The 144,179-nt window shown below is 42.5% G+C and overlaps 3 protein-coding genes and 1 long non-coding RNA gene across 12 annotated transcripts in view; 2 read left to right on the top strand and 2 right to left on the bottom strand.

Moving 5' to 3' along the window:
* The window catches only part of TIAM1 (TIAM Rac1 associated GEF 1), a 213,082-nt gene extending 158,948 nt beyond the window's left edge, over positions 1–54,134 (bottom strand). For 4 of the 6 annotated variants that reach the window (XM_035116721.2, XM_035116728.2, XM_035116729.2 and 1 more), the window contains exons 1-3: positions 53,968–54,134; positions 9,662–9,715; positions 4,590–4,760 (exon numbers count right to left, since the gene is read on the bottom strand). The gene's annotated coding sequence lies outside the window, so the exon portion shown is untranslated. Of the gene's footprint in view, positions 1–4,589; positions 4,761–9,661; positions 9,716–33,927; positions 34,144–46,187; positions 46,519–53,967 lie in introns of those variants that run through there. The other 2 variants (XM_035116723.2, XM_060273619.1) reach the window with 2 other exon arrangements.
* Positions 54,135–67,011: 12,877 nt separating this feature from the next.
* LOC132591999 (uncharacterized) lies at positions 67,012–68,041 on the top strand. Its single transcript, XR_009557480.1, has 3 exons — positions 67,012–67,101; positions 67,311–67,451; positions 67,877–68,041. It is a non-coding gene; the product is annotated as an uncharacterized LOC132591999 (long non-coding RNA).
* Positions 68,042–75,370: 7,329 nt separating this feature from the next.
* SOD1 (superoxide dismutase 1) lies at positions 75,371–82,822 on the top strand. The gene is made up of 5 exons (XM_035114330.2): positions 75,371–75,843; positions 79,022–79,115; positions 79,658–79,727; positions 81,339–81,456; positions 82,232–82,822. The coding sequence occupies exons 1-5, from the start codon at positions 75,769–75,771 to the stop codon at positions 82,340–82,342; spliced, it is 468 nt and encodes a 155-aa protein (XP_034970221.1). The 5' UTR covers positions 75,371–75,768; the 3' UTR covers positions 82,343–82,822.
* A 2,227-nt stretch (positions 82,823–85,049) lies between these two features.
* SCAF4 (SR-related CTD associated factor 4) lies at positions 85,050–127,944 on the bottom strand. Of its 4 annotated transcripts, XM_035114327.2 has the most exons (21): positions 127,733–127,944; positions 123,256–123,418; positions 115,177–115,260; positions 114,738–114,782; positions 112,990–113,151; positions 111,879–112,014; positions 109,930–110,069; positions 108,329–108,505; positions 107,945–108,042; positions 107,398–107,506; positions 107,111–107,281; positions 105,425–105,504; positions 104,772–104,956; positions 103,328–103,428; positions 102,021–102,134; positions 100,839–100,995; positions 99,309–99,466; positions 97,706–97,859; positions 97,158–97,253; positions 96,883–97,071; positions 85,050–85,928 (listed from the first exon to the last, which is right to left on the bottom strand). In XM_035114327.2, exons 2-21 carry the CDS (start codon positions 123,310–123,312, stop codon positions 85,108–85,110), a joined length of 3,234 nt encoding a protein of 1,077 aa, XP_034970218.2. In that variant the 5' UTR covers positions 123,313–123,418; positions 127,733–127,944; the 3' UTR covers positions 85,050–85,107. The 4 variants fall into 4 exon arrangements, with proteins under 4 accessions (XP_034970218.2, XP_034970220.2, XP_034970217.2 ...); XM_035114329.2 differs by lacking the exon at positions 123,256–123,418; XM_035114326.2 differs by lacking the exon at positions 127,733–127,944 and having other exon boundaries at positions 123,256–127,719.
* Positions 127,945–144,179: the final 16,235 nt, after the last annotated feature.

Here is a 144,179-nt window from a genome sequence, read left to right as displayed (position 1 = left end):
TGTCCGACTCTTCGTGACCCCATGGACCAGAGCACGCCAGGCCTCCCGCAGTTTGGTCAGTACAAGCATCCATATTGTGTACAATATGGATGTACAAGCATCCATTTGTGGATATGGGCAAAAGAAGAATTTGAATTGGCATGCAGCTTCTGCCCTGCTCTTAGTCCTGAAGCACAAATTTTGTATTTAATTTGTTATGGCATTTACCATATTTACTCAAGTCTAATGTGCTGTCGGATCTAATGCACACCTCAATTTTCAAAACCTTGAAACCAAAAAAAGTATCTGCTGGCGAATGCAATGCGCATCAGCAAAAAGTTCACTCTTTACAAGAATGAATTTTTATTAGTAGCTAAGTAGCTTCTTCATGGCTTCCTCTCGGCTAGTCAGTGCCCCTTGCAAGAACAGAGAGACTGCATCTTATTTCCTGCTCCGAATAGCTTCCCCCACAAGCAAAACAATAAAAATAAGAGGCTTTTCCTCGCACAAAAAACCATGAAGGAAACACCTGACCCGCCACAAAACCATGGTGGCGGCAGGGTTTTGAAGAAGGGAAAGATCCGCTCAGTTTAAGTTTAAGATTTACCGTATTTACTCGAGTGTAATGCACCATCAAATCTATGGCACACACCATTTTTCACGGTGTGATTTGGTAAAAAAAAGTGTGCATTAGACTTGAGTAAATACGGTATATCCCACCTTTCCTCCACAGAGCTCAAGCTGGCACACACTGTTCTTCCCACAGTATTTATTTGGTTATTTATTTCTATGTCTATCCTGCCTTTTCCCACAGCTCAATGTGATTGATATATAAAAAAAGAGTAAGGTAATCATCATACATATGTACCCATGAAATCAGTGTGAAAAAATCGTCAAAGGTTAAAGTCCTGTTGCTTTCAATGGAAACTAAGTGCAACAAAAAGGAAGCAGCATTCAGCTGTGTTTTACTCTGGATCTAACCCAGATTATCATAACCTGCTTAACCTCAGCTATTAAAACCCAGCCCAACAAGGAAGTCTTGCAACACCTCTGGAAGGGAATGCAGCTGGTTGTTAAAATTTACTGCCCCTAAGAAAAATGTGTTGTCAGTAAGCAGAGAGTTCCATGGCAAAGACCAATTAATTCCATCCACATAAATAGAAATTCACATCTGTAAGACACTCATAAGAAAATACAGACTCCCAGACCCCTGTTAGGGAAACAAGTATGTCCAGCTCAGGGATTCTCACCTCTAACAGCACCGATCTGTCCCTTAGGTTCCACTTCTTGGCCTACTAAGAATTTTTCAGAGTGGTAAGTAGCCTCTTGATGAAACATCCCAGTTAAGTGTAGTTGCTCAACTGTCTGACTAGGAGGATCCTTATTCAAACCCCCATTCACACGAGGCTCAGTGGATGACATTAGAACAGTCACTAGCTATCAGCCCAATCTACACCACAGAGTTGTTGCAAGGGTAAAATTGGGAAGTGGGAAGCATGCTTGGAAGAAAGGTGGGATATTGATGTAATAAAAATGGTTGTAGCACATGTTTCATTAGAAGCAAGTGCCACAATGAGACTTATTACCAAGTAAGTGTGCCTTGCAGCCTAAATTCCCAAATAGGGAACGGGCCTTGAATATGCACATGCATCTCTAAAGGGCATATACACAACACACAGCACTCCTAAATCCAGGCATGATAAATGGTGTTGTGATGTTTTAAATAAACAGATCTTGAAATGCTGATAGATGTCTCAGTCGCCACACTATTATTACCATCAAGGCAATAACATGCTTACTGAGATGCAATAAAATGGGTTGTTACATTAACAATAGCCGCCACGATAAAATAATTTGCCACCTTCTCAATTATCACAAGGAAAACATTGTGCAAGGGAGTCCCGAGCTGCCCTTTAAAATGTGGCGCATAAACTTTGGCTCTGGATACCTGTATATGAGGGCAGAGGAAATGGATAGGAAGAAAAAAACCAAAAAAGATACCCCTTATCTGGCAAAAGGGAAGCACCTGTATTTTCTCCATCAACAGAGGATGGGTTAGATCCAAAGGGGCTTTTGTATGAACTAAGGCACTTCTGCTTGTGCAAAGAGAGTTCACAATTGTACTGAATTACACACCTTAATCTGTGTTACAACACTCCCCCCCCCCCCCAGATCGCTTCTCATGCCATTCCAAAGGGCTTCTCGACCCCCCAGGAGCACCTTTGGGAGGCACAGAAAGCCCAAAGAGATAGATATAGCTAGGAAGAACTGATAAGGAACTCATCTTGTGGTTTAACAGATCAAATCTTACAAAATTTCTCTTAGCAAGAGCTAACAATTGGAATACTGTACAGGCAGAATCACTTTCTTTTATTTAGATGTTCTAATGTAAGGTTGCCAGATTTTTTGGGGGGGACACTTCTCAACTTCAATGGATTTTGTATGGGGACTGATTTGTAAATCCGTGGACTGTCCCTGGGAAACGGGGACGCCTGGTAACCTTATAATCTAATGGTGTCCATATCAGAACAGCCAAATAGCTTCATAAACAAGGCAACTTAATAGTAATTCAGTAATAAATATTACACTATTTAAGGCTAACAGATGTTGCATATTGCTAAACTAAAGAAATTAAGAGCATATGGGGGAGATACGCTTAAAAAAATACAGCTTAATTTTCATTCTTAGCTTTAGACTTAATGTAAATTATACATCTAATCCCAACTATGAATCACTAGACTAGAGTCATAGAACTGTAGAGCTGGAAGGGATCCAGAGGGTCATTTAGCCCAACCCCCTGCCATACAGGAATCTCAAATAGATAATAAATGACAGATGGAGCAGCTTCTCTTGTTTTAGATACCAATACAGTATGGAGATAAACAGTATCACCATGTAGTAAGCATGTCACATGTGACATGGAAGAGATTTCATCTGTGTTGCTGAGAAGAAAATAGCAGAAAGCATTAAATGTTTTCTAACACGTTGGAACAGCTTGCTATAAGATCAATGATCAGAGAAAGGAAATCCCATGTTTCAGGATGTAGTCCTAACATTGGCACATGTCAGGAAGGAAGCTCAACCACATAAAACACTGCTGCTACTCCCCTCCTTCCTCTAAATATAAAAGCAACTGGCCAGCAATGGAACGGTGATACCAGATGTGGAAGGAAACGCTTTGATCAATAACTAGAAAAATGTGTTATAATTAAGATCTACCCCTGAAAATTAAGGCACATAGCTCCTCTTCTTTCATTTGCTTTAATCATGTCAACATGACAAAAAATCTGTCATCTCCTTGCCTGGTCAATAAGGAAACAGTGGTTCAGATCCAGACAAGTTCTTCCCAATAAGGTTTTGGAGAGCAGGTGGGTCACATGCAGCCGTCGACCACTCTATGCAGCCCACCAAGCCCCAGGAAGCCTGTCTGCAGTTCCCAGCTGATCAGTTATATCAGCTCTGCAGCAGTGGAAAGATGGCTGCCCAAATGATGGCTGCTCAACAAAGCAGCAGGGACTTTGCATGGAATGCTAAACCAAACAACGGCACAGCATGAACGTGTAAGCATAAGAGTTCCGGGAGAGACTATCAAGGTCCTCCTCTGGTCCTGCTGCTGCTGAGCTGCAGTAAGGTAAGACATGGTGTGGGCTAAGTGGATACTCCAAACCCAGGATTGTGGCTTATCTCGCTCCAGACAAACCACAAGCTGTAACCAAGGTTACGTGCTGAGTCAAGTTCAGTAGCAGAAGGTCATGAGGAGGCGCAATCTGCTCTCTTGAGAACACCCAGTCTTACTAAGCCATCATTTGCCTCAGTGTGTTTCTGTGCAATGTCATTGAATACCCCCAAGTTCTAGTATAAGGGATAAGGAGAAAGGGGAATATCTGTGCATCTCCAATTCCTCGTTCTAAGTTGTTACTAACATGTCTTTTATAAATATTTCAGCTGGGTATTTCAGAAGGGATTTTGCCCTCAGTCTTCTCAGAAGTTAGTTGGGGGGCAAATGTTCTCTTCACCAAGTGATCTATGTTTGAAGCCACCATTTTTTAGATGCTTGGTTTGTATCCAGCAAATGGTAACTGCAGATCCCAGTTAGGAGAATTGAACTATGTAGTTCTACCTGATCTCCATCACATGGTTACTACAAAGTTTAACTCTTGTTGGTAGTGTGCACAGTGTGGACAATGATAGAGACTTGTAGAAGCTCCTGATGCCAAGTCAGACAATTGGTTGATGAAGCTCAGAACTGTCTACAATGACCACCAGCAGCTCTCTAGAATTTCAATCAGGAGACTTTCCTGGCTGTGTTTTGAAATCTTGGGGATTGAACCTGGAATTTTTTGCATGCAAAGCATGTACTCAACCACTGAGCTAGGGTCCTTTCCCCAAATAGGTGTACCATAGAGTTGCTGTTGTGTGGTTAAAAAAAGATAAAAAGGAAGTGCCGGCCTTGGAGCAGAAGACTGGACATGATAATTGAGCATCTCTTACGGCTTCACGTTCTATGGCTTGAAGTCTCTCACAATGAAAAGGCAGGCTATTCATTATTGAATATTATATATAAATCATAACAGATTGAGAAAACAATACAATAAAATTACAGAACTTACCTCTGCTCCATGGGAAAAGCAGCTATATGCTCTTGGAAGTATTGCAACCCTAAAGCATTGTATTCCAGGGTCCAACAGCAACAATTTGTGCAGTTCACATCAAAGAACAGCGTGGCTTTTCACGGCAATACATGACTCTTAAGAGGATGTGTTCACCAAGCAGATCACAAGCTGGAAATTAAGTCAAATACATATTTACAGATGAGGGATAAAAAATATATACATCCAAAAAAACATATTTTAAGTTCAATTAACATTTTATTTTAATAGGGAAACAGCAAAAGGAATTTCTCTTATGGCTCAAATAACCTTACCTAATTCACAGTGTCAGTCTTACTTACGGTACAATAAGCCTCATTTGATTCAATTACTTGAAGGAGACTGGCGGCATTAAGGGAGACCATAATGCCACATCCTCACATTCAGAGATATTCTGCTACATTTAAGTATTTTTGGTGCTGGGCTTGGGGCTATTATTAGCTATATCTGGTTGCTAGGGAAGGGTTTGGTAATGACATGCACCAGCCAGAAAACAGAATCTGATTTGCAAAAGAAGTTGGGAGTGGAACAGTTTTAAATTATGGTTGAAGGGGAGAAATGTATAGGTCCAGTCATATCCTGTATTTACAAAGTGGCATATCAACAGAACTGGGAAACGCCTGCACCCTGACCTCAGAACTCATATTGTAGCAAGGAGGTGCAGGTAAGCACTATATGCAACTGACCATCTTTTCTGGGACAAAAAAAAAGTCCCTCACCAATCAAGGACTCGTATATGCTTCATTCAGGGAAGGGACCAGCAGGTGTTGAATTTCATTTTATCTCTCACACTGTAAATCTACTTAAAAGCAATCCCCATTGCGTTCAATGGGAATTGATTTCATGTAACTGTGCATGGGACTTACCCAGACATAGGAATAAGCCCTACTGATCTCAGTAGACCTTTATTCTGAGTAAATATGCTCCACAATCCTCCTCATTCAACCATAGCTCCTGTCCAGATTATTCTGGTTATAATTTTTACAGATATAGGAACAAAGCTGAGAGGCAGAACGTCCTGTTAAAAAGGTAACATATTGAATGACTTTGTCTCAGTTCCACTGGAACATTTCACATGTATAGCTAAGTAAAATTAACCAGGTACAAAACTAACACCACTACAACTTCTTTCAGGTCTCATATACAAATTAGGTTACACCTTTAGAAAACAATTTTGAAGTATTTAATCCCCAAAGTGCATATTTTGGAAGGGCCAAAGTTGTTTTGACATAAAAAAAGACAATGAAGATGGGAATAATTTCTCAAAATGTTTTGAAGCATGAAGACCTGTTGAACTTCTTGCTTCTTATGAAGGTTGCACATGGATTTAACATATTATCTCGGGCATTTAATCAGGCCACAGCTGCAGAATCCTGCAAGCATTAAGCTACTTCTCAAACCTATACTTTCTTCACTTTTTGGAAGGTAAAATGAAGGAAGGAAAAAGCAACTTGTCTAAATGTACATATTCAAAACCAAAGAGTGAACTGGGAAATCTACTAAGCTATTTTTTAAAAAACTATCTAACCTTTCCTCTTAGTATCTGGTAGATCAAGTTCGCAGGATCTTAGGAGCTTTAGAAAATGTATTGTTTTAGCCATTTTAAAATTATCATGTTAAGACTACATACAGATGTTATTTGTTACATGACTGCCACAGCAACAACTCTCCTTTGGATATTTTAATTCAAAAACTGTGTGCTATTCCTTCATTACAATTTCTTCATGCACAAAAATAAGCCCAGCCATTTCACATTTGTTCACAGTGAAGCCTATTGATGCTATTATTATGTGTAGTTTAGAAAAGTCACTGCTGTCTGCCAAACCAAGAGGGTAAAGTTCCAATTGCTCCTCAGAAGGCTTCCCTTTGGACAGTGCCGTATCTAAGGGAGGCAGGAAAGAAAGTATGCATATCAAATTTTAGAAAACCGTCAAGCGATTTTTTTTCTTCTGGGTGAATGCCTTTAATGGCCTAAGATACATGCAGTAAATTAAAATAATAGCTCCCTTATGGGCAACAACGAAGAAGATTTAATTATGCATTAAGCTATTGGGGATGAAAGAATCATATACGGTAACACTTTTGTATTTCTCCTTGGTTGCATTATACAACTCATGCCAAGTAGAACTGAGCATGTTTTAAGTATGTTTTGTTAGCAATTCAAACCACAGAAACACAGAAGTCTCTATGGTATGAAGATTGAAGAAGTAGGTGTGGGTGTGTGAAGATGAAACAACTTGTAGCATTTAATATTATCTTGCCTCCAGTTGTATGCTCAGACATTTGCCCATATTTGGAGCTTTAGTATGACTCAACGTGGCCATTTTTATTAAGTTCATAAGCTCTCTTGGTTTTAAAGAGGGGAAATCAGACCATAATAAGTAAGTATCCAAAGATATTGATTAGACCAGGCATCCCCAAACTGCGGCCCTCCAGATGTTTTGGCCTACAACTCCCATGATCCCTAGCTAACAGCACCAGTGGTCGGGGAAGATGGGAATTGTAGTCCAAAACATCTGGAGGGCCAAAGTTTGGGGATGCCTGGATTAGACAGACACAAATAAGAACCACAGGACAGCCCAACTTTTCGTACCTGTGGGCCGCTTGACTGTCTTGTTGCACAGGTGGTGGGAACAAGGTGAAAATTTGACACACACACACACACACACACACACACACACCAGCCCTCCCACTGCCTTCCCAAAGCTGGCTAAGTAAGATGCCATGCATTGGGAAGGAGGCTCTGAGAGGGTCCTAGAGCCTTCCCATCTCCTTCCCAAAGCTGGGAAGGAAGAGGGAGAACGCTGGAGGGCGCTGGAAGGGCGCCAAGTGAGCGCAGGGTTCCGGTGATCTGGCCAGGACTGCGCTCCTTCTCCGAGGACTCCGCGCTGCGCCTCCTTCTCATTTCCCCAGTGCTGGGTTCCGCTCAGTCGAGCTTCGCCACCAGCGCGTGCACAGCGCCCAAGCAGCTCTTGCTGGTCCCGCAGGGCGCGCGCTGGTGGCGAAGCTTGACTGAGCGGAACCCAGCGCTGGGGAAACGAGAAGGAGGCGCAGCGCGGAGTCCTCAGAGGTGGCCTGCTGCTGCTGCCGCGGTCCGCTTGGCACTTCCGGGCCCTTGGAGAGGCTCTGGATGGGGGGTGCTGGAGGGACCTAGCGCCAGGGCGCTGGATGGGCTTAAGACGGCCCTGGATTCCCCTAGTATCTAAATACCAGTTAAAACAAAACAGATCAATCAGTGTCCAAGTATAAGCCTTACTCATAAAAAAATTAATGAATCACCGTTTCTGATCAAGATCTAAGTAATAGGTGAAAGGATCTGAGCAGATTTCAAAGGGTATGTATAATATAATTCTGTGGACTGGTCAAAGACTCAAAGCTTTGAGCACACATCCAATGGCACATGAAAAGAGGAAGAGAAGAAAGAAGCAGCTGCCAGGAAGAAATGCTATACAAAATGTTTTCATGACTAAGTGCTATATCAACATTAGAGTAGATCCATTGAAATTAAAGGACATGACTAAATTAGGTCCATAGATCTACTCTGAATATAACTTGGTTGGTTACAACCCAGTATCTTTTTTGATTAAGTTTACCAGCCCTTATCCCATATGTAGAGTGATGTCATTTGAGGTCTTTATTGTGAACAGAAAATATATATACAGATATGGCACTAGAAAAGGATACTGTAATTATTATCACATTACTTGGACTGCTTGCCATTCTGAAGTGTTCTTTTCTCTCAATTCTCTCAAGTTTATTGTAAGTGTTTAAAACTGCTTATGTTGGAGTGAGCCCTCACTGTTGAGGTGAGGTGGAGACAATAACTGAACTAATCCAATTGTTGTTATCTTAATTTTCAAGTTATATATGCAGTAATGCTTCAACCTTCTGATCAACTAGTCACTAATCTTTATTTGAACACAGGGGGTTAGGAGACCTATTACTACAGATACCAGGGTTTAATAAAATACACAGAATCCAGCCATCAAAGTACTCAGTGCTTCTTTTACTCAATACAATACCAGGCCTTGCACATTTATTGCCCTTACAAGGTCTTACGAGCCCCACAGGCATATGTATGCTTTAAGACAGTACTAAGAGGGCACTTAGCACAATCAAGGAGAAGAGGTCACAACTCTGCTGGTGAATGTGGTCCAACAGATAAAGACCTAGGAACTCCAGTCAGGACATGCAAGTTGTGGGGGCATCTCTTCCATCTATACAGAAGCTAGCTCTACCCTTCTTTGGGACGAAAGGCATGGGGCAGGAGATGTCCTGAAAAATGAAGGACTGAGGAACTCATGGGCATCCCTGGCCTGCAGAAAGATGAAGGTTATTGCAGGAGAAAGAAAAGGAAACAAATGGTGAATGCCCTATCTCCCTTACACAGGGGGCCCCCACTACAAACACATCAGAGGGACATGGCAAGTAGCTAGAACATGTTAGGGTCCCAAGTTTAAAAGAGTGGTTCATTCAATGGGTGACTCTTGAATCATTTCTGTGGGAAAACATCACCCTGGAACTGAAAATGTGCATTTTATTTTAGGGGGAAATTCCAAAATTCCTGATTATGGATCTTCTCGAACAACCTAAGCTTGTTAATTTCAGTCAAGACTGAGCATAACTAAAAAAATTCATGAAATGAAGATTATGTCACATTAGGAGCTCTTAGACTATTTTGGGCAATCAGTTACTAAAACCTAATGTACAATTAATCTAGATGCACCCCAAATTCCATTTCTTTTCTCCAGAGCTAACAGGACCATCATTTCTCATTTTAATATTTGCTCCTTAGTTGGTTGATCCTTTCTTAAGTTCTCATGACTCATATGTGTATACTGCTGAAATATTCATTTTATCTCATTACAGTGTTTTTATTCTTAATCCCATCATGGGCAAGATCACCCAATGGAATGCATCTGTGGACGCAGACAAAGAATTATCCAGTCTTAACAAGCACCTTGAACTTTAAAAGAGCTTTCATTTATCCTGAATCTATGTAAACAATGAAAATAGGGAAGTATTATACGTACAAGCCTGGGAAATAGGAAATGCAGGAATCATTGCTTCACTTCACAGCTTTAACCCTGGAAAACAAAATTACACAAAAGCCATCAATGTGCAGCATGTGCCAACCTGAATATTTAATAAGTTCTGGTCACATAGTAATTAAATCATGAAAACAGTATCCAATCCAAGGAAAGAGACACATACTTAAGACATCTTGTTCCTTGGGAATAATTTCAAAAGAAAACAACAACTCATGTGCTCTAGTATTGTAATGCACACTGGACTTTTCCACTTTCCACTTTTAATGTACACGTTTCAAGAAATTCCTCTTCAACTAGCTTGAAACCTGAACATTCAAAAGAAGGTCTGTCCATTATACAGGTAAAATGGCATTGCAAAAATAGACCAATGTGTGTATTTAACACATAGGTGATATGACCCTCCCCCAGTGCTTTTTTTCTGGGGGTATGCAGGGGGACACATACCCCTCAACATTTTGTGAATCTAAGTTTTGCCTCATTGAGGGGCAGTTTTTCAATATGAGCAGGAAAATGAGAGTACCCCTAAACATTTTTTTAAGAAAAAAGCACTACCCTCCCCTATATAATGCATACAAAACAATTTTTCTAGTTGGTTCTCTCAAAACGTGGCATCTGCAACAATGTGGCATCTGCAACAAGGCCGAATTTACTTATTTAGGACAGATACAAGCATATTCTCAACTGTTTCACCAAAATTGATGGGACTTAATGGAGAAGAGCTAGTCAGTGTTATTGTGCCAAACTGGCTTAAGCACTAGATCCCACAACTACATAGACATGAATTAAGCATAATGCTCCAAAAAGGATATCTTAGGAACTACAGTAATTGTTGTGTATTGAGTCAAAGGATTTTATATCTGTATTATTATTGTCTGTATTTGCATTAGGATAAAGTTACTGCCTTTTGGTTCCAGAGGGTACAGCTACTATTGGTTCATTTAAGCTGCTGTATTTGGATCCTCTGTCTTATTGGTTTCCTCCAAAAGGCAGCACTGTGATTGCTTGATATTGTTCCCTCCAAAATGTATCCCTTCTTAGCTAGTCCCCTGTCCCTATAAATGTAGCTTTCCTCTCCTCAGTCTTCAGTCTTGTTCACTTTAATAAAGAGCTGTTACTAGAGAACTGTCTCCAGCATGTTCTGTCAAGAGAGCTGAAATCACAAACCCCACGTCACAACAACTGGCGACGAAGGTGGGATCCGGAATGCTGAGGAGCGGTTAAACACAACCCTGCCTCAGAGTCCGGATTGCAGCTGAGAACAAGACTCACTGGCCAGCTGAGAAGACGACCCTGCCCGCTAGGACAATGGAGAGTCCAAGGGTATTGGAGCCCTTCCAGCCATCAGAGCCCCACACCTGGGAAGACAACGTCGAACGCTTCGAGTTCTTTGCAGTGGCTCAAGGGATCACCGATGCCAGCAAAAGAAGGGCCACATTCCTGAGCTACTGTGGGCCCGAGACCTTCAAGCTGGCCAAGGCATTACTTGCTCCAGCGAAGCTGAGTGAGACATCTCTCAAAGATATTCTTGCCTGCCTAACAAGCCACTTGGCGCCTACTGAGACCAAGATGGCCCGGCGGATGGAGTTCCATAAGAGGCAGCAGCGTGCTGGGGAGTCTGTATCCACATTTCTGGCTGAACTCCGGAAGCTCGCTCAGCACTGCGGCTTCCAAAATCTGGAAGAGACTCTCCTGGATCGGTTTATTGGTGGTCTGAGCAGCAAGAAAGCCAGAAGACGCATCGTGGCTAAAGAAGAGGTTACCCTTGCTTCAGCCTTGAAAGAGGCCACCGCCACGGAGAATTATGAAAGAGAGGAGCTTGATGCCAGTCGCAAGGCCACTAAGCCACAGATAGAAGTTGCGCATGCCATGGACGAGCTAGAGGCTACTCCGAGCCAGAGCCCAGTCCGTGGGGTCGAGTCGGTGCGTCAGGCCTGCACAGTGCACAGAGATCGCCGAGGCAGTTGCCCAGGTTGTGGCGGAAACCATGAAAGGAAGAGTTGTCGTTTCAGGGATGCTATCTGCCGGACGTGCGGAAAGACGGGTCACATCGCCAGGGTCTGTAGATCGGCGGCGTCGGGAGCGACAGGAGCACCTAGACTGGAGCATCGCAGACCGCCCACAGCAACTCGTTTTCTAAAGGACTGCCACTACGTAACGGAGATCAACGGGAGGGCCGTGCAGTTTCCAGCGCAAGGCAAGGCACACGTCAAGGTGAAGATTGAGGGTCAGCAGTGCGACATGGAGGTGGACTCCGGATCCGCATTCACCATCGTGTCGGACCAGACCGCGAAGACATTCTTCCCCAGGGGTAAGTTGCCCCCTCTGGAGCCCTTTCCGGCAACCTTGCAGTCGTACTCAGCAGGCCGCATCCATGTTATGGGAATGTGTGCCGTGAGAGTACAGTTCCGGGACAAACAGGCTGTACTCAAACTGGTGATTGCGAAGGGCAGTCGCCCCAGTCTCCTGGGCACTGACTGGTTCCCTGCCCTGGGACTGAGTATCTCAGGGCTTAATTCAATCCAAACCTGCCCTGAGATGAGTGAGGTATTATGCAAGGAATTTGCTGGTCTCTTTAATGGAAAACTGGGTTGTTATAAAGGGCCCCCAGTTGACTTCGAGTTGGACCCCGGGGTGGCTCCAATCCGACTCAAACCAAGGCGAGTGCCATTTGCACTGCAACCCAAGATCGAGGCAGAGCTGGATAAATTGGTCAAGCAGGGAGTTCTCTCACCCGTGGACTCTGCTAAGTGGGAGACTCCAATCGTCACACCCCTTAAAGCAAATGGGGAAGTCAGGATATGTGCAGATTACAAATGTACTATCAATAAGGCACTCAGGGGAAACTCATACCCCATTCCAGTCGTATCACATCTGTTGGCTAAACTGGCTGGGGGCAAGGTGTTCGCCAAAATTGACCTGGCACAAGCTTACCAACAGCTGCCAGTAACCCCACAATCAGCGGAAGCACAGACTATTGTCACACATAAAGGGGCGTTCAGAGTTAACAGATTACAGTTCGGAGTTTGTGTGGCCCCAGGGATTTTTCAAGGGCTCATGGAACGCCTGTTAAGAGGTCTGCCGGGGGTCTTGCCATTTTTTGATGATGTTTTGATTGCTGGAAAAGACCCACAGGAACTGGTTGCGCGTGTCCGTGCAGTGTTGCTCAAGTTCAAGGAGGTGGGGTTGCAACTGAAAAAAGAAAAATGCAGTTTTGGGGTGCCAACTGTGGATTTCTTGGGGTTTAAAATTGATGCATCAGGCATCCACCCCACAGATGCTAAGATTAAGGCCATCATCGAGGCACCACGACCACAGAACAAGACGGAGTTGCAGTCATTCCTGGGACTTATTAACTTTTATCATTCGTTCTTACCCCAGAAAGCTTCGGTAGCTGAACCATTACATAGACTATTGCAGAAAAAGAATGTGTGGCGATGGGGGCGGGAGCAGCAGAAGGCTTTTGACTCCTTGCGAGGAATGCTGAGTAGCGGGAGCGTCCTTGCTCATTATGATGAGTCAAAGCCGCTGGTCCTGGCATGTGATGCCTCTCAATACGGTCTGGGGGCTGTGCTGAGTCATAGGGAACCGGATGGGTCGGAAAAGCCCATCTCTTTCTATTCCCGTACGTTGTCGCCCACAGAGCGCAACTATGCTCAAATTGATAAAGAGGCACTGGCTATTGTGTCCGGAATCAAAAGGTTCTATGATTATTTGTACGGTCGCCATTTCTCCATTGAAACGGACCACAAACCACTGTTAGGGTTGTTCAACCCAAACAAACAAACGCCACAAATTCTCTCCCCCAGAATGTTGCGTTGGTCAATATTCCTGAATGGGTTCCAGTACACCTTGACCCATGTGCCGGGGAAACAGTTGTGCCATGCTGATGCGCTGAGTCGATTGCCCCTTCCTGGCGGGAGCAATGAGGATCCTGCTCCGGCGGAGCACATTATGATGCTAGAAACACTTCCGGGGGCTCCTGTAACAGCTACGGATATAGCTGAGAAAACTAGGAAAGATGCTGTTCTCTCCCGTGTGCTCACTTGGGTGGGGAGGGGGTGGCCAGGTGGTCCGCATGAAGAAAAATTCAGGCCTTATGCGACAAGGCAGCACGAATTGTCCATGCATAAGGGTTGTCTCCTATGGGGAGATAGGGTGATAATCCCAGCACCACTGAGAAACAGGGTTCTTGAGACGCTTCACATGGGACACCCGGGAATGGTCAGGATGAAGTCGCTAGCCCGATGTTATGTGTGGTGGCCTGGAATGGACCAGAACATAGAACAATGGGTACGAACATGCAAGGCATGCCAAGAGGTGCGGCCAGAAGTGGCCAGAGCACCAGTCCACTGGTGGGAGCAGTCCAGGACTCCCTGGAGCCGGCTGCACATAGATTTTGCTGGGCCATTCCAAGGGAAGGTCTTTTTGGTTATCGTTGATGCATATTCCAAATGGTTAGAAGTGGCGATGGTCCCTAGCATGGCATCAGCTGCCGTAATCAAGGTGTTGAGGCAGCTGTTTGCTACCCACGGGTTACCTGAGACCATTGTATCAGATAATGGGGCAGCTTTTGTATCCCAAGAATTCAGGGCATTCTTGGCTGATAACTTTATAAGAGGGGTCACATCCGCGCCCTTTCACCCATCCTCCAATGGGCAGGCTGAGCGCATGGTAAGAACAGCCAAAGAATCCATTGCGCGCTTAATGGAGGGTAACTGGTCGGCTCGCATTGCGCGAATGTTATTTTTGCAGCATGCGACGCCGTGTACTGCGACGGGCAAGTCGCCAGCCGAGCTGCTCTTAGGTAGAAGACTGGTAACGGTGCTGGATTATGTCCACCCAGATAAAATGCCAAACCGTAATTCAAGAGCAACCCCCCAGGCTGAGACTGACACAACAAGGTATCTCGCCCCTGAAGATCTGGTCTGGGTGAGGAACTATTCACGAGGTCCGCGGTGGGTGGCCGGTGTGATCACCCGGGCTAGTGGACCTGTGTCCTATTATGTGACCTTGGAAAATGGGCAAGTTTGGAAGAGACATATAGATCAGCTGAGGCGCCGGGCGCTCAGCAGGGAGGAGTCAGATAATTCATCCCTGGCTAATGACGCACAGCTGCAAGACCAGAGTGAAAATGGTCCAGAGGTACAGTCACCAGGGGCTTCAGCAAATGAACCAGGGTCTGCTAGCCCTCATGATGACGAGGTACAGGTCGGGGACCCTGAGATGTCTGGGACTCCATCTGTTCCTGATGAAACCCCTATAGCAGCCCCTCCACCACAGGTAACACCCAATCCAGAACCTGCAACACCTGTTGTCAGGAGATCAGGTAGAAGTTGTAGGACCCCACAGTACCTGAGGGATTACGTCTGCTGTGCTCACTAGGGGGGGAGGGGTGTTGTGTATTGAGTCAAAGGATTTTATATCTGTATTATTATTGTCTGTATTTGCATTAGGATAAAGTTACTGCCTTTTGGTTCCAGAGGGTACAGCTACTATTGGTTCATTTAAGCTGCTGTATTTGGATCCTCTGTCTTATTGGTTTCCTCCAAAAGGCAGCACTGTGATTGCTTGATATTGTTCCCTCCAAAATGTATCCCTTCCTAGCTAGTCCCCTGTCCCTATAAATGTAGCTTTCCTCTCCTCAGTCTTCAGTCTTGTTCACTTTAATAAAGAGCTGTTACTAGAGAACTGTCTCCAGCATGTTCTGTCAAGAGAGCTGAAATCACAAACCCCACGTCACAACAGTAATAATTTTACTTGTGAGATAATGATCAGATGGAACACAAACAACGACAACGCTAACAAAATTTGAACCGGGTATTCTCAAAAGGCAAACTTAAGAGTGCTTTGATCTACGAAAAGCTAATATGAGAAAACAGAGACAGTCCCTGGTAAATAGACACAGCTGAAGTGCATGCCACCTTTTTTGGAATGTTCCTCAAAGGGTTATTGTTTTGTTTATTGTGTTACGTATTTTGTATTTTTATATTGTAAACAGCCCTGTGGTCCTTGGATGAAGTGTACATTTAATATTAAATAAATAAATATACAGTCATACCTTGGTTGTCGGATGCCTTTGTACACATACGTTTTGGCTCCCAAACGCCAAAAACTCAGAAGTGTTCCAGTTTTTAAACGTTCTTTGGAAGCCACACATCTGACGCGGCTTCCAACTGAGTGCAGGAAGCTCCTGCAGCCAATTGGAAGCCGCGCCTTGGTTTTCGAATGGTTTTGGGAGTCAACTCCGGACTCCCAGAATGGAATAAATTCGACAACCAAGATAACACTGTAAAATAAAAATTAAAAGCATGCATGTGTGGCATCAATTGCAAAAGTGTACTTTCTTTGATGTATTATACGTAATGGGAGCATCTCAAAAATTCTTTGGAGGGATGGCCAGGACCAAGAAAGATTTAAACATCTCTGATGGACTTGTAGGATTGTTAAGAAATGCCTAGATTGAAAAGATTGATCCAATTGCAAAACACAAACTATAATTAAAACTCTATGGCTATTCTATTGGGAAAGTTAAGAGAGATTGTACTTGGAAAAGGTAGCAACACACAAACCATCTACTGTACAAAACAATAGAATTAGATTCCAATGTATAAAGCATCACATGATAAGAAATATGGGAAGGAAGTAGGTAAGTGAACAAAGTTATTAAAGCATTGGTATAGGTTTATTTTTCACCAACACAATAAATAAATTGCATTTATTATAGTAATCTCTGGAATGTTTCTTTTTTGTTTTTCTGTACTAACAAACTTTTTTCTGTTCAAACAAAATGATGGAGTTATTTATTACTGCATTTTTATTGCTTTTTTTAAATTGGAGGGTAGGTACAAATACCACCCAATGAAAATGACTTGTCTATTTGGCATGTTCACTACATTATTAGTTCATATAAAGCAAAATATATCTACCGTACTCATTTTCCCCAGTAAAAAGCTGGAAGATATGTTGGGGTATTCATAAAATGTTATGCAAATGATTATGACCTACATTAAACAAAATTCAAAGACTGACTGAGAAGCAAACCTACCTTTGCAAAGTGTTAATGTAACCCAACAAAATGGTCCATTGTGGATACTGACCCATGCCTTGCCCAGGGCCCAAATGATTTTATGACTGCAGTACATCGGCCACCCATTACGCATTTCATATTCCAGAAATAATGACTGACTTGACTCTTTCCACCCAGCCCATAAATTAGTTGGTCTCTTCATTCACCTTCCAGAAATTTTCCAAGGAAACCTGTTATGACTCTACACAGCAGAAAGTAAGGCTTAAAAAATGAATATCTAGCCAGCTATAAAACAGAAAATCTCAGATTGTTCAGATTCACATCAATTTGTACAGATTGCAGATGACAAAACTGTACAAATGGGGTGTAAATGCTACAAGGGAAGAACAGAAGCCTCTATAAATGTCTGTTCCCTGGGTAGTTGGAGCCCCTTAAACTCCTGCATAGAGAAGCCAGAGAGTCAAAGACAACTGCTTTTATGTTAGGCGCAATGAGAGTTCATTAGGAAATTTTACAGAAAACCGCTGAACGGTTGCCTAACAGCATAGAGACTTCTGTGCTGATATGACCTAGATTAAGAGATAAACATCTATACGGGGGGAGGGGGTACATTTGCCCTCCCCCAAACGAATTTTTAGCATACAGTTATATATTTATAGACGGAATCATTTATTCTCTATAAAAGTACAAGTGCATGTGGAGTAGAACTGAAAACAATCTACCAAACCATTTACAGTACTCCACAAATACTGACTACAATGTCTACCTAGTACTGTAGTTGCTCAAGAAGAGAGGTACGAACCTTCACTTTCTAGAGGGGTCACTTGTTCAACTGCACGTGGAAAAATTAGGAATGGGTGATTAATTGCTGCAATATGGAGTTTCTTACTGGCAGCTTTTATTAACAACTTAGTCAGCAGGGCTTGAAAAGTCCACTCAGTCGTAGCAACTCGGAAGCTCTCCCTGGAGAGCAGAGGACCCAAATGCTATCAATCTGACAACACTTTTAGAAAAGAAAAAGTCATGGCTCCAAAGAAAATAGGAGCTTGTTCTAAAGATCCTGCATGTTGCTGCCTGTTTTTTTTTCCTCCTCCTCTTTTTGCATAGGGTTACCTAGCAGCAAATAGTTATTGATATACAAGCCCTAGATCGATTAAGCACTCCTAAGAAGAATGGCAACTTCATGCTGCTCTTATGTATCTGGATGTCAAGAACTGTATTATCCAATTCAGGACAGGCTTTAAGTTGCTTGTGGGGCAAAACAGAATACATTCCACCTGTCCTACCCCAGGCACTGGAGCTGAATCGGCAACAGATATGACGTATTAGGAATTGCCACATGCTAGCCAATTATGAAGCAGCTGGTGTTAAGGAAACCAGCCATTACATTATTGCACCTGCATAGAAGAAAGCAAGGTTCAGGGAGCCTTCTCCTTTCAATTTTACAGCACCCAGGTGGCATAAGCATTCACCCATTAAAAGGGACAGCTGGCATCCGCCGGCCAAAGAATCAGGTTGTTTTGCTCGTCCAAAGCCTTCCGCTAACCTGGCAGCTCCACAAAAATATTTGGTTGGTTGAACATTGATACTGGGTCACAAATTGGTCATTCCTGGTAAAAGATGTTTACCCCTACACCCCATTATAGTCTGGCCATGGCATTTCATGCATTGAGAACCTCAAGAATGGATTGCTGAAATGTGCTATACAGTATGTGGGGCACCCTTGGGTCTAGTCTGGAAGTTCCAGCTGGTGTCAAAGGCTGCTGCTAGACTGTTGGCAGGGACAGACTACCACCAGCATGTAACTCTGTCGTTTAAGAGCTTGCACTCACTGCCCATATGCTAATGGGCCAAGTTCCAGTTTCTTGTATTAATTTACAATGCCCTTAACAACTTGGGTCTAGAAAGCATTAAGGACCACCTGATTCCTTATATACCAATCACCAAGGTCTATGGAACAGTTACTGATAGTGGTCCCCAGGACAAAAAGACCGAGCTTGTATCAAGCAGGAGCTATGTTGCTCAGTATTGTGGGCCCCATTCCAGGGAATTCCCACCCAACTGAGACAGACAGGTTCCCTCCCTGTTGAATTTCCAGCACTTGGTGAATACCTTTTTCTTCCAGCAGGCATTGTAATCACACATTTTTCTGATTTTACAGTTAATTTTAGCCTACTTTATTATATCTTTTGAAACTTTATTTTATACCACTTAAAGACTACAATGTTAAGCGGCATACGACTTGTTGAAATAAATACATAATGAATATGTCCAAATAAAGCATTTGGCTCAGCTGAAGTGCTATTTACATAGGAGAACCTCAGTTGCATTGATCCTGACAGTTCAAAATACAGACTAAGAGATTAAAATGCCAGGCATACCACCTCCCTACTGCAAAACAGGGCCACCCATCCATCAGCTCCCACACATGCACACACACACAAAGATCTGCTTACACAAATAGTTCCATGAGTAGAGAGACAGCTGGAAAGTCTGTATAGCAAGCAGCTCCTGATTATTCCAACCACATAAGAACAGCTCTGCCGGATCAAGCCAGTGGCTCATCTAGTCCAGCATCCTGTTCTCACAGTGGCCAATCAAATGCCCACGGGAAGTTTACAAGTAGGACATGAGCACAACGGCACTCCCCACTCCTGCAGCTTCCAGCAACCAGTACTCAGAAGCATTACTGCCTCCCACTGCAAAGGCAGAGTATAACTAACAGACATTGCAGGGACAGGAAAACACAACACATACACAAACACAAAAAAACCAGGATGACTGGCCAATCTGACTTGAAGGAAAATCTGAAACATGGCATCCAAGCTTTGATCAAAACACATCCAATGAATCTTTCCAATGGGACTTTTTTTCTCAAGGTACATCTTCAAACCATCCAAAGGTACTTTTAAAGCAGATTTCAAAGCAACTCAAACTCAGCACAACCATAGAGTGGAGCTTCACTGCTTCTTCAAACCTTAGAAAGCTTGGATGCTACAGTACTCATTGTTGCAGTTTCTCTTGGCTTCAGGAACGATCAGAAAACAAGAACTCTTGCTGCACTTCAAGTGGCCTCCAAAGCTTAGTAATGTCAGAGACAAGACCTTCACTTCCTACAATATTCAGATGGGAGAGGCATGTCTCGTCCAAAGATACATTTTGGCAGACTACCAAACTTAGGTTAAATTGGTAGATAGCTATACTCTAAGTAACTCTCCCCTCGTGGATATAAAACGGTAACTAATGTTAAGCTTCAGACAGATAGATAAATAAATAAATAAGAAAAGTGTTCTGAAAAACATTTTTTTTAAAAGTATACAGGAAGTATCCTAGTACTGTACTTCCAAATATACTTGGTATCTGCGCTATTTGCTCAACTGACAAATATCTAATCACCAGATATCTGATCTTGGTGGAGGAGCCTTCTCCGCCTTTTTCTTTCATAAGCCAATATTATACAACTCCAAGACTTGCGGAAACCTGTTCTCATACTTTTAATTTTCTTGCAGAAACCTAGGAGGAGCACACAGTCTTCCAAGAACTAATCTATCTTTAGTCAAAATGATTTGGGTGATGGGGAAAGAGATGGGGGAAAGGGAGATAATGAAAAAGCAAATACCAACAGAGTCCATTAAAAAAATGTTTTATTTACAGTGGCCTCAGAACAGTAGGCAATTTTCTCTATGTAGCACTGCTACTAGTCCCAACCTGGAATTGCACAGAGGGAGAAACTATGCTAAGTTTGGTAGGACGCAAACTGTGCAGATCTTGCAGAGGATGACCCATAAAATACTTATGTGTCCTGGTTTTACTGCCTGCCTGGGACTGCAAAAACATATGAATTGTCACACACCTGACAGACCACAAGTGTAGCTGGTATGATTTGTTCAGCTTGATGGGTCACAGGTTGTACAAGTCATTGGGGAATGGGGAGAGAGAAAGAGGAGATAGGCAGGCAGGCAATTTTTCACCCAGCTACTTCCCTGCAGAACTTCTGCTACTCACCTCCAGGCAAGTGACAAATTGGAAGAATAGGCAAGGAAATATCTTTTATTAGTATCTGCTCTGCTGGCATGTCAAGGTACCTGAGTTCTTCACCAGACAGTCAAAAGGGAATTCTCTGCTCTATAATACAGGGGTAGAATATGCTTTGCTCTATATATACTCCTCCAATTTAAACTCCCAACAAATCCTGTTATTTTCTTTCATGCAGATCTACAGCATACCACAGCCCTGACCCCTGCAACGTCCTTGTTCTATAAAGTCGGTTTATTAACCTTAATATAATGGTGAGCCTAATAGCAAGTAGAGTACTAAAAGGAATAGAGATGCTAAGAAAGGTACACAACTAACACGATGTCTTTAATAGCTTGTACATATTTCGATTCCACCAGTGATGTTTGTTGTAAAGATGCTCAAATTACGTATGCTGCTGACAAACGCAGCCTCACTAGGTAAGATCCAGAAATTTGCTTCTTTTATATAACCTCCTGCGTCTGTGACTCAATTATGGGGGAGTGCTTACCATGGAAACTGCAGGGAAGATGCTTTCCTCATGACAGACTGCACACTTTTTTGGAGTGGGGGAAGGAATTGTCAATAGAAGAAGGTGCTTCCAACATTTTGATGCAAAGATTTATCCTCAGTAAAGCAACAAAACAAAAGCTGCATCACGTGGCTTTGCATCTTTCTATTTTCTAAAGCAGCTTTTCATGACTTGCATATCACATGCCTCTACATCAGTTTTCCCCAACCTTGTGCTCCCTGGATGTTTCTAACTACATCCCCCATCTGCCTCAGCCAGCACAGCTGCTCTACATCTTCCCTACCAAACCAACACCCCTCCCCAAACCTCTTCTAAACAGTCTTTGACAATCTGAGTCTCCAATTTAGAGTGGGAGGAGAACAAAGATGTACTTTGCTATTGTATTTTAATATTTTGTTGGAAGCCATTTTTTATTTATTTATATTATTATTATTATTATTATTATTATTATTATTATTATTCCCTGCAGCAACCTGCTGGCCAACCAATGTGCTAGTCCTTTATCTCCTTTCCCACTCCCACCTGAAACAGGGGGAGAAGAGAATATAGTACTTCAACAGTGGGTGCAGTCCAGTTTGTGCAGTCTCCCTCCCACCTGCTTGGGAAGTAAGACCAAGCAAGATCAGGCCATGTCAGTCATAGGGGGATTCTTGCTCTCACCTGCATGGCTTGTTCCTGTTTTTCCTTCTCTACAAGTTGTTTTGAGAAGCCCAGAGTAAGGGAGGAAGGAAGCTGTCAGTGCAGAAGGCTGAGCAGCACCCCATGTGAGCCCAGTGACACATCAGCTGACAATTCCTTCTCCAAGAATAAATCTTTCTAGTGTAAGTAATGTTATTCTGTAGCAGACCTGCATAATCCCAAACATTAGAGCAAGGCAATAAAGATTTCCATCATCAAGGCAACTGGGAAGTAAGGCTTCGACTCTCCAACTATTGTAGTTCAAGGTGATCTCAAAAATGGATAAAAGGGTGGGTTAGGCTGTTCTAAGAGTGCTCAACATTCTGGAGCATTTATATCGCTTCTCAATAGGTAGAAACACCCATTCTAAAAGCCTTGCTCATGTGCCTAATTCCACCTTGAAAATACAAAAGCAAGGTATACAGGAGCACTGCAATTCAAAAGCTGCAAAGCAGCGACCATGTACTTTATCAAGTAACATGTCACAGTGCTATCTTCCAACTCCCTGAAGCCAATCAGAAGAGGAGGCAGCTGCACAACAAAACATACAGTGCAATGCACTTCAGAATCCAGACGTCATAAGCTTCCTGTAGTAAGGGCAAGAAAAGCCATGAATTCACAGCAAATAACCTTCAGAGAGATCTCCAACTGCTCACAGTAAGAGGGAAGATAAAGCAATGTAAAATTAACTAGCAGAGATAATCACAGGTGTTGGTGCAACAGAACAGGGTATTCTGTGTTAACAAAGTACAAAAGTCAAATACCCTGTGTTTATGTCGAGATTTACTTATCATTACACACCAGAGATATTAACAAGTGGGCCTGCATTTATAAGATAACTTAGTGCAGAATGTTTCTGATAGTAATGAATATGTAGTATATTGATGTTTTCCCTTGTCTTTTGGGAGCATCTATCACTTGCTACGGAGCTGGCTATTCTATATTTCTATGGCATATCAGGTTTGAAGAGATTACTACAGTACATTCTTATTGCAGAACTTAATACTATCCCCACCTCTTGCCATGAACGGAAATCATCATCCATCTTGTGTATATCACACTGTCAAATTGCAAAATTATATATATGAATGAAATTTGACTTGGAATCAAAGTCTTTGAATCAATTTCTACTTCAGTTTCACTTAAGCCATATGCTACATATAAAATAAGATCCCTACCTTGAAGAAATAAAACAGAGGAATGTTGCAGAGGAATTCGGAGTTCATTTGGTTAGCACCACCATTCTACGCAAGACATTCTTCTCTTCCTTCCAAGTACCAATTACGTAATATTTGTGTACCACCAATTAATATTTGTAGCTAGATTATTTTGTTAAAAGGCCAAGTGGTTTTCATAGACAGTGATGCAGTGTCATTGACATGCTTCTGCATTAATATGCAAGATCAGATTCTCTGAAGCCTCTTGCACTGGGGTCAGCAACCTTTTTCAGCTGTGGGTCGGTCCACCCCCCCCCAGGCCATGTGGTCGGCCAGACTATATTTGAGGGGTGGTGGTGAACAAATTCCTATGCCCCACAAATAACCCAGAGATGCATTTTAAATAAAAGCACACATTCTACTCATGTAAAAACACTAGACAGACCCCACAAATAACCCAGCGATGCATTTTAAATAAAAGGACACATTCTACTCATGTAAAAACATGCTGATTCCTGGGCCGTCCACAGGCCAGATTGAGAAGGTGATTGGGGCAGCATCCCGCCCCCGGGCCTTAGGTTGCATACCCCTGCTCTTGCCTCTTGCCCACCCAAGAGAATCTTAAAGCCTTTAGTCTGAGAGCAGCACCCCACATTTTCAACAATTTTTTTTCTTCAAATTGCAAAAAAAGCACAGATAGCAATGTTGACTCATAAGAAAAAATCCACATCAGGGCACCAGGGCAATTTAGGCCAACCAAATGTTATAAACTATTGTGCAGGTTTTTGAGTTCATCAGGCTGGGTGGTAAACAAGACTTGGGGGTGTAGGGTAGAAGATGGAGAGATGAACTGGGTGAAGTTTGAGCCATGAATGGAATCTGGATTTAGGTCCCAGTCTGAAGATGGAGTATGGGAAAAGTTAGCAGTCATTCAAATAAGGCTCTGCTAGATGTTTTATAGTTTCAGGTTGTATCCAAGTTTGTTAAGAAGAGGTGGTTGCCGGGGGGGGGGGGGCATATAACAGTCTGTTCAAGTTTTCATATCCAAAATGGCAAGGATGGAAAACCTGTGGCCCTCTAGTGGCTGGGATCCAGGTCCCATCAATTCTGACCTTTCACTGTGCATAGAACAATTGGTAATTTAATTCACAACTAAGTGAACGATTAAGAGTTTCAAAGAGGACCAGATCTACAGAAACGAACATAATTCTGTTTTAGATATTCTTAAACAAGCATACAGATAAAAAATAAGGTGCATTGTATGTTTATGTAAGAACTGCAAGAAGATCAAACCTATCCATTCTGAAGGAAATCAGCCCTGAGTGGAAGGACAGATCCTGAAGCTAAGGCTCCAATACTTTGGCCACCTCATGAGAAGAGAAGACTCCCTGGAAAAGACCCTGATGTTCGGAAAGATGGAGAAGGGGACGACAGAGGACAAGATGGTTGGACAGTGTTCTCAAAGCCACCAACATGAGTCTGACCAAACTGCGGGAGGCAGTGGAAGACAGGAGTGCCTGGCGTGCTCTGGTCCATGGGGTCACGAAGAGTCGGACACCACTAAATGACTAAACAACAACAACATTTATGTACAACTGCCATAAATTCAGTCACCAAAATTTTCAGATATTTTGGTTCTTGGAACATAGAATGTCCTGCATTTATAAATAATGATTGTATGCAATGGCCAATGAAGAATTATATGGCAACTTACTAATTTATTGTAGCATAAGCTCTTGTGGTCCAGAACCCACGTAGCCTGATGCAGCTAATCAGTGACCCATTCACCAACACTTTTAACTGAAGCAGGTTGCTAAGCAACCAGTTTTTACTCCAGATACCTTTGAAAGCTAACATAGCACTGGATAAAAGTAAACAAAACCACTACCCTAAGAACCCATTTTAAAATGTTCCTACACATCTTTGCTTAGGAAAAAAATACCCACTATGTTCAAATATGTTTAATCCTTTAAAGAGTTGGAAGCATAAAAACACAAAAATGCATACCATAGCAACAAACAAAGAAAATACCCCCACACACATACACACACACACACACACACACACACACACACACACACAGTTTAAAAGGCTTTTTTAATTAGCCAAAGGGCCTGGGAGAAGAGGAATGTTTTTGCCTGGTGTCTGAAGACATGTAACGACATGTAACGAAGACATGTAACGAAGGCGACAGGCAAGCCTCCCTGTGGAGAGCCTACCCCAAGTGGGGAGCCACTGCAGAAAAGGTCCTCTCTCATGTTGCCACCCTCATGTTGCTCACTGGGGCAAGATGATTTGAACATATAACACCAATTCTGGCTTGACTGCACTAGCTGCCAATTAGTTTCTGGACCCAATTCAAAGTGCGGGTTTTGACCTATGTAGCCTTAAACGGCTCAGAATCTCAATACCTCCAGGATTGCCTTTCCCCATTCGAACCTACCCAGACCATGCAATCATCATCTGAGGCCCTTGTTCATGTGCTTCCTCCACAAGAGGTCTTGCACAAGCTAAAGTTCCTGAACTGCATTACAGTAATCTAAAAGAAGTTACCAGAGCACAGACAACAGACATTAGGCTATCCCTGTGTAGATAAGGGCAAAGCTGGGCCACCAGTTGAAGCTGATGGTGGGTACTCTGCACCACCGAGGCCTCAAGCTACAACAATAGATCCAGAAGTGGCCCCAAGCTGCATACCAGCTCCTTCAGAAGGGGTAAAACCCATCAACAGCAATCCACCCCTCATCCATCCGGTCTAGGGAACTGCCCATTAACAGTGCCTCAGTCTTATCTGAACTGAGTCTCAGTTTATTGTACAATGCACAAATTTAGGTGAAGTTCAAACAAAATGCAGCTTGACTATGGGTATTCATAGATAAGTCTCTGTTGCAGTTTCATCTCTCTCTTTTTCTTTCTTTCTGTGTTTCTCTTTTAAGACCAATACTGCTATTAAGTATTTTATAAACTTTTATGCCTGTGCAAAGTCTCAGACATGCACAGACATTTCCAGTCTAACTATTGTATTTTAGACAAACTTTTGGACAGTGAAGAGAACACAAGCTTTTTTTAACATCAGGGACTTGTCAAGACTTCATAACCAGCATTTTAAACACACCTTTCCAGTCTCATCAGAATGCAGTGCGCGCAAAAGGGGAGCAGATGGCCTTATAGTAAGCACAAGGCATAATTCACTGGAGGTGCCAAGAGCAGTACTGGAAGCAGGAAAAGGAAGCCACAGCTCAACACCATGACTGATTTTATTCTTGTATTTACACTACCTCTATGTTGCGAGTACTGCTACCACGTGGTTTGGCCAATTTTAACTGGAATACATAGAAGCAAATACAGTACTCCAGAATTACACTTGTCCTCTCCTTAATGAAATTATCTCACTTTTAAAAAGACATTTGCAGTCATTTCCCCAATTACTTTTCAGCATGGCAGCTGCTACTCAAGTTCATTTCCACCACCAGTCGACAGGTGAGTGTTGACTGCAGAACTCTGCACATTATGATCTTTAGAATACCCAGTTCTATCAGACTGCACAGACCTGCTGAAACTCAATGCATTCACAATTCCTATGCATGTCATCCATCACTTTACACCTATTATTATTATTATTATTTGTATACTGCCCTATACCCATAGACTCAGGGTGGTTCACAGTCCTGGAAGCTGGCTGTAAAATGGGCTCTCCCAGTTTGCAGCATTTGCAATTTTCTGTGTGCATGGGGGGGCATGTTCATGTTTTCAACTTTTTGTTTTGAGAATTTGCTGGGTACTGTTCTCCTGCGCTAAATTTCTACAAGACTATAAAAATCCATTATGCTTCTTTTCAGTGGGACGTTGTTTTTCAGTTTGGTTAATTTCAAGGAAGAGATTTGTAGCTCTATCCTGTGGCCTAGTTAGGATGGCTACCACGATGCAAGAGCTGACACAGGCATCAGGTTCACATACCCGCCCAGCAACAGGAACAAAACCACAATACAGTAGTAGCAAAAGGGGGGGGGGGGGAACACTGACTTAACAACCACCAACATTCCCACAGTCCCTCACAACTGCATTGCAACTATTACCGGTAATCGTGATGATGTTTAATTATGACACCCCCACATACACGGAAGGCACCGATCAGCACATCACACACCATGGCAACATCACGGAACATCTACACAGTCCTCCCACACATGATGCATAAGCACATGGCCAATGAATATACACGAGAGTTTCCCATTGCCCAGGGATTAGGAAAGCAGTTTGCAGAAAAACTGTAACAAAGTTATAGTCCTGTGGCAGGATCAAAGCTCCTTGTCTGCCACTCACACAAAGAGCTGCTGACATGAAAGGGAGAAGGAAGGGATCCAGATGCACAAAGAAGAATGCACAATGATCACAGAAAGCAATACCACAAAATGCCTGGTAGCACTGCAGTGTACAATGAGAAGTGTCTTTTTTGTGCAGGCACCTGCAAATCTAGTTCACCCGGGGGAAATGCCCTTGGCCTTCTAGACAGCAGCTCATACTTGCACCACACCTTGGAGAACGTAAGAAACAGCAAAATTATTCTAACATGGCTTCTTATGCTCAACCACCAAAAAGAGGAATTGCTGTCTTCAGGCTCTATGCACAAGCCAGAGAACATGGGGAAGGGAAAGGAAAGGGGTGGGGTGGGGGGATTGGCTGGTAGCAAGAACAAAAAATGTAAGGTTAATCAGTCAAGCTAATTACTGGGGTGCTAAAGTTACACACAAATAAACCAGTACTTCGGAATGCATTTACACATGATGGAGTGATTACATAGGTAAGAGCTTCACCGGTGGCAGCCATCTTGTATAAATGAGGCCTTAGTCCACTTTGGGATCTTATTTTTTTCTCAGACACACACATTCACACACCATACAACACAACCTAACAAGGGAGGACAGAGACTACGGGCAATTTTTTTCAGTCAATACAAAATCAAAATGGTGAGAAACAATTACCATATATATATATATATATATATATATATATATATATATATATATAAAACAGCCATGAATGCTGAGGAATACCACATTTCATGCATTGGTAAAGCCATGGAGTCCAAGAGGCTCTTTGTAACAGTGTAAGAAATGAACTCCCAACACATGGCAAGGAAACATTCTGGAATTACCAATCCCTTGGAAACATTCGAATTATGTGTTATCTTTTCCCTCTATCACAATGTTCCATACACGTTTATAACATGTGGACATTTGTAATCCTTGCAATGCCTTCCATTCTTGCACAAAATATATTCTGGCTGCTGCCAACAACCATGTACTGAGTTCTTTTGAATGCCTTTGTTGTGCCTAATCATCCCATTGATTTAAGTGAAAGCTGCGGAGTCTTATAAGGAGAAATTTCCTGATACAGTACACCTAAGACTGAAAGTTCTGTACAAGTGGACACTCCCACCATAAATGGAGAAATGTCCCTAGTGTCTCAAAGTCACACCAACAACATGATGTCATTTGTGATGTTATATGTGAAAGCTGAATCAATGTTTGATACTGTCTGTGGGAAACTTTCAACTAACATTCAACTAACATATAAGCTGGTCTCTGACCGTAATAATAAATTATTATTATAACATATAAGCAGATACAATTTCTTCCACACCTTGGGATTTTCAAGAGCTGCAGTACATGTACTATATTGTAGGTGCCGTGATAAAGACTTTGTTCTACTTAGCTAGGTAGATGAGGAACAAAACCAACTTTAAAAAAAACACCACCTACAGCAAAAGCTTTAATGTAGTATCATGCTATTGAATATAACATATTAAAGTCGATTTTAAAGTGATGTTTAAAATGTTTATAAATACATCCCACGAAAAAGTTTTAAAATGCCGCCCTAGTAAATATTTTATTACATGTACAGATGCAAGACTTTTTTCCCTAGAAAATAAATCACTGGTGCTTATATCCCTTCCTCCTTGCTGCCAGCCTGCATTTCTGTCAGCACAACCAATTCCAACTTCTTAGACTCTAATCCTGTCAGAACAACTTGTGCAAGGCCAATAAGGGAGGGAAAAGTTCACATTAATCCACTTCTGTCCTTCTTTACACAGATCACCCCTTGGAGCTGTAAGACCCCGAAGTTGGATGTGCGAGCTTGGATTTAGTTTGTAATATAACCATATAAGACTGTACAATCAGCTTGTTCGCTGTCTTCAGGCAATGAGAAATTTCCAGAGAGACTTCTTTTTGAAGAGTCTAGTCAAGCTGAAAGCCCCATCTGTTCACTTTTAAAAACTGGCATTTTATTGCATTTTGCTTTAAAACTTGCTTAAAATTGCACTGAAGTAGAGTTCAAGTATATGCTGAAATGACTTGCCTGAATTTTAGCTAGTTACAAGGATAGTACGGTATTTGTTTAGATTATTTATATATTTCACCTCTCAGTCAAACGATCCTATTAGTGGAGCTGACTGCGTTTCAACAGGATGAAGGGGCAGCAGACTCCCTTCAACCGCTCCTTCCCTGGCCAGTAGATGGAGCCAAGTTGGTCTTCCTCTTGCCAGTACTCGGACACCCAACTTCGTTTTTGCCAAAGGCTTTAATGTATACTGTAGATCAGTACACTATGAAAGTCAGGTTACAGAGCAATCAGATTGCAGGATTCACAGTGGCCTAAGCTCATGGCTAGGCATATGCTAAGACATTGTCCCAACACAGTCCCCGAAGCTCACCTCTGTAAGAGTGGGATAGATAGAATACTGAGTTAGCAGAGTCTGCAGCGCATTGTCCCTAAGACCTTGGTGACAGGGGCGTACAGAGCAGGCTCACTGTCTGATCTATCCCCAGGTACCTCCATGGGGAATGACAACTTTTCACTGGTGAGAGGTGGCACTGGAGTCACATCAATCTGCAGTGACATGTCACCTGATTTATTCACAGGAAAGCTGGGAAGATGCCATCGATTTACTAAGCTTTTATTTCAACTGGGGGGTGGGGTTGGGGGGTTACATGATATTGCATCAAGCATTGTCCTATATGTTCCAGTGCACTTTCCTGCCGTTTTCCTAACTGCAAAAAATGGGAAATGGGTCTGTTGTGCAAGACCTCCAAATAAACTTCAATTGCACAGCCTGGATTTGGCAGTATGTGACTGAGCCTCATTCAAAAATAGGATCGCCCATAGTAAGAAAACACTAAGAAAGTTTACTTAATTCAAAATCCCAATGTGTAGTTTTACAATAGTAGCCACCACCTTTATTATAAAGCTTGTAGATATACAGAACTGTGGTATGCGGTCAGTGGACTAGGGGAACTAGGCTAGTCCCCTAAATGTTCCCGCTAACTTAGAGTATTAAAGTATTAAAGCCTGACGCCTCCTTCCCAAAGCCCAGGAAGCTTCTGCCTGGCATAGGGAAGGGGGTGTGATGCTCCAACAGGGTCCAAGAACCCTTCCGCTTTTGGAAGGAGAAACAGGGCTCCAAGCATCCTGTCAGAGGCCTGCCGTCTCCTTCCCAAAGTCTAGGAAGCTTCTGCCCAGCTTAGGCAGGGAGGCACAACACTCACACACACAACATCAACCCCCCCCCCACTTGCAAGCTGGCACCTCGATCCTAACTGTTCTCCTACAAAAAATTCACTGCACACCACAGATATAAAAGTAGGTTTTTAAAAATATTTTGTGATGACAACAGACATTATATTTCCTTTAATATAGTGTTAAGGAAAGGTATTCATTTAAAGTTAGAAGCCAAAGCAACACTGAATTCGATGCAACCAGGATTTCCTCCTGAGACACAAACAATAAACAGCATACCTTGCTGTTTAGGAAACACAGAAGGCGAATATGAAGGAGGTTTGTTGGTTGCCTGAACACCATCTCCCCTTCACCACATCCCCCCAGAATGACCTTCAGTTTTCATCTGCCTTTCAGAATGATGGGAGGGGGGTCAAATATTCCTGAGGCGACAAGCTAAACTATAGAACTAGACTTTCAGGCTCCAACAGTGACAAGGTTATCACACTGAAAACCAGGGGTGGGGGAGAAAGAGACCATCTGAATACATATCTGATTTGAAAGCTGCTGGTCAAAATCAAGGATATAGTGCAGAGCAATGGAGAGGACATTCTTTCCAAGTTACGACAACCTGGATGCAATTTATCTGTCTCTTTATTTGCAACATTGTATAGCTTTTTTTTTTTATTAAAAAAGCTAAACAGAACCCCGAGCCATTTATTTTGATGGAGAGTCACCACGTTAAGCCCTTGCTCAAGGTACGTCACCTCTGTGAGAGAAAGGAGGTCGCTGAATCTAACAATCCTCAGGATTTTTGCAGTCCAACCTGGTGTGAAAAGGTGAGTACAGCAGTCAGTTTCTTGGCCAACTCATGGCACACCTGGCTCAGAGAGACTGTTATCGTGTAGCAAGGATAGCTAAGTGAACTGGCTTTTCTATTCCTGGGAGGAAGTGGAAAAACATTTCAAGAGGACACTTCTGCAAGTATAGTATTCACTTCTGGTATCTTTGCCACTTGAAGAGAATTAGAAGCAATTTTAGAGACCGTTTCAGAAATTAAAACTACTGGTAGCAAGACATCAACTACCCTAGGGAAACAAAAAGTATACATTTTTTTTAAGAGGAAAGGAACAGATCCCCACCATAAGCAAATCCCATATTATCTGAACCATCTAATGATAAGTCTGCGCCATGCAGTACTAATAGCATAAGAAGAGGAATGGGGAGACCCAAGTTCAGATCCCTACTCAGCCGTGAAGTTCCCTGGGTGGCCTTGAGACAGTTAGCATCTCTTAGACTAACCTACCCACACAGTTACTGCAAGGATAAAATCATAACCATGTATGCAACTCTGAACTCTTTGGAGGAAATGTGGAACATAATAGGGATGCATGTTTCAAACAGTGAAAATCCGGACAGAAAGTTGTTGAGCATACGTCTGGATTTTCCCTGACAGTTTGAAAAGACATTTCACTAAACCCACGAAACCCACAAAAATATTCATTAGAAATACAACGTCCAATGAATTATCCCCTAAATAATAGAATCTGGTTTTCCCAGGGAGAATAACAATTGTTATTTCACACAGAAAGTTGCAAAAGAGCACAAAATTTCCGCCAATGTTTCGGGGGGGGGGGAGAGCAAGAAAAGGAGGAGAGGGAGAAGGAGGCTGAGACTTTCAGTCATCATAAATCATCATTTAATCTGATGAGAAGCTGCAGTGAACCTTGGGGTCACATGCTATCTCCTCCAGTGTCCTTCTCAAATGCAGCTACAAGAAGCAGTTTGGAAGCTTCCAGTTCAGCATAACCACAGCTTGTTGTTTCATCCAAGCAAGCCTGACAAACTGTGATCAATTGAAATTGATGCAAAAGCTTCCAAATGCCTCCTCACAGCCATGCCAAAGAGGAGAAGGGATGGGTAAGCACACAAGGCCAAAGCTTTTAGTGGCTCATTATAATCATGGACTATGGGTGATCTCTCATATTCAGGTTGCTTTCTACTACTAAGAACCACAGCATTCAACTTTACTCTTGGGAGAGTTCCTGTGATATTAACTGCCGTTTTCCCAGGAGGGTGATGTGGTGACAGAGAAAAGGTCGCCTGCTGAAGATATGTAAGGCACACAGATGTTAAAAGCACCTTATAAAGTATAAAAAATGTTTAGAAATGGGTTGCAAAGAAGTTGAATAAATAAATAAATATGACTAAAGTGCAAATATCCTAAAAGTAGTCCATCATTTTATTAGTAGGCCTTTAAGGCTTGTATTTTGTGTTTTTAAAGAGGCAATATTCAAAATTGTCTTTGTTCAATTGCAGGCCAGATGTTATGGCACCTCATAAAAATCAAAGTTCTTCTCCCAGAGAAAAATTAACTTAGATGACAAAGAGAAGATTTGAAGGCAATAAACAAATGAAGGAAGGAAGAATCTTGAACCAATATTCATTGAAAAGAGACTGACAAGCATTTGATAAGTCAATCAAATCCTGTATCTCATGAGAAGCAGATTCAATGATGGTGGATAAGCACAGAAGGTGGCTACCTAGCAAGTCTTTCAGAAACACTGTAAACACTTTATTGCACAAGCTGGTGAGTCCCATCCAAGTCAGCTGACAACACAGCAAATTCACAGATTGGGAAAAAATAAAGGCAGACAGCTTTCATGGAAGCTATATGTTCATCCAATTTCACAGCAGTTGGGATTATCAAGACCAAATTATACTTTACCATCCTGTCAAGGGTTTGGGTAGATGGGCATTTCTACTAACCATAATGATTTACCAGCTAAGGGAGCTCACAAATAATTGCTTCTCCTTCCCTGCAATGTATGATAGCAGGGAGGGAAAGCCTAGAGCTTTCTACCAACAAAAGGATCTTTCGATAGATAAGAAAGGAAGGTAAGATGTCTGCCCTTGAAATATAAACAGGTCCAGACACCTTTTATAGACAGTCATGCTGTCTCGTATAACTATGCCGCCCACAATTTTCAAAGATGGCTTTAATATAACCATGGGAAAGAAAGACGATTTGCAACAGACACTTTGATGGTATAAACAGTTCTGTTGTCCCCAGCTTTACTGCGGCAGTGCTTCTGCTGACCACAAAAGGAAAGAAAATTAAAAAGCCACTAGATACAGCCACTTAAAAAAAAAAGGCAATGCCAGATGTGAAGCCTTGCTTGAGCAAACATCTTCCACTCATATGCTTGCCACCAAGAAAGTGTGGGGAATGTATCAAGGTGGGAAATCTTGCATAGTCTTTGGTTTAGCTAGTGTGTCAAATTAAGTGTGGGGATAGAATAATAGGATGAAGCCATATTCCCTGAGCCATACACCACCTTACCTTTTCCAGTGACAGTGCTCCCCTCTCATACTCTCTCACACAGAGACACGGCTACAGTTCTATTACAGCTCCATTTCTCTCACACACAAGAGTATTTGCTTCTATTTACATAACCTGAAAGAGCAGAGGAGACCTATATTTTATGAGCATACATAAGCAAGGGATTCCACCATAGTGAAGCTCTCCCTCCCCCTCAAGTGTATGCTGCATTGTTCTGCATTATATATGGACAGACTTCAGATTTGCTAACTGTGATGGAAAAATTTCCAGGGCTTTGTTTTTTTCACGGAAAATTTTCAAATTCATCTTAGTAACAATGACTGGATGCCAACTGCAAATAAATATTCAGGAAGCATGGCCGTTTCAGAGATTTTAGCTTTGCTTACTAAAGGCAAGTGAAATAAACATGCGAATTTTGATCACTCTCTCGGGTACCAGGACAAGTTCTAATGCAAACTGAAAATTTTCTAATACAAATTACTGTACTTTGCACATATATTTTAAAATTCAAATCCCCCCCCGAAAGCAGACATCGCCGCTTGTGAGATCTACTTTGTCAGACAGAGCCAGATGCAAAGCAGTGGCTCAAAGGTGGAGCCATTTATCTTTGCACATCATGAGCCCATATAATTGGGATGACCCACAGAAACAAATCTACATTTGAGTTACTACAGATCAGAGATTCATATAGCCCAATTTAAAAGGAGTGGGGAAACCTTGTGGTTGCTGCTGCTGCTGTTAAACAGTTTGGAGTCTTGCTGTTCTACTAGAAGTTATATATCCATTTACCAGTACATACTGATCCATCTCCAGCTCAACCTTGTTCTATATCTCCTCCTCTTCTCCCAGATAAAGGTAACCATGGTGGAGTACTAAGAGGAGCAGCTGATCTCCTCAAGGACTGCCTCTCCCATATGAACTGACCCACATCCTGCAATCATTCATAGACAAATTACTGTACCACGTTTCTTTCTAACAAAACAACAAAGTTGTAATTGTTATTGTTAATTTATTGTTATGGTTCTCAACCAGCACAAAGTTGTAATTGTTATTGTTAATTAATTGTTACGGTTCTCGACCGAAGTTGTAATTATTTTAGTTTATTCTTTCATGATAGCCTCTCAAATGTTTCAGCCAGATTTGTGTGCTAGTAGCCAGCATATTTTATGAGGTTTCCATCCTTGCCAAGAGAAAACAGGCTTTTGTCTAATGAGTGCTCATGAAACTGGAAAGTTTACACAGCATCTTCACTAGATGCTGCCTGGTAAGTGAAGTCGCCTTAGCCTACTTTGTCATGCATTACCCATGAGCACCCACCTTAAATTAGAACATATTTTGCCAATATTTTTATCCAGAATCACACTGTGTTCCTTTTTTTAAATATATATTCCTTGGGCCTGTTGTCTTCTTCCAAGCCGTGTTGATGTCTCTATTAAATATCCCTTCCCTTCTTATTCCTTCGTTTATTTCATTTTCCAGCCTTATCCATTTAATCCCATCTTTATATCCAGAATCACACTGTGTTCCAAGCTAAATTCTGAAAAGTGAGTCAATTTCTCTTCTGCTCATTTGTCATTATACAGTACCTAGGCTTCCATGATTATCTGAGTCAACATAAAAATGCAATATTATTGAGCTGCTTAGGCTTTGATGCATGTTTCTTTCAGCTTTCATGTTATAAATTAGGGAAAAGGTTACCCTATCATCAACCCCTGTATTGTGTTCTGCAATACCCCTCCCAAACCCTTAAATCTTCATTTGATGCTCCAAGGCAGGTTTGGAGGGAGGGAGAACCTTTCCATTTATGGGTCTCCATCTATGGAATGTACTCCCCAGCGAGGTGCCTTCCTAGACATCTTTTTGATGCCAAGTAAATATCCCCCCCCCCCGGCTTTTGATAAACCAAGATGACATTGTTTGCGATGCCAAAGCTTCCTGTGGCTGCTGCTGCTGCTGTTGTTGTTGTTTTATTGATTTCATTTATATGCCGTTTTATATTTTTAAGGGGGAAAGTCTCAAATTGGTTTACAAGCTGTTGTGGGGAAGCAGGTGCTACATTTTATGTTATGCATAATATACTGGTATTTGGTTTATAACAGTGTTGCAAGTCACTTGGAGTTCTTCAGGTAACAACTAACTAACAACAACAACAAGTCATCATATGTGGCTTATCTGGTAGATTAATAATTATCTCCAATGAGTGCAAAAGGAAGTTGTGAAGTTGCCTCTTGGTTTATCCTTTGGCTAGTGAACCAGGATTTATGCTTTGACTAATTGCACCTACCCAAAAAACCCTGTTATATTAAAGCAAAGTTCCGTATTTACCAGAAATTGTTCAAATGTGGTGAAAGGTGTGTTCTGCTTTACATTTGTGTTAAAAGATCCTGTTCCTTAAACCTGCCTCTTTGCTCCAGAAGACCATGTCCAAGAAACCATAAATGGCCAATGCACAAAACTCCCCCCGACTTCTCTAGCCAGTAATAGAAGTTTATTATGGTCAATGTCCATTATGTGAGAAATAAACAATACTGAATTCAGTCATTCACTTATCTGCTGAAGCTAGGAAGAATCCTCCCAGTTGTCAGAGGCAGGGATACGTCAAGTCTAGCTGTCAAATTTCTCAGGCAAAACCAACAAAGGAAGTTGCTAAAACACATTCAGATCCACAATTCCTTGGTAATGCTTGGAAGACTGAATGAAACCATTTAGTAGGTGTGGTAGTTAAGTGGCAGCATTACTCTTTAGACTCACAGTTCTGTGGTTTTAACAGTGTCTGCTTTGTAAACCAGACAGCCTCTATTATAATTTAATATATAGATGGAAACCAAAATACAGCAGTTTTCTTGTAATTCAGATTCTATTTATTTATATTAATGCACACATGACTTCCAAGAAGCCCATCTAAAGCACAAGTCAACTGTTGTGTATTTTTCTCCCATATAGGACTTCCTTTCCGAAAAGGATATTCTAGAGAAGTTGCTCACTTTTCTAAGGTGGACTTTGCCATTAAAAAAATTCCAGAGTCGTTCTGTGTACTTAAATAAAAATTACACCCATGCTACTGGCTACAAGCACAGAGAGATTGACGAAGGGAAAACATATGCTAGGACCTCCTGGCCTGCCCCACAGTGAGTGAAGGGGCTCCACCTCCAAGGAGAATCTTCACCAATCCCAGGAACAAGTGAGCTTAATTAACAGCTGGTTTGTATCCAACGTAATGCTAAGTGAATGTCTCATCAGTGCAAGGCTTTTACTTGGACAACAGCAAGTTCTACCCTCCGCCTACATGCCCCCTAAATCTCTCTGGGTTCCCCCAACCCTCTAGAACAGATTCAGAGAGAGAGAAAACCCATAGCACAAGCAGAAGTCCTTGCACTGACGGAATGTACCAGTCTAGCCCTACTGTATTAACCAGGGCCGTCTTAAACCCATCTTAAGCGCTAGGTCCCTCCAGCGTGCCCCTCCAGAGCCTCTCCAAGGGCCCAGGAGTGCCAAGCGGACTCCGCGCTGCACCTCCTTCTCGTTTCCCCAGCGCTGGGTTCTGCTCAGTCAAGCTTCGCCACCAGCGTGCGCACCGCGGGACCAGCAAGAGCTGCTTGGGCGCTGTGCGCGCACTGGTGGCAAAGCTTGACTGAGTGGAACCCAGCGCTGGGGAAACGAGGAGGCGCAGCGCGGAGTCCTCGGAGAAGGAGCGCAGTCCTGGCCAGATCGCCGGAACCCTGCACTCACTTGGCGCCCTTCTATCTGCCCGGCGCCGTGGTTCTCGGCGCCACTAGCCTCTATGGCTAGGACGGGCCTGGTATTAACATTCCAACCTCTTGTATCAATTTAAAATTATTTTTCTCTCCCCTTTAAGGACTTTTGCTTTGTATAACCTTGAGAGACAAAATAAGTTCAATAAAAAAATAGGATTTTCTAGAAATGATAACATTTGACATCCAATGTGGTCCAAGGAAAAATCTATTGGGACCTGGGATAAAAGAGGTCAAATCACTGCTCCAGTTATAAGATTACCATGAGTACATCTCTGTGTGTATCTGTTTCCCATCTGTACATGGGAATTATGGATGTCTCTCACAAAAAGGAATGGTAAAAGAGGCTGAAAAAGACAGAAAAGCAGTTTGGATAAAACATTAAAGATTGCAATAATATGTGGGGCGTTTGTTAGAGTTGCTAATGCAACCAACATTTTAAAAACAAGACAGAGATCCATAATTTGAATTGAGCAACCATATATTGATGATGGAAGTTAATTCTCTAGAGTAGTCAAGTGTCCAGGATCATCACTTATTTATTATTTATTTATTCACTCATTAGTCAGATGAGCACAGTTGTATTCAAAACTAAAAGTTTTCTCTGTGAGATGTGATAACTGTCTCCAGAGACATCTCTCCATAAAAAAATAATTCTTAGATTTAAAGTAAATAAGAGGCTTTAAAGTTACATTCATCTTATATCAACAGACAAGGTTTCATCAGAGAAGAAAAGATCTAAAGATGGCTCTTGGGGAAATCATTTTATGCTTAATCTACATTTAATTAAACCTATTTTCTGCTAATTAGTTATTGATTGTTAGCAATTTAAAAGACCATATTCTTTCATACATATTCCAGCACATTAATCCTAAAGGAGTTCATCCCAATTAAAGACCAAATAGATTGCAACTCATTTTCAGATTATCTCACACTGAAACAGACAGTGACATTCACAAAAGTGAAATAACTTCCTAATCTGCATATCACTTTTGTGAATGTCTGTTTTAGTGGTTCACCCTATCAACTTTCCATTCCACATCCCTCCACTGACTTCTGAATCCAGCTGCACGTGCTCAATAATACCCTCCCTTTTTATTAGTTCATGTGTTCCCAGACTGAACCTTGATGCTGGAATCAGTTCTGGCAGAAATTAAGTCCCATCCAAGTCACCTTTATGAAGAAAGTTCCCACCTATTGGTCTTCCAGCTGTCTTCTAGAACTTCAAGTACAGTACAGTACTCCTTAATTTGGTCAAGCTATTAAAAAAAATCTAATAAAACATCACTTTCAAATGTTTTTGAAGTTTGGTATTAAGAATTAAATAACACAGCAAGGGCTGAACTATTCTGCTGACTCACATGACAGCCAGATCAAGTACGGTATAATTCCTGCGTATAAGACTACTTTTTAACCCAGGAAAATCTTCTCAAAAGTCGGGGGTCGTCTTATACACCGGGTCATATTTCCTATACGGCGAGTATATCCCAAACTCTATATTTTAACTGGAAAAGTTGGGGGTCGTCTTATACGTCCAGTCGTCTTATATGCCGGAATATACGGTATATTTGTTTCTACCAAGAAAGTGTTAAATATCACATTCTCCCAGTAACCAGGGAACTCAGATGGAGTATCTGCTGTAGGATTTCCTCCGCCCTCAGCCCAAAAGTCTGCTACTCATTATTGCTGTGACTCCTGAGGGCAAAAATACAGATCACACAATTTTAGGAACAGCTTACAATTTACCCATCTTCGTAATAATATAGACAAAGAGTTCAAATACTTTATAAAATCATCTCTTTTTCAGATTAATTTTAGGTGTGCTAGATAAAAAGATTAGATAGATGATAGAGAGATAGAAAGATAGAGAGATAGATGATAGATAGATGATAGATAGATGATAGATAGATACTCTGAATTGGATAGTTGCAATTGGAATGTTTCCCTCAGATAATGCATTTTCTTTATGACCCACATCTACACTCTTGTGTCAGAGTACAGTATCCCTTTAAATTTTCTGCCTCTTTACTGCAGCCAAATCCTCAAGCATCAGAGATCTGCCGCACTCAGTTTTTTTCTGTCTCACAGCAAAACAGGAAAAAGATAAGAACAACCAGAGAGAACACTCAGTTACCAGTTTCTTAACCCATAAGCTTAGCAGGAGACACTAAAATGAATAAGGTGTGGCTAGAGTGAGCTGGAGGAGACGCTTGAGAGTCCCACGGACTGCAAGAAGATCAAACCTATCCATTCTGAAGGAAATCAGCCCTGAGCGCTCACTGGAAGGACAGATTGTGAAGCTGAGGCTCCAATACTTTGGCCACCTCATGAGAAGAGAAGACTCCCTGGAAAAGACCCTGATGTTGGGAAAGATTGAGGGCACTAGGAGAAGGGGACATCAGAGGACAAGATGGTTGGACAGTGTTCTCGAAGCTACGAACATGAGTTTGACCAAACTGTGGGAGGCAGTGGAAGAGAGAGGAGTGCCTGGCGTGCTATGGACCATGGGGTCACGAAGAGTCGGACACGACTAAACAACTAAACAACTACAACAGAGTGAGCAACAACATTCCAGAGAACAGCATTTTAAACAGAAGCAGGGGAGCAAATATACCCAGAGGAAATTCATGTGAGAAGGAAGAAAGATGGAAAGTGTCCCCCACAACCTTGCAGTCTGCCCACAACCGGTCTATGTTGTCCACACTGCGTACACTTGCCATAAAAAATACCAGTTTGTACACACACAAAATGCATTTGTTACATCAAAATGCTGTCCTGAACTGCAGCGTAAGAAACTGGATCCACAAGCACATTTTCCCATCGTTGTCCAAACCTTGATTGACTAGAAACATCATATTATCACTAACTGACCAGAGCACAGCCAAAGCGCAGCTCAATTGGCCAAAGTGCCCAATAATATCATAAAGACTTTCTTCTGTCTTTTAGGCCAATGATTAAAAAGGTGCTGTCTATTTCTGTCCATTGCAAGAGTTTCTATACTTCCCTTGCCAGTTAAAGCAATGTGGCTCCATTTGGCCACAGTGGTGTTATTCTGCTGCACAGGTGGGCATGGATTTTCACAACCTGAAAACAAGTCAATGGGCAAGGAAATTACTTTTGATGGTATGGAAATAAGCATTATTATATTACTGTTTAGTAAATTAAAGTTTCAATCTTAGGGTTGTGCTACTGTTTCATACTGCCTCCGGCTTCTCCCAATCTACCCTCATGGTGCCATATCATAAAACACGCAGCTGCAGGCCTGCTAAATGATGTAATGGCAACATTTAATACACAGGGTAATACAGGGGGGATATTTCCTGGCACGTTAAGCACATACATATGCCAAGTTTTAATCCTTAGATTTCAGAGGATCTCTGCAGGTAAATCTCTGCACTACTGATGGAAGTTCTTCAAAGCTTTATGAGATCATTCTTACATTAAAACACCAGTGTTGCAAACGACTTTTTTCTTTCAATAATAGGATATGATGCACTGAAGAAAATCATGAACAGTCTCTTGCTTGTTCAGTGAAATGCCGATGGAAGACAAACGTCAGAGCAAAGGAAACCAAAATGGTGCCCTCAAGGTGTTGCTGGATTAGCATTTCCATCATCCCTGGTCAATGGTCCAGCTGGCTGGGGTTGATGGGAGCTAGAGTCCCACGATATCTGAAGGCTCCATGTTGGCTCCATGCACTTTAGAATCACTGGTGGATTACGGTAACCTGGATGGTATTCTATTTTCTGACGTCTGATTTTCATCCCAGAAAAGAATGAAAATGAATAAATGTCAAAGGATTTGTTTTATTAAGCGGTTAGACACATAACTGGTGATTCCACAGAACAGGACATGGAGATGTCCTAAGGAGGCCATCTCTTGAGCCATTCAGGGTGTCACAATCAGGCTTTCACTGACATTCAGCACAACTAGCCCGAACACTCCAAAAATGAGCTACTGGGTGTTCTGGAAGGGCCTGAATGCCCCAACATGCAGGTTACTCCGAGGAAAAAAGTGGTACTGTCACACATAGGATTACTGGGAAATAACAAGCTGTTGGATGTTACCAGGAAAGGTACTGAAGCCTTGGCATGGTGGGCTTGTTCCACAATGGCAGCCTGGCGCAGATGTGTTCTGGAGAGGGTTGGGAAAGCTAAACTATGCTTGTGTTTCAGGGGGGTACAAAAGTGAGCCGCACCCCAAGATAATGAAGTCAATTTCTTAAATACTTGTATGATCAACTGATGATTCATATTCAGGTATGGGAATACGGCACAACGGTCAAACCCATCACTTTATTCATTTCACCCTGAGCTTTTCCAGCTCTCATTATGAGCTATGTTCTTTCTATTGACATCTTCTGCACCAACCCACTTATGTAATAAAGGTAATAATCCCTGACTAATCAGTTATGAGTAAAAGCCACCCATGAAGAACCTGTTTCACTAACAACACATGCCAACCAAAAGAGTGTCCCTAAGTGTGGTGTAGCGTGGGAAAATTCAGCTAGCCAGAACCCTCTGTCCACCAAGGAACAGTGGCGGAGAGCAGGCGCGCTGCCCCCAGGGACGTGGGGCGCGTTCTGGGGGCGGGGCGCCACGTGCCAGGGAGAGGCGTGCGTTTTATTTATTTATTTTTTAATATTTTTATTAATTTTCCAATTAAAACCAATTATATCACATTCAATATTTCAAATTATACACATATATATATCAATCAAACCGAATGTTATGCCAAATCATCTAAAGAATTTTTTATTTGGGTTCCCATGCTTCAAGAAATTGGGAATTCCTCGCAACTGTCCACTGCCGTCTTTTTTCTAAAGTTCAAATCGTCCTCCAAGTTCATAATAATCCAGATCTTCCCCTTACAGTCACGTAGATGTTTTCCACTTTCATCCGATTGTTTCCCAGCCGCTGAGATAAATATCAAACAGAGTTTCACAGATGTTCTTTCTCCTGTGTGAGTTAATCAGTCCAGCCTCCCCATAAATCTTCTTAATGGAGCTCCTTGTTGCGTCGAAGCAGCCCGAAGCAGCGCCATGTCAAAAAGCTCAGATCACTTTCGCTTTCTCTCACAGCCATGAAGATTCACGATCATTATAGAATTTACAGCTTTTTCAGGCAGGAGACCCAAACATCAAACCATAAACTCTTGGTAAATTAATGGATCTCCTTGCCCTATAGCTGAACTTAGCTTCAGGTCGCTGCTCCAATTTAAAGTGCATCACAACTCATAAATCCTCCGAGCGCGTCCAGAACTCCTTCCGCCCAACTAGGGGGAGGCTTTTCTCATCGGCAACTCCACATCTTTTAAAAAAAATATGCTCAGTAACAACAGTTATAAAATTCAACTCACACAGTCTTTTGCTTCTCTTTCACTCCAAACAAGCCAGGACATCGCGTCCGGGAAGGTACGAGGCAACAATATGAAGGAAAAAAAAAATAAAAACTTCCCTTATCGCTCCGTCCCCATCAATCCTTCTTCCAGATGCAGTACAGTCTTTGACTCCTCTCCTTTCAGCAGCATAAATTTCTCAGCAGTAAACAGCGCTTCTTCCCCTCCTTCTGAAGTATGTCCATAGATTTAAGCCTAATTATCTTCTTTAACCATGGAAATCCCTGCCATGCAGATTAGCGTCCGGGAGTCCTGGCCCTCGTAAGTGCTCAGCCCAAGCTCCCCCCACTCCAAAAACAGTCGGAGTGGGTCTGGGGGCATCGCGGGCCAGCGGCCCCTCTCCGTAACCCCCGGAGAGGGTAGGGGGTTGCCATTTACTCCCCTAGCAACCGCCAAATTCCTTACGAAGGTCAGAGAGATGGAAAACAGGTCCGCCATTCCTGCAGGCGGAAACCGGAACCGGGAGAGGCGTGCGTTTTAGGGGTGGGTTGGGCAGCCACGATAGCGCCCCTGGGATCGCGCTGCCTGGGGCGCCACACCCCCACCGCCCCTATCTTCCTACACTACTGCCAAGGAAAGACATTGCCAGCACATCTTGCAATCACCAAGTATGCAACCCAGCCAAATTTAAATGCTTTTAGTTTACATTTGATTTCAAATGGGAGGTGTAGTCATGGCCACAGAGGTCCTCCCTGACCTTTTCTAGACCAGTTTTTGCATGTGCATCTTTTGGGCCAAGAACCAAGATGCAAATTTGCTTTAATGGCTTACATCTGATTAGAAACACTATTATAAACTAATCCTTAAAATAGGTATACCACCCTTCAGAAATGCTTTTCAGTGGTTTACATAAAATTAAACATGTGTTACTGTGTATAGAAACAGTTATCCTGAGATAATTGAATGCAAGTATTTGATTTGGGGAGTACTTCAAGTACAATTGGTGTGGAATTAAACACATGAACAACAATTTTAATGTTTCTTTTTCCAAAGTTCCCCATCGTTCTGCCTGGACACTAGGATCCAGTGTTAAGGGCCTTCTGGCGGTTTCCTCGCTGCGAGAAGCCAAGTTACAGGGAACCAGGCAGAGGGCCTTCTCGGTAGTGGCGCCTGCCCTGTGGAATGCCTTCCCACCAGATGTCAAAGAGAAAAACATCTACCAGACTTTTAGAAGACACCTGAAGGCAGCCCTGTTTAGGGAAGCCTTTAATGTTTAACAGACGACTGTATTTTAATATTTTGTTGAAAGCTGCCCAGAGTGGCTGGGGAAACCCAGCCAGATGGGCGAGGTATAAATAATAAATTATTATTATTATTATTATTATTATTATTATTATTATTATTATTAATTGGGCCAGTTGGAAATTATTTCAAAGACTCAACAACTCAACAGCACATCCCTCTTACATATAGATTTTAGGTGGTGGGGAGTAAAGACACAGAACTGTATTATTTTTTATTGTTACTTCGCCCAAAAACCATAAAGGCAAGAGTCAGAAATGTTCTTTCCACTATCTCCCACATTCTCTTTCAACTCTATGTGCGTCACAGGACTCAGAACAACACCTGAGCAGCTGCAGAGAATGTGGGGCAAGAAAGAGGGAAGAAAGGTGGAAAACAGAGTGGCCTGAGAGAGAAAGTGAGTTGCTGTAGGAATCAGGATAAAAAAAATGGAGCACTGGAGAGACAGACAAGTGTGCACACACAAACATACACACACAAGATCAAATAAAATGGATCTTTTTTTTAATCCCCTCAATGCCACTATCAAATCCCAAGTCTTCTGTGTTCAGTGGTGCGTTCTTCAAACTGTTGATAGTTTTGTTGGCATCCTATGTAAAAAAAAAAAATCAAGAGCTTTTGTGTCTTGGTTCAATGTGTTTTGGGATGCTGGCAAGCACCACTTTTGTGATTTTTTTCTATCAGAAGATATGATTTTACAGTAGTTTTCTGGAGAGCATGAAAATTCAAGAAAATCTGTTTTGATTTTACCAGATCTGGATCTAACCTGAACTCTATAAAAAGTAAAGAATATGCATGTCTGTCTCTCTGGGGTGACATGGGGGCGGGGGAAGCAGCCAGGTAGGGATGGTGCCCATAGCACTCTTATCACAATTCCATATGCCCATATTTACCCAAAAGCTCCAAAAGATCGACTACCCCCCAAATCTAAAAGTGACTAAGCTCCTATCTGTATTGTGGAGTGCTATCACAGATTGTTTGTTGGAACTGTTGTTGTTTGGGGGTGGAGAAACCCACACAGTTCTAACAAAGAGCACAGAGGGGCAACAGACACTTGACGTCTAAGTAGCGATTTTCTGGTCCGTGCATCTTGCAGCTGTTCCAAGAGTAGGTGGAAGCACAAAAGGCGTCATGAAGCTGTTCGTGGGATGAACAGGAAAATGGGAAAGGAAAGAAGAGCCGAGAGGAGAGTAGGAGGAATGAAAGCAGGGTGTGGGCAGGAAGGAGGAGTTGACGTGATAAAGCATGAAAGGGTAAGCCTTTTAAAAGGGGGAAATGTTGCATACATCCAAGAGGCTTCAGTAACAGTTGCTATGGAAACCATAACTTTCAATCCTGCAGCTCAAGTTTAGGAGTAGTTCAATATGATTTATGTACGCTTGAGTGCTATCTTGAGTAGAGAAACTCTAAGAAGAGGAGCAGTGTCCCTAAAGGGATGTTTCTGTGGCAAAATACGCAAACTATCACGCAAACCATTATTTCCGTTACCATACAACAAGCAACTAGGCCTCATCTGCACTATACATTTGAAGCAGTATCATGCCACGATAAATAGTCATGGCTCCCTGAACCCCAAAGAATCATTTTGCTTGAGCCAACATCCTTTTCTTTTCTGTTTTTAAAAAACTTGACTCAATTAGACTCTGACCAACAGATTGGGTGACCCTTTCAAATTTCAACAGGGGAGGCCAAAGTGATTGGGGAAAGGGAAAGATTCTCAGCAAGAGAATCTTTTTTTAATATTGAACATATTTTTTTAAAAAAAACCTTTAAGAACCCAGGTCAAACAGAAACAGTCACCCCCTTTAAAAAAAAAACAGCCAAGAAGCAGCAAATGTCCAAATACACTTGTAAGTGGCAAACACATACTTTATTCTGTAGACTCCTGCTCTAGTCCAAAGAGAGAGGCAGTCAGTGGTTCTTAACTCTCACTGGGTTTTAGAGGCAGCAAGCAGTCCTGCCACTTCTGCAGGCCCCTGGCTTAAGTTACCAGCCTTCGCCTTGATCTACTTGTGCTGAGCTTCTGGGTGTTCCTGAAACTTAATGAGAGCACAGGAATGTGGTTCTACTCTTCTGCGCAGGTGAGCAGTGAGCTCTTGTATCTTCAGTCGCACAGAACTTTGGAGGCACTCGGAAGCAGCAGAACCAATGTCAGAGGCAAGGGGAGAAGGAATAGACTCCCCTTGACATCCATGTTCATCAGTTCTCAGAGAAGGCTCATTCAAATGCACTCTGTGCTTGGGGAAAGCTGTCACAGCCACTCCCAGATTCCAGACCCCACAAATGGATCTGCAAGCAAGAAGCTGATGGATATGTGGCCTTGGCATGGACAGGCAACCGATTTAGAGGTGGTTGATCATTGCCATTTTTATTACAGTAGGGGCAAAACATTTTTCCCCTTTAAATTCATAATATCTCCAAAACATTTTTCTATTGTTGTTGTTAAATACATAATATCCACAAGACTATAATCCTATGTACATGTCCTTGTAGGTAAACTGTGGGGGTGGGCATGAATCAGTGCAACCTATTCCCAAATAAACGAAGGTATATTCAGATCACACAAATAGTTTTCAGGAACCCATTTAAACATGATTAACCCAGAACATCTCAAAAGGCATTGTAAAGGGGCAATTGATTATTATAAAACAAAATGCATTGTCAGTCATATCTTATTGTTCAGGGAACTGAAATCCAAAACTCACTACTTGTACAATTTTACAAGTAGGTAACGTAATGTGTGTGTGTGTGCACGCGCACACACGCACTCATTTGGTAAGAAATGAGGGGAAACCTGAGAAGAGGGATAAAAACAAGACGTTTGGGGTTTTATAATTTGTTTTTTCATTGATTTTTAAATTAAAAAAATATAAATATACTTGCTTTGACTTATAAATTAGGTTGCATATGAACATATAACCTATAATAAAATAAAAGTCAAAATAAAGAAGATCTACAATAAATGCAATATATTGTTATAGAGTCCAGAGTCGGTCACGACTGGACCTAATGGTCAGGGGTCCCTTTACCTTTACCTTTATTGTTATAGAAACCAAGGCTACAGTCCTACACAAAAATTAACATGACACTGTACTTAGTGAGGTTGTCATTTGAATAAACAAACATAAAATCATAAGATCACTGTCAGAAACTACAAAGTCCTAACATGAAGCTATACCTTTCAGCTTAACATGCCTCCTGTTCTCCTGACCTTCTAAGTTTCTATAGCCACAGCTGGGTTTCAGAGAGACTTCTTGAAGCCTGCACATGAAGTATCTGTGTGCAAAAGAAATCCCTTATATTCTCTCCCCCCCCCCTCACCAACTGCACTATGCATTGCACATAAAATGCTGGTGAACAAAAATAGCACTTACAAGTAAAAATGTGCAGCCTGTATCCAAGGCTTTCCTTACTCTTCTCCACCCTGCAGCCCTCCAAATCTTCTCCAGAAAACTGGAGGGCCCGTCCAGAACAGATCTTGAAGGCACATGGGGGAGGCAAGGAAAGTGAAGCCTCAAGGTGCACACCCACCTGCACAACCCTGGATTTCACCCACATTTTAAAATAGCATGCCCTACTACATGTCGAGAATGTTAACAGAGCAACACTCTTTCCTCTCTCCAAGGGAGAACAGCAACCAATGTACACGGGATAAGGTTTAAATCAAAGTTAACCATTCCTCCAAATGAGAAAAATCCTCTTTGAGGAGAGAGCAGTGAGTCACTTGTTCCTTAACAAGCTCTGCAGTACCCAATGTTGTTTACCTATGCTCATATGAATATTGCCATAGCAAAAGATAAATCCTTTGCTTGTGAAACAAACAGCTAAAATGGAGCGAAGCAGAGGAAGGATATGCTCAAAATGAGTGATAAATGCAAACACATCCAAGTGCCTTGACTGAGCAGGCCTGGCATTCTCTCATCTGTTCACAGTACAACAGTGGTTGGGGCTCACTGGGACTAGTAAGGCAGAAGGCAGGGAAACGAGTGGTAGGCGGAGCCAGAGCGAATTAATTCAGGTTTTGTCTCCATCTTCCTCCCTGCAGAGTTCTACAAGGACAACACTGAAGCTAAGAAAGAAGAGGAAGCTTACAGGCATTGCCACCTCCTTGGTTGGTTCTCAGTAAGAGGTTAGGCAGCTGGAGGCTGGCTGAGGGCAGAATGAGGTTGGTGGTGGGTGAATATCCCATGTGCCCTAATGGACAAACTGGGGTAACTGTGACACTCACTCATGAAAAAATGTTGGCCTATTGTCAGGGTCAAGTCTTCTCTGAATGCTCAAAGGCAATTACGGAGTTCCTAGGCATTTGTGTGTCTAATTTTAATACAGAAAACTGAACTGCAAGTGTAAACCAATATACAGATTGTCTCCTTTCATTAACATCAATTGAAAAATTATTATTAATCTGGGAGTTGGTGGGGCAGTACCCCATTTGCCGCAACAGACCAGCCTGCATTAGTACAGTGCAAGTTTTACATGGTTATAATCAAGGAGCAGTGTGCAGGAGGGATTTCCCTGAGGATCATTTCAGCTTCGCCCATGCTGGGGTTCTTAACAGTAAAGATGACAGCAAGTGTCTTTCAGCCTTCTTGAATCATTTATCTTAGTGCTGAAGTGTTATTGAAAACGTTTCTGCCAGTTTCAAAAACACGGGAAGAAGAAATCTAATCAGAGACTAGGAAGCAGTAGTATGTACACGCAAACATTAAAGCGGCAAGTGATCCCCTGGCAAAACATCTAAGTGCCAGTCTCCTGTTGGATAGGTTATGCACATTAGAATAAGTACAATGTACCTGTTTTTCAGCTGGGTTTGATTCCATGATGGTCACATACTGTTTTTAATGATATGGTTACTTTTAACATAGAAACTCCAAACTCTTGCAAGTTTGCGTGAATTTATCCCCAGTGTAATCCTCAGACAAGTTAACAGCTGTGGTTTTTACTGTGACCCCAAAGCTCTATAATCTCCAAGCATCCCTTTAATATATCAATGAGAGTAAGAGCAAGTCAATTTTGTTTTAATAATAGAACAAAGAAGGTTCCAGAACTGGGTACCACAGTCTGCTGCCAGCTATACATGGGTTTTATTCCCCACACCCTGTTTAACATAAGCAAGTCTCTTCCTGCATACATGCTAAGCAAAAAGCAAGGCTTAATTTGAGTGACTGTTTTATGCTTGAAATATACTGTATATCAGGTATATCAGTGTATATATATCAGTGTGTGTGTGTGTATACACACAGTGGTGCCTCGCTAGACGAATTTAATTCGTTCCACGGGTCTTTTCTTATAACGAAAAATTCGTCTAGCGAATCCCATAGGAATGCATTGATTTTTTTTGATTTTTTTGCCCATAGGAACGCATTAATTGAATTTCAATGCATTCCTATGGGAAACCGCAATTCGCTAGACGAATTTTTCATAAAACGAATTCGTCTAGCGAGGCAACCTCCACTCGAAAAATCCTTTCGTTAAGTGGAAATTTCGTTAAGCAGGGCATTCGTTAAGCGAGGCATCACTGTATCAGTATATACTGTATATCAGGTATATTTTCAGTCTGAGGGCCATGTTCCCTTGTGAGAAACCTTCTAGGGGCCACATGACAGTGGGGGTAGAAGGGGAAAATAAGACAAAGAGCCCTGGATATGACTCTTTCATTTGTACAGTAGGGTACATTCCAACCAGGCAAAAGTCAAAGATTGGTACACACACACTCATACCCACATCTCTCCATCCAAGCAAGCAAATGGCATTATCACAGTTCATGGATTGATCTCAGCCAAGCAAAAGCACTTAAAGGAGGTCAGTAAGGCGTGTGGCCCGAGATGGTGTGATCTAGGTAGAGTTCTGAGAGCCACATAGGAAGACCTGGAGAGCTGCATTAGCCCCCGGACCTGAAGTTCCCCACCTCTGCTGTATAGTCGAAAGCAAGTCATGCTACGATCAACAGGGCTTCCCTCAAGAAACTACGCATACAGGATTGCACCCTAAGCCACAGAACTAGTTTTAGTGCTATTTCCGCCTAACACATCTAGGTTCATTACAGATTCTGTCAGAGTCAAGCATAGGTCAGCAATAAAAAAAGCGAGGTGTAAGTGCAGTTAATTATTTATTCAAAGAAACCATAATAGTGCATGCCTAGTGATCACAGCAACTCTTCCCAGTAGGTACTGTTCCAATGAGGCAGTTGCAAGGACTAAAGGGCCCCATCTTCCCACCACTCTCTAAGGCAGGCATCCCCAAACTTCGGCCCTCCAGATGTTTTGGACTACAATTCCCATCTTCCCCAACCACTGGTCCTTTTAGCTAGGGATCGTGGGAGTTGTAGGCCAAAACATCTGGAGGGCTGGAGTTTGGGGGTGCCTGCTCTAAGGCCTTTCTCCTCTCGAGGGTATTTCCCACGCAGTCACAAACTATGTCTGTGCACAACCAAAAAGAGCCCTGCTCTCTTCATTTCTCTGCATGTTCTAGGAGACATGGGGGGAAGAGAGCTGGTTGCAGCAGGAGGAGGAGACTCCCTGGATTCTTCAACAGCCTGTCTCAACTCTTGCCTCTTGGCCACCCTCCTCTCCAACCACGAGTCTAAACTGCTCTCTGCCACAGTCTCTTTCTGCTCACTAAACCCTGTTACCTCTTCTGTTTCCAACACCTCCTCCTCCCAGTCTGCTCCTTCTTCTTCCTCTGACCACACATCATTGCCCCACCATCAGTCCCCTGGCTCTGAGCCGCCTTCTCCTGGGAGTTCCCCAGCTGGTGTCTCCCACCATTCATCTGCACCCAGCAAGTCCATGGCAGATTCATGCCTGTGAGCTTTCATATCTCTGGTTATTTAGGTACCTGCTGGTAGCCTCTCTAAACTATGGATTAGTTAGAAGCTACACGTTCATTTTATGAACAAAAGCTCAATTCATGTGTGCACAACATGATGTGTCCAACATTCACCGTTCAACATGGGAATTATTGCCACTGATGAGTATTGTGTTAGATGCAGTGTCAGAGGATATGAAAGCCTTAACTTTGGTTTGATCTACAATGGCTCTCTTATACATGAACGCAGTCAAGGAATCATAGTTGTAGTCACTGAACAAGGGACACATATGTGAGAACTCAATCTCATGTGCTGGAGAAGGGGAACATTCCCCCGTTGACTCTCAGTAAAGGCACACACAATACAGAAAGAGTATTGTGAACAATAGAACACATGAAGCATCTCTCTCCCCAACACTGCAGTCCATCTCTTCAGCCTTCAATTCATACTGATAAAGGAGCACCAGTGAGTTTTCAGACTCAGAGGTGCACCACAAGAAAAGATGGGCTTCCACTTTATCACCAAGAGTGAAGAAAGTCAATCTCAACTTCCGGTTTCCCCATCTGAGTAGAGCACACAATCCTCTAGTATCCAATCAAAAACACACTCATCCATGTTGTTCCTTGCCTTGAGCCTCTTTACATTAGAAGGCGATGGGGAGCAGAGAACTCTGTGTATGGAAACATTACATTCATTCATTTGCATGCTATATCATAGCAGCAAGCTGAAGCTACCAGATAAAGAAACACTAGGATTCCATTCCTACATCTGTTTGAAGGATTGAGGTCTAAAAGATTAGCCTGCCGCTACTCCACAAAGATAGATTTATAGGATACAGATACACAAAGCATCTACTTATGTACTGTAAAAATTTGCAGGACAGGACTACATTGAACATGTATACACATACTTCTGAAACATAATACACTGAAGAGGCTGGTACATTTTTTATTTTCAATAACAATGCTGCAACATATTTTCCCTGAAGCTTTTTCCTTATATATTCATATTTACTAAACACACTATACATATGCATTGCATCATCTGCAACTAATACGTTCCTTAAACAAAGCAAGCTGCACTTGTGGGGGGTGCACAATGCAGAACACAGCATGCAGCAGACTTAGAAAATGTAAATTGCAGCAGAACTAAGTTACCTTCTTAAACTTCATATCCACTTAAAGACAGACATTAAATTCTGACTTGTTTTTCAGTTTGTCAAGTAATTTGGCATGTCTTAACGACACTGAGTATTTCCACAGAGAAGTGTTCTTTCCAAGCAAGAAAAGAGAGAAGTTATGTTAATTTTCAAATCCTATTACTTTCCATGGCATCCATCTACAGCTGTTTAAAATGCATTCACTGACACAATGTAACTGATCTGACAAGAAAGCTGGAGAGAAATTTAAAAGAAAAAGAAAAAAACTCAAGTGAAACTAATTTTCCATGTTGATGGGATTCAGTTGTCACAACAAACAGCTTACAAGTTTTTACATAGCATGCAGCAAGATCCTATACACACTTACTCTGAAGTAATTCCCTCTGAATTAATTGGGACTTATTCGCTGACAAGGATTACAGCCAAAGAACTGAGAACTTTCTAAAAACCATCTGTGCTTCAGGGTCTTTGTGCTGCTCATGAAAGCAGGATGAATTATGCAGAGCACCCCAGATATCTAGTGTTGTCCAATCAAACCATCAAAACTCACTACATCCATATTTACATGTGTCCAATCATTGAACGGGAAGAAATCTCTGGAAATTGACTACATAAGCATTGGTTCCTTGGCAGTATGTCACCTACATCCGCCTCCTGCCTGAGTTATGAGTATTTGAATCTAAACACTACTCACCAAATATGATCAAGGATGCAGTCTATAAACAAAAGCAACCCCCCCCCCCCTTCTCCAACGGGACAGGACATCGCAAGCAGCTTGCAGCAGTGCTAGCAGTGTGGCAATGTCGCAAAACGAGGGGACCATAACACACAAGCACATCAGTGACTTCACCACACGTTTAAGAGGCACACTCCACATTACACTGGCTAGCTCCTATGGACAGTTTATTGGCTTTGATCTCAAGAGCATTTGAGATGCAAATGAGAGGTTGCGGAAAGGATTACTCTGCGTGTGTGTGTGTGTGTGTTGGGGGGGGGGGGGTGTACCAAAATCCCTCTGATCCATCTGTGCCATTATACCCTTTCTGGGAGAACAAACGATTATCTTCCTTTCTTCCTCCTTGCCATTGTGCGAATGTTTTCCTCGCAGCTGCACACACCGGCCGCATCGCGCCAGAGGCACAGCAGCCAGAGGTTATCCCAAAGCTTTATCCAGTTTCCTAATCCCTGGACGGCGAGAATGTAACATCGAGTCTGAGCGCAGAAGATTACACTGAAGCGGAGAGACACACAGAGAGACACCCCCTCCCTCGAAGCTGATGTTAACAGAGCGATGGCCCCTCGAGTAGCAGAGAGTCGGGGGGTGGAAAGGAGCTTCTACTGCTCGTACGCACACGCACTAGCCCGGTGGGCCGTCTCTCTCGCCCGCTCTCTCCTCGCTCCCTTCCCGGCCTCCCTCGCACCAAAGCAGTCCCCATTCCGACGACTGCCCGTCCATTCATTGTGCCTGCGAAATGCGCACAGTGCAGGGCTCCAGCCTCGCTCCTACCGGCTCAAGGCACTGGCGAGAGGAGACGGGGACCCCGGCGGGGAAAGGACAAGGAGGGAGAGAAGGAGGGAGGGGGCGTCTCTCTCCGCATCTCCATTTCTCCCGCTTCCACAGCAGCCAGCCAGTCCTCCATTCATTCCATCAGCCTAATAAGCTAAGCAGGGACGTTACTTACCAGCACTGGGGGCGCCCGGGCCGAGCGCCGCAGCCCACAGCGGCGGCGGAGGCGAGACGAAGGAGCAGCGCGCTCGAGAAGGGCAAGCGCTCAGGATGGCTCCTTTCCCGCTGCAGTGCCAATGCCGCCAGTGCCGCCGCTCTCAAGACGAGCCCATTCTGCCAATAGCGGCCGCTGCCATATTGTTACCGCAAGCGCTGCGGAGGGCGGGGCCTGCCGGTTCCTTGGAAACCGAGCTCCATTGGCTACACCGCCGGCCAATCTAACCGACGCGACCCAATGAGCCGAGCCGGCGGCGAACAGCGGGGCGTTTGGAGTTAGGAGCGCGGCAGGCGTGGACAATAGCAGGCGCACGCGGGGAGCCAAGTGTAGGAAGGGGAAGGTGGCAGGAGAATAGGCGCCTCCGACCACCGGAGCGGTCGCTGAGGGGGCGTTGGGCGAGAAGCGCGTCAGCTACGTTCCAAAGGCGCGCGCCCCTCTCTCTTTCTCGCGCGTGTGTGTGTGTGGGCGGGCGCTACCTGCGGAAGCGGCGCTCTTTCTATCCTTGTGGGCTAGTCACGCTAACCCAGTTGGGCTGCCAATCTGATACGGAGTTGGCCAATCAGGAGAGAGACCTGGATTAAATTAACGCGGGCCGAGGGAGAATGCTACGTGATTGGCTATTGACAGGGGGGGGTTATCCCACCCATTTGGGCAGGGGTACAGATGTTTGGTCTGTAACACGTGGATAAGAGGAATGCTCCCACTTTTTCTTTTTCAAGTGGTGGTTGGGTGGAATATTGTTAGCCCCGTTGAACTGGTAGAGCAATAAGCCGCGCAGTTGCTGGGAACTTTTTTAATGTAGAAAATACTGTCTCGGTAATTGACCACTGTAACTTTTGTTTCCAGGTCCAGTAATTGCTCCCATCTCTTTTTCATTTCTCTCTATACTGACTCTTCTATATCCCACCGCTGTGTGTGTGTGTGTGTTTGCCAATTCAGGAAAGTTTATAAGGCGCTTGCAATGTATTTTAGGTCCCTCGTGTTTGTAACCAGTTTGAGACTCGTTTTTCTTTGAAGGGTGACTAAGGAAAGTACAAAGTTGCCATTCTTGTAAGTAAATATTAGCACCTTCGAAGATTGCAGTCTATGAAAACTTATACTGTACCATAAGAAACATGTTCCAGGCATGCTTACATTCTGGTATGCACAAAGCACTGCAACTTTAATCCATAACATGCTTCAATACACTTTTACCCTAACAGACTTAACAGGGCCTCTGGGCTCTGGAGATTTTTGTAAGTACTTTACTATTTAAGAGTGAAATAAAGAAAGCAAAAACTTGTGTTCAGACGGAATTGAGTAATGTTTATTGAATACTAGTGTAACAAGGCATATTCTTCACAAAACCCAAAATATTTGACATGTTACAATGTATCTGTAATATTCAATTTTGTTTTGTTAACTTTATAGTGTTATGGCACCCACCCTTTGCAATTCCCTCCCCTTATTAAACATTAGACAGGTGACATCCCTGTTGTCTTTTTGGTGCCTACTAAAGACCCTTCTCTTCTAACAAGACTTTTAAGTGGAGATCTTTTCAGGATTTCATCAAGCTTTCTGCACTGTCTCCCAAGATGAGTTGCTGATTGTTCCCTGAATGTAAGGATCATTGTGTGCAAATATAAGTAACCTAACCCAACTGGTCCATTCCTGTATGGAAAAGCAGGTTTGAGAGAGCATGGTGCTTTTCTGTTGCAACAGCCACTCCCCAACACACTATCTACTTCAACAAGATTCCAGGTGACCTGTTTCATCACACAAACACACATTTGCAATCTGCAGGGGAGAATTACAGCATGAGGTATGGGAAGCAAAGGAGAGCAAGATGGGCAGGTGAAGAAGCCACCGCACTTTGCTATTCCAGCTCCTAGGGCGGTGGGCCTAGGCTATCCCTCTCACCCATCTTACATGGCTAATTACCACCTACTTTCCTGTGGAAAGGATCCCAAGAAAGTAAGTGAGACAAGCAAATAAGACAGTAAGAGCAGATTCCTGTTCCACCTGGAATGCCCCCCTCCTCCTCCACCTGGCCAGGATCCTTATGGCTTGCTAGATGTTGATGTTGCTTATTGTTTCTTTTCTCCAAAAAACAAGTACTGTATATCAGTATTAGTTGCAAGCTGCTTAGGAAGGGTTTGTATCCTGAAGTGTGAGATATTAATGATTATAATAAATAATCTTCCCTTGCCACTTCAACAATCTAAATTGCAACCCCCCAAGCTGTTTTTTTTTAGGGAAGAAAGGGCCTTCAGGGGGTAGTTATACATTTCCTTTGTTCTGCATCATAGAGGCCACTTTAAATTATTCCATGTGACAGCTGTCCCTATGTGATGAAACATTTATGTACAACACATTGTTGCATGGTTCTAACTATTTTCTCTGAGCCTTGCAGGCCTTTCCCTTGTTTTCCATTTATATATTTGCAACAACGTGAAGAAAATTCAGACTATGTGAAGAACCACTGCACACAAATGGATTCCTATATGGAGGCAGCAGTAAGGTATATAGATTTCAATGGAACTTCCTTCCATGTAAGAGTGCTTAAAATCACATTGTGAGGCAAAATTTGCTTTCTTTTGCTGTTTTTCATTTCTAAATCACTGAACATGATAGGTGATAGGTGACATTCTTACATTTTGCAATGAACAACAATTAACACTAAATCATGTATTATATGGGGTTATTCCTAAATCATTCCACAATATGGATTCTCCCACTTGTGCTGTTTTATTCAGCTTTGGGAGCAGTAATAAACAATACTATCCTGAAAATTCTTAACTGTGTGGTGTTAATGCTCATTAAATGGATAGTAACACATGTTTAAACTGATCCTATCATGATATGTGGGACCCAGGTGGCGCTGTGGTTAAACCACTGAACCTAGGGCTTGCTGATCAGAAGGTCGGCGGTTCGAATCCCTGTGACGGGGTAAGCTCCCGTTGCTTGGTCCCAGCTCCTGCCAACCTAGCAGTTCGAAAGCACGTCAAAATGCAAGTAGATAAATAGGAACCGCTACAGTGGGAAGGTAAACGGCGTTTCCATGTGCTGCTCTGGTTTGCCAGAAGCGGCTTTGTCATGCTGGCCACATGACCTGGAAGCTATACGCCGGCTCCCTCGGCCAATAATGCGAGATGAGCGCGCAACCCCAGAGTCGGTCATGACTGGACCTAATGGTCAGGGGTCCCTTTACCTTTAACTTATCATGATATGTAGCAAACTTGCATATCCATAACAGTTATGGCACAAAAATATTCTTGCCTTCTCCCCCACCACAACAAAATTGGTTTTTATTCTATTCCAAGAAATCTGACATGAGAAGTGTGATGATCTTGGTGTGACTGACATGGCTGTTGGCATTTTACAGTGTTCAAATTCCATTTTGTGAGCCTACAAAGCTGTCAGTTCCAATTGGAATATGTGTATATTTAGTTTGTTGTGGCTAAACCCTGTCTGTCACCCACAGAGAGCATACACATATATTCTGCTTTTTACAATTTAAATCTGCCATGTTACCTAGCTGAGGTGCAGTTACTTTGCTCTTATGCATGATATAACTGAATACTTGGCCAGCTCTGGTTGACCCAGGACCTTTGAGGCATAGTCCTGAACTTACTGCCACATTGAGTTGCCTAAGGTTTAAAAAGAGGGCAAGGTAGCTCCTTTTTTGGTAGTGAAGGAGAGATTGGCCATCAATTTATGTTTACAGACTGTAGCTGCCTTTGCTGAGAATCTTATACAGTACAGTATACGTTTAGTAATATTACCCTTTTGCAGTCCATATGTCTAAACTCCACATTGTCTGACTTTCAGAAATCTCCAAGCTTGAAAACCTGGCTCCCTTTAGATTTTCACCCAGTAAGACTATTCTTCTAATGCTGGTTCTTCTGTTAGATGATTATTGTAATTGAGTTCTGAGAAGGATATATAGTTAAAAGCAGGCATCCCCAAACTGCGGCCCTCCAGATGTTTTGGCCTACAACTCCCATGATCCTAGCTAACAGGACCAATGGTCGGGGAAGATGGGAATTGTAGTCCAAAACATCTGGAGGGCCGAAGTTTGGGGATGCCTGGTTAAAAGCAATGGTGCTTTGCAAGCATGTGCATATAATACTATATACAAACACAAAATAAGGAGGACAGAGAAGGGATGAAAAAAGCATTTTGCAAATCTGTTTTAAAAATTGTAGTGGCAAGGATATATTTGTAATTTACCTAATTACCTAATTAGCAACGGGACATTAGAAAGAGGAACATGCTGACCTCTTCTCTATTTTGCCTTTGATGGAAGGAAGTTGAGTAAATCTTTAGGATAAATCCAAGCTTTCCCCTTCAAATTCAAGTGGATTAGGAACTTCCTTGGTTGCCAGGAGGAGGTTGTAGCTTAGTTCTCAAAAATAAAAACCACTCTCTTTTATTGTGCCTAGAACAAGGGTTGCTAACCTGTTGCCCTCCAGATGTAGAATTACAATTTGCATCATCTCTGAGCATTGGCTGTGCCATCTGACAACATCTGGAGAGTGACAGGTTTGCTATCCTTGGCTCAGGGTAAAATCCCTCATGCTAGGGAAGCTGAAGCTGACATCAGGAGAGGTGACAACATACTTGCTACATCACCGTCATTCAGTCAACTGTGTGTATGCCAGGAATAGGATAACTGCCCTTATCGTGTGACTGTGGTACTAAATTGACTTATAACTGTTAAAACCTATCAAAGCAAGAAAGGAAAGCCCTCTTTTATAAATGGAGGCAAGGCAACACTAGTTAGGCACGTGACTCCTTTATATTATAGTCAGTAGTTTAGACCAGAGGATGTTTTGATAATAGTCCAAAAGGAATGTAGAAAACTGTAATAAATAGTATTACAGCAGCATGGATTGGTCTGTTAAAAAAGTTTTTAATGACATGCAACTAAATTCTAGGCATGTTTACTCAAGAGTCCTACTCTGTTGAATAGGACTTTCCTCTAGAAGGAGTGCAGCCTTAATCCTGGAATGGTGGGCAGCTGTCCTTTATAATATTTATTTTGCTGTTATAGTGGTTTGCATGTGTTCATCCACTCAATGACCAATACAGAATAGCTACTAACTAGTAATATCCTGATAATGGAAAGCTGTAATTAGCACATAGCACTTTCTAGATTTCTCTGAAGAGTTGGAACAAGTGTGTGAAATGTTGGTTTTTGTATTCTCACTGTGGAAGTGAAAAATCTTTATATTGTAAAGGTCTGTACTTTTACCCCATGCATCCTTTAAATCTATATTTACAGCAAAGATGGGGAACCTGTATATATACCGTAGTTGAACTCAGTCTCCCATCAGCCCCAGCCAGCATGGCCATTGATGATAGGAATTGTAATCCAACAATATCTCTAGATGCTGATACATGAAGGATGCATTCCAGAACTATCTCTCTCTCTCTCTCTCTCTCTCTCTCTCTCTCTCTCTCTCTCTCTCTCTCTCTGTGTGTGTGTGTGTGTGTGTGTGTGTGTACACACACACACCAAAATTTACTCACCCTCACCCATTGATTCAAGGCTCAGCAAAGAAAGGATAGAAGTTCATAAATCTGTCAGACATTTTCAGTGCTAGAGTGCCTTCAGACCTTCCTTTATTCTGCTGCCCCACATGGCAAGCCAACAAGACTGTATGGGAGGCTGTGCTTTTAGATTCTATAGCCACTCCGCACACCCAGGCAGGCAGCCTGCTGACTCTTCGTGACCTTGCTTTGTGCTGTCGCCTAAGGAAAAGCACTGACTAAATCATGGGATAACTTAAATTATTCAATTTGTCAACCTACATTCTCTTATATAATACTTTCTAAGTGCTATGATATATTTGTATACTTTTATGTGTTTCAGTCTCTTCACTATTCACAAGTTACCCTTGATTCGTGACAAGTTAAGATTATTATTTTTAAGAGGGTGTCTTTTCCCCAAGCCAAAGACATAAAGTATGTGAGACTAACACATCTTCATTTACAATATTTCATCCTTCTGCCCTGCCTCTCAATATATAGTGTAAGCAAACACACACACACACACACACAAACACACACACACAAAATCTGGAGCAAAGTTTGTGCATGGACATGTGGCAGTTATCCCTTCAACTCAGTTGCTCCTTCTGCTAAGCTACCACAGTCCGCCACTCCCCACCCTTGAGCTCAAAGAATGATTTGGGTTTTAGCTGGCAGAGGGCAGGTAGGAGGAGGCAGCTGTGATGAACAAGAAAATCATGAAAGTGCAAACTCAAAGACTTCACTGGGCTGCAGTTATAATTGTGATGGCTTATATGGGCTCATCAAGCAGAATGATGCAATATTATTTGCAAGTATAACTAGTCATTTCTATCAGTGAAGAAATGAAGAGCTAAGAGTAAGATATGCAATCATTTCATTTGACTAATTTAATATATATGTATTACTGATTCAGGAACTCATTGACTCTGTTTAATAACCCTGGAAGATACCAAGTTTCTTTGGAAACCCAAGTCACTGTTACTTCACTGGTGTTTGATTGGAGTTGGAGCTTGGTTTTGGCTGCTGTTTCTCTTTCTCTGTGGTTTCACTGTTAAGCAATTGGTTCTGTGGTTTTTCTGTCTTGTAACATCAAGGGGGAAGCCCCTGCTCATACAGAAGTGTTAGAGCTTCAGATTGCAGCGTAGTTTATTAGAAGATTGCTTGAGGAACATGAACCACAATCCAGTAAATACATTGAATACACAGAAGATACACACACACACCTTTTTTCACTGGTTTTTGCCACATCTGCTTTTAACACTGAACTCCAACAATTTTACACTACTTTTATTTCTCTCTTGTTTTTTTTTTAAAAAAGAGTTTTAGTTCTTAGTGCTGCCAAGGCAGTAGAATTAAGAACCAGGGTGGTGATGGAAGGACAACTATGACCAGGATCCAATCAGGCCATTTCACATGTGCCAAGTCATATCTGCCAACTTGAATGCCACTCTAGAGGGTCCCCTGACCGTCACCTTTTAGAGGAAAATCAGAGGCCACAATGAGAAGTAGAATCTGAGCAACGTGTGTGTGTGTGTGTGTGTGTGTGTGTGTGTGTGTGTGTGTGTGTAGAATGCACTGTGTTTGATCCTGACCTGCAATTGAGGAAGGCAGTAGGCAATTTTTTGTCAAGTCCTCCTTACCTTTGCAATGCTAGTAAGCCCCTGGAGCTACAGCAGGAACCTGCAAAATAGCCTCATGGAGAGTGAGGATCCTACTGGCTCTCAGTCCCTTCCATGAATAGAAAAGAGTTATCTCATTCATGGAAGGCACACTCATGCATGTAAATCTTTAGATCCTTGCCCCTCTGTATGTGCACATCTGTGGACTGGGATACTTAGACTAGCATCAATCACATCTCTGGATACTTCCTGTATTACTTTCTACTCTCTCCAAATTCTGTCAAATAGGAGGACGTATTTCCATCCTAGAGTTTGTGCTGATCTTCTGCCTTTCAAGCACACCACTCAGGCACCTTTGGGAGCTTTCACCTGGTGAATGGGCCTGTTGTTCCATGAACCATGTTGGAGGTGGTCTGAAATGTACTGGTAAATATATTTACATTTATTCTCCAATCTCAAACACTGAGATTGCTCTTGTTAGTTTGGGATTTATTAGACTCTTTTTTGCCTCTCGGATATAATCCAGTGGGATGGGTGGTATATTTGTAGGGCAATGACCTAAAGGCAGGTACTGCAAAGAATGAAAAACAGAATTTGGCACTAAGAGAGGCAAAGAGTGCCACCTGCTGGGATTTCCCAGGTTTCATTTTCTTTCTTTCTTTCTTTCTTTCTTTCTTTCTTTCTTTCTTTCTTTCTTTCTTTCTTTCTTTCTTTCTCTCTCAATAATGGAAATTGCACATATTTCAGTACTAATGTAAAGTAGATGAATTTCAGTGGGATTGCCACTTTACAACAAAAAACTAACAATGAGTGTGGAACAAGCTTTTGTGGACTGATGAAGTGGGAAGACCATGAATACTCAAGCCATAATAATTGCTGTTAGTCTTTTTAAGATGCATGCTTACTGAAATTAATCAATTTGCAGTTGAAAGTCAAGAGTTAGGTTTATCAAGCCAGTCTTATTGATAGTTATTCAAAGGGCAGTTCTACTTATATCCAAGTAACGTATTTAATTTCAAATGTATTGATATCCAGTATGCTGAAGGGGGGTATGAAGGTTGGTTTTGGTCAAATTGGATTGGAGACCATTCATCTACTAACAAGGAATGGCATAGCTGTATGACAAATCATGTAATTTCATGCAGTAGGTCTTGAGTTCAGTTTCGGGCATCTCCAGGTAAGACTTTGAAAAAAGTATGGCTGAAACTCTGGAGGGCCACTGCCAATCAGTGGAGACAATAATGAGCTAGACAGACCAATGGCAGAAGACATTTTACCCTGTCCTTAGCAGTCTGATCTGCGGCTTTTCACTCTACCTGTATAAATGGGATCATAACCATCAAAAAATATCCTTGTATATTTAAAAGAATACAAATAAAATGTTATTAAAGATTTCTTTTTTAAAAAAACCCACATATTGAGGCAGGCAAGAGGGAGTGGAACAGAGGCATAATAATAAAAATCCTTGGAGCCTAGGCAAAGTAACTGGACTTCATTGTTGAAGAGGAAATCGCCAAGGGCTAAAGATAAAGTATATCAGGTATCACAGAATGCAGGGTCTTAATTGGGAGACCTGTCCACATTTGGCAAACAGTCATGAAAGTGTTGCTGCAAGGCATGTTAGTTGGATCATCACTTACGTCTCCCTCTTTTCTGTCCCCCCCCCCTTCCCTCACATTTGGTCGGCCACACTGTCCGTCCAGCTTTTATTTCCTTGTCTTCCTTTTCCAACTTCCGGTGCTGCAATATCACTCTCTTTTCCAAGTCCTAGTGTTTGCACACATGCCTATGCACTGTGCATGGGGGTAGCTGTTGCTGAGGCTGTAAGAAGATGGGCATGCAAGCAAAGAGGGACTACGGCTGACTCCCACTGTTGTTTCCTGGCCATAGATTGAGAAACACTGGTCTAGAAGGGTAGAACACTGTTTTAATGGAAGCAGCCAGAGAAAAATAGAGATAGCCACTTGATGGCAGCAGTGTAGCGGAGGACTTGTCTTGGCTGGCTAGCTTGTCTTCCCTCTCACTTTGCAGTCTACAATATAGCCCTGCATTGTTGCACAAGGAAACTAATTTCACAGTCTTTCTCTCTATATTTGTTATGCTTGAAACTTGTGAGTGGGGAGCAACAATTCTGGAAATTTCTACAATAGGTAGCAGGAGAAAGTATGCTTTCCTCTAAGGTTTCTGGGGAGAAGTGGAGGCTATTGTAGATTTCAAGGAAATCAGATATTCCTCCTGTCTAAGCAAATTATCAAAATAAGTAGTGTGGACTGAATCCAGGTAGTAGCAGTGGCCATGGCTTGGTAGCTGTCAAGTATTTCTCCATGAAAATCTCTACTTTGTTCTTGTCTATGTTTCGCCTGTGATGGACTTTGTACTTACAGCAAAGTAGAGCGGTGTCAGCTGACTTGAAAAGATAACTGAGTAACATACAAAAATCGTAAGGTAGGGGTGTTGGTCCAATGGGGGGAGGGCGCTCAAAAAGCCACAATAGGGGGATAATCTCTATTGGGACCACCTACATTTCACAAAGTACTCCGCAAGCTTTTGAATTCTCCAGAAATCATCTTCACACTGGATGTTGAGCAAAACAACAAGGAGAGAAAAGATCGTGCTGTTTGATCCTAACAGTCTGGGCTTGTGCAGGGCATGTTAGGCAGATGAAGTTTGTAATCCTAACCACTGCTTTTCCCCCAAGGGGTACTCAGGGGTACACAGTGGTGGCACCTCTTTTGGTTGTTGTTTAAAAGTGTAGCACTCCTGTAACAACTTCATGGTGAGTACTGGCACCTATTTTTCTAGAAAAAAAGGACTGATACTAACTACACTTTGCTGGATAGTAAGCCTCATTAAGCACAATGAGACTTACTTCTGAGTAAGCAGGCACCGAAAGACTCAAATCCTATGCTCACTTGCTTCCTAGTAAATCAGTACAGTAAGCCCACAAATTACATCGGGGTGAGGGTTACATTCTGGGGATCGCACCTAAAGCCAAAATTGCATATGGTCAAAACCCACTGGGTTCAATGGTGGGTGGGATTGCCAGTCATTTTTTCCTGGAACAACCACACCTTTTATATTTTATTTTTTTGCAATGTGTGTAAAGTTGAATGTGCACAAGTTAAATGCACTAAGTTGCGGACTGACAGTATATAGGATTGCAGCCCTAGGCAGCAAAAGCAAACAGTATCTCATGCACTGTAGATTTTGGGGGGTGGGGATATTTACAGAAACCTTTTGTAGGTGCCATAGGAGGTATTGGTGGGGACACTGGTGCCCACAAGTGCCATGTTGGTGAAACCTGTTCTAAGAGCCCGAGGCAGGAACTGAGTCACAAAATATACTCTGCTAGATCTTTTATGCTTTCTTTCACGATTTTGCAGTTTTCAATCTGTGACTTTTGCCATCAATGCATGTTGAGATACAGACAAGGGCTGGATTATGCCTCTGTCATGGTCATTTCATGATTTTCAGCAGGAATTCCTTTGTGATACTTATGACTAGTAGGCACTTTGCTTCATACTGGAAACACAGTTTGTATTCATGCAACTACCAGCTTCTCAATAGCCTTCGGCTGAATTTTCTGTTCCAGGTCTCTTTTACTCAGTTATTCTACTATAAGAGCAGGACTTTTTTTTTCAGCCGGGACTCACCCAAACTGAGTTCCGGCACCTCTTTGATGTGTTCCGGCACCTCTTTGTAGCATACAGCAGCTGTTCAGTGGCACGGCACCCAGAGCTGCATGATGGAGGCTTTGGGCTGCATGCCGCTCGTAATACGGTCGCAGTGATGCTGGCGGTGGGACAATCAGGCAAAGAACTGTTCCCCCGCAAAAAAGTGCCCCCCCTAAAATAAGCTCAACAATTTATTTGTTTTCCATCAAAAAATGTGGGAGTTCCTACACCTTTTTCTGGTAAAAAAACCACTGTATAATATACAATTGTGCATGGGATGTTAGGGGAGCGGCAGTACCGATGGTGGGGGGGGCAGATTTTGCTCCTTTTGGGGTAGTTCATCCACTTTCAGTTCCCACTCTGCCAGTGGCATAGCAACCCCTGCTGGTGCCTGGGGCGGAACTTTGGCGGAGAGTTGTTGAGCTTTCTTTAGGGGATCTGCAAAAGTTTTTGAGCTTTTCTTTGGGAAACATCACCAAGACTTCCATAGCTGGTGCTTTGAGGGACGCCACCTGCCCTGCAGCGTCCAGCAAATCCCCATGCCACCCTGTAGCTCCCCTGCTGCTCTGCAGCCTCCAGTGACACCCAGCACCCCCCGTGATGCCCTACAGCCCCCCCTCACACACCCCATGAAATGTCTTTGAGTTGCCAGCTAAACTAGGTAAGGATAGCCAAAGGGGCTTAAACCCTCGGTAAAGGCAGGCTCCAGCAGATTGAGCGGATGGGACCAAGACAGGGTCCAACAGTCAATAAGGTGGTTTATTAAACCTGTGCTGCCTTGTTGCTATATTCATTCATGAGAAACATTTTGGGAATAAATTCTGAAAAATGAACTCCACCCGCTGCCTTGTAGGACATTTTTGGGAGAAGAAAAGGCCAAGGAGTAAACCCTACACAAATCCAGCATAGAGATCCTAAGGTGGTTGGGTGGCATGTTCTTCTCTACCAAGGCAAAATGGTGAGTATCCTGGAGACAGCCAAGGTCAGGTCACTGGCACCAGCTGGGCTTCATTGTCACCAGGTGATCGGCACTGAACTGTGTTTGTGTTACACAGAGCTATCACAGTGCCCACTGTGACAAAGATCAGTCCTTGGCAGATACGGTAGCAAGATCCGTCTCCAGCCAAAGAGGACCTATAGCACAAAACAGAAAATGTGGTCTCAAATTAACACTGCCACAAGAGTCATACCTGAACTTTGTGGATGCTTTTCTGATCCTGTTGAACAAGCGTTACTGATGGTTGAGCACTAGAGACAGGTTGAATAAACCACATCAAAGAGGCAACCTACAACATAGCTATGCCTTCTTTTGGCAAAAAGAGAGCGGCAGAGCCCCAACTGGTTTGAGGCTGGCATAAAGGACACCGAGCCTGTTATCGCTGCAAAGTGGTGAGGCTCTTGTGAACTACAAGCATACAACCTGCAAGAAGACATATACTTGTATTCAAGTAGCGACAGGGATCTGTTCACCTGGCACATCTCCATGCCAAGACAAGAGCGTGGTGGGTTCATATCTGAGAGATACTGTTTGCAGATGATGCAGCCTTGACAGCACACTCTGAGGAAGCTCCACAGAGAGACTCATCAACCTTTTTGCCCAAGCCCACAGGGAGTTCAGCCTCAGTGTCAGCCTGATGAAGACCAACTTCCTTCTCTTGAAAGGAAGTTGAGTTGAACACCCCTAATTCTGTCCATACCTGGAGCTGGCCCTTCATTCAGTCTCCTTTTATAAAATACTTTCCCTATTTCTGCCTCCATAGTAGTTACTTCAAAAGTTTTCTTGCTGTTAGCTACTGAGCTGAAAGCAGAACATATACACACACAGTGTGTGAGAGAATAATTGCCACTATATTTTTTTCATTCTACCATCACATTTTGTGTACACTTAATCACAAAGAAACCAGTATCAGATGTTATCAACCATTTGTGAGAGAGTCACATTTTATGGCTGTCAAGTAGGGAATGCTCCCTCATGAATTTTTTCCAACTGAATAAAAGTCTCACATGCATTGTAATCCTGTGTGATTACTGGGAAGTCTCATTAATTTCAATGAGATTGATTGATTCTGCACAGGACTGCAGAACTACAAGGTGATTTTATCTTTCAGACAGTGCTGTTGCCTGGATGAGGACAAGATTGTTACAGGAGCAAACACCAGCCATTCTTTCCATTGCTACTGCTGACCAAACAGCCATGGCTCCTTCTGCCTTGGTGCTGGGTAAGAGAGCATGACCATATAGAGCAGCACAAACAGAAAGAACAGACAAGAGTTCCAACACAGGTCATTATACGTTACTGGAAAGTATTATCTCTATATATTTATAACAAGCAGAGCTCTGAATAGTGGCATTGAGGAATACCACCCAAGAAGTAGGGAGGCAAGGGAAGAGCACTTGGGTGGCAGCATTATCTCAGTTACTTGCTCATTGACGCCTACAAATCCTAAGCATGCTGAGGTTGTTGACTAACTTTTACTCCTTACTGTCCCAGTGTCTCATCTCTTCCCAGGCAACCTTCCAACAAGGACAAGAGCAAGGATGTTTTCCACTCCCAGTGCAATTCAGAAGACTGCAGACTGACAACTAGACTAACAACAGCAATGGCCAGTGTGACTCCAGCACTTCCTTTGGGGTAAAGCAACCTTAATTCTGTAGGCTCCTGTAACTTTGTGAACAGTTTAACAAACACGTAAATATCTTAGCCTGAGAATGCCAGGATGCAGAATGCAGGCAGTGTTCCTCTGCTGCCACATAGTTTTCACAGGCACAAGAGCCCTGGTGCAACATAGAGTTTGGCAACCCTATTCCTATTTTTAGTTTTCAAAACAACATCATTGAGGCTATTCAATAAGAACATTTGCTTGTTTTACAAATCAGAAGTTGAGAGTGCACTGCTGCAATCAGTTCCTTCTTACAGGCTATACCTTAGGCACCTGGTTGGCCATGGTGACAGCAGGATGCTGGAGTGATGGGTGGGATTCATCCCCTGCCTGCCATTTTACTTTGTGTTCTTCACAGTCTTGCTTCCTGTAACCTTGCATTGCCTCCTTCCTACAGGGTTGTGGAACTGGATTACTTATGACTGGAACAACATTCCTTCCAACCCTGTTCAACCAAGAAAAAAGGGCTTACCTGCCAGTCAGGGGATCCAAGCCTGAGGAAGGAGTCCTGGAGCTTGTTGCTGCTAGCATATATACTTCCTGCCTAAGCCAGTGAGCTGTGGTATTAATAAATAATAATAATAATAAATTTTTATTTATACCCCGCCCTCCCCAGTCAAAAACCGGGCTCAGGGCGGCTGACACCAACAGAACCACAATAAAACATAAAAACAATTAATTAAAATACAGATTAAAATACAGTATTAAAATTTAAAGTGCAGCCTCATTTCAAGTAGGCCATAAGTGGCTGACACCAACAGAACCACAATAAAACATAAAAACAATTAGTTAAAATACAGATTAAAATACAGTATTAAAATTTAAAGTGCAGCCTCATTTCAAGTAGGCCATAAATCCAAGCCATGAGGGAGAAAAACACAGGGGTCAGGCTGAGTCTAACCCAAAGGCCAGGCGGAACAGCTCTGTCTTGCAGGCCCTGCGGAAAGATGACAAATCCCGCAGGGCCCTGGTCTCCTGGGAAAGAGCGTTCCACCAGGTTGGGGCCAATACTGAAAAGGCCCTGGCTCTAGTAGAGGCCAATCTAGCCATCTTATGACTTGGGATCTCCAGAATATTATTATTTGTGGACCTTAAGGTCCTCCGCGGGGCATACCAGGAGAGGCGGTCCCGTAGGTACGAGGGTCCCAAGTCGCATAGGGCTTTAAAGGTCAAAACCAGCACCTTAAACCTGATCCTGTACTCCACCGGGAGCCAGTGCAGCTGGTAAAGCACTGGATGAATGTGATCCCGCGGCCGGGACCCTGTAAGGAGCCTCGCCGCGGCATTCTGCACCCGCTGGAGTTTCTGGGTCAGCTTTAAGGGCAACCCTGCGTAGAGCGAGTTACAATAGTCAAGCCTGGAGGTGATCGTCGCATGGATCACTGTGGCCAGATCGGGGCGAGAGAGGTAAGGGACCAACTGCTTGATGCGGCGGAGATGGAAAAATGCCACCTTTGCTGTGGATGCAACCTGCGCCTCCATGGAAAGGGAGGCGTCAAAGGTTACACCCAAACTCTTGACAGAAGGCGCTGGTACCAATTGAGCCCCTGCAAAAGATGGGAGTTGGCCCCCCAACCCCATGTCACCCCGACCTAGCCAGAGGATCTCTGTCTTCGAAGGATTTAACTTCAGTCGGCTCCCACGTAGCCATCCAGCCACAGCTTCCAAGCACCTGGTGAGTGTGTCCGGGGCCGAGGCAGGGCAGCCGTCCATCAACAGATAGATCTGGGTGTCATCAGCATATTGATGACAACCCAGGCCAAAACTCCGGACAATCTGGGCAAGGGGGCGCATAAAGATATTAAAAAGCATTGGGGAAAGGATTGCGCCTTGCGGGACTCCACACACCAAGGGGTGCCGCGGCGACAACTCCCTCCCTAGCGCCACTCTCTGTCCCCAACCTGAGATGAAGGAGCACAGCCATTGTTGGACTGTGCCCTGAATCCCCACGTCGGCAAGGCGGTGGTCTAAAAGGTCATGATCGACCATATCGAAGGCTGCTGACAGGTCTAAAAGAATCAGCAGTCCCGACCCACCTCGATCCAGCTGTCTACGGAGATCATCTGTTAAGGCTACCAGAGCTGTCTCGGTCCCATGACCAGGGCGAAAGCCGGACTGAAATGGATCTAAAGCCGATGTTTCATCCAGAAACCTACCAAGCTGTTTGGCAACCACTCTCTCAATTATCTTACCCAGGTACGGAAGATTCGAAACCGGGCGATAATTGGATAGATCTAAAGGATCTAGAGATGTTTTCTCTAAGAGTGGACGCACCACTGCCTCCTTCAACTCCTCTGGGAAAGTCCCTGTGCCCAGGGACAAGTTGATGATCTCACCCAGGGGGGCCCGTACCTCATCTGGACACGCTCTAATCAGCCAAGACGGGCACGGGTCCAGGGGGCAAGTGGTGGGCCTTCCAGCCCGGAGGAATCTGTCTACATCGGCAGGGAGTATCTGATCGAATTGGTCCAATACTGAACTCGAAGACAGTCGAGGGGCCTCCAGTTCCGTTATTGTATCCAAATTGGCAGGGAGGTCACGGCGGAGTGTCAAGACTTTCTCCGCAAAAAAGCTCGCAAATGCCTCACAGCTATGGGTCAAATTCGTATTTAAATTTGGCTGTTCCTCTAGGGTTGTTAAAGACCTGATTATTCTAAAAAGTTGTGCTGGGCGAGAGCTAGCGGATGCAATGGAAGCTGAGAAGTAGGACTTTTTTGCAGCTTTCACCGCCATCTCATAGGCTTTCATAAGTTTCCTGTAAGATGTTCTTGAGGCTCCGTCGTGAGCACGCCGCCATACTCGCTCTAGCCGTCTAAGGTCCCGCTTCATTTTCCGAAGCTCCTCGGTAAACCAAGGGGCCCGGTTTCGGCGGGGTCGCAGAGGGCGCTTAGGTGCGATCTCATCGATGGCCGCCAAGAGCCGGTTGTTCCAGTTCTCGACCAGCTCTTCTAATGAGCCGCCAGGGGGAGCAGGGTCCCGCAAGGCCTGACGGAATCCGTCAGGATCCATCAGCCTATGCGGGCGAGCCCAAATAGGCTCGCCACCCAAGCAGGGGAGGGGCGGGAAGTCAATCCTGGCTTTCAGAGCGTAGTGATCAGACCATGGCACTTCCACAGTTGGGGACATGATCACGTCTATACCCGCACCAAAGATCAAATCCAGCGTGTGGCCTGCTTGATGTGTGGGACCCAAAACAAACTGGGAGAGCCCTAGTGTCGCCATGGAAGACACCAGATTAGATGAATGGGAGGATGCACTGTGAACGCCTTCTGGATGCATACTTGTGGAATGGTTTCCTGCCATCAGTGGTTGGTACCTTCCATATGTGGGTTGTTTAATACATTGGTTTCCACTTCTCAACCCCCACCTCCAAAAGAAAGCACTCTGTTGAGAAACAATCTGTATCTAGTACAATGTACTGTATATTTTTACCTGTTTTATGGCTTTGCTTGCCTGGAGGATATTAGGTCATAAATGTATAGGGGACCAAAGGTTATAGGCTCAGGATAAGGCTTTTCTTTCTTCTGCTTATTTTATTTCACAACAGATCTAGTTGTTCACTTTCACCAGTCATTCAAAAAGACCGTAGTCTACAGTGTGTCCCCAACTCCCCACAAGTAAGACTATCAAGTCCAGAAATTAAAATTACCCAGCTGTGCCACTTATTTTCCATACAGGGTTAGGGAATGACAGCTTTTCCTAATTGATTAAGGCTCTTGTATACAGTATGTGGTGTCAAGCATGAGCAAATCATTTGCTTTGATAGATAAAAGGTAAAGGTAAAGGGGCCCCTGACCATCAGGTCCAGTCGTGTCCGACTCTGGGGTTGCAGCACTCATCTCGCTCTATAGGCCGAGGGAGCCAGCGTTTGTCCGCAGACAGTTTCCGGGTCATGTGGCCAGCATGACAAAGCTGCTTCTGGCGAACCAGAGCAGCACACGGAAACGCCGTTTACCTTCCCGCCGGAGCGGTCCCTATTTATCTACTTGCACTTTGATGTGCTTTCGAACTGCTAGGTGGGCAGGAGCTGGGACCGAGCAACGGGAGCTCACCCCATTGCAGGGATTTGAACCGCCGACCTTCTGATCAGCAAGCCCTAGACTCTGTGATTTAACCCACAGCCTACAGTATATGGGAAGAGATTTATAAAAGAGTGTGTGAACAGATATTGATAGGATAATCTGCTTAGTCAGACTGTTTTGCGAATGCGTCAAGAATGTTTCTGCAGGAAAAACTCAGACTTCAGCTAGTTTCATAGAGAGTGGGCACCCTGTATATGTAGCTGAACTTAGCATACAGCTCTGATGAGAACGGTACTTAATTCCTACGCATGTGCAAAGCTAAGGCATAAGAATGCAGCTATATAAGATAGGTATACTGTAATTTCAGAGGCACACCTAGGGTCCTTTGTGCCCATTGCTGCCTTAGCAAGGAGCCTTAGAGTATCCCTTTCCCCCATTTTTTTCTGGTTTGGCAAATGTTTGTTTGCTGAGACATATCAGGAATGTAGAATAAGTTATAAAGCATGGAATCATGAGGCAGGAGTGGGGGAGGGGAGAGGTTAATTCTGTGCTTCACTTCACTTGAAATAATACACACAGCCATGACGGTGGTGAGGGCATTAAGACCATTAAGTCCACGTTCTAGAATCACTTAGCTGCACCACTGACACATTCAACAGAAAGATTCACTTCTAAATAAAAGTAAAAATAAAGGAGCATCAAGTGGTTCCTCCGGTCCATAAAAGCTTTTGCCCCTGCTCCCTTTGCCAGATACCCTTCTTCTGTTTCTTTGCTTTTTGTTTTTTGCACACATCTTTTTGTTGCTGGTTCTCCCTTTCTCTTTCATTCCTCTATCCTCTTCTCTTCTCCCCCCACCCCACTCTTTATTTCCTTCTTTTTATTTATCCCCCTCTTTCTTCTCCTTCTCTTACCCCTCCTATTTTAGTAAAAATTGTCACTGCCCTGCCTCACCTGCTGTAGCACTGTCACCTGCAGTGGCACCCCCCTGCCTGCTCACCACCCCACACAGGCCCCACAGCAGCTGCCCCCCCCCCAACTCCAGTGCAGCGGGAGGCGGAGTTCTCTCCTTGACCCTCGGTATACCCCTGTGAACTCCATTTTTGTGGGTTCCCCAGCAGCTGCTGTTATGACTAAGTAAAGTTGCCTTAAACATCACAACGGTGTGGTTATTGAACAAATCCACCACACTACTCTGAGCTTCTTTGAGAAAGAGTGACAACATATAATAAATTCAGAAATACTGAATCAGGAATAATTTCCAACCAAGTTAGAAGATACAGTGTAGGGTTACATGAATTCAGCATCTAGCAAAACAGTTGTGTCACTATAAAGGTTCAAAATAGCTTTGTGATTTTTTTATTTTTAGTTGCACATGGGAAATTAACTGAGGGAAATGTTGGTTTAAAAACAACAACTGGTGGAGAGGTGTGCATAGACCTATGTGGAGAGGGGTGTCCTATTTGCTATCCTTAGAACTCTTGAGAAACTCACCAAACCTGCTGCATCTGAAACTGGGTGTGAGGAGTGAAGCTGGTTGCTAAATGGAACACTGCTGTGGGCAGCCAGAGGACGCTCCATCCACCTTGGTGCCTGCCTATAAAAAGCAAGCCTAGAGAGAGTAGTGTGATGTCAGCAGCAACCCTTCTATTTGTGAGACATTTAAAGTTTGTTTGGGCCTTGGGTAAGAGGCATAAGAACATCAGAATGGCCCATCTAGTCCAGCATCCTGTTCTCATGGTGACCAGCCAGATGCTCGTGGGAAGCCTCCAAGCAGGACGCAAGCATAAAAGCTCCCGTGGCTTCCAGCAACTGGTATTGAGAAGCATTGCTGCCTCTGACCATCAGTAGTCTTATCCTCCATTAATTTGCCCAATTCTCTTTTAATGGCAACCATGTTCATGGGCAGCACTGTCTTCTGTCGGAGCAAGTTCCATAAGTCACCATTAAGTGCTGTGTGAAGAAGCACTTTCTTTTATCTGAGAGCTAGGGTGGATGGGTGGTGCCCTGGACGAGAGTCAGGAGGATAAGAGGGGAGGGCGTGTCTATATTTTTTAGTCATTTATATTAACATTTGTCTACAGTAAGCTTGCAACTGATGCACATTTAACTTATGTGCATTCAGGTTTATGCACTTGGCAAAAAAAAGGGGGGGGCATCTGGGAAAAAGTCCTTTGGCAATCCCACCTGCCATTGCATCCAGTGTGTTTTGACTACATGTGATTTTTGGCTTTAGGCATGATCTCCGGAGCATAACCTCCACGTATGTTGAGGACTTACTGTATTGTTATAGCATTTTTGTTGCTTTAGTTTTCTGTAAACCACTTAGTGATACTTTTGTATATCAACTGGCATAGAAATGGTCTAAATAAATAAATAATGTTTGGCTGAGTTGTGAGCTGGGTTTGTGGTGCGGTATGTAGAGAAGCAGTCACATAACTGCATTGCCAAATGCTGATTTCTGCATGGCTTATTCTCTTTCCTTAGCATGCAAAATTGTTTGCATAAATTGGCCCTCACCCAGGAACAATGAGATGACAGAACTGTTAATGAATGTTTCTCTCAGTGAATGCTAGTGCAGTCAGCTGAATACATTATGTTGCCAATAAAACTAGTGCCTAAGGTATGGGCACAGCACACGTTTGCTCCAATGTTCTCAACCTTCAATTGCTGCAAATGTGTCTCTCACACCCTGAGAAACCATAAAGTTGATGGGTAAGTGGGTACAGCTATGTGTTGCACATGGTGTTTTATTTTCAGAGGGCACTCAAGGGTATGCAGTACTGGCACCTCTCTCTCTTTTGGTAAAAAAGTGTGGCACTTACTGTAACAACTTCATGGTGAGTACTGGCACCTATTTTTCTAGAAAAATAACACTGGTTGCACATAATGATTATGGTATCTCCTCATCATGAAACGTCCTTTGTATCAGCAAATAGTATGCAGGAGACCCTGACTTCAGTCTTCTCTGAGCCACTTGGTCAAATAATTATCCTGCATGGTTGCTTTGCAATTTTTAAAATTCATATACAAATTCATGTGCAAACCACACATACATGAGGAACAAAGGAAGCTTCCTTATACCAAGTCAGGCTGGTGGTCCATCTAGTATTATCTCTACACTAACTGGCGACAGCTCTCCATGTTCCAGGTAGGGGACATTCCTAGTCCTACCTGGTGATGCCAGGGAATTGGACCTGGGCCTTCTGTTTGCAAAGCAAATGTTTGATCACTGAGCTACATCCCTTCCCCTATTCTAGCATATGCTACAAAACACAACCAATTAAGTCTTCTCAGCTCATATACGACTAATGAATACATGCATATGTAGCTGTCACAGATCAGCCTGTACATTCGGGCTATTTATTCCCAGAAAATAGGAAACTGCCTTTTACCAAATCAGACCGTTAAGTTTATGTATACAGTAGTATATTTCCAGCCTGCTGTAGACATGTGGAGGGTTGAACCTGGAACCTTCTTTAGCACTGAGCTATGGCGCCTGCAAAACGATTTTATTTATTTTTGGTAATATTTGAAGCTGCACTGTATTGGGATGCAGATGCTCATGAACCGCGCAGCTACCCTTTCCAGATGAAAAGGGGCAAACCAGTGAAGTTCTCAAAGTGATACGCTAAGCCAGGGCCGCCAGCCCCACGCTTTCGGAAACAAGAGTCATTTGCGAAGGCGGCATTACCCAAATGGGTCAAGCTCCGAAACACGCCTTGACTTGCTCCTAGGTCTCTGAGCACCAGTCATATTGAATGCCTGAGGCGAAAAAGGGAGCAGCCCGAACTCGTGATCCTCCCTCGTTCGGCACATTCGCTTCGGCTGCCACTCGTGAGCACAGGTTCTACTTGTCTCCAAGGGAATTGCTGCCAAGAGGGTAAAACAAGGCGTCTCTCTCCGCGCCCACCGCACACAGGGCGGGCGAAAAAAGACTCGCTAAGGCCGCTTCGCACTGCCGAGGCCCTGACTAAGAAAAGGCGGTCGAGCAGCCATTGGCTTGGATAAAGGGGCTGTGGCTTTTCTCCCCCCTTCTGGTTGGAGAAGGTGGGAGAGCGTCGGCCGGGCGATTGGCCGCCTCGTCTCGTGAAGGCGGGCGTAGAATCCGATCCGAGCGCCGCGATTGGGAGGGAGGAACGCTAACCGGAGGGTATAAGAAAGCGACGTACGAGGGGGCTGCGGCTGAGGTCGCGCAAGCGCGCCGAGTGTGAGGTTTAAGGTTGGTGCGCGCTGCGGCGGCAGAGGTAATTCCGAGGCGAGAAGGAACATGGCGGTGCAGAAGGCTGTTTGCGTCATGGCCGGCGACTCCCCCGTCAAAGGCGTCATTTTCTTCGAGCAGAAGGTGAGTGCCGGGCTTGAGCGGGGAGCGGCTCCCCGTCCTTCGGGGTGTGGCGCTGTGAGGGGAGGGGCTGCTCGGCCGCCTGGTCCCGCTCCAGGCTGCGCGCCGCCGCCGCCTGGGTTGGGAGAGGAGGGTGCTGCGCCCACTCAGGTATTAGCTGCGCGCTGAAGGTCGCTGGCCGCCCTCCCCTCCAGAGTCGGGGCCGCTCCTGTCAGCGGGGTTCGCCGTCGGGTAACGGCGCCGCCTCTGGGGCTGCAGCCTTGGGGCGAGCGGTGGGAGCTAGAGCAGGCGCCGTGGCTCTGTGGCATCAGGCCAGGCCTCTTGCCTGCGCCGCCCTCTCGTGCGGCCTTTGCCTAGCATGACCTGGCTCCCATAGATGCGGCGGGCAGGGGTCAGATTAGATAAGATGGAGCTGGGCGAGTTACAACGAACTTTAGCCCATTTACAAAACAAAAAAAACGTAAGAGCTAACGTGGGCTTTTTAGGGGATTGAAGTCGTGGGGAAGGGGAAACGGTTCGTTCCAGTTCTGCATAAAATCTAAATCCGCAGGTATTTTGAGGTGCAATAACTCGCTTCCTCCATCAGGACCAGCAGAATGAGTACCGTATCTCAGCTATTTCAGGTTGCCGGTTTCCCTTCCCCTTGGCGCCACCGTTGGGTAAACGTTGTCCATAGCTGCTCTGGGGCACCTGTTTCTTTCCCTTCTCTTTATTATATATAGCCAAAGATAGGGGAATGTGCTGCAAATCAGGTTCTGTCCTCCCTGCCCAAAAGAAAGGGGACAATATGCTGAGTCATGGCTGCTGGAAAGCGTAACTTAAGCCAACTTGCTCTTGAGGGAGAAAAAAAGAAGAGTGAGAGTTGTGAGCTCTAATCTCGTGGGCAAACAGGTTTTGCAGCCTCTGCCTGAATTTAGTTAGAAGTTTACACACATAAGCTAGGGGAAAATGTAATGTATCGTTGAAATAATGTGAATAGCAGGACAGAAGCATAGCTATGAAGTATTCAATAGTGAATGAGGATCTTTGTGCTAGATCTTTGAAAGTATGTGTATATGTATTTTATGTGTTGTAGGTTTTAATAAATGTATAATTATCTTTTTTAAAGCTGTTATAGATGTTAGTATGAATGCATTTAGAAAGATCTGTTACTCTAGTTACCTCTAACTATGATGAAAGCATGGCTGGTTCAAAGAGGTTTAATAGACTGTATTAGCAGGACTGTAAATTAGACTGTATTAGGAGGACTGTACAGAGCAATACATTATGGCATGTGGGTAGCCAGTGTGGTGCCCTCCGGTCGTCATTCCTGACCCAGGAATGGGGACAACAGGACAGTACCATGTCAACTATTCCTGCCTTATTGACACCATGACTATTTCTAGTTTCAAATGTATTAAGTGAGAGAGCACCTGGGAATTTGATAGAAGAGAATTATTTATATATGGTTGCATTTGGCAGTATATTTCAGAACTAGTATGGAATTAATTGAACCTTAACCTTTAGTGTCACGGTATAGGCTCCAAAAGTTCTGATGGTGCTTGACTATTTGAGGGACTTTGGAAATACTTCCACAGTTATAGGCATTTTTATGGAGACTTCACTGACAACAGTGCAGTGCATTGCAAGCAGGATGAAAATGATTTCAAACTTTTGTGCTTTTTGATCATTTGATCCTCGATCGATTACAACAGCTTGCAAACTACAACACAGCCTTTATTACAAACAACTATATCCCTGTAAAATACTCTTAAATTTTCATGTAATGTATACTGGTGTACTGATTTTGTCAGATTCCATATACTGTACGGTAATATTTTTTATGTAGCAGTGTGGAAGTCAGGAAACTATTTGTTACAGTTCAAGCTACATCTTGTCTTCTTCAGGTTTGCATCCTATGCAATTTCTAATTTAATGTAATTTAATCCTGCTGCTGTGAACAAATCGTCTCTGAAGTGAGTGAATAACTACAGTCAACACTAATAGGCTCTGGCATAAATACTTGTCTAAGTGGAGTGTAAGCACAGACTTGCATATCATTCATAGCTAAGTTTGTGAAATACTTTGCCCAAGGCTATTTAATGTGCATGTTTATCTAGTTAAAACAGCTAACCAGAAAATTAAAAAAAACACCAATGTGCACCTTTGACATGTTGTCTAGATTTCACTGTTTATATTACTGTACTACTAACATAGGAGGCCCTGGTTGAAATTGGGCATATTACTTTCTGCCTACCCTAAATAATACTGCTGTTGGACTAAACAGCTATGCCAGAAGACACTACAGATCTACAGAGGGTTTTGTGGATCTACTCTTTCACTGTTGGCCAACATCTGAAATACATTTGCAGCTTTTTCTGCCCCCTCCCTCTGGAAGAAAGAGCCTGGAACCTGAACGGTCATTGGCTGCCAGGGAGCAAGAGACTCCATCGTATGCATGCCCTCAGGTTCATTCTTATAATTGTGAATTGCAGGGAATAAATATAATTAACTGTCAGCCGTAATGAAAAGTCAGTTTTAACCATTTTATCAGGGAAATGCTTCATTTCTGAATGGATTTATTAAAATGAGATTGTGTGAATCCAATAAGATAAAATGCTACTCAAAGCAGCATTTTAACAAATATAGTTTAATCAGAACAAAATGTTGATTTGTATCTTCAGTTTGAAGTTTATAATGCATTCTAGGGAGTAGTTTACGAAATGTACACTTACTAAGCAACTTGAATTGCTGTTGGTTATGGGCGTTACTTTAGGAGCAGCTTTAAATGTCAGGCATCCCATCAAGGTCACTAAAAAGCATTTAACATGTTGGCTCTCCATATAGCAAGTGTAAACCTTGCATTCTTGGTTTTGGCATAAGTGCATGCATCATACCCTTGTCTGCCACTGGAGAGACACTTTTTTGGACCAAGGTGTGCATAAGAAGTTTCCAAACATACACCTGTTTGAAACACCACCAAAATCCAGTTGTGGGACTGTAGGCACCATGATGAAGACAGTAAGATTTTCTAGGTTCATGGTGAATACTATGCCAACATTCTACTGTAGGATCATACTTAAGCGTGTATTGCTTGAAGAATCAGTTCTCTCCTCTGTACAGTGTCATTTTCCTTGGAGATGTTAGGACTTTAAAATGGATGGTTTGTTTGAATCTTTCTATTCATGCTAATCTGTTTCAGGGTAGTGGACCTGTAACTCTTTCAGGAAGTATTAGTGGGTTGACTCCAGGAAAACATGGGTTCCACGTCCATGAATTTGGAGACAACACAAACGGTAACATTGCTTTTGTTCTTACAATCTACAAAATGTTTTCTAACAACAGAAACATATATGGCCAATAGTGTCTTAAGAATGCAAATATTAGATTGCTAAGCAATAAATACACTTCCACTCTTGAGGAAGCAGTTCATTTTGTATTTAGCTTGTGATGTGCATGATATTGGCCTAGGCATTAAACACAGGGACTCTTCAAAACTCTAAGGCAAGTCTAGGCAACCTTGGCTCTCCAGATGTTTTGGAACTACAACTCCCATGATCCCTAGCTAACGGGTCCAGTGGTCAGGGATCATGGGAGTTGTAGTTCCAAAACATCTGGAGAGCCAAGGTTGCCTATGCCTGCTCTAAGGGGAGGGAGACAGAAGGTTACTTCTCCCTCACACTTTTAAGTTGTTAGATTATGTTCATAAGCGTCCTGATAAAATATCTTGTTTTTAAAAGATAAAGAGTTTGAGGCTAAGACCTGAGAGCCGTCATATATGGATTTGCATAATGTGACACATGTGGGGAAAAGACTGACTTCGGGTAACTTCTTATAGGATGTACCAGTGCAGGCCCTCACTTCAATCCTGAGGGGAAAACTCATGGTGGACCAGAAGATGAAGAAAGGTTTAGTATAAAACAGTTTCCTATTTTTGTATCTTGAAGTACCTTCTAGCATAATGGCTTGCATCCCATCAAGTAACAGTGCATTGCATTATCTCCCAACACAGTGAAGAACCAGGATAGGGTCCTGTGCAGCAGACAAATGTAAAACTGTAGATGGGACCTAAAATTCTGTGTATTTCAATTTTGGGGCATCCCTTTTTATCTATTTACTGTAATACTTCTAGGATAACTATCTATAGAAACAACTGGACTGGAAATTAGCAGTAAGAGAACTGTCCCTTATTTATTAGTCTAAAAGGACTCCTAGCTGAGTATGTACTGGCACTGGAGAAATTAAGGACTAATGCTCATTTTTCTTAACCTTTTCTTATTTGTTGCTCTCTTCAGTGGCACAGTCTGCCAGTTGTGTCTGGGTATTACTGTTCTACTGCTGGTCCACACCTCTTTGTTTGTAGACACTGTGCAAGGCTTCCTGTCTCCCTGTGTTGTCACCTGCTATTCATCCCTCAGAGCCTACTTCATAGGATCTGATGCCTGTTTGGCTTTCATAATTTGTGGGCACCCAGCTCACTTGGTTCCTCAGTTCATTCCTGAAGCATACTTCTGTCCATAGACCTTAAGAATATAAGTCAAACTTGCCTGGTTATGCAATTGCTGTGCTGGTCAATCATTTAGTGAACATTCAGTTATTTTTTTGCTGCAACACAGTCAGTTAGAGTGGTCTGATAGGGGTGGAGGGCTTGAAGGCAACAGCTAATTTTTAGCCTCCTGAATTGGTAAAAAGGCAATGAATAGATATGCTGAGTACTGCTCCTTATTCAAAAGGGTTATTGATGTGTTCTCAAATTAAAGAATTTAAAATAAAGCACAGAAAACATTAAGGACCCTGTCCCCTGTGTTAAATTTCTAAATTTAGGGTGCTACGGTCTGTGTCACATTAGTTCGAAGACAGAAAGATTTGTCCTGCATATATTTTATTCAGCATTGCATAAAATAAAAATGTTAATACAGGCACTACTAGAACAAGCAAAATACAGAAATACAATTAGAGGCATCAATAGTTGTGTACATTTGAATTACAATTAAGTTTCATTTTTTTAAAAATGTCCACTCTAAATTACATTTAGGACCTCAGCTGAACTCTTCAGAATTTCCTGGAATTTTGTACACTTCTAAATCCCTCTCCTTGTGTTGCCATTACACCTGAAGCTATTGGAAGCACATGGGTCAAAAATTCCAGTATTTAGACCATGATAAAAACTCAGCAAAACAATGGCTTTAACAGGAAAAATTAAACTGTCCAGTATTAACAATCACTTTATATAATATTTTTTTACTAGTGATGGCTTGTTTCAGGTAGGAATAATGTGGTTTTAGGCTTAACTGCATGTTACACTGGTGAAAGTTTTTACAATTAGGGTAGACAGCTTGAGCTGGCTATAATATCCTCTTAACACTTGTCTGTATATTTCAAGTACCTGTTATTGAAGCGGAAAAGCACCAGCTTTGTATGTTTGAGCAGTAGTGTGTCACAGTAGCACCTCAGTCAACTGCATTTAGCAATTATTACAGGTCATATTTCTGCTTATAAAATCAAATCAACTATTCCAGGCATGTTGGTGATCTTGGAAATGTGACTGCAGATGGTTCAGGTGTAGCAACAATATCAATACAGGACCAAATTATTTCTCTCTCGGGGCCACATTGCATTATCGGACGTACTATGGTGGTAAGTATTTCTTTGAGCAACTTCCCTCCAAATTCTGGAAAAATACATCAATATAATTTACCTGTGGAAGGTTTGCTTCAGTACTTAGACCTAGAGGTCTTGGCACAGAGTTGCTGCTTCTGATTCTCCTTAGACCTGCTTGCTTACATAATGTAGGTGCGTTGGGCATCACCAGCACCAGAAATGGGCCAAAGCATATTGGAAGCCTGGATTTCTTCTGAGCATTACTGCACATGATCAGTCTTGCTGTAAATTCTGAGGTGAAGAAATATCCCAGGTATTTTAAGGAGCTCCTCACTTTGCTCCAAAGCTTCATTCTCAGCCTAGCTTGAGAAGCAGTTCGTTATAATATTGCATGTACTTGGGCAGAGATGCAGATGTTTCTGCTGTAAAATTATATCACTTAAAATATTTTTCTATACACTACTCAGTACAGGCTTTTGGTGAGGTGCTGGCTCTTTTCAACTGCAAGTGCAAATTCGGAAGCATTCTGTCAACCTAATGGAGAAGCTAGCCAGATCTGGTTGACTATATGTAGTATGTAGAGTACCCATAACAGAGTGGCAGCAAGTCTTGTGGGGAATACACAGCCACTACCCTAAACAACTATAATTTCCTAATTTAGTTATTTCTGTTTGTGGATTACTAATTATTTGATGTATAGTATTTATCCTGCCTTGGACCATTTGCACCATGTGGCTGAAATTGACTTTCCTTCAAATTATTTACTAATGTAATAACCTCCACCTTATTATATTTATCTATCACTTTTTAGGTTCATGAAAAAGTTGATGATCTGGGCAGAGGAGGAAATGAAGAGAGCAAGAAAACTGGAAATGCTGGTGCTCGTCTAGCTTGTGGTGTGATTGGACTGGCCAAGGCTTAAGATCTTTGACAGTGGCACTGTATACCAAAACCTACGTGCAGAATGTAAATGTACCTATAGAACTAGCAATTATTTGGCTTTGTTTAGGATAAAAAGCAACTGTTTAATCTTACGGCTCTGTTAATTGGGGTTTAAACCAATAAGTTGTCTTATTTTGTATACCTTGTAATTAAAGTGGCAGTAGAATATTAGTTCAAGAATTTTTGCTGTGATGGAGACCAGGCACCACCAGTTCACTTTGACAGAGGTGGTAAAGTCCTCTGCTGATTTCATCATCTAATCGCATCTGGACAACTGAAATTACCTGATGGTGGGGTAAACAAGCTAGCTTGAGAGAACTCTAGTCCTGAATGCTTTACTCTAAATATGGTATAAATCTAGTGAGTTCTCGCATCAGCGTTTCCAATGGGGAGGGATGACTTCTCATTGATTTCAGTACATCAGATAAGCTCCGTCATTAAATGAAAAATTGCTTCTGAATTCTACTGTTACTGACTCCAATCAAACCTAATCTGTGACAAACTAATTGCTGCAAGTGGGATGGCTGAAACTGCCTTTCTTGTGAGCTGTTGGAGAGGACATAAGAGAATGCCGTGGCTTATTTAAAAGATCTGCATCTTGGGACTGCGATTTATAGCTACAGAGAGGACGTTCCTACTTCCTGTAGAAGCCAGGTTCTAAATCTTTATATTCTCCCTTATTTAGGCAATAAAGAATAGCTTGGGTTTCATAGAAAACATATAGGGAGACTGATAGCGTATGACCATATAGGAGCAGTCTTGTCTCAGCAACAACCACCTTGAACTATCTGGAATAGCTAAACAGAGCTTTGTATAGTGAGCTACTCAGCTGCATAGCTGTAGAGGGCTACTGTGAATACAGAAAACCTGTTTCCACCATATTGCTATACATATTTGCCATTTTCTATTTGCCATTTTAACAATTGCTTAACCTTAGTAAAAAATTCATACCAACATCACTACACAAAGTGAGAGCGGTAGATATTGCAGATGAACATGCTTAATAAATGGTAAATGCTATGTGCCTAACATGTCAATATTAATGTGATTGCCTGCTTAGGAGAAGGATGTTGGCTAAAACCCTTTAATGCAAGAGGCACACAGAAAGCATTTTTTTCTATATAGCTCTCTTGAAGGTTTGGCAATTGTTTACATGCTTGAGCAGGTTAGACCTTGCTCACCAAGACTTACAATCTTACCTGAAGCCCTTCATGTTGCAGTGTTGCCTTGAAATGAGCTTGGCTATATTCTACTTATTTTCAAATAAAACCTTGACAATAGCTTTGTCAACTTGTGTTAAAAACAAGGCAGATGACATACTAGCTTTCAAAGCAACTGTGACAACTACTGTCAATAAAAATGGGCAGTAAATTATATAATCTTACTCACTTGGGCTTTACATTCTAACACAGTCTAAATTAGCTCTCCATAGAATTTGGGGGAAGATATTCTCTACCTAACCTGCATAATTTAATTGTAAAAAGATCATGTTCAAGCATAGCCATAGGTGTTAAGTTACTGGTGTCAAATTTCAAAAAGCAGTTGCAGTTTCATGCCTGTTCATTTTCCTAGTTTTTAAAATTGAGTTTTGGTGCATCTCCTAAGCTGCTACTAGCATAGAAACAAAGGTCAACGCATGGAAATCGATGTCACACATATATGAAGTTTCTCTTTATTCTACCATTGCAAGATAACTTACCTACCTCACATTCCACTTCCCAAAAAATTAAAGGGGAAAACGTTATCTGAATGGGAACAGTAACTGAACTGAGCATGTCAAACCACGGGGGGGGGGGGGTGTAATTTTTCAATTTGCCAAGTACTGCCTGCATTTCAGAATGCAGCAGAGGGGCTAATAAGTCAATACTTGCTCCTCTAGCTTGTTACAAGCAATTTGACAGTAGTTACGTAGACTACAAAACAGGAGGGAACATTCAAAAACAGATTGGAATATAGTGGTAATTTGGTGCCTTACCTCCCTCAAAAACACAATGAATTAAATTACAAAAAATAAGGTGTGCTTTCCACAGGACCCTATGTTAATCTTTTTTAAACAGGGAACTTTTTTTAGGGCAACATTTACCACAAAATCTAATGGATGGTCAGGAAAAACAAAAACAAACAAATGTGATTTCACTGCAAACACTAGGTTTCCTCTTGAAACATTTAAGAGCTATTTTTCCCCCATCTAGAATAGTCATGTTAATTAAAATTCAGAAATCTAAGAACATAACTACCACATATACTTCATTTTTGTGAACTGTTACACAAACATGTTTTAACAGCTTTAAACAAAGTCTAATTTAGACTCCAGTACAGCATTAACAGTTCAAACTTTAAGATGTTGAACAATCCTTTACCACTTCAGTGCAGTGTAGGAAGAATAGCACACATTAAAGTTTGTTATGAAAATAGAGTTTATTAAAAACACATCCCTATTTGTTTTTAGGAGCTTTTACCGTTACCTTCACTTAAATTAAAAAAAATAGCACTTCTAATTCTGACTTGTAAACTTTTTAAAGTCAAAACTTTTAAAAAGTTACAGCAAAAAAAGAGTAATGGTTTATTCATTTCTTTTGTGTTATTTTTGTAGCTATTTAAATAGAAGGGAAGCAATCAAATTGCTTACATATCCCATAAACTATGGAGGAGTTGTGAAATAGCAAAAGCAAATATACAGCATACTGTACAACTCTAAAGCTCTATACTCCAATGTCACTTTTTTTTTTTGACAAGTATTCCAGTCTAGCGAGGAGCCTCTGTGAGTGAGCCAGTAGACTCTTCAGGATGTTCAAGAGATGAGGTAGTCTCGGATGTTAACTCTTCAGCAGGTTTTGCACCTGTGGGTTCAGCCTCCCCCCTTTTAAGTTCTGGAACAGAGTCTGTATTTTCCACTTTGCTGATCTGGGGTTCATGGTTTTTAACACCATCTACCCTGTCTGTCAACTCTGGTTTCTCCTTTCCTCGATTTTCGTCCTTTTCTCTGCGAGATTCTCTATCTCTAGAATCTCTCTCTCTCTGTCCACTGAAACGCCTATTTCTTTCCTCCAAGTCTCTGTGTCTATCACGTTCAGGGCTTCTTCTTCCCCATTCTCTCCTTTCACGATTACCAAGGCGTTCATGATCTCTGTCATCATTGCGGTTACCATAGCGGTCTCGTTCATTTTCTATCCGATTTCCAAAAGACCTCCTTCCAAACCTTTCCTGGTCTCTATTTGGAGTAAACGGCTGCCTATCATTCCTGAACTGTCTTCCATCTCGATCATCGGGTCCACTAGGCCCCCCTCCAGGCATTCCACCAGGCCTTGCAAAGTGGCCAGGTGGGGGGAAAGGGCCCTTCATCCCATGAGGCGGAGGCATCCCAAAACCTCCTGGGCCTGGAGGTGGACCTCTGTGCATCATATGGGGAGGCATATGCCGAGGTGGCATCATTGGAAACCGTTGCAGATGAGGTGGTGGCATTCCTGGGGGTCGCTGGAGTGGTATCAAACCAGGCCGTGCACCCAAGAGGCCCGTGGAAGGTGTCTGTAGCCCAATCACAGGGCTGGGTGTAGCTCCTTGAGTACCTGACAAACCAAAAGAAATAAAGTTGTAAATGGATGCAAGATACATTCAAAAATATATACAAGTCAATGTGCCAGAACCCCTATTTTTCTGCTGCTCTAGAAAGCTGCAGCCTGCAATCCCCCAACCAATTCATACACCGCAAGACTTATTCCTGACTTCCTCAACCAACCTTTGCTCCAACACAACTGCCTTCACCCACTTAGTACCAGCATCTTCACTCAACATTAAGCTTGTTTAAGTCCCATTTATTTTAAGACAATATTTTAAAAAAGCAGGTAAAATTTAACTTTCCAATTGCATTTGGTAGGATTAAAGAGTGCTCCAGTTTAGATGAATCATACCCTAATATAGTTAAAAGAAATGCAACAGGAGGAGGCTTTTGTTATAAATGTAATACTTTATCACAAATAAAATTAACTCCCCTGTTTGTGTACACAGTCCAAAGTAGCTTTCTTCAGCATCTTCCCCCCAAAACTTTTTATACTGTAGTCCTACAAAGTCAATTCTGCATGTCATCTATATGGAACACAGCTATATGGCATAGCTCAAGGTCAGATAAAAAAATTAGACACACGTACAAATACCAAACACATGTACAAAGATGAGAATTAGTCTATTCAGCTCAAAGTTGCCAATATGGTGGGCATAAACACCAGTGTGCTCACCATTACTGCCTATTTTAATAATAATAATGTGTGACAGGCTGTTCTGTTTTTCCTGCTGAGCTCCTGTTTGCACTGTCTTAGCCCCCTCAAAATGTCCATATTTCATTGGATTGGGTATGTACCCTCCTATTAGTTCTGAACAGAGGTACAAGATAGCACAACAGTGGCTGACATCAGTTCCTGTTTCCTCCTTGATGGGTGGAGGGGGGCATGCCTACACCATTTTGTGGTCCTATTTTCAGATATTCTGGATATAGCATTTTAATATGTATTCTTAATTGCTGGCATAAACCAGGTGGAATAGAAAAAAAATCCTTATTTGCAAAGCTTGAAACAGAAGGTGCCTGCTGAATCTATTCCACAGGACTGGGCTGATGACAGTAAAGGCTCACTTTTGTGTTGATGTCAAATGAGCCTTGCCAACCCGGGAGAAAACCAATGGCAGAGGATCTGAGTGACTGCACTGGGTTATAAGCCATTGGGCAACCCACAACATGCCCTAGACATACAGTAAATGCAAGGACCCTGAACCTGGCGGGCAGCCAATGCAATGGGCAGAGAAAAAGGCAAATAAATTTGTATGTCTTCAGCAATTCCGAGAGAGAGCGTGCGCACATGAAAATGAGAGTCCCACTCCCTCCCCAGACTAGCAACTAGCTGTATTTTATCCTTTTTTAACATAGCAAAATCAGAGTTGTACTAAAGGAAACAAACTTTGATTAGAATGGTCTCTCTTCCCCAGGCCTTACGTTTCATCTGACATGTATGCTCAAAAGCATAGTAGTCTTTTAGTCCTGCAAATTTTAAACCCTTTTCCAGGATCAAGAACCATCTGCTAATACTATCATGAGACTACATAGAAATAGCAACTTTTTGACAATCTATTCATATTACTAAGGGAGTCTAAGGGGTTGACAGTAAGCTTCTAAAGAATTAAGAATTGGCAACTGTTCAGCTTCCTGTCACCTTTAAGCAGGAACAAGCTTGATAAGTATTTTTCAGAACCATGGGGATTTCATAACTTCATCATTATCATTATCTTTAACTGCAAAGTCAAGTGGTCAAATGCCTAGGGAAATGGTAAATGACCCCTGGATGGTTAAGTCCAGCCAAAGGCGACTATGGGGTGTGGCACTTATCTCACTTCAAGCCGAGGGAGCCAGTGTTTGTCCTGAGACATCTTTCTGAGTCATGAGGCCAGCATGACTAAACTGATTCTGGCACAATGGGACACGGTGATGGAAACCAGAGTACATGGAAACGCTGTTTACCTTCCTGCCACCTATTTATCTACTTGCACTAGTATGCTTCCAAACTGCTAGGTTGGCAGAAGCTGGGAGCAATGGGAGTTCACCCGGTCTCATGGATTCGAACTGCCAACCTTCCAATCAGCAAGCCCAAGAGGTTCAGAGGTTTAGACCACAGTGCCACATGCGCCCCTTTGGTCAAATGCTTATCGGTATGGAGGCCAAAGGGACCCACTAAAAATAAGGAAGTAGCTTCTATATATATTCTATCTAGGTTTAAATAGTATTCAAGATTCTAAACATTTTTGAAAAATGTGCCTGAAAGAACTTGTGAGTTTCTAAGTTTTATGGAATGTTAATGACCATTAAGCCTGCAGAAACAATACTAAAAACTAGGCCACCCATTTCTAGGGATGGTATTTCCAGTTTCACATGGAATACCCACAACAGTAACTTTTCTTGCTTGCTATGGATACTTTTTTGGGGGGTGGGGGTGCAGGAAGCCAAGCTACTGCTCAATCAGCTACGATAAAAATCTGAAATTTTCCACTCTGGAGAAGGGGAGGGTGTTTAAATCAGATGAGGCCAGTGTGTGGAGCTCCAGATATTGCTAGATTCCAGCTTCCATGATCCTTAATGGCCATGCTAAGCTGACACTGATGAAAACTGGAATCCAACAACAGATGAGCCAAAGTCAGGGAAACTATGCAAGTCATCTATTAATTCTGTGGTTCACGGTAACTATGACAAGAGGAAACCAGAGAGGAGATTAAGTGGGCTGCACAAGTCACCAAGAGCTTGTAAATAGTATTCTAAAGGGATGGAATAGGGTTGGAGATTCATGCTACTTACTTTTGGTGTGTGGATGTGTTACATTTCCCCTTGCACTATCCAGGGATATTTTATTAAGAAGAAAGGGGGGGGAGACATCTTTTTTCCATTTTCTGCTGTCAAAAACCATCCAACTCCTCCCACATTTGAGCCCTCTAGGACCATACAGAACTGCTGGGAAAGGCTAGGGTATGCATCATTTTTCCACCCCCTCCTTACCTTATAACCACCCCCTCACACATGGACCCAGAGAGTCTGAACAGGACTGCAAAGTGCCTATTCCAGGCTGGCTGAAGCAAAGAACACTCCTTTGAAGGGATGGCAATACGCTGCAGATTACCTTATAAGTTCCTCTTGCACTTGTCATATTAAGATTTGTTCCATGAAGCAGAAGCTTATTTTCCCATGTAGCAATATATACTATTTACTCAGAGTTCACTAGTAAACTTCCCTTAAGAGTCATCTTCAGGTTATGATAGGAAAAGTGACAGCTAAATGGCATTTACAACATAAAGAGTTCAGCACGTTTTCATGCTCTATCCTAAAGATATTGAAAATACCTGTAGGCTTAATGAAACTAAGAGATGAAATATGCACCAACTGTTGTAATACCACCAAATATCTGAAATGCAACAATTTAGTGAATTCAAACAGTTCTTGAAATATCAAGAGCAATGCAGAAAAGATTACAAACTAGGCCATATTTATCCTAGCACAAACCTAGTTCTAATTTCTCTGTCCTTGGATTAAAAGTTCATTTATTTGAAAGCCATGCCAAGAAATTAAAGTTCACATACTTGCTAAATAGAAAAGGTAAGCGATCCCAACCCATTGCTTGTTGATGTTTCACAGAGCAGATGTTTTGTAATTATTTGCTTGAACTGATTATATCTGGCACAAGCTAGCTTAGCCTTTTCTCTAGCTGAATTTTAGCTTGGTTTCAACTTGGCTGACTTGGCAAGGAAGTTACAACTTGAAAGCTCGCACACCATTCTTACCTATTTTAACATTCCTGTGCACTGGCCATTACAGCAGAAACCATGCTTTATACAGTGCTAATACACTCATCTGGACCAAGTTATTGTTTTTACTAAATGTGGTTAGATTTGTGTATGGTTTTTTAAATTGTTAACTGATGGATGACTATTCAAAATGCTTTAGACACATGAAAGATATAGCGGTGGTGACAATCTGCTTTGGGAGAAATACTACATTCACACCTGTTCTCTATTCCAGAGTTTCCTGTTAATTATAAGACTTGTGGCCAGTTCTCATAATCATTGTTTTGAGAAGTCATGGTGCATTTGTTTCACATTGGAGTAAGTGCACAGCCCACATGCATTTTACACAAGCAGGCTTTCTTGCAGTATCCAATACAATAGTATTTCCCAGCTACACTTTCCAAGAACTTTGTAATCTTGCTGTGATTTGGCTGGACAAGTACTGAACATTTTTCTGTAGCAGACTGAATCCCCTGTCACATTGCTACAAGTTTTTTTGGGTTGGGATTTTTTGGGGTCTCCTACAGCTAAACTTACAAATGTGTTTATATAAAATTTCCAACTCTTCAGGGATCAGCAATCTTATATTCCTAAAGTGTAGATGTGCATTTTCAATTCCCCAAGCTCAATTCCACATTTCTTTAAGAATTCTGTGCTACACAGCAATACACAGAAACCTAGACACATGAACTCATTTCAGTGTTCACCTATCTCATGAGATGGGGGTGAAAAATAGCAGCAACTGAACATTGTACTGAACATGGAACACAGGGGTGTGATAATTGCAGAACACATAATATGTGGTTGGGGAACCCTTGGCAATTAAGTCATGGAAGAATAAGGCAAAGAATCAGTTCTCTAAACAACAATTGGGGTATGAAAAGTGGGGATGTATATAAAATACAGCAAGGCAGAGGTGAGCAGACATCAGGTTTGCAGGACTGACTTTGTTTTGTACTAGGGCCTCAAGTTCCACCAACTGTACCTGCCACAAAAGACACACTTAGAATTAAATCATTTGGAGCCCAGGAATTTGTTTTGAGTATCAGAACTGAACAGAGCTCATAGTCCTTCCACACAAACATCCACTCATTACCTCAAGCTATCCTCATTTCAGCAATATACTATGGGGTGAGGAGAGCCATTTTTCAGAGAATGTTATGAGAGACAGAAATCTTAGCCAATCTACTGCAGTTCACATAGAGATCTACCTGTGGATCCTAACCTATTTCTTCCCAATCCTGGACTAAGATACTCAGATAATAATAGGATCAACATAGTCTTCTGAAATCTACCTCCCTGTTACTCATTTAATAAACTTTTAGTTTTTTTAAAAAGTCAACAAAATTTAATTACTTTTAGTGATGGCTTAGAACAAAAACTTTTTCATTTCATTGTAAATCATTAAGTAATAAGCAGAACATAAATGAAACACATTTTACAAGTAACAGAAAAGATGACGAGCTAAAAAGAAAAATTGTGGAAATTCACAGAATAGAATGCAACCGGAAGAACAGTGTTTTTCCTCTCTCCCATGAATTGCCTGGTGTGAAGCTTGGTGTTTACTTTGACTAAAGTTCTTTCCAAACTCCAGACCCTTAACTTTTCTCTCTCCTGCGTGGATTATCTGATGAGAGCTGAGGATTGCTCTACGACTGAAGCGATTACCACAGGCCAGTGGTTTCTCCTCTATGTGTGCTCTTTGGCCAGATATTTCACAGATGTCTATAACTGTGTGTTATATCATTTGATATGGAATCTTCAGATAGCAGACTGATAGCTTCACAATTATGGGATGTCTTTGACAAGCTGAACAAAATAATTCTTGTGTATCAATGAGTAACTGAAATAATTGCCCCCTTCCAGAGTGCCTCATCATTTATCTTAAGTGTCTGAATGTTTTTAAAAAGAAATACCTGACCAACAAATTAATTAACATAGGCTGCTCAAATGAGAAAACATTAATAAAAACTCAGATATTAACCCAGAAACAATTTGCAAAAACCTAATAGTGTAATGACGAAATGTTATCAGTCACTTTGAGTTGTAAATTGTACTGTAATTGAATTCCTATCCCTTTGAACAATCACAGAACTTTGAGTGTCTGAAAAGCAACAGGAATCTTAGAAGAAACACTTAAAATCTATAGAGGATTGTGTGCATGCTGCGACTCCATTCGAGTGCAGGGGGGAAACCAGAATGTGATTGTAGGCACAGAATTCAAGCTTCCCAAGATTATCAGTTTTCATTTAAAACTGAGGGGCGGAGGAACCTAGGCCTTATGCTTCCCCTTTCAGATCATGAACAAAATAAATTATACAAAATTGGTTTAGCTGCATAACTCATGCAGGTTGCAGAGTTCATATTTTCTTAGTGCAGAATTTCAGTTACTTCCTGTCAACATTTAAAGAAACAATGTAGTGTTGTGAACCAATGTTTATGTATATTTCAATTCAAAGTTACATCACACTCTTGTTTAATCATTTAAACTCATAAAACTGTGGACTATTTGCGATTCAACTTTTTAAAGCTATCAAATCCGCATTCCCATTTGGAAACATTACTTGGGGGATCAGCCACCCCCAACTTTTCTGGAACTGTATCTGTAAAAATGGCAGCAATCTAGGACCCTTTTTCCTGACACATCTGGAAAGCATTATAGTCTGTATGTCACATTTCTACATGGCAGAGCCGGCATGTCACTTGAAAATGCTTAGAATTTTGCCAGAAATGTGTCTACATAAGATACTCCAAACCAAAAGCAACTCTGGGTAGTCTCCTCAGAAGAATCTTCCTGTTTTCCATTCATGTGTGATGCATTCTTCCATGTTGTTCTCTGTACAGAAGATTCGCTCCCTCCCCCAGGACAGTTTAGGCAGCTTTCAGATTAAGTTATGTGCCTCAAAATTTCCTCAAGCTATGATTTCATAGCCTTTAAAACATGAACTTTTATGCTATTTAAAATCACAGGAACTTTAAAAATCTGAGAAAGCTTTTCATTAAAATTACTGCATAGAACTAGTTTAGCTTTCACAGGCCTTGAATGAAAGACTTAGCAGAAGCCGCTTCCACACACCTTTAAGTATTATGAACCTCTGTTGTTGGTGGCATCCAGAAATAACTACACAATATACATAGGGTTATAGAATCCAGTTGCTCTTAAAGAGGATTCAAGTATTATAAATGTGAGGATACTGCTGCTACAAAACAACTTTTGAACTGGGCTATCTCTAAACCACAGGCTCATTTTCAAGAGAAGATATGTAGATCCAGCAGACTGTATACAGGTTCCTATGCCAGTAAAAGTGGCAAGCTTCCAGGCGTACTTTGCTAGCACAAGGACCACATAATATGCCTCAACCACATCAGTACTTTTCAACACTGGCGCAGCATGCGGCTCCAACCATAGAGCAGCAGCTGTTCAGCCATGCCTCACTTTGTAAAATCTGGATTAAGTCTGAGTTAACTTATTCAGTATGTATATGCAACTTCATTAAATGGTAGCCATTTGTCAACAGTGAATATTGCAAAAGGAATGGGATTTGCTTTCTGAAACATCAAGACATTCTACACCTCGTCAGACTGAGAACAGAAATTAAGACCGACACATTTGAAAATGTACAATATCCTCTCATGCTCTGCTTTACCCAAACTGTATGTGGAAGGCTCAGGTCAATCCTGTTTAAATACATCCGTTTCATTTAGTATGACCACCAGAAAGGATACCTGGAAGAACTCATGCAAGCATTTGTGCACAGGAGTCAAGACTCATATTGACAGATGAAAACCAGTAATTAAGAAGTTAAAGAAGGTGGATTCTCTGCATTTTTATTTTTCACTTAAGCAAATTCCATCTCCCTTCCAGGAGACTGCCAGCTGGTTGTGCCTTTGCAATTCATATACTCTTGCACTTCATCCAACTTCTGAGCAGAACTTGATATGACACTGAGATTGTGCCCTGAGCCACCATTCATGTTAAGGAATCAAAAGATTTGTTTTTTAAAAAAATTCTACTTCAAAGACCACTGATATGACGATCAAGTGAATACAAGCTGTCATGAGCATGAGCCTGCTCTGAAGTATTAATCACTGCTTTTTACAAAAGACTTCTGAGAGGCCCAAATAATGTACTTTTCGTTGGTATCACTACTGCAGTATGTCATATGACCTCCATTATGTTCAATGTGTGTAAGATGCCAAAGCATTAGATAGGTGTCAATTTTGAAGAGTGGTACCTCCAGTATATTGATGACACCCAGTTTTATCCCTTCTTTCCTTCAAAGCCTGCCATGCAATTTCAGAATTTATATAATGTTTGCAGGAAGTAAGCAAGAAAGCTGATAGAAACAGTCTGGAGAAAAATGAATTGTGGATAGTTGGCAGTCCTTATGTCTTGATGACATCTATTGCTGATAGCCTTCCTGCAGTTCTTTAGGCTCAAGATGTTCGGGTATTCTGAATTCATTGTTATATGTCCGATTCCATGCAGAAGTTAGGAATATTTATCTTACCAATTTCCACCTGCAATGCCTCAGAACTGTGATCTGTCAAGCAGGTACTCATACCATTCCCCATAAAACTGAACGCTACTTTAAATAAACTTAGATATGTTGATCAAGCTTGTGTAGAATGTAGTCACCTCAACTAGAGAAATAAAAGTTTCTTAAAACACTTGAGGTCCCATATCTCAGCCGGATAGTTATACAGTGGTACCTCGGGTTACAGACACTTCAGGGTTACAGACTCCGCTAACCCAGAAATAGTACCTCGGATTAGGAACTTTGCTTCAGGATGAGAACAGAAATTGTGTGGCGGCAGCATGGCGGCAGTGGGAGGCCCCATTAGCTAAAGTGGTACCTCAGGATAAGAACAGTTTCAGGTTAAGAACAGACCTCCAGAACGAATTAAGTTCTTAACCCGAGGTACCACTGCATAGCTTTCCAGGCATAACTGCACAGATGTTTTTTACATCAGTCCCTTAAATGCTTTTCTCCAGTACAGCTTAAAAGGAAACATTTCAGTTCCCTCCAGATTTTCATTAGGCACAACAGTACCAGGGATTATAGAATTTGTCTTCCTAGAATATTTCCTAAGACCAGGCGTTGTGACATTTGGGTAATCGTCTCCCCCCCCCTCTCTCTCTCACTCACACACACACACACAGAGAGAGAGAGAGAGAGAGAGAGAGAGAATATGAATCACTGATGACAACAATTATGCTTGTACAATTATATGTGATTTCCGACTGACTTGGCTATGAGTCCTGGAAGACCTGCTCCCTGCCTTGCAGGCCTTTTCCCACCTGGGAGGGCAGAGCCTTGACTGACTCTAGCTACAAAAGCTGAGGCTGCTGAACAGAATCTCAGGCAGTGGTACTGTTTAAGGAGTTTTATTGGAGGCAGGGTTGATACTGTTGTTGCTCTTTATTCTTTGTATTTCTATTTTGGAGCTTGATTTACATGGAAATTATTCAATCTGTTTGTCTACCTTTTGATGTTTTGTTTATTGCTTATGGCTACTTTTGTTATGTTTGTAGTTATGTAATTTTGTATATGTTGCAAGCCATCTTCAGCATGCTTTTGACTTTGAAAAGGCGGCATACAAATAAAATTATTGATTGATTACCCATATGTATATGGCATATTAAGACAATATTGTGCTTGGAATGCTGTATATACAACCAAAGCTGTGGAAAATATTCACAAAGGGTTGCCAACAGCTTGCATATTCCAAAGTGGAAATAAGGAAGTTTCAAACCAAGGAAGTGCAATTTTAGCAAAGCTTTCCCAAAAAAAGTTGTGGAAGCAGTAATTCAGGTGATTTGACAACTGATTGTGATACATTTAAGAGTTGTGTGATAAATGAGGTCTTCTAGAAAGGCAGCCTGGGTCAAAAAGAACCCCACTCTCAATGCATTATCCCCTTTCCTGGAAATGTGTAAGTGTATGGAATGCAAGTCTGCAGTGGTGAGAAATTCAGGTGACAAAATGGTAGACAATTCATAAGGAAACAGATGAGAAGAAATGGCATTAGATCAGGCATCCCCAAACTGTGGCCCTCCAGATGTTTTGGCCTACAACTCCCATGATCCCTAGCTAACAGCACCAGTGGTCAGGGATGATGGGAATTGTAGTCCAAAACATCTGGAGGGCCGAAGTTTGGGGATGGTTACATCTTTCTTGTATGCTCGGGTTCAGACCTCTATATTAGGATGTGTACAGACATACCTAATTGTAGTTGTAAGCACATTTACTGCATTTGGGCAAACGTACAAGCTACTGTTTGGAATTGAGCTCAGGAGAAACCTGTTCTGGGTTTCAGGAGAAGATGTTTTGCACACCACTGATTGCCTGGCTCTTTGTGTCAACCATAAAAGCTACTTCCAGTCTGAGGGCTGAATTACTTCACGGGCAACATTCTGGAAGCTGCATGTGAGTGGTTGGGGCAAAAGTTGGTGAAATAACAGATGTGACTCTTACCTTCATATAGTAAACCTCATTCCAGCTATACAGAAGTGAGAGGTTTCTGTGTGCATGCACACATACTTCCCTATCCAAAAAGTGTCATTACCATAGTTTAAGGACAGATTCCAGCAAGCAAAAAACACTGAAGGAGGGCATAAAGAATGGCCAGAGAGGTGTGTGGCCCGAGGAGAGAGAGAGAGTAGCCTGAGTGGGAGTGTGGCCTATGGAGAGGCCTGAGGGCTAGAAAGAGAGCCCTGAGACATGCATTTAGCCCCCAGTCCTGAGGTTATCCCAGAAGCTAAGGGGACAGCACAATGTGGGAATGAATATTTTAAGGAATAAAGGCAGGGAGAAAACAGTTCATCTTCAGGATCATCTACATACCTACACCGACTCCTGGTTTCAGACATTACTATACACAGCCATAGGTGACCAGGAAAAAAAATATCTCTGGCAAAAGTAAACCCAGAACCCTGAATCGGCTTATATACTTCCTGAGTCTCCTGGATTTGTTTTACTAAAACGTACCTAACATAATCATTTCTCAATACTGAATTACTGCTTCAATCTTTCATTATTTACAGTGGGTACTTGCACCGTTAAATGCTTTACTCCCCACCAAATTACAAAGGAAAACACTTTGTTTTCTAAAATTTTGACTTCCTAACTATTGACAAAGTAGAATGAGTACTTTTGACAGAAAGAAAAAGCACACATATATCCAGCAACTGAAAAGTGAACTTACCAAGGAGTGGAACTGGTTGGGTGACAGAAGCTGAGATACTTGTAGAAGTTACGGGTGGCAGAGCATTTGGATATCCTTTGGAGCCATCTGCATTTTCAGCATTTCCTCTAGCTGCAGAAACTACTGTTGGAATGGGGTTTCCCACAGAAGAGTCTTTTGTAGTGTCTTCATTTATATTGGCCACAGTAGCTAGAACAGTGATATTAACAGAGATATTTTAAATGGCATGCATTTACATTACCATCAACTTTAATAACATAACAAATTAGACTTACAGTTTGGGATGTTTACTCCTGGAGAAGGAGGAACAGAGACCGGAGGAACTGAAACTGGGGGGTTAATAGGTGGCGGTGGTCCAGGAGGAAGGAAACCTATGAAGACAGAAATAACAAAGCATCACTACAACAGAAATCCTTTATGTTGTTGTTGTTTAGTTGTGTCCAATTCTTCGTGACCCCACAGACCAGAGCACACCAAGCACTCCTGTCTTCCTCTGCCTCCTGCAGTTTGCTCAAACTCATGTTGGTAGCTTTGAGAACACTGTCCAACCATCTCGTCCTCTATCGTCCCCTTCTCCTTCTGCCCTCAGTCATTCCCAACATCAGGGTCTTTTCCAGGAGTTTTCTCTTCTCCTTAAAAGGAAAGGAGCACCTTTCCACAACTTGATGCCCTACATATGTTTTGAACTACATCTCCCATCCACCCCAAGCAGCATGGCAATGGTCACAAATAATGGGAGTTGGAGTCCAAAATATCTGGGTGTCACTAGGCTGTAGTAGATTCACAATTCATATGTATGAAAATTATGAGAATGTTTAATTACCTGGAGGCAAATGCATTGGGTTGAAGCCAGGCCTCAAAAAAGGCGGAGGTGGAACTCCAGGACCAAATCCTGGAGGTGGCATTCCCATGGGAGGGGTAAATGTAGGTGGCTGAAGTGTACCAACCATTGGAGGTCCTGGCTGATGTGGTGGAACCTACAGTGGAATGAAAAGATTTACTCACCAATTAATTCTACAGCTTTTTACCCATAGATATTGACTTACAGAGCACAAAGATTTCGTGTGACATTTAATAAAGCCAATTATTAGAATTCTCTCTCTCTCCAAATAATGTGTAGACGCTTTATCTAACTAAAACTGTTTTTGAGTGGAATCACAAGGAGCTTTCTTTGTAGTTGTCATTTCGGAATCTGCCATCAACTAATGAGAAACGTTGCTTTTAAAAATGAAGAACGCATTTGCTTTGTTGTGTGCTGAATAAAAAGCAATACAGAAAGCTCCAGCAGCATTTAAATCAGCCTTTCTCACCCCGATGCCCTGAAAACAATTTGGGCCACAACTCCATCAGCTGTGGCCGATGGGGAAAATAGTCTAAAACATCTAGAGGATAAAAGGTTGGTGAAAGCTGATTAAAAGATTCCCTTCCTTTTAAGTGGTATCTTTAGATTGTACAGTTAAACTTCACCTCTTGGCAAAGGATCTTCAATAAAAGACCTATAATTGGACTGTTCATAGGTAAGAGAAAGACAATTTCACTTGCATAAAATCTTAGAGCTGTTAATTTATCAGATATTATGCACATATTATAAGACGAAGTTTGCTTTTCAACTAATGCAATTAACACATAAATCAAGTTTCAGTGCTGATGGCCCCGCATGTTTTGCCATCATTTAACTAATTTGTCGGGACACGAGTGGCGCTGTGGGTTAAACCACTGAGCCTAGGGCTTGCCGATCAGAAGGTCAGCGGTTCGAATCCCTGCAGCGGGGTGAGCTCCCGTTCCTCGGTCCCAGCTCCTGCCCACCTAACAGTTTGAAAGCACATCAAAGTGCAAGTAGGGACCGCTCCAGCAGGAAGGTAAACGGCGTTTCTGTGTGCTACTCTGATTCGCCAGAAGCAGCTTAGTCATGCTGGCCACATGACCCGGAAGCTGTACGCCGGCTCCCTCGGCCAATAATGCGAGATGAGCACTGCAACCCCAGAGTCGTCCATGACTGGACCTAATGGTCAGGGGTCCCTTTACCTTTAACCAATTTGTCAACAAGTTATTAGGTTAAGTTAAACCTATAGTCCTTATGTAATCAATCTAAGGCTAAATTATCACATTGCTTTTTGACACAACAAAGATACTATAACAGGTTGTACCACGTGATTTGTCCATTTGAATGCTCCTTCAAAGCAACAAATTCTGATACTGTATTACTTCTGTATCAGGTACACTTTTAGTTAGTACTAAATCTTGCTGTGTTTCAAATGTGAATTTTCATCCTGCAAAAGCTGTACTGTAATACCATCATATGGTATGTGTGTCAGCATGTCAAAACAGTGCATGAAATTGCATCTTACTTCTCAATAACAAGATGAACCAAGCTTTAAAATTGTCATGTGCAGAAATGAGAAATCAAAAAGAGAAAAACAACTTACCTGTGGTGGAGGCACTGTTATTGGTGTGGGCATGGGAACAGGCATTTGAATGGACATATTTTTAGCAACCGGAGAAGTTTGTTCATTATGTGCAGCGTCTCCCGCGCCTCCATTCTGGGCTACTTGGTTTTCTGATTTTTTGGGAATTCCTTTCCATTCTACAGGAACGATATAAACATCAATTATAAGAATGCAAAATATTTAATCTCAATTTCTGCCTTAAAATGCAAGTGTAAAGTCTGCATTAATTTAATTAATGCATTAACTGATGATATGTATACATCATGGCTAGCCCACTTATCTGCCCCAATGGCAATCAGAAATACTATCGGAATCTGTTTAAGGTGACAAAAGAAATTTTTTGGAATGTGCACATATAGTTTGTTCAGCAAAAGCACAGATTTGTTTGAAATGTTTATCCTGCAGCCCCATTATCTATCTTCATAACAGGCACATAGGGTAGAATCCAACACTGCACACACAGACTTCCATTCCCACAACCAAAATTCACCTTCCTCTTTCTCCTGCAGCCCCTCATAGGTCCCATTCAGCTCAATTTATGTGATTCTTTTTAAAGAGCGCACACAAAAATCTGCATTTAAATTTTATACACTTTGTACATAACATATTTTATGTAAAATATGGATTTCCTCATAAAGCAGGCATTTTATCAAATTCTTTTAAATATAACTATTTTTGTCCACATTGAAACTGTACTGCATTATCTGCATATGTGTGTAATCAGACCAGGAGCTGCATTCCATACCACAAGGAGGTATATAAGCATCAAATCAGGTAAAAATTGACTGAACAAATATCTCTGCTATTCCCTAATTATCAGCCCTCTATCACACTACCAAGTAAGTATTAGAATTTATGTTTGAATTAGATTTCACGCTCCAAGGTGATTCACGTTCAAGTGAAGTTCTACTTACAAGCATCTCCTAAAGTTCTGCCCCAAAGCAAGCAGAGTAAAACAAGTGACTTTTTTTTAACAGATTCAAATTATTTCACTTGTAAGACCTTTCCTTAAATAAATGTTGGGATTCTGGAAAGCAAGGAGTTAAAAACACTCTCAGATGTTCTTATTCATGCTGTAAAGAGAATGTACTTTGAGTTGAGTGAAATGTGTTAGTTGGAGAGAGTTTGAGCATGAGATGAGAGAGCTAGGAGAGAGGAGATCTGTGGAGGAGTGTTTAGAGATAAGAGCGCTGCTAACATGCAGCTTAGTTCTGTTGGTTTAGATGTATTATGTTAAGTATCTGTAAATAAGTTTGTTAGTTTAGAAGCTACGGTGTGCTTGATTTCTTGAAGACAACGACTGCTATCCGATTTCCAGTTGTGCAGTAACACTGCTGGGTCCGAGAAGAAGAAGAATTTTAACAGAGACAGCTGGGAGCGTGCTGGGTGCCATTAAAGGTTGGTGGCGTGGGTCCGTGAGTGTTTTACGACCCACTAACAAATTTTATAGCACCACGATCATAAATACTTCAACAATAAATATTTGTTTTCCATATATTTATCTCTTACCAGGACTAAGTGTTTCATTGTCCAGCATTCCTCCTTCACAGAAGCTTTCCAGATCTTCAGGCTTAACTTTACCCCATGGTATGTAGGTAACGCCTAATTCTACATCCCAATACTGCTTATAGTCTGGTTTAATTCCTTTATTTAAAGCCCACGCAATCTAAAGGAAAACAGCAACATACTAGTGATTTCCTTCCTACAGTGAACCTGTACTTGTTCAGCACAACTAAAGTCAGAAAGCAAAACGTTTTACCCAAGAGTAGACCCATTGAAATGAATAGACCTAAGTTTGTCATGTCCATTTATTTCAGCGGGTCTACTCTGAGCGTGACTCACATTCAACACAGCCCACATACAATGGGAAATCTGCAAAGAATAACATATCATAGCCCTGTGAAAAATTCTTGCAACGAGATGACCAAAGACAGTGTCACATAATTAAGCAGTCCTATGCAAGCCCCGCAGGTGGCTCTGTGGTCTAAACCAAGCAGGGCTTGCCGATCAGAAGGTCGGCAGTTCGAATCCCCACAACGGGGTGAGCTCCTGTTGCTCGGTCCCTGCTCCTGCCCACCTAGCAGGTTGAAAGCACGTCAAAGTGCAAGTAGATAAATAGGTACCACTCAGGCGGGAAGATAAATGGCATTTCTGTTCGCTGCTCTGGTTTGCCAGAAGCGGCTTAGTCATGCCGGCCACATGATCCAGAAGCTGTCTGCGGACAAATGCCGGCCGGCTCCCTCGGCCAGTAAACTGAGATGAGAGCAGCAACTCCAGAGTCGTCCACAACTGAACTTAATGGCCAGGGGTCCCTTTAACTTTACGCAAGCCACATAAACTGCCTCCAAATAACATGGTGATCCATTCTGTTTGTAGGAGCTTACCACGTGGCTCATCCATCACATAGTGTTATCATTAAATAAACATTCCCTTCCCCCCCCCCGAGCTGCATGGGGTTTTTCTTACTGCTACCATTTCCCCCCCCCCAAAAAACCCTCTGGATTAATTGATTACTATGGATGACAATGGTGTCTGCAGCAAACCAATTTCTGTTTGCACAATGAAAGTGCTCCTTCCTCTCTTCCCTCTTGAAAACATTATCCCATAGAAATATTCTTTAGGGAGGGGATTGAGGGACAATGTGCATTTCATCCTATAAGTTAACTTTTTATTGAAAAATATATCCAATACCTTTATAAATTTCTGATTCACTTTAAAGTTCCCACGACTCAGTTTCTGAAGAGCACGGTATGCATCTTGTCTTTCCACCATTACAATATAGGCACATCCCCTTGGTGGTATCATCTGTTTTAAGCATAAAAACATTGCACTACTATTAAACAGGAATTTCCTTAAATTTTGCAGGGAAAAGGTGCAAAGTAACAAGAAATCTGTTTGAATGTGCGCCTTATTTCCTTTTAAGGCGTAAATCAGTGGAGAGAAACCTCTAGCCCTTAACGCTAATTGCCAAAGGTCTCAGTTTGGTCTGCAAGGTCATTTGCCACAAACCATGTCCACTCGACAAAGACATGTCATTATATGTGAGTTCCCTGTTAATACTGATCAGAACTGACAGGGAACCCCAATGATCCCAGGATGCTCAGGAGAGTTTTTCCACTAGAAACTTCCTCATGGTGCAGCTCCCTCTTCACTTGCAGGAAAAGGTTTGACTTCAACTCACTACCTCCAAACAGAGCAATTTTCCTCTGCAACAAGCACCTTTGTGAATCCAAAGCGCTTTCTGAAAATGGAGAAAGCAACCCCCCCACCCCCAATACTCTACTCTCAGCTGCTCTAGGCAGTTTCTAACAGGGAACTCACCAGTGCAGCCAATACCAGACATCTGCAGAGGAAAAATTCTCCATTTACGGTTTCAATCCAAACCACTTCCTCCAAATATACTTCAAGGGAGCTGATTGGCGATTACAGCAAACTCCTTTGAAGGCATGCTCCCAGCACCAATTAGCACACCTACAAAGTAGGTTGCTGTAACCACTAATCAGCGATTATATAGACTTCAACTTTAATAACTGTCCATCACCTGATGTCCTGCACATCTGTCAAAGTTGGCCCATGGGGGTAGGGAAGTTAAGGATCCTCCCCACTGGCCAGATCCAGTTCACTACTCCTCACATAAACCAAGATACAATGTATGTACAGCAATAGAAGAACTGGGACTTGCGTGTTTTTAATATTTCTAAGTTCTTAGAAGTTTCCAAGGAAATGTAGCAAACAAAGAAAGTCCATAATTAACATTCTGTATCTATTACTAGTATCCAGCACTGTTTACAGCAATTTCTCACATCAGAACATTGAAAATGTTCGTTTTTAAAAAATCATAGCCCTCAAAAATTTTGGATACAAGTTTTCAGTTTGTTTTTAAACAATTATACAAATTTGCTAGCACGTGTTGCAAAAGAATACTACATGAATCACTTTAAATGGTTTCAGCTGGATGATTTTATTTTCTCGTAACTTGTATTTTATTTCATACTCACATTTATAGATTCAATTGGTCCAAACTCTTCTAGGAGACCTCCAACATCCTGCTGTGATGTTCGTTTATCCAACTGGCCTACCCATAGTGTTGTACTGCAAACTAAAAATGTGACAAGTCAAAGTTGATTGGCAACTTGCATCAGGAGCTAGCAATAATTTGAAAAGTATACAACAATCTGAATGGGTGGGATCTAGACTCCCTTGAGCAAATGGAAAGCTCTGGCAAGATACGGCGGACAGCAGGTATGGCGGGCGGAGGGAGGCAGGGCGTTTCCTGGGAGGTGGCGACGGCGCTTAGGGGACCGACCCAGGCCGCTAGAGGGCGAGCGCCGCGCGCTTTTTCCCGCTCGCCGCGGCACTAAAGCAGCTGATCCGGGCCGGCCAGAGGGCAAGCGCCGTGCACTTTCTCCCGCTCGCCTCGACGGTGCTGAGGCGACCGATCTTGGGTAAGCCCTCGGGCGAGCGCAACGCGCGGGGCGAACAGGCCGGATCAGCCCCCTCAGCCGCCACGCGCTTTCTCTTGCTCGCCCCCGTGCGCTGCGCTCGCCCTCGGGCCAGCCCGGGATCGGCTGCCTCAGTGCCACTGTCGCTGAGGCGAGCGGTAGAAAGTGGGGCTGCTGCCGCCTGTCTTCCCCGAGCCAAGGGGAAGGCAGGTGGCGACAGCCTCTGCACCGCCATGCTTCGGCACCGGGAGGGGGGGCAGAGCAAAGCGCTGCAGTGCAGAGGCTGTTGTCGCCTGCCTTCCCCTTGGCTCGGGGAAGGCAGGCGGCGAAAAGACCCGGCAAGCAGCACCCGCCACACTTCGGCTCCGTCCCCCGGTGCCGAAGCGCGGCAGGCGCTGCTTGCCGGGGCTTGCCAAGGCAGGCGGTGACAAGCCCCGACAAGCAGCACCCGCTGCACTTCGGCTCCAGGGAACGGGCGCTGCTTGCCGGGGCTTGTTGCCGCCTGCTTGGCAAGCCCCGGGGAACCAGCTGTAGCGTGGAAAGAAGGCAAAGGAAGATCAGCTGTCAGCTTCCCGCGCTGACAGGTGATCTTCCTTTGCTGCCTTACCACGCTACATTCTATGGCCGCACTTTGCAAGACAAAGCGGCGGAAATAGAAAACCTCGTCGTCTTGAGAGTCCCTCGCGCAACGCAAAACGCTTTCATCTTGCAAGTTTTCCGTTGCGCGAGGCATTCGTCTTGTGAGGTACCACTGTATATACCGGTACTTAGTTTTACTACACTGGTGGCTCTCAAACTTTCAGAGGACTCCAGCTCAGTAATAAAATGGCACTGAAAAATTGGATTTAACACAGTGATGCAGAGTATCAGTTTGCCATTCTGACTTTGCCTACTGTTCCGAAGTGCTGTCTTACCGGAAAAAGAAAGCAAGGACAAAAACACATTTGACAGCATGTATTAATACTGTTCCATCTTGCTAAGAAAGAGAAAAAATACTCACCACTAACAGTTTCGGTTTTGATTGGAGGAAGGCCTTTTGCTCTGCGCTCTTTCTCTCTCTCCCTTTCACGCCTTTCTTGGGATCGGGATCGAGGGGAATGGCGGCGTCTGTCCCGGGAACGGGAACGGCGATGGCGTGATCTTCTTGTCCGAGAACCAGACCGTGATCTTCTCCTTTTGGGTGATCTAGTATTTAAAGGACATATTAAAAATACAGAGTAAGTTTTACATTCATAGGTAACTTGCTGGCTGCTACTGAATTCTGCCCATCCCCAAATCTGAGAATTGTTATTGTATAAGTAAGGCTTGTCCTTTAAGATCTTTAAGTGAAAACTTACCCTTTTAAGATCTGTATTTCTGGTTATCACTGCCCCAAAATGCAAACAAAACACCCCTAAGAAACTGAACCTGCCTTAGAAAAACCACACCCCATTTGTCCCTACGTATGCCTTGTATGAAATCACAGAATGCAAATGATCTATTATTGAATGTAGCAGTTACTGAATAGCAAAGTATAAAACCATAAATAACAACACTGTAGGATAAGAGATTAAAACCTTGCTGCTTTTGAGATTTTCACATTATTCCTGTATCTGGATACACTCTAGTACTTATTAGTGGATTATAAATGTACATGTAATTGCTACTTCTTACCTTGATGCAGATCTAGATCTTGACTTTCTGCTCTCATGCCTCTTTCCTTCGTGAACAGGAGGCTGATCTACTTCCATTTCCTGGGGGTGGGGAGGAAAGGATTTATTACCACAGCTGTTCGTCAATTTCACTTTTTGATCAGTTTCGAATTTAAAATTAGATAGCATTTGAAATGTAAAGATTTTCATTTGGTTCAAATTACAATTCATATTCACTTATATGTACATAAATGTACAGATTTTAAAAACACGATTCCTTAAGGAAATGCTGTTCAAGTGGTTTAATTAACATAGTTAGGGATGTATCTTACTAAATAATATTTGGAGCAAACCTACTGGAATCAGTGGACAACGGGTGTTATGATTAACTTAATTTCACTGATTTGACTGGGTCTACTCAAAGTATAAATTTAGTTGGATACAAACTCTTGTAGCAAATGAAAACAAGTAAGTGGTTACAATAAATCAATCATTTTGCTTCAGCAAAATGATAAACCAATCACATTCTATCTAAAGTATTAGTTGTTAAATAAAGCATGTAAGCTTGACAGGAATATCCAACACCCTTGCTAAATCCATATATAATTTGAGCTGAAAACAGGGGTATTATATTATCTGACGTAACTAAGGTATTTATATTTCTAATGAGCAAGTTTAACTTCTTTAAGTGAGAATTTACTGCCTGACGATTTTGTCCAATAAAGAATTATACAAACTGAAAACTTCTACTCAGTGCAGTGTAAAGGATACCTGGGTTCAATTAAGAGATTTCTGCTCTGTTACAGTTACTGGACAGTGAAATCCTGGCATAGATGTAATCTATTTACAGTAGCCTCGCAACTTGTGCGGGGATTATGTTCGGGAGGGTTGCGCAAGCACCACTACCTGTCCGATGCTGGTACGCTGAGCAGACATTGCTCCACACATACAGAAGCTCTCCGTCTTGCTTATGGGGTTCTGGGAGGGTCTCATGGGAGCTTAAAAGCAGGGCAGAGAGCTTAAAAGCTCTTTCCAGTGTGGGAAAACATGGTACCGAAATAACTTATCTGGCTTGTGTGTGTTTCATTTGTGTGCTTGCAGCGAACTGGCCACCAAATACATAAAGCTGTGATTGTGCAAGTTAAAGGTGTGCAAATTTTGTTGCTAAACCATTGTTCCCTGGGTTGAACGAAACAGGAGATCATAGTCAACAGAATACTTTCTAGTTTGGCTTGTTCATATGAAGGAAATGCATAGAGAGTCTGTGTGCACAGCCAAATGTTTGTTCATGTGTCATCTTATTCAGCCAAAGTATGATTGTCTGAATATTGCCTATATTGCCTTTTTGATCAAGGACTAAAATTGGAGATACAATAACTGTAGATTCCTTCACAAAGCACATATTAAAGTATACAGATTCTAGTGCACATTAGAATTTTTTGAGAAGATTAAGGAATTAATCTACCATAACATAATAATGTTCTGCCACCACCACTTTGGGTGACTAAACATACTAAAACTCAGTAGTCTAAAGGAGTCTAACATGTACTGGAAATCTAATGTGACAAACACATCCAGATAAATTAAAATAGGGTAAGAAACAGTGACTGAAGCATACGCTATGGAACTCTTCTGAACGGTCCTGAGATTTCTTTCTGGGTGCAATTTATGGCATTAGAGCTGGGGGGAAAGATAGCAAGTTATTTACCTGCTGGTGTGAATGTTTCTGTGTATGTGGTTCACTTTGTGCTGGAAAAGAAGGCTGGAAAGGTTGTTGCACCTGGGGTGAGGGTTGCATCCCAGGCTGAGTCATGGGAGGAAATTGTGTTGCAGGTAGAAGTCCATAACTTGGCATTTGTCCATTTGGAGGAAGTGGGACCTTGAAGAAAAAAGAATATATAGGTATTTTCCATTAATTTAAAATCAAGAACAAGCTTTCAAAGTACTGCATGTCTACTTATTAAGTACTGAGCATAAGGGAAATGTTTCAAATACCTGGTGAAGCATAGGTTCCTGCTGCATTCCAAGCACTCGTTGCTGATATTGGTCTATATTCGGGAGCTGGGCATAAACTGGTTGTTGCATACCTTCACCCGGAAAACCACTGAGCAATAAATGAGATTTTAAAGCAGCGTTTTAAGGACATAAAATTTAGTACAGTAACCCAGACTGCCATCAGTGCTCCCCTCCCCATGCATTGTCCCCCAACTGAATACAAACTTCCCCTCTTTGCTCCACTCCTTCTGTTGCTTATCTTTGTCAAGACTCTAGACTGCAAGCTCATTAGGGATGGAAACAGTATTCTAGCTGTTATAATGATGGCACTATTTAAGTATTTTTGAAGCTGAGGTGATAATATTCAACTGTAACTGCAGGATATGGGCATTTTGCGTTCCTTAGTGAACTGATAAATATCAAATATTGCATAATAAAAGAGTTCAAAACAATGAAGTCTAATGAAGAGAACCTATATATGCAACATTAGGCTTCTACAATGTCACCTTAAATTTTAACATGTACTGGTCTGACTCATAAATCTTACAATGTTGGTTGAGAGATTACAGGAGGTGTTGGTTCCTCTTTCTTGGTGTCTTCTACTGCTTCTGGTTCGTCATCATAGTCAAATCGATCCAACAGCTTCTGAAACATATTACATTGAGCCAACTCTATTTTCTTCAGTAAGTAATGAAAGACAAGTAAACAATATTAATACCACTGACAATGTAAGATCATTTTAAGTTTTGCATACCAAAGTATGGTTCACCAGAAACCAGAAAAGGGGGAAGGAAATGTCACATGCAGTGGAGGTGGGATCAAAACTCCTTGAATACTTGTTCTCATAGCATGAAAGAATAATTTGGCATGGCATTCCACAGACACAAAAAAAAATTGAGTAAATTCCTTTTCAGTACAAGAAAAGTATTACCTTATCAAAAGATGTCTTTTGCTCAGATGCTGAGAAATCGTGTTTTTGTTCTGATGGTTGTGTTGCTGTAGTCTGCAGCTGGGCAGTAATAGCATGGACCTGAGCCATTACATTGTTATCTATCACAGGAGATTGAGGTTTCGGAGGCTGCTGAAAAGTCTGAAGAATCTGTTGGAGCTAAAATAATGAAACTGCAACTATTAATATTCTCTTAGGAATGACCGTGAAAACATCAGAGGCATAATAAATGTACAAGATTTGATGCCTTCCAATGGGTGGATGTCTGCTCTCCCCACCCTCCAATCAGGCAGTAGTTACTGTTATGCCTGGTGGGCATTATGGTACAAGGCAGCTGCTCTTGTGGCTCCTCCTCTACTCTGTGTTCTTAAAGCTATAAGGGAGCATAGAGGTAGCCACAATAGACATCCACAAATGAGCGTTGCATGGAAACCTAGTAAAGCACTGATTATCATATTTGCATATTCACACACTCTCTTCTGCACTTAAAAGTCTACTAGTCCTCAAGTGAAGTGCTAGTGCTATGCAGATGAGTAGACAGCTGCCAAGAGAATAGAAAGGACATTTCTTACTCAAGCAGACAAAGGTCAGAAATGTTATACATATGCATGATTTTCAGACAAGATGTGATCAGTAAGCATCAGAAATATTGATTTCACTATTCACTAATGCAATTCACCAACAAATTTCCACTAATGGTTTAAAAATAGAATAGTTATATATTCTGCATTAGATACCATATTTTTCCGTCTATAAGACGCCCCCTATTTTTGGGGCCTCAACAATTAGAAAACAGGGGCCGGTTGGGCTGCCAGCCGTAGGAAGCTGGCACAGCCCCTTTGCAGACATGCTCCGCTAGAGCGGCCTCGCGCTCTGCCCTGGCGGGCTGCTGGTTTCCATCAGGAGCACCACCCACAGGGAAGCGGCTACCCACGGCTGGCAGCCCAACCGGCCGATGGATCCCGGAGAAGGGAGGCGGCTGCAAAACAGCCAGCCATCACCTTGCCAGGCACCCTCCTTCTTAAAGGGACAGCACCCCACCTGTCCTGGGTAGGGCAAAGCAGCCTGCTTACAGCCGCCGTACAGTTCAGGCTTGTGCCTTCCTCCCAAACTCTTGCCTCTCCACAGGGAGCACTTGCAAATCACCAGGGGTCTCTGTTGGGGAACCAGTCAATCAATCTCTCCCCACCACAACCTTTTGGTTCCACTTCTGTAGCAGAAACCACCTATCAGCTCCCCAATCGCCGCCAGCTTGATTAATGGCGGCGATCAGGCAGCTGCAGCACAAACGACTGTGTGCTACGTGATTTTCAGGATCCCTCCCCCCAAAAAATCAAGCGGCCAATGCTGAAAATCGCTCACCCACCAGAATGAAGTCTGAGGCTGAGTTTTTAAGTGGTGAATGGCCGCTTGATTGTTGGGGGGGGGAATGCCCCCCTCAGCACTACCTGTGTATAAGACGAGCCTAAAATTTGAACCTCATTTTTGGGTCAAAAAACTTGTCTTATACACGGAAAAATACAGGAACCATCTTATTAGCTTAATTTGAATTCTGTATTTTTGAACAAAAAGTCTCTGCTTGCCTGTTGTCCTTGTGTTGTCTGAAATAACTGGGCTACAGCTGCAAAGGCATCAGAACTGGGCAATTGCGGCACAGCAGGTACTGAATTAGAAGCAACTTGAAGAGGCTCAGATGGAATTGCTGTGGCAGGAGGTGGTGAACCTATAAAATAAATTTAAATGCAACGTTAAGATTTTAACAATTCCCACTTATAGCATTTCACTTTTACACTATAATGTAAGTTTTTAAACATCAAAACTTGGATGGTCAGTTTGTAGACCATTCTCAAATATGGCCAGCAAGTTCTGTTTTTAATTCCACAGGCAGGATTCTCAAAATTAGACATCATATGGCCAGCTTCAATGCGTCATTGCCAAACACCCTCATGCCCTGCATGCGACAACACAAAGTATGTATTTTATTGTATTTTTAATATTTTGTTGGAAGCCACCCAGAGTAGCTAAGGAAACCCAACCAGATGAGTGGGGTATAAATAATAAATTTTGCTTATTATTATTATTATTATTATTATTATTATTATTATTTTAGGGCTGGGTGAATATACCATATCCCTGTAAGTATATGTTAAATATTCTTAGGGCCAAACTAAACATGACAATAATCATGCAAGTGGTAGTTACATAATTGTGTTCTGTACAGTAAACAGCAGCCACAGGTGAGTGGGGGCAATGATTAGGACTACAGCAGAGGCAAAGGGTTAAACTTGCCCACCAAAGCCTCGGTTTAATTCTGAGCCCTCATGGCTATATTTTGTGGTGCTGTTTCTTAAATCACACAACTTCTTTTTGCATGATTATTGTCATGTCTAGTTTCATCCACAGTCCCATATAAACTCCTATCTTTTTCTCTGTATTTCAGTAAACATACATCTTGGTCATACTTCTGTATAGAAAACCATGATGACAGTTGATTGATGACAAAGTTCAGCTTAACGAGCCTACAGACTACAAATTTTGAAAAAAAAACAAAAAACAAAACCTTTATAAAGAATATTGATGATTGAATGGATATATGGAGAGCTGCTAGACTGTTTAAGGTTAATATACTATTACTTACACACACACACACACACACACACACACACACACACAACCAGTATTATTAATGTATTTGCAGCAATTTGTATACCACAACATCTCTAAGTGGTATACAAAAATATGAAAATAAAACAGTAGCAAAGCAGTATTAAAACAAACCCAAGCAACAGGAAAAAATAAAAAAGAATTTCAGAAATAACAGGATTCAATCTTATGGACCAGGGAAAGCCTGGGCAAAAAGGTATATCAACACAAGATGCCAGAAACATGTAACAGATTATGCTTCACATATGGCAGAGGGAAGGACATTTCACAGTGGTAGAAAATACTACTGGAGGACCAATAATTTTCCTGTGATATTCTGTAGTGTGTTGTGCCATGAGAGAAAATTTCCCTGTGATCCTAAATGTGTTATTGTGATACTGCAGGAGCAGTAATATTGCTTAACTACTGAGCAATCGAAGGGGTGCCCCACTTATACATCGATGCCTAAATGTCAAGGCAAAATGACAAACCATTTCTGGTAACAAAATATGCTGTATATTATCCAATCATTGTGTATTTTATTTGTTAGGCCATCTTAATATTTTCAGCCAGACTCATCAATAACATAGCAATGGGTAGAAATAATTCTATTCAAAACATGTTTTCACAGTACAATCCTAGACATACACATGAATAAGACAGTCAACCAAAAGGCTCTTCACAGCGCTCTTGTTCTATAATACAATCACTTAGCCAAAACACGAACGTTATCATATTTTTAACACCAAGAGTTACTGCGAAAAAAATCTATCTCCAACTTTTGCTTGCAATTAATTCAGCCCATTCTATGCAGATTAAAGCAAATAAAGTCTGAGTTTGACAATATAGGCCCATATCAGAAAAGAATGCTTTAACTAAGATTCCCTACCTTCATTATTAGTAGTATCTTCTGTCATTGAAGCAGTACTGCTAGCTCCTGCTGCCATGTCGAGGAGAGGTTGAATTATTTCTATTTTAAACACTCCATTTTTCTGCCACAAGTTGAGGACACGAACTATCTTACTCTGTTCAAAGAAGAGATGTGTAAGTACACTTTAAAAAAATCTTCATTTGCTTAATCAAAGTCTAGGCAGTGTTCAGACAATACTGTCCCCCGCTTCAGTTTTATACATCATGAAATCAGGTAATGGACACATGCACTTTGTTTCCTATCACCTAAACAAATGTGAGACATCCGAGTTCAGATATATTCTATTCAGAGGGGAGGCAAAACAAGGTGCAAGTGCATGAAACCAATCAGTCTCACAATGCACAAAGATGAGAGCACAAAAATGCCATCTGAACAAGGTCCTAGTCCTTGCATGCACACACAAAAAGAGAGAGATTAGTACAGTACAAAACTTTTATACTTTGTTTACTATGCTTTGTAGCATTTTGTGACTTCTCTAGGAAATGACTTGTGGACATGAGCAACAGTGAGCAGGAATGGAGGGATCAAATCCCATACAATATTTTTCATGACACACTTTATGGACCTCCGAACTTAATAAATGATGGCTACTTTATTCTATTCTAGATGTGGGAATCAGTTTTGTCAGCATAATACATACAAGCAGCAGGAACCCAAGCCTGTTCTAAGTCACCAGCCACATCTATTTTGTGTTGCAGCTTTACTATCAAATAGAATAAAATCAAGCTCACATGGCTTTCTACACAGAAGAGAAAAGTTCCTCCATAAGAGCTTTTAGTCATGAAGTGGTGAGGAAGAAGGGCCTCAAAAATTTAAAAGCCAACTAGAAAAGAAACATTCAACATCAAGGCCTCATTCAGAAATAGTATCCAACAATCAACAACGTGTGTTTGTACAGGGTAGACCAAATATAGCAGGATCAGAAGATATCCATATTTCTCTCTCTCTCTCTCTCTCTCTCTCTCTCTCTCTCTCTCTCTCTCTCTCTCTCTCTCTCTCTCACACACACACACACACACACACACACACACACACAAAAGTCAAAATGCTACAAGAAATTGAGTTATACCTTGTCTTCTGTTGGACAGAGATATAAATACTGGAATGTGGCAGTTATATTTTTACAGAATCTTGGCCCGAAAACATCCTTGTCTGTTCCAAATTGATGACGAGACTGACGAACAATAGAGTCAATAACATACAATCCAGGAACTTTGTATTCTGGTTTACACTAAAGAGACAGAGAGAGACAGAAAGTCATATAAGTAATATACATTTTATAAATCCTAACAGTAAGCTCTGTACAGTATAATCATAAAACAGGCCTATCATATTAACATGAAGTTAAAAGTCCAGAAAGGGGGAGAAAGGAAAACAAACTAGCAGGTACCAAACAACACTACAGACATTCCAATATATTTTCCTGGAATTTGAACGTAAGTGCTATTCTCTTTTTAAACACTGATCTCAGAAATCCAGTCACATATCAGGCAAGATATGCACTTTAAAAATATGCCTATGAATATACATTAATTTGACTCAGTGATGGTTATTTCTCATAATGATGTCATAACTATGATGTTTTAAAAATTTAATGAAAATTTGATGTTTTAATGTACATCACCAAATGTTTTTGAATGACTTGGCAGTTCAAAAAGACTCACAAAATTAAATAATCAATGTACAATAGGACAAGCAGACTAAGCCTGCCCCAACATGCCCTGCCTCCATATTAGTTACATGTTACCTAGATCACAGGCAGAAATGACATAGCTAATGTCAAGAATGGGACCCAGGTGGCGCTGTGGTTAAACCACTGAGCCTAGGGCTTGCTGATCAGAAGGTCGGCGGTTCGAATCCCTGTGACGGGGTGAGCTCCCGTTGCTTGGTCCCAGCTCCTGCCAACCTAGCAGTTCGAAAGCACGTCAAAATGCAAGTAGATAAATAGGAACCGCTACAGCGGGAAGGTAAACGGCGTTTCCATGTGCTGCTCTGGTTCGCCAGAAGTGGCTTTGTCATGCTGGCCACATGACCTGGAAGCTATACGCCGGCTCCCTCGGCCAATAATGCGAGATGAGCGCGCAACCCCAGAGTCGGTCACGACTGGACCTAATGGTCAGGGGTACCTTTACCTTTACCTTTAATGTCAAGAATGTAGGCCCTATATCCCAAAAACTCAGTAACATCAAAGTTTTCTTGCATCCAGAATTGCAAGAAGGGGAGATCCATACACAAGCTTTGCAATTCGCTTTCCAGCTCCCAATGTAGGCAGGCTAAACTTCCTCATCTCCTCTTCTTGCAGGTGTGTTGTGTATTAGTTTAGTGGTGGTTAGAATTAGCTAATTCTCCCAAACAAACAAACCCAAACAGCAAAGTCGCAACCTGTGCACATTTAACTTGCATGATCAAAACTTTACGTGCTTGGCAGCCAACCAGCTGGTATCACACAGAGAGTCTTGCTTACCAGGCTCTGGGAAGATGTCGCTCTTGGAAGCTCCTGCAAGATCTTGCCGGGGGGGGGGGGGGGAGGCCCATGCTTCCAAAAAGTACGAATGGTCACATGGGAGTGGTTTTGTGATTTTTCCAACTACACAATTTTGGCTTTGCATACAACACCCCCAGAACAAATCTTTCTGCACAGTTATGGAGCTATTACCCTTGCCATAGTTAATATATGCAGTTGCTGAATGATTTCCCATAGAACTGCTAGATGCACATATTTTGATTGTGTGTGCTCTTAAAAAACAAACTATTTTGGAGGGAGAATGTAAATTGCTGAATCATCAGTATATACAACTTAATAAATATTTCATTTACCTTTTTTATAAACTTCTCTACAATCTGGACTACGTGTTTGTAAAGCTGAAAGAGAATCAAAGAACATTTGAAAAGTTTAACTCCATAATATGTTTAAGAAATGTGAATTTGTTTACCTTAAACATTACCATATAAACTCATATAAAAGTAAGCAGAAGGAAATATATCATAGGTCAATTTATTAAACTAGTCCCAAACTGCATTTATAACTACTGTATCTCAAAATCATTTCAAAGGGGTGTTTGAAATGGAGTTATTTTTAAAAATTCCTTTGACTGCGATAAAAGTATACATTAAAAGCATTATAATTAAAATTATTCAGTATCTGTGAGAATGACTCTCAGTCCATGTGATCTTTGAAAAAACACAAAACATGCTACAAATGTTCAAACCTTTTAAAACTCTGTACAAAATAAATAAATACTCTTTACCATCTCACCTTAATAGCTTTGATGGCAGCTTTAGTAATAAGAATCATCTTTGCACGAGAAATAGGAGGTTTCATCTCCATCAATGAGAAGAGCTAACATGGTGGGGTGGAGAGAAGAGAGAAACCAAAAATAGTAAAACACAAGTAACTGAAATGCAACTTTGTCACTTTACACAACCTTTTGTTGAACTCTTTCCATCCTAGTTAAATGCTAAATAGCTCCAGAACTAAAAACTAATTAGTTCAAATAACAGTGCAAGTTGTAAAGCTATTTCTGCAATTATGTCACACTTGTAAAGTGACATACGTTCCAAACTGCACCCATAAAATGTTATAAAAATGGCTGATCAGACTATTCTGTGCTCTTCATATGAAGCTGAAACCTGTATCTCAGGCAATTCTCCAGATTTTTGTAGTCAAAATGCACTCTAGTCTCTGCTACTACTCAGGGAACTGCAGGTGAACACCCGTTGTCCATCGTATTCCTCATCCATCTGCCTGCGAAGAAGCAATGACAGGGAGCATGTTTCCCCTACCCTGCCAAAAAGGACACTCCGCCCCAACTCCCTGTTTACCTAGGATTGCAGAGCTGAAAAGAAGCACCTTCTGGCATTTACCAGCAGGCAAGGGACAAAGGGCTGATGGGTTGTAAAGGGTTTTTATGTATATGTGTGCATGTTTTATTTTAATATACTACAAGCTGCTTTGAGGATCATTCAATTGAAAGGCAGGATAGAAATCTTATAAATAATGAATTAATAAAACAACAGGAACTCACATCAGAGGGTGCACAAGTCCCAAAATATATTGGGGGGGATTAAGGAGCCAATTTCCACCCTCACCCCACCCAAAAAAGGAAACACAGCTCAATGAGGACTGAAGATGCTCAGTTGCCACAGAATGCTGAAGGGGAGTAGCTGGAAGTCTGAACAAAAACACTCAGCACTGCAATGTTTTGTCCCACAGGTTCCCTCAAATAATCAATACTGTAATTAGTTTGGAGGTGAAATGGGACCAACCAAAAGCAAGGTAGAGGTTTCTACATATTCTGGGGACTCCCTAGGAACACAGAAGTATTTAGGTTTGTAAACTAAAATAACAATAAAAACAATTCAAAACCCACAAAACAGGCTCCCAATGGTTTCTGAGCTTCCAAGATGTCCAGAATGCCAAGGTGGCAGGTGAGAAAGAGAGAAAGGAAAGGGGTGACAGATCAGAAGAAGCATCAATTGGCCAGCTCAAGTTCCTAAGAGCTTTGTCTTCTGGGAGTGGTGAAGACTAGGGTTGCAGAGCTTGTGTGCCATGAGGTTTTTTTAAAAAAAACTCCCTTCTCTCCACTATGTAGGGATCTTTTGTAACTTTCGTAATATATAATGCCGCACTATATAATGGAAGCAGGCATTTAGAAAAAAATGAAGACAGTAATGATGCTAGTTTCCAGACATGCTGCTGTATATCCTCTTGGGGAAAAGAGGCCAGCTAACAAGAAAACAATCTCAGAAAGCTTGCCAGTCTAAATCCATAATAAATATTGATACGAGATCCTCATACACTGTAAATACCGTGTTTCTCATATTATAAGACATGTCTTATATTTATTTTTTCCTCAAAAAAACACACTATGGCTTATTTTCAAGGGATGTCTTATTTTTTTCCTCCTCCTCCTGCTGCGGCCGGCATTGCTGCTGTGCCTATCACTATGTCTTATTTTCGGGGTATGGCTTATATTTCTTGAATGCTTAAAAATCCTGCTATGGGTTATTTTATGGGTATGTCTTAAAATATGAGAAACAGGGTAATTAAAAAGCTACCACACATTGTTGGACAAAAGTTTACTTTAATAGCTTTTTATTCATTCACAGAACACACTAGAATCAAAATAGCCTCAATAAATTGTATCCTTAAATTTATCCTCTAAAACTGCCTAAGGATTAAATCAACCAAAGCTTTCATTAATACATTTACTTGTTAAGGTTTGCAGCTCTCCCCCCCCCGCCCTTTCTGTAATATCCTGTTGGTATTTAGGGGCTAGAACAGTATTCAATGGGTTTACATTAATATACAAATGCCAAAGGGAAAAAAACCATCCACCTTCAGCTAAGTAAGCGATTAGTAAAGGCAACTCTCATTTTGTGTGCATCTCTGCAAACCCAGAAGTAGCAGGAAAAGGGGGCATAATGGGGCAGGTTTATGTGTCCTCCGCCAATGTGCATAATGACTTGGAACTGAACTCCAGTGCAAAACAGGTATTGCCTGTGATACCTATGTTTGTGTCCAAAACCAGTCCACCATCACATAACAGCTGTCAGTACTTCACTCCTAAACCAAGTTTAAAAATCAACATTCCTAACAGCAAACTCAGGTTGATTATTACCAACAAAACAGGGGCCAAAACAGGACCACTGAGAAACTAGAGGGAGATTATCAGCAAACTGAGGTAAACCCAATGATCACAGAAGTACTGTACATTTTGTGCAACAGGGGAAGGGCCCAGCAGCAATCTCATATTGTGTGCCGTATTTGGGGGGGGGGGGAGAGAACAAGAGAACTGGGCAGCAGGAGTGAATTAGCCTACATTTATGGTATCCTGACGAAGAACATGGTTGGCCAGCCCCTGAACAGGGACACTCTTCCTAAGGGCTTAAGACAAAACAAAACATTTGTATGTCTCACTTGCTATGCGCAAAATCAAACAAAAAGAAAGGGTATATCCTTGGCTTTCTAGATTATCGAACCACTGCTGAAAGAATAAAGCCAGGATAAGATCACATACTTGTATAAAAATTAAGAACCTTACCATTTTAGGATCAGATTAAACATTAAAAGAGCCACATGGCTGCTTGTTGAGAGCTAAATCCCCACTTCTCCCCAGTAACATCCTGTAGATGAAGATGCATGGCATCATCATGCTCACATTTCCTGCCCCACTCCACTAGAAGTCACACATCTTCAGCAGTATACAGCCAACCAGTACAATTCTGTAAAACCAGTGTTATACAGTTACAATGGTTATACTGCTCAGCACTCTGAAGACTGAATTCTGCAAAGTTGCAGCTTCTTCAAAAATAGCAGCAGATACAGACCATAATACAAACAAAAGATTAATAATGCATAGGTTAACATAAGAACACAAGAGCCTGCAGAATCAGGCCAATGCCCATGTAGTCCAGCATCCTGTTCTCACAGCGACCACCCAGATGCCTATGGGAAGCCAAAAAGCAGAACCTGAATGCAGCAGTGATCTCTTCACTTACGATTCCCAGCAACTGGCATTCAAGGTCATACTGCCTTCAACAGTGTATGTAAATTACTGTGGCCAGGCTAGCTCAGTCCATAAACAGCAGGACCTGACAAAGCAGCTGGAAAAAGGCACCACGTGCTGCCAATGCCACCCGGCATCAAGTGCCAATGCTGGAACTAGGAGTACCTCAAACTATGAACCTACTCCTTCAAAGTGATTACAATCCAATCTGTAATCCAATCCCAAGGGGGAGGCAAACGACAGAGACCAGCAGAACACAAAGGGGAACGAACTGCAGCGCCGAAAGAAGGCAAAGGAAGATCAGCTGATAGGCGGTGACAGCTGCCAGCCCTTCTCAGCTGATCTTCCTTTGCCTTCTTCCTGTACTGCAGCTCCTTCCCCTTTGCTAGACGAATGCCCCTTTCACTAGGTTTTGCAATTGGAGGTTTTTATGGCTACAGTTCGCGAAGCGGTGGCCATAAAAAAACTCATCGTCTTGCGAGGCAACCTCCGATCGCAAAACCTATTCGTATAGCGGAAAATTCGTCTTACAGGGCATTCGTCTAGCGAGGCACCACTGTATATTGCTCAAGTAGTATGTACTATGTCAGTTCTATAAAATATTTTTGTTATTACATGTAATTGGTAATTACTTTTTGTACTTTTTGCACTACTATAGTGATGGATGTATGCATACAATGGTACAATACTGAAGTTCTTAAAACTGTGGGGTTACTTAGTTCCAACAAACTGTCAGGTTTTGTATCTTAAGTTATAGGGTATTCTTCACCTTGATGACTTATATGCAAAGTTTTTTACTTGAAAATGGTGCCGGGTTTATTTGCATCACTTCCTAGATGTACATTTAATACCAAACCTAGATTGAAAGTCAGTCTTTCTATCAATTGAGGGTTAATATTCTGCATTCCCCACTAAAATTAATCAAGATAAAAACCATACTGCCAGTACATATTCAAATGCAACAGCAATACTGAGTTAGTTTTCACTGCCCTGACTTCCACACATTTTTAGAAAATACTCTTAGTCAAAGCTAAACTGACTACCGGTAACAACATTCCCCAAGTGTCTGTTATGGTATCAAATATATGTTCCTACAGGTACTGCTAGTGAGACTAATACTTTTAAGATAGACTTCCATTTTCTCCTGCTGTTGCTCTACTGGCAGTGAAGTCTTGCATTGTAATAGAAAGCTTTCAAGAGTAGAAAATTGCTATATTCAGAAGAATGGAAGATGAGCTAAATGGAAGAAGTCTCCTCTCTCCTACACAATGCTAAGGGGGCATGAAGGAAATCTATTTCTCCTCCCTCCCTATACCACTAGGAACGAGAAGGAATGAGTCACTGAGGAACAAAGTATGAGATGCAGAATATGGGGTCATCCAATGAAGCTGAGAGATTCATAACAGACAAAAGGAAGTATTTCTTTGTACGGTGGATATATAATTTGTGGAATTCACTACCAGAAGGTGTAGTGATAGCCACCAACTTGGATAGCTTTAAAATGAAATTAGATAAATTCATGGAGGATAAGGCTACGAATGGCTACTTGTAGCGATAACTATTACCTCCAGTCTGGAAGGTAGCATTTATATTAATATCAGTTGCTGGGGAACACGAGTGGAAGAATTATGCCCTAATTGTTGGCTTTCCATAGGATTCTGATTGTCCATTGTAGAAGTAGAATGCTGGTTTAGACTGATACAACAGAGCTCTTGCGTTTTTTCAAGGGCAAGCATCTGAGTCAGGGATTGTTTGATCTGAGTGGAAGAAGCAGCTGCAGAAAAAGAATTGTCTGGAGAGTACATTTAGGATCTATTCAAACTTCCTTGTTGTAGAAGGAAGCCCTCTGGGTCTGTGAGCTGAGGAAATGTGATCACAGCTCGGGAAGCTTGCCTCTCAACTGTAGGAAAAAGGATATGATGTGAGGATTGAAGCTCCTTCCACTTCCTGGTTCAGCCCTGGGTGTCCTATCTTCACAAATCCAAAGAGATACAAGGCGGAGTAATGTTTCTAAGGTAATGATATTATTTTTAAGGCAATATAGATTTGCAAGAAATCCCTGCTCTTTTAATACTAAATATCAAAGGACAGCTGCAGTAGTTCAGTTTGGGGCATGCATGAAATAGATTTAGTAAAGGAGTATCTGGCAATCTTGAGTTTTCAGCTATATGATCATGAACAGCATACTGGTAGTATTGGCAGGGCTTGCACTGTCCAACAGGGATTTACAGAAAAAATAATTCCCACTTCTGGTGGCAATACTTTCTTTTTGAAGAAGAGACTTGGAAGTTTATATCCAGCCAAGTAAATTCCACTGGTACACACCACTCCAGCTTCATAGCCAAAGTAGAATAAAACTTTTCATTTTTAGAACTTTTAGGTATGTGGTGTTTTTTTTACAGTGTAGCAACAACCAGATTAGACTGGCATCATGGACATCAAAGAAGACACGTGTGTTAAGTTGACTGTGAAGGCAATTAAACAACACACATTTTAGCACCAATTTTCCGTCTTTGCTAGCTCCTTCTGCCTTAATCCATGTTTTGTATCTTTTAGCACACTTATGTTTACTTCATTAGGACCTTTTTGATGTGCTCATACACAGCAGAACTACAAGTCATTTATTTGTTCCATTCCATGTAAGAAACACACAAGATAGTTTACAGCAGGGGTGGACAACTTCCAAGAGACTGTGATCTACTCACAGAATTAAAAACTGGCAGTGATCTACCCATTTTATTGGGGTTCAGGTCAAAATTGTTGAGCTTTTTGGGGGGTTCAGGATGCATAAGTTGCTTAGCTCTGGGACGGAGGGGGTGCAACATTTTTACATTATTTTGGGGTCAAAGAGAAACAGCAACTCACCAAAGGATCGCTGTGAGGAAAACAGCCTCGGTTTGTAAACTCCGTCTTCCGTTCTCCAACAATGGAGTGCGGGCCGGGGCGAGGCTGGAAGGGGGCCAAAACCTTGCAGGGATCGACCTGTTGGACATCCCTGATTTATAGTATTTCAATTAAAACTGCAAAAATTGTACTCAAAAAATCAGACCTCCTCTTCAGTATATTAATGAGGGAAGCAAGACTCCAAACACCCTACAGAACCTTTAAATACCATAATGCACTCTATGTGGAGCTACCTTTTAAGAGTTTGGAAACTGCAACTGGTGCATGGGTACTGACAATGACAGTGTCCCTGGATCATTTAGCACCTCTCTTGAAATAATTGCACTGGCTACCTATTTCTGTTCTTCCAAACCTTTCAACAACAGCAGTGAGCTTTTGTTTTTGTTTTCAGATAAGAGAAATACTGTGGTTTTTGTTGTTGTTTTGTACTATTTATGCTTAAAGGTTTTTTTATTCATTTACTGTTGTGGTTATCTACTGATTTTTTCCCACAGGGTACATATTCTGTAACATTAGGGTAAGGGATTAGATATAGGTTTTATATCTATCTTTCTATAAAAATAACAATCTAGGACTGTTGGCATAATCAGAGCTAAGCTATGTTCGGAAGTCCTTTGTTAAAATGTCACCCGCCCTGTGCCATAATATTCCCATTCACCATTCCCATTCATTTAAAGGATTACATAAAGTAAGACATATGTAGTATTTTGAACAGTCAAAATTAGTATACTAAGAGAAGACCCACACTATATTTTAAAGTCCATGCGACACACATGACTTCCTCCAAAGAATTTTGTGAATTGTAGTTTTGCCCTACAAAACTAGCTAGAATTTCTATCACCCTTAAGAAGCTACAGCTCCCAGCATCCCGCGGGGAGTCATGTGCTTTAAATGTGCATTGGATGTGCTTTAAATGTATTGTACAGATCTGTCCGAACACGTAAGTATTAATATTGGTTCAGCAAGTATTCAAGCAGAAACAACCAGATACTTCTAAACTATACAGCAGGGCTTAAAAGCTACAGCCTTACCCCACTGCTCACCTCCCTAGAAACTGGTATTGAAAACTACACTGCCCATAAATGTGGAAATGTAATTTATTTATTATATCCAATATTGTTGACAGACCAGTCCTCCATAAATTTCTCCAATGCCCTTTTAAACCATCCAAGTTGCTGGCCATTTCAACTTTTGATAGCAAATTTAATACATTAATAAAATGTTGTGTGAAAATGCACTTCCTTTTGTCTGTTCAAAATCTACTGTCAATCACTTTTGCAGCTCAAACTCTAGTTCTATTATTATGAGGGGGTAAAGTTTCTATCTGTTCTCACCAAAGCATTACTGATGTTTCAGAAAACAAACCACCTGACATAGGTGGCGCTGTGAGTTAAACCACAGAGCCGAGGGCTTGCCGATCAGAAGGTCGGCGGTTCGAATCCCCGCGACGGGGTGAGCTCCTGTTACTCGGTCCCAGCTCCTGCCAACCTAGCAGTTCGAAAGCACATCAAAGTGCAAGTAGATAAATAGGTACCGCTACAGCAGGAAGGTAAACGGTGTTTCCGTGTGCTGCTCTGGTTCGCCAAAAGCAGCTTTGTCATGCTGGCCACATGACATGGAAGCTGTACGCCGGCTCCCTCGGCCAATAACGCAAGATGAGCGCCGCAACTCCAGAGTCGGTCATGACTGGACCTAATGGTCAGGGGCGCCTTTACCTTTAAGAGCTTACTATTCAACAAAGGTTTTCACTTCCTACAGAACACAGGGTACAGTTCTGAAAACAGAAGACCGTTGAAGAAACGTGACACGTTGACAAGCTGGAGGACATTTAGGTATGAAAATGGTTGAAGTTTTTATTATAACAAGTTCCCTGGTCAGATCACATTAAAACACAGTATTAAAAACAGCTTAAAACAACTTACAATAACAATGATAAAGTGTGTCCTAAGATAGCCATGGTAGAGGTGGCTCTTTAGCATTCTCCAGAAGCTGTATAATGAAGGTGACAGACACACCTCTGTGGGGAGAGTTCCACAGCTTCCAGGCCACCACCATCACCCTGCTGATCTCAGCACCTAAGAGGGTCTGTAAGGAAGGAGGAAATCTTTCAGGTATTTGGGGCCTGAGTCATTTAGTGCTTTCAACACTAATGTGAGTGCCTTGAATTAGGCCCAGAAATGAACTGGCAACAAGAGCAGCTGGCTTAAAACAGGGGTTATATGAGATCTAAATGGACCCCAACCAGTAATCTGGCTGTTGCATTTTGGACCAACTGAAGCTTTGTGGTCAGCTTCAAGAGCAGTCCCATGCAGAGCTCATTGCAAGAATCCAATCAGGAAGTTAGGAGAGCATGAAGTACAGTGGCCAATCTCTGTCCAAAAAGGATTGTAGCTGGCAAACCAGCTGGAGTTGAAAACAGGCATTCCTAGTCTCCAGTGTTCCCCGAGTCTCCAATGTTGAATCCAGGAGCACTCCAGAACTGTTAATCTGTTCCTTCCAAGGGAATCCACTTCCCCACCTCTTAGACAAAAAAACCTGGGGCACATAACACCTTACTGTTTTCAGGATTCAGTCTCAGTTTAATAGCCCATGTCCAACCCATTACTGCCTCCAAGCACTGGTCTAACACCTCAGCCACCTCTCCTGATTCAGATGGAACAGAGAGCTAGCATTAGATAGAGCTAAAAGAACAAATCCCAACAGAATGATGGATCTTCATTCTAGGGAAAAGAAGATGGAAGGCAAGTGTAAATAGGCTACTATCAGCTTCCAAATATTAAAAATTATAAAACTGTTGTTTTTTAATTGCACAAGGAAAGAAACAGAAAATGTTTTAAATATTTATTTGTATTTTATTTGTTAAATGTGTATACCACCCTTCATCTGAAGATCTTAGGACAGTTCACAGAATAAAGCCACAAAGTATATAATGAAAACAAGAACAAAGCAAACTAGTACCCCCACAAACACAATATAGCAAATATAGGAAGAGGTTGCAATTAGGAAATAGGTTTTGCCTTCCCCACCTTGCAATACCACAAGTGCTAAACCATTTGTGTTAATTTATCTAACAACTAATTGCCAACCATATCCTAACTATATTTATCCCCAGCACAAAAATGTTACTATGGTATTAACGAAAAGCACTATATATAACACCGGTACTACAGATATTACAAGCACCTTATATTGACTGCTGTCAACAGGAAGTATCCAAAACCACCATTGGAATACCCACTGTTCTGTTACTATTGTGTGTTAGATACAAGCATCCCCAGAAGCATCCAGATTTCAAGTAAACTATCACCTGATTCTATTTCTGTTGAATATAGGGTCTAGATGTCAAAAGCTGAATACACTGTATTGGAGGGGATACTATCAATGAAGATTTCTGGTGTCCTCCAAATGTTTTAGACTACAGCTCTAATCAAGCCCAGCCATCAGTCCCCCAACTATGTTCAGGAATGATGGGACTTGTAGGACAGCAACATCTAGAAAAGGATAGGAGTTCAAGCACTTGAATCACTGGGTGTCCTCCAACTTTAGAATCCTACAATATGTAAATAAATTTCACTTTATGGAAAAGAACACAAATCCACAACAGATGCTAGAACATGTATGTACTCTGAATTATTTGAAATGTTAAGCCCATTACTGCTCCATTTTATTTTCAATTTATATCTTATTTCTCAGGGTAGAGCCCTTTATGAGCACAACACAAAATATGTGTTACAGGTAGGTAGCCATGTTGGTCTGACGTAGTCGAAACAAAAAAAAAATCCTTCCAGTAGCACCTTAGAGACCAACTAAGTTTGTCATAAGTATGAGCTTTCGTGTGCATGCACACTTCTAGGTGCTACTGGAAGGATTTTTGTTTGTTTGTTTCGACAAAATATGTGATTAAGGCATCTGGCCCACAGTCAGACCTAAAATGTAAACAATCTATAAAAATATTCAAAAAGTGAAAATCTGCACAGTAAAGTTGAGCTTTTCCTTTTTCTAGTTTTGCCCCCCAAAATTAGACATTTTTGAGCTTTCCTGAGGAAACTCGGCAAAAACGACACTGCCGACACCGGCTGCCATACGTCCAGATTTTCCTGGACATTTAGCCAATTTCCACCCAGACATTGCTTACAGCTCCAATATTCTGGATATGGCAACCCTTGACAGATAGGAGTTTTCCATAAAGTTTCTACGGTTGTAATCCAAGGCACAATTAGAATTACACTCTACTCAAACCAGTAGGATTTAGGTCTAAAAAATAAGTTACCAAGCATCACTATTTATTCTGGACTTAAGAAACTTTTCTTCAGTGCATTTGTACTACAATGATGCTGCACAGGTCTCATTCTTCCATTTATATCTAAACACAGAATTATCAGAGCAGTAAAGAGAACTCTGAAGATAGCAGTCACACACATGTACTATGATCTCTACCAAGGTGGAGCAAAGAGGTCAGCATAGCCACTTCCTGGCTTTCTGCCATAACACAATGCATGAAGATGCAGTAGCCATTCTAACACTTAGCTGAACATTTTGAGTACTTCATCTCAGAAGTTCACACACAGTAATCTTAGAAAACACTCTGAAATAATATTTACTAACCCCAAGCAATTAGGCAACTGGTCATTCTCTTTATGGAAATCTTACACAAACTATGATGCTTTTTCTAAAGTTGATGATATAACTTTTTAACTTTACTGTATGAAGTTTTACATACAAATACTGAAAAGAACCCATTTGATAAATGAACACATCCCATACACACCCAACCCAAAATACTTTTCATGCAACTGACCATTTATAGATCCGTGTTAAGACAAATTAGTAGTACTGGACAAGCCCCAAGTGGCAAACTGAAACTGCCACTTATGCATAGCTGTTTTCATATTTCATACAGGGTTGTGTAGGACCCAAAGAAAGACAACCAGAGGTGTGTGTGGCTGTCATAATGCTGTGCTTAAATGAAGGGCAATATTCTGAAGCTTAATGTACTCTTTCAGTTCTGAACATCAAGTTTCATAACTGGATGTTTAACTGGTAGGCCATTGATATCCCTAAATATAAAATCATTTACAGTGAGCAAACTTTACAGAGTTTTCTGTTCAAAAAGCATATAGTGATTTAAACATCAAAGTCTACTTTATGTCCATGTAAACCTACATTTATGCACACTCTGATTTATCTGGTTATCTGCAGCAGAAATCATATTAAGTTGTAAATCTGCTGCAATCTTTATGTAGTTTAATAACACTTGCATCCATTTTCCATAATACCGTAGTACACAGAAACCTTTTAGAGAGGTAGCAATGTTAGTCCATTGAAACAGACTTTTATGAATGTCAACTGTTAATACACTGAAACACTAGCAGCAGCCATTCAGTTTCAATGTGATTCACCAGACACTTCAGCTTGGAATTCTTCTGGCATTCTGTTGTGAGAATATGCCCAATGTTAACTTTAAAAAGCAAGTTTCTGATGTTGGTTAGGAAGTCTCTGCTCCTTGAGATCAATTCCCATTACTTTTCCTGCCCACCACAACCAGTCCTGAAAAGAAGGGGAAATCTTCCGGATTTTCTATTCACACTCGCTTGTGAAATTTGAAAACTGCGTACATTATCTAAAATATAATCAGTGGGATAGCTTTTATTCATCGTTAGATTCTGCAACGCAAGGGGTTCGCACAGTATCACAGAAACAGTTGGGATGGTAACTTTAAATACAAAACTTTTTAATGGGTCGCGCAATAGGGCTGGAAATAACATGCCCTCGAGACGCCTAATCTCTTCGCACGTCCTGGATATTCATCATCAAATGGTTGCAAAAAAAAAAAAAAAAAAAGGCCAGAAACTTCCTCTTCACTCCGCCGCCACCCCGCACCGCGATCTCCTCGAAGTGCTCACTCGCCCACAGACACACACACTATATACACAGGCCCTCCTCCACGACCCGGCACGCGCGCATTACTTCCATTCCCGGCCTCTCCCTTGGCCTACAGGGCTGACCTTAAGCAGCCCGGCCGGGTCTCCCCAGCAGCCGGGCCCGGGATAGAGGACCTCGGAAGTGTGGCGAAAGTTCTTAGGCCCCCTTCGAGCTTGAGGGAAGTCGCGTGTGCCACGGAGGGCAAAGGGCCTGAGGGAAAAGCGGCCCCTGAAGCCCCGCGTCACCCGACGCAGCGCCGCCGCCCACACGCCGGGCCCAGGAGAGGCCGCTGCACACCGAAGGGCGCTGGCAACTCTTTCCCGTCGGCTGCTCCGCCTCAGACCAGGCCTACGAACTCCGGCCTCCACAGTCCCAGGCTCCAGAGCGGTATCAGCGGTCGCCAGCCGCTCCCAACCCCCCACCACCAACAGCCGGGGCCTACCCGTCCCGCGCTCCCTTGCCGGGCCCCGTCCCCACCTCTTGGTTGAAAGCGTTCACAGCCTCCATGGCTGTAGCTCGGCGGCCTCTTGCTACCGCGCGCGGAGGAGCCCCGAAGGAAGCGGCGGGACGTCGTTCTCGTCGGCCTCCCGCCTTCAGGGCCTCGGCGCTAACATGTCCGTTTGGCGGCAGCCCGCAGCGCGTCTCGTTGGCGAAGTAGCCGCGCAGACTGTCTCCCCCTCAGCGGGACGGCGGCGCCCACGCCGCGAATAGCACCCTGGGATAGCGCAGGCCTCCGGGCTGCGCGCCACCCATTGGAAGAAAGGAGAGCAGCGGACCAAACCCCAGCCCCGCCCCCAGAGACGGGCATATCAACGAACAAGCGCGTGCGCTTCAGCATGATCACGTGACAGCTCCCCCTATTGCCTCGCGCCCAACGCTTTCGTCGCCTGTTTACAGACACCCCCCCCCAAGACGTCGACCTCGCTATAAGTCTTGGGAAAGGCAGCGAGTGAATCCTACGCACTTTAATCCTACTGAAAAGGGTCTGAACAAAATAAAAAAATTCCTTCCAGTAGCATCTTAGAGACCAACTAAGTTTGTCATTGGTATGAGCTTTCGTGTGCATGCACACTTCTTCAGATACACTAAAACAGAAGTCACCAGATCCCCACATAAGCGCATATAGTGAGAGGGTGGGGAGGGCCCGGACTGTTTATGGCTGCATTTGGTCTTACAGGAAGAATTTACAACTGTTTACGATTGGTCCCACAGGAAAAGCAAGGGATGAGATGGTTAAAGATACCTTTATCATGTATAATGAGATAAGAATCCAATGTCTTTATTTAGACCTGGTTTCTCCATCGTTTTAAGTTTGGTGATAAATTGCAGTTCAGCAACTTCTTCCAGTCTATTTCTGAAATTCTTTTGTAATAAGACAGCTACTTGGAGATCTTGTATAGAATGTCCTGGGAGATTGAAGTGTTCGCCTACTGGTTTCTCTGTCTTGTGATTCCTGATGTCAGATTTATGTCCATTTATCCTTTGGCGTAGGGTTTGGCCTGTTTGTCCGATATAGAGAGCTGAAGGGCACTATTGTCATTTGATGGCATACACAATGAAAAGGGTCTGGCCATCGTGCCAAGGGAAACGTGAATGCAGCCTCAGTGTTGCCCATTTCATACCGCCTGTGCCATAAGAAGCCAATATTGGCTAGGAAGAAGAGTTTGGATTTGATATCCTGCTTTATCACTACCCAAAGGAGTCTCAAAGCGGCTAACATTCTCCTTTCCCCTCCTCCCCTACAACAAACACCCTGTGAGGTGGGTGGGGCTGAGAGACTTCAGAAAAGTGTGACTAGCCCAAGGTCACCCAGCAGCTGCATGTGGAGGAGCGGAGACGCGAACCCAGTTCCCCGGATTAGGAGTCTACCGCTCTTAACCACTACACCACACTGGCTAGGGTGGGTTTTAGAAGCAAGCAGCAACTGTGGTTTCCCAGGTATCCTTGCAAGCATAACAAGGCAATGTGAGGGACTCCACGTCAAGGGACCCCATCCCCACATCACCCGTTGAAGACAATCAACCAAGTAGGATTGGAACCACAGCAAAGCAGTTCCTCCCACCCACAACTCAGATAGGCTTTCCAGGAGGAAGCCATGGTAGATAGTATCAAAAGCCACTGATAATGTGAGAAAGATTAACAGAGATACAGTACAGTACCTGTACAGAGGTAATAAAATAATAATAATAATTAGTGTAGTTGTATTTATACCCCGCCCAACTGGCTGGGTTTCCCTAGCCACTCTGGGTGGCTCCCAACAGAATTAAAAGCATAATAAAGGTAAAGGTAAAGGGACCCCTGACCATTAGGTCCAGTCGTGTCCGACTCTGGGGTTGCAGTGCTCATCTCGCGTTATTGGCCGAGGGAGCCGGCGTGCAGCTTCCAGGTCATGTGGCCAGCATGACAAAGCTGCTTCTGGCAAACCAGAGCAGCACATGGAAACGCCGTTTACCTTCCCGCTGTAGTGGTTCCTATTTATCTACTTGCATTTTGACGTGCTTTCAAACTGCTAGGTTGGCAGGAGCTGGGACCAAGCAATGGGAGCTCACCCTGTCACAGGGATTCGAACCGCCAACCTTCTGATTAGCAAGTCCTAGGCTCAGTGGTTTAACCACAGTGCCACCTGGGTCCCTAAAAGCACAATAAAACACCATTAAAAACCTCCCTAAACAGGGCTGCCTTCAGATGTCTTCTAAAAGTCAGATAGTTGTTAATTTCCTTGACATCTGTTGGGAGGGCGTTCCACAGGGTGGGTGCCACTACTGAAAAGGGAACCAGGGCAATTTATGTGCCAAAAGCAGGCCCACATTAGTCTCCTCCACAAGTGTCAGGGGTGGAATCTAGACACATATAAAAAACGCTGTGAAAATGTTTTTTTGTTTTTTTTAGTATTTTGAAAAATATATTGAATTTCCCATAAGCTCACCATCGCCATCTAGGGTCACATTTGTATAATGCACTTAAAACGCACTTTAAATGTTATATTTGCTGCTGTATAGCTGAGTCACTATCTGATCAGCAAGCACCTGCTCAAGAATCTTGCTCAAGAAGGGGACATTAGTAACTGCCAGTAGTTGCTTAGGTTCTCAAAATGTAGGGATTGTTTCTTAAATGCTTAGTGCTTTGGCAATTGATGTGTGTAATTTATTCCCATTATCTTTTAGTTTTCCTCAGGTAACTTTAGTTTACTTTCCTTTTGTGCCTGGGTCCATGTCTGTAATCCTGTTACCTCCAAAAGGCAGTTTATAAAGCTAAAGAAGCAGGCTTGACTACAGTTCTGCAAGCACCTAGAGTAGAAGATTTATATTACTGAATACACTTTATTCAGGCTGCAGATTCAAGCCTGGGAGAAGTAATTCCCCTGCTAATCTGCTAATTTTGAAATTTGCAAGCTATCAAAATAGAGGCTGGAATAATTCTATAGAGATTTGCTACCTTTTGAAGTGATATTGTGAGTGAGATGAATCGGACAAAAAACCTGAGGGACAACTAGCTGTGGTTCACTATGGTTGTCTCGGGATGAAATGATGTGGATAACCTATTAAACTGAGTTATTCCCATGAATTCATACTGTTGCACGCCCCCCCCCCAATCTCCCAAGCACTGTGAGATTCCAGGGGGCCCAGTCACTTACCCAGGGTTCATGTTTCCCTCAGAATGTGGGACAGCGGAGACTGTGGTGTCTTTAGGATATATGGTCTACTTACAAACACACATATATAACCTGAGCCTACAATAGAGGGGTTCACAGCATTAACACCCCAAGAGGGTCTTACTTCTCTGATAGAATCCAGTCTTGGATTCCAACAGAAATTAGGTATAACCCTGTATCTTAGCTGCCCAGCAGGGCCGGCTTTAGGTAGACCCCCGGTGGCGCGGTGCATTAGGGCGCCGGGCCGGTAGGCAGGGTGCCGCGCAGAAACCATGCTGCACCCTGCGAGGGCGGGGGCACCGGAGCGATCTCCGCCCCTCAGCGCCAGGACATGCGACCTGCTCGAGACTGCCCTGCTGCCCAGCCTACAGCTTGTCGGCTTCTAGCTTTTCTGCCACACATACACCTCAACCCTGACCTTTGTCTCTCTAACTACCGGTACCAGAGAGTTGAAGGGGGAGGTGTTTGTCATCTGCTTAGATATTAACACTTGCTGGATCAAGAAGACATCTGAAGGCAGCCCTGTTTAGTGAAGCTTTTAATGTTTAATAGATTGTTGTATTTTACTGTCTGTTGGAAGCTGCCCAGAGTGGCTGGGAAAACCCAGCCAGATGGGTGGGGTATAAATAATAAATTTATTATTATTATTATTATTATTATTATTATTATTATTATTATTATTAGGGGGCTTAAGCATACAGCCTAACTCCCCCCCCCAACTCGTAACAAAACACTAACATGTAACAGTAAGTATATGAGGCGAAATGTTGTTTTAGAAATCAGCTCAGAATTGTTGTCGGCAGGTATAATCCTGTATACCCAAAATCTGTATTTGAAAACAGGAAGTTTACATTTGATAAACAGGCTCAGACTCGACTGCTGTGAAACATTTTGTTATGAAGACTGTGATACACACACAGGAATAATACTGCTACATATTAACTCATAGATTTAAAGAAGTGGATACAAGAGGAAGAAGATGAACAAAGAGGATAGGACATCTGAACATATTTGAAGACAACATACATTTATATATATTTGATATGTAGATCATTCTGTTAACAGTGCACTCCTATATGTGTCTACCCATAAGGAAGTTTAACTGAATTCAGTTGAGACATTGTTGTTGTTGTTTAGTCGTTTAGTCGTGTCCGACTCTTCGTGACCCCATGGACCAGAGCACGCCAGGCACTCCTGTCTTGCACTGCCTCCCGCAGTTTGGTCAAACTCATGTCCGTAGCTTCGAGAACACTGTCCAACCATCTCGTCCTCTGTCGTCCCCTTCTGCTAGTGCCCTCAATCTTTCCCAACATCAGGGTCTTTTCCAAGGATTCTTCTCTTCTCATGAGGTGGCCAAAGTATTGGAGCCTCAGCTTCACAATCTGTCCTTCCAGGGAGCACTCAGGGCTGGTTTCCTTCAGAATTGATAGGTTTGATCTTCTTGCAGTCCATGGGACTCTCAAGAGTCTCCTCCAGCACCAGAATTCAAAAGCATCAATTCTTCGGCGATCAGCCTTCTTTATGGTCCAGCTCTCACTTCCATACATCACTACTGGGAAAACCATAGCTTTAACTATACGGACCTTTGTCGGCAAGGTAATGTCTCTGCTTTTTAAGATGCTGTCTAGGTTTGTCATTGCTTTTCTCCCAAGAAGCAGGCGTCTTTTAATTTCGGGAATGCTGTCACCATCTGCAGTGATCAAGGAGCCCAAGAAAGTAAAATCTCTCACTGCCTCCATTTCTTCCCCTTCTATTTGCCAGGAGGTGATGGGACCAGTGGCCATAATCTTGGTTTTTTTGATGTTGAGCTTCAGACCATATTTTGCGCTCTCCTCTTTCACCCTCATTAAAAGGTTCTTCTACCCATAAGGTAGTTTCACTGAATTCAGTTGAGACATATTTCCATGCAAATGCAGAAAAGATTGCAATCATAATCCCTTATAACATCTTTTCTTTCCTTAACCACTTTTTTATATTTCATGTTATTAATCACATTACAGATAATATTTTGGAAAATTTTGCATACAACTTATGCAATACTGATGTGCTTTATATTGTTGTTTGTACAAAAGAATAGCAATGGCCAGCTTGCTAAATCAAATTAATGTACAGAAAATACATATTGAAGCAATATTAATGAACACCACCAGATGGCGCTTATGTACACACTAACTAAATCCTCACCAAAGATATTAACTTATTTGTACAATGATCCTCCTAGTGGACACCCACACCATAAAACATGTATCTACTGGTATGCATGCTTGGAGGTGCAATCTAGATCTGAAATATTTGGTTGGCGCTTGCTGTTTTTGTGCAAGTATGATGTAGTTTGTGATCTTTGCAATTCCAACCCGACACACACACACACACACACACACACAGTTTCAAAAGTCACATAAGAATTGCAGTCTAAAACATCACAGGTTTCATGTTTGTAAAATAATTATTTATTCATACTTATAATCTGCCTTTCACCAAATGGTTACCGCATGGGTTATAAAAATAGTACTGCAGTATGTACATTACAATCATAAAATAAACAACAAAAAAAGTGCTTATCCCTACTCATACGGTATACTCAGTACAAGCAAATCATGATGTGGAATTCAGTATGGTTGCTTTGAGCAAAATAAATACTTGTCCCCCCCTTTTGGTGGGGGATGGGTTAGGAATCCAAGGATATTTCTCAAGCTGGAATGGGAACCATTTACGGTATGTTCCTTTGTCCTCTATTCATGAGAACTGTTCGTGGCCATCAAATGTCCAGTCTCCTCTTCCAGGGGCAGGGCCGTCCCTAGGCCCGGGCTGGGTGGCACAAGGCGCCAGGGCACCTGGCCATCAGGGGCTCAGAAGGGGCGCCGAACGCTGGTGTCTGCCTCCGCGCACCTCTGCTGTCGAGTGGCTTCAGGCAGCTCTCCGGAGGTGTGTGGGGAGCGCTGGCCTGGGGCCGCCTGAACAGCTGAGAGGTGCAGCGCGGCAGCCCCAGGCTCGCGCTCCCTGCGCGCCTCCGGAGCTTCGCGCGGGGAGCGGGAGCCTGGGGCTGCCTCCTCCACGCCTCTCAGTTTTTGAGCGGCTTTAGGCCTCTCTCCAGAGGCTCAGGCGTGCAGGGAGCGTGAGCCTGGGGCTGCCTCCTCCGTGCCTCTCAGCTCCCCGCGCGCCCCTTCTGCCCGCCTCACTCATGGGGGGTGCCGGAGGGATCTTGGCACCAGGGCGCTAGATATGGTTAAGATGGCCCTGTCTAGGGGCAACCCAAGATTCATTAAACTGAAGGAGCTGTTGCTTGCCTAGCAAACCAAAATCAGTCTTCAGTCGAAATCAGATTCCTGTTGGATTGAATTAAGCCCTGAGATACTCAGTCCCAGGGCGGGGAACCAGTCAGTGCCCAGGAGACTGGGGCAACTGCCCTTCGCAATCACCAGTTTGAGTACAGCCTGTTTGTCCCGGAACTGTACTCTCACGGCACACATTCCCATAACATGGATGCGGCCTGCTGAGTATGACTGCAAGGTTGCCGGGAAGGGCTCCAGAGGGGTCAACTTACCCCTGAGGAAGAATGTCTTCGCGGTCTGGTCCGACACGATGGTGAATGCAGATCCGGAGTCCACCTCCATGTCGCACTGCTGACCCTCAATCTTCACCTTGACGTGTGCCTTGCCTTGCGCTGGAAACTGCACGGCCCTCCCGTTGATCTCCATTACGTAGTGGCAGTCCTTTAGAAAACGAGTTGCTGTGGGCGGTCTGCGATGCTCCAGTCTAGGTGCTCCTGTCGCTCCCGACACCGCCGATCTACAGACCCTGGCGATGTGACCCGTCTTTCCGCACGTCCGGCACATAGCATCCCTGAAACGACAACTCTTCCGCCCATGGTTTCCGCCACAACCTGGGCAACTGCCTCGGTGATCTTTGTGCACTGTGAATGTTAGGCCCTCCTGGTGTTGCTGAACTACCATTCCCATCAGAAACCAGCAAGCAAGACTTTGGGAGCTGTAGTTTAGCAACATCTGGAGAACCAAAGGTTCACCACACCTCCCCTAGAGAATATAAACTAGGGTCTATAAACTCCTATATGTATTTTCTAGGAAGTGATCTTGTAAAACAGCTAGCAAAAATGATTTATGCCAGGGTGATATTTGCAGATTTTTAGACAAAATATATTAAGTCAAGTGGAGGAATATCAGCAACTTGCTTGAGAAAAAAAATCAGTCTTAGCATCTTAATTTCAGCAGTCCTGTGCAAGCAAGTAAGAGGTCTCTTCATACTTCAGTCAGCCTGTGCTTTTGGGAAACTGCACAGAAATCTCTCTCTTCCATAAATATACTTTGGTATATTTCATCCCCATAGTTACAGCAACACTTAGGTGATGAATGGGTGCCAGCACATTGTGCTCTTCCTTCTTCTGAAAGCTGAAGCAAATGCATCAAGCAGACAAATATAATTCTGACTGTAACCAGGTACTGTACTGTGCCTTCATTTCCTAAATGAGCCTTGTCAAGCTGTGTTAATAAGGTGACCTTGCATCCAGTTCTGCAGGCTTTGTCTCTTTTCCATCACTAGAGAGCTACATTTAGGCCTACTGTTTCTTGGAGGCTTGTATAAAGTGCAGAGGGGCAGAAACAAGCAAGGCTTCCTGCCAGATTCCTGTCCAAAGTAATTGGCTTGACAAGACAGCTGCCAGAATCTGTCCTGGAGGTCAAGGGGGAAAGAGAAACAGGGTGCAGTCAACTGCATTGGCTGCTGCAAGAAAAGACAAGTGATGCAATGGTGGCTCAAAGCTGATGGTATAGAGCAGGAGTGTGGTGCCTGAAGACCTCCAGATGTTGCTGGATTCCAACTCCCATCAGCACCAGCCAGCATTTTCAATGTGGTCCAAAAACCTCTGGATGCCACAAGATTCTATTCCTACCTCCAGCCATCATATGCCTTCCTTCTGAGTATTTGTATAGAAGGACATTTCCAGACAACCTACCTATTGTACATTCATCCTTGCACTAAAAAATAAAAATGGCGCAGTGGTTCTAGAACATTGCCTTCATGCAGTAGTTATCCCACATTGCCTTTTCCGCATCACTTTCCTTAGTGCAAAAAAGTGTGATTTGGGCAGGAAGTGAATTTGTTACACCAGAGCCTTGCAGTACCATTTCTCTTTATCACAGCGGTGGCTGAACCTCTCAATTTTGGTTTCTCTTTGATTCAGTTCAGTTCAGTTCAGTTCTCCACATTTCTACATCAGGATGTGAATGTTTTTTTAAGTTCTTGTGAAAAATTGTCAATGTTTTTAGTGTCAATTTTTCCTACCATATAGATTTTTTTATAAGCAACTTATATTAACACAATGCAAGTTTTCCCTAATATGCATTTTTAGGAACACCTTCCCCTAATATGCACATTTTTATCCACATTTATCAGTTGGTGAACTACATCGTAAAATTCAGACAACTGTGAAACTCAAAGGAGATCTGCATTTCAGTTTGCATATGGTTTCTAGAAGTGCAAATTAGGTTGGGTCAGTGGGTCACGTTAAAATGTGAACCACACTGAAGTTCTCCTTAATCCCTAATTTATCACAACATACCTGCTTTCTTGGGGGTGGATTATGAAAGCGTCCTTTCTTGTGCAAAGGACATATTCCAGCATCTCCCCAAATGGGTGAGAGATTCATGCAAGAGTCTGGAAGTGACCTAAGTCTGTGTTGCTGTTTTAATGTGCATATGCTAAAGCTCTAATCACATACGTACAGGATCACTGTGGTTTGTCCGATCCTCCCCCTGCCATTGCCTCCCTATGAGCATGAAGAACAACAAAATTCAACATGCATATACAAGGCTCCATGTTTACACCTGCACCTGCACAAAAAGCCAGAGACATAACAGGAGTAAACAATAGGTGCACAGCCATAGCAATATTGCTTGCTTTCTGCCTGTAGACAGGGGCATCATGGATGGGAGATGGGAGCTATAGCCCTAAATCTTTCTCATATTACAATTTCCAAAGAAGTACTAGCCTTTTGCAGGGGAAAAAAAACAACCAAACAAAAAAAGAGTCTTGTGGCACCTTCAAGATAAACACATTTGGGAGAGCATAAATTCTTACAGTATTTGTCATGGCATTACTTATGAGCCCATTTCCTTGAGGAAAATTTGTAAAATCAAGAGAGTCTCAAAATATATTTTTATTTTTTTTGGTCAACCCTTTTAAATATTTCAGATTTATAGAGTTTCACAAGTCATACTATAGGCTTTGTTTCAAGCTCAGCATGGTAGTGTAGTATGACAGTACTTTGTTTTCAGAACTCACTGTAAGTTGCTAGGCAACTAACCAGTGGCAGCAATTTGCATGGCTCTTTGTTTGGATTTTAATATGCAGGCATCAGAGCAATATGATGCTGGCAATATAACCAGTGACAAATAAGTTCCTCCTGCATGTCAACGTCTTCTTCCATGGTGTATGTGTGTATGTTTTTGTTTTAATTTGTTTGTGTGCAAGTTGCGCTGTGGGTTAAACCACTGAGCCTAGGGCTTGCTGATCAGAAGGTCGGCGGTTCGAATCCCTGCGACGGGGTGAGCTCCCGTTGCTTGGTCCCAGCTCCTGCCAACCTAGCAGTTCGAAAGCACGTCAAAATGCAAGTAGATAAATAGGAACCACTACAGCAGGAAGGTAAACGGCGTTTCCATGTGCTGCTCTGGTTTGCCAGAAGCGGCTTTGTCATGCTGGCCACATGACCTGGAAGCTATACGCCGGCTCCCTCGGCCAATAATGCGAGATGAGCGCGCAACCCCAGAGTCGGTCACGACTGGACCTAAAGGTACCTTTACCTTTAGTGTATTTTGTGTTATAGCTCATTTGTTCGGGGTTATATATATATATATATATTTATAAAGGTATGACATAAGGATCTGTCACTAAATTTATATTTAAAACATAAAGGAAAATGATATGATAGGCAAGACATATTTAAAACATCTGCAAACCTTGTTTGTAATTCAAGTAAATTACAGGAACTCGTTTGTTCATAGATATAGAATAAGGAGAAATTAGTAGTTCAGAGAGAAAGAAATTGAATTGCAAGCTGCAATTATCATGTAAGGAAATCAAGTTTCTCACTGATATGTAAAAATCATCCTATTATAATAATGAAATCTGTTTCCACTTCAGAGAAATATCCCTGTCGGTCTGAAAATCAAGGAGTCAGTAAAGAGCCAAGAGTGTAGACAAGGAGTAAACATTTTGTTGAAGTGGCAGCAGTCAGTGATGAATTAGCATCACTTTTGGCAATGCTTTGCTTTGCTTCAGACACGTTTGCAGACTCGTTGCTCCATAAACCACAGTGTGGCAGTCTTGGTAACTTGTGCTAAAAAGTTGAAGTGAAGGTGAATTGAGGGCTGTGATTAAAATAGATCTCTCATGAAAGTGTGCATGCAGACCAAAATGGAAATTCAGAAGATTAGGATGAGTCTCTCGGCATGTGAAATGTCAACTGGCACTTCTGATTGTCGTAAATAAAGGCACAAATACCTGAATAACGGGGGGGTTTTCCTACCCTAGAAAATGTTCAGCTATAATAATCAGCATGCGATGGGAAAATTCCAGAAGGGTAGCCATGTTGCAGCCATGTTGCTGTTGCAACAAAACCAACAAAAAGTATTAGGACATCTTCAAGACAGATTTATGGTGGCACTAGCTTTTGCAGACTGGAGCCCACTTCATCAGATGCACAAAATATTTGGGGCATCTGTAATCGCCCCAAACCCAATATCCAATCATAGGCACCCATTGAAGTTCATACTGTCCCTATTCTCAGAGGGGATGGGTCTAAGTCAGTCACATCCTATTTCCAGGTCTATTTTAAAGGGGGAAACCTTAAAAATCCACCCAGGAACACATATTGTAAATATACTGTATATTTAAAACCATTGAAAATATATTCAAACAACTCACAAGGTGGTCCAAGGGTTGTGCTCTGCCTCTGTTCCACCCACCCAGGGATGCCAACTTGAATAAAATATTGGGGGAGGGCAAGTAAGCCCTGCCCTGCATAACTGAACCGCATCCTCCACATTCCACCCTCAACATCCCAATCTCTTGTTCATCTCCCTCTCCAAAATGGCTGCCTCATACACCCTTATACACTGAGAGGTCTGCCCCCTCACTGTGCTGTGAACCTGAGGAAGCAGGCAATGGAGGGGCCATTGGTCCAGAGCCCATCAAACTCATGCAGGGTCCCTTGTGACATCCGCTCTATCTTAAAGGTAAAGGTAAAGGGACCCCTGACCATTAGGTCCAGTCGTGACCGACTCTGGGGTTGCGCGCTCATCTCGCATTATTGGCCGAGGGAGCCGGCATATAGCTTCCAGGTCATGTGGCCAGCATGACAAAGCTGCTTCTGGCAAACCAGAGCAGCACATGGAAACGCCGTTTACCTTCCCGCTGTAGCGGTTCCTATTTATCTACTTGCATTTTGACGTGCTTTCGAACTGCTAGGTTGGCAGGAGCTGGGACCAAGCAACGGGAGCTCACCCCGTCACAGGGATTCGAACCGCCGACCTTCTGATCAGCAAGCCCTAGGCTCAGTGGTTTAACCACAGCGCCACCTGGGTCCCCCGCTCTATCTTAGGAGCAGATATATAACAGATATATAAAAAATGGAATATATCAAATGAACATGTATACAGTACTGTATAGCTAATTCTGTGTCCAGGGCGGCTGTCTACCAGCTCCATCTGGTACGCAGGCTGAGACCCTACCTGCCCGCAGACTGCCTCATCAGAGTAGTGCATGCTGTAGTTATCTCCCGCTTGGACTACTGCAATGCACTCTACGTGGGGCTACCCTTGAAGGTGACCCGGAAACTGCAATTAATCCAGAATGTGGCAGCCAGACTGGTGACTGGGAGCGGCCACCAGGACCACATAACACCCGTCCTGAGAGATCTACATTGGCTCCCAGTACATTTCTGAGCACAATTCAAAGTGTTGGTGCTGACCTTTAAAGCCCTAAATGGCCCAGTACTCCACCCCCCATAGTTCAGCCCGGACACTGAGATCCAGCACCGAGGGCCATCTGGCGGTTCCCTCACTGCGAGAAGCAAAGCTACAGGGAACCAGGCAGAGGGCCTTCTCGGTAGTGGCGCCCTGTGGAACGCCCTCCCGTCAGAGGTCAGAGAAATAAACAACTACCTGACATTTAGAAAATACCTAAAGGCAGCCCTGTTTAGGGAAGTTTTTAATCTGTGATATTTTAATGTATTTTAATGTGTGTTGGAAGCCGCCCAGAGTGGCGGGGGGGGGGGGACCCGGCCAGATGGGCAGGGTATAAATAATTTATTATTATTATTATTATTATTATTATTATTATTATTATTATTATTATTAAATGAAGCAGTGTTCATCTGCACCTTAATTTTGTTTTTATACTCTTATTTAATAATCTATCTTTATTTCAAAGTATATTGATTCCTCCGTGCATTCAGAAGTCTTCACATTTGATAATAAAGCATGTTCTTCATAACTGAATCCCTTAGCAGTTATCTCTGGTGTCTTCATTAGTGATGAGAATCACACAGAGACTCAACTGCAGCAAGTAAACTGTGATATGCCACACAATTATTGTTGAATCTCATTTGCAAGTCTCTCTGTATACAAAGGAAGGCAGAAAAAATGAAGTTTCCAATTTTAGAGCTGCAGATTAATACAATGGGGAAAGGTTGCATTCGTTATTCACTTTGCTTAACTAACACAGTATCTTATACATCCTCTTCTTTTCATAATAAATATTTTAATTGGGTTGGTATATGCATTAAGAATTTTATCAGAGAACTTGTAAAAAAAAAGCACTGAAGTTGCAATGCAGCCCTAAATTTAATGACTAGGGAGTAAATCCCACTGAGCTCAGGATTTAATGCTGCATAAACATGCACAGGATTGTGCCACAGGGCTGCACTCCTATACACTTTCATGATAATAAGTCCCAACAGCTTAGATAGTATGCCCTGAGAGCAAGAGCCAGTTTGTTTTCTCCCCTCTGAAAGTTGGCCTAAATTTGCACCTATACATATTAATGAGCATATACAAATTTTATGCCTCCGCATCTTCTAAGTACCCAACAATGTCCTTTTGCCTGTATCTGTTTCATCACGTATCCGAGTTCAAACACCATGTTATTGCAAAATAAATGGCATCCTAGTGTAGCTTGCAAGGTAGGCTGTGTATTTACTCAGACTCCAGGGCTCTCCTGCTGCTGGTGTTTGAACCTCAGTACACAAGAAGTTAGCCACAATTCATCTTTACTCTGTAGTTTCTTTATTATGTGCTTTTCCTCAAAACAGCTTCCGAACCATTCGAAACCATAAGCCACAGTTAAGGTGAGGTATTTACATTTTAGGCATCCACTGCGCATGCGCAGATGACTGCTGCATTGAATAGGAGCTGGGGCTGTGGGCGCAGGAAAACAACCCAGGTAATGATATGCACAGCAATGTAAAACGCAACTTGAAATGCAGTGGGGGAAATGGCATTTAAAGCTGCTAACATTTACGTGCCCCTAGTATACTCTATACTAAAAACCTGTGGTCATTTGGGGGTGAGGAGTGTTACATTAATTTTGTATGGGAAATTCTGCTTTTATCCCTCCTATGCCCTTCATATCTTTGCATGCTTGGGTCTCTAATCAACAGCCCCTCACACATTACACAGCTGTAATAATGGTATTGGGTGCAATTAAAAAAATACATATCAAATTTGGTACCCCTCTTTTTGCCAACGTTCATGCATTCATTCTTCCTACCACATGTATTAAGGGTGTAAAAATGTTATATTTATCACCAGTTTCTGAGGTGATTTCCAGTGGCTGAATCGCTGCTGTAATTCAGCTGCAAAGAGGCACACAGTAAGGCTGTCCTTCTTTGCTTTTTCATTTTAACTATAGAACTCCTGGGGTGTGTGTTGAGTCAAAATCTAGAAATTTAAGGGCTAGAGATTAACAGATAAAATCACTTTGGGTTTACATCAAATATGTTTTAATATATTTGTATGAATTACCTAATTAATGGGGCAATCCTATGGCAAGATCTTCCAGGGTGAGCAATCAGGATACTGTACAGTGGATCTCTGGATCAACTGGCTGATTCCTGGCTTGATGGCAGAAAGCGAGGAGGAATTAAAGAACCTTTTAATGAGGGTGAAAGAGGAGAGCACAAAATATGGTCTGAAGCTCAACATCAAAAAAACCAAGATCATGGCCACTGGTCCCATCACCTCCTGGCAAATAGAAGGGGAAGAAATGGAGGCAGTGAGAGATTTTACTTTCTTGGGCTCCTTGATCACTGCAGATGGTGACAGCAGTCACGAAATTAAAAGACGCCTGCTTCTTGGGAGAAAAGCAATGACAAACCTAGACAGCATCTTAAAAAGCAGAGACATCACCTTGCTGACAAAGGTCCGTATAGTTAAAGCTATGGTTTTCCCAGTAGTGATGTATGGAAGTGAGAGCTGGACCATAAAGAAGGCTGATCGCCGAAGAATTGATGCTTTTGAATTATGGTGCTGGAGGAGACTCTTGAGAGTCCCATGGACTGCTAGAAGATCAAACCTATCCATTCTTAAGGAAATCAGCCCCGAGTGCTCCCTGGAAGGACAGATTGTGAAGCTGAGGCTCCAATACTTTGGCCACCTCATGAGAAGAGAAGAATCCTTGGAAAAGACCCTGATGTTGGGAAAGATTGAGGGCACTAGGAGAAGGGGACGACAGAGGACGAGATGGTTGGACAGTGTTCTCGAAGCTACGAACATGAGTTTGACCAAACTGTGGGAGGCAGTGCAAGACAGGAGTGCCTGGCGTGCTATGGTCCATGGGGTCACGAAGAGTCGGACACGACTAAACGACTAAACAACAACAACAAGAAGAACACAAGGCAGATGGAAAGTAGTGCTTCAGTCTATTGACTCTTTGGGGGGGGTGCAATATCAACTGCAAAACCTGCACATAGCAAGAAGAGAAATGAACTAGATTTGTGGAGAAGGTACCTTATGGAGGGGATAAACCTTTTCTGGGGCTCATAGGCATATAAACTTCACTTCATTCAGGTTACTGTGCTGTGCTGAATATGGAAACAGGTAATAAGAATCATATTCAGCCTTGGGATAGGCTGTAGGGTGATTGGCTTATTAAAACCCCACAATTAAAAGACTTCGCGATAGTATTATTAGCATATGCAAAGTTTTGCATTATCAGCACACAAGCTAAGGATACCACATCAGACCTACCATTAGTCTATGTTGGGGGAACAAAATTAGATTCTTATATAGCCCAATCCTACGGGTGTTTATTCAGAAATAAGTCACACTGAGTTCAGAGGGATTAATTCCTGTAAACAAAAGCATATGATTTCAGCTTTTTTTTCCTGTATACTTCTACAGTATATAAAAAGCTTTTCTAAACTATGGAATTAGTAATTTCAGCAAGTGATCAGGGTAATTGTCACATGGAGTTACTGCAATTAAAACATTTGCAGAAAGGATTAGGGCTATTGTTGCCAGCATTTCCCTTTTTGGTTGAAATGCACTCTGATGGAGATGGCAGGTAGCAGATCTAGGGGTACCATTAAAGGACAGCAAATTGTCAATTAATTATAAATGGCACCCAAAGCTCCGCAAGTAGAAGTCCAGTTGTGAAAGGGGGACCTGCCTGCCTGCCTGCCTTATCACTGCAGCCTCTTGCATCTCACCCCCCCAAAAGGCACCTGAGGATTGGCACTCTCATTAAAGGCCTAGGATGTGATTTGTGCACATGGAGGGGATGATTGGCTGTCTATATTTGCCCTGGGGGGGGGGCATCGATATTATTTATGAGTTTGTCTCGCACAAGCAATAGTTGTGACTTTCCCCAACTATTCATAGTCCCAGTATGTAGTTATATTTACTCAAGTTGTATTGTGGAAGTGTGGAGCATTTTAAGATAACAGTTAGAATGAAGGATGTAATGCTTCCTAAAGCTGAGGTTGGGAATTGTTAAAAGCAAGAGGGCTGAGAACATAAAATGGAGGCTGCAGCTCTAAATAAAAATAATGTATAATATAAGGCGGGGCTTTTCTTTGCTTTAAGCTGCCAAGGTAACTGCATTTTCAGCCTCAATTTCTTACAACAGAAAGGGGAGGTGGGGAGCGCTTATGCTTTTATTGGCAGGGCTGTCACGATCTGAGCTCTGGAGCACATGTCATCTGCAAAGAAGTGAAAGCAAAGTGAAGTGCTTTCAAGCACAAAAGGGGCACAAAGCAAC

This window comes from Zootoca vivipara, chromosome 4 (assembly GCF_963506605.1).
Source record: "Zootoca vivipara chromosome 4, rZooViv1.1, whole genome shotgun sequence".
Lineage (NCBI taxonomy): Eukaryota > Metazoa > Chordata > Lepidosauria > Squamata > Lacertidae > Zootoca > Zootoca vivipara.
This window is presented reverse-complemented; position numbering and strand designations above follow the sequence as displayed.

Bases quoted from the DNA above. Each gene is read 5' to 3' on its own strand.
- SOD1 (XM_035114330.2), top strand. From the start codon at position 75,769: ATGGCGGTGCAGAAGGCTGTTTGCGTCATGGCCGGCGACTCCCCCGTC. The intron at 75,844-79,021 runs GTGAGTGCCGGG...AATCTGTTTCAG, and splicing joins TCATTTTCTTCGAGCAGAAG to GGTAGTGGACCTGTAACTCT. The intron at 79,728-81,338 runs GTTTAGTATAAA...CAACTATTCCAG, and splicing joins GGACCAGAAGATGAAGAAAG to GCATGTTGGTGATCTTGGAA.
- SCAF4 (XM_035114327.2), bottom strand. From the start codon at position 123,312: ATGCTAAAGAGCCACCTCTACCATGGCTATCTTAGGACACACTTTATC. The intron at 110,070-111,878 runs GTAGGGAATCTT...TTTATTTTATAG, and splicing joins AGATACTACTAATAATGAAG to GTTCACCACCTCCTGCCACA. The intron at 97,860-99,308 runs GTAAGTTGTTTT...ATTCCACTGTAG, and splicing joins TAACAGTGCCTCCACCACAG to GTTCCACCACATCAGCCAGG.